Genomic DNA, 121896 nt, shown 5'->3' on the forward strand with positions numbered 1-121896 from the left:
CCCTGCAACCCCCAAACTGGCCCCCTCCACAGCCCACTCCCTCCCTGGCCACAGTCCCTCAACTTAGCTTGTAGAGGGCCAGGGATCTGGAACCATCCGCAATCAACAAGGTGCACACCGCACATTGGCTATCTGAGACATTCCTGCAGTCACCAGTTTCCTCTTCGTCATCTACAATATGAAAACTCAGAACACACAACCAAACAGTGCCATCAGTCAGCATCGCACCGGTCAACACCGACCTTTCCCACAACATCCCCCCCCCCAGAAGCGCCGTGGCTTTCCACTCACCTGCTCGTTCCAGAGACGGACCCTGCAGCTGTCATTGCTTGTGGCACCTAAGACGCCAAGAGACACAAAATTACTCCTACATTTCTGAGAAGTTACCGTGCCCTCAAATCGCCCTCGCTCTTCCTCCAGCTCACCTCAAACAGGCATCTGGTTCCAAATGGGTGGCCACGCAGCACCTGCAAAACCGGAGGGAAAGGCTCAAATGAGTTGCCATATAATGCTCCGGTACGAGAAACCGACGAGCATCTAACCTTCTCGGACCTCTCCTCGGCACGCGGCTTCGCCCCTCCGAGGCTCCCTGTGGCACCTGCCAAAAACAAAGGAAAAGGCACATGCTGAGACGGCGCCCAAAACCACAGCCTGCCCGCACACATTCCTATCTCCTGCTCTTTTACCTCAGCCGCTTGCTCACCTGGCCTCCGTCATTTTGGGCTACCATGCTTGCACCCCACCTAGAAAACACAAACAAAGAATACCTGCATCTTAAACAGCAATGTGACACCTGAAAAATAACTGCTACTTCAGCCCGCAAGTCACTGCGCACCTGGCCCGAGTCACCTCCCATGCCGATACCCAGCTTCACGCCGTCACAAATCAAGAAACCCCAGACAAACCTTAACATAGCCATACAGCCACCAACCACCTCTTCCCTCCGACACCACCGGCCGACCCACCTTCGTACGGCACTCTGCTCGCCTCCTCTGCCGCTCTTTGGTGTGCATCCTCTCTGTCCGCAACTGGAAAAAAAAACCAACACACCAAATTCTTAAACAAGTCACCCAGAGGCTGAGTCAGAGCCAAACCGTTCCAGACCGGGCACATCAACACACTAACCGTACGCTCTTATTGCTGTTCCACCTAACCCTGACTCGACAACCCCGGGCAGAGCAGCTCCACGCCCAACGCACGCACACACGCACACGCGCACACAGAGACCAAGGCTACAGAGACTGCAACAAACAACGCGACTCAAAGATGAGAGAAAACTCTCAGCGAGAAGAAGGAGGACTCCCGGACCAGAGACGATGTCGAGCAAGACGACCGACAGGGCGCAACGCCCAGGCGAGGAGGCTCTATGGCAACCCCAGAAGAGAATTGACTGCGATGGCCCGTTATAAGAAGTTACGGTCCAAACCGAGATGACGGATGCGCAAGAAGCGGTCTTCAAGGCCTAAGAACGCAAGGATGCGGGGAGGAAGCCCCAGTCCCTGAAAAGGGACGGTTGGAGAGCAGAGCTCCCGGCACAGCCTGGGAACAAGCTGCAAGAAGAGACGATCCACTGGAAGCTTCCGAGATGCAAGACCGATCCACACCGTAAGCTTGCTGTCCAAGAAGAGAAGCGCCCGATCGGCACTACCCCCGACGAGTACGGGCATTCGAGACCCTAGGGATGGCGCCCGAGAAGCACGCCGTGCCCGTTGAGCGCAAAGAGGGTGCCGAGACCTACAGAAGGGCTAACACACAGAAAACAACATTCACGACAAACATACCACAGACACAGGCTGGAACTGCCCTGCCCAGCACAGGCTGGCATCGTGCTGACGAGTAACCCGCTCCCTTTGGCCGCCCAAGGCAGGGGGGCGGCTCCCAGACAGCCTTCTCCCCTACGCTAACCATAAAACCCCTCCCCTGCAACCCCCAAACTGGCCCCCTCCACAGCCCACTCCCTCCCTGGCCACAGTCCCTCAACTTAGCTTGTAGAGGGCCAGGGATCTGGAACCATCCGCAATCAACAAGGTGCACACCGCACATTGGCTATCTGAGACATTCCTGCAGTCACCGGTTTCCTCTTCGTCATCTACAATATGAAAACTCAGAACACACAACCAAACAGTGCCATCAGTCAGCATCGCACCGGTCAACACCGACCTTTCCCACAACCCCCCCCCCCCCCCCCCTCCTCAGAAGCGCCGTGGCTTTCCACTCACCTGCTCGTTCCAGAGACGGACCCTGCAGCTGTCGTTGCTTGTGGCACCTAAGACGCCAAGAGACACAAAATTACTCCTACATTTCTGAGAAGTTTCCGTGCCCTCAAATCGCCCTCGCTGTTCCTCCAGCTCACCTCAAACAGGCATCTGGTTCCAAATGGGTGGCCACGCAGCACCTGCAAAACCGGAGGGAAAGGCTCAAATGAGTTGCCATATAATGCTCCGGTACGAGAAACCGACGAGCATCTAACCTTCTCGGACCTCTCCTCGGCACGCGGCTTCGCCCCTCCGAGGCTCCCTGTGGCACCTGCCAAAAACAAAGGAAAAGGCACATGCTGAGACGGCGCCCAAAACCACAGCCTGCCTGCACACATTCCTATCTCCTGCTCTTTTACCTCAGCCGCTTGCTCACCTGGCCTCCGTCATTTTGGGCTACCATGCTTGCACCCCACCTAGAAAACACAAACAAAGAATACCTGCATCTTAAACAGCAATGTGACACCTGAAAAATAACTGCTACTTCAGCCCGCAAGTCACTGCGCACCTGGCCCGAGTCACCTCCCATGCCGATACCCAGCTTCACGCCGTCACAAATCAAGAAACCCCAGACAAACCTTAACATAGCCATACAGCCACCAACCACCTCTTCCCTCCGACACCACCGGCCGACCCACCTTCGTACGGCACTCTGCTCGCCTCCTCTGCCGCTCTTTGGTGTGCATCCTCTCTGTCCGCAACTGGAAAAAAAAAACCAACACACCAAATTCTTAAACAAGTCACCCAGAGGCTGAGTCAGAGCCAAACCGTTCCAGACCGGGCACATCAACACACTAACCGTACGCTCTTATTGCTGTTCCACCTAACCCTGACTCGACAACCCCGGGCAGAGCAGCTCCACGCCCAACGCACGCACACGCGCACACAGAGACCAAGGCTACAGAGACTGCAACAAACAACGCGACTCAAAGATGAGAGAAAACTCTCAGCGAGAAGAAGGAGGACTCCCGGACCAGAGACGATGTCGAGCAAGACGACCGACAGGGCGCAACGCCCAGGCGAGGAGGCTCTATGGCAACCCCAGAAGAGAATTGACTGCGATGGCCCGTTATAAGAAGTTACGGTCCAAACCGAGATGACGGATGCGCAAGAAGCGGTCTTCAAGGCCTAAGAACGCAAGGATGCGGGGAGGAAGCCCCAGTCCCTGAAAAGGGACGGTTGGAGAGCAGAGCTCCCGGCACAGCCTGGGAACAAGCTGCAAGAAGAGGCGATCCACTGGAAGCTTCCGAGATGCAAGACCGATCCACACCGTAAGCTTGCTGTCCAAGAAGAGAAGCGCCCGATCGGCACTACCCCGACGAGTACGGGCATTCGAGACCCTAGGGATGGCGCCCGAGAAGCACGCCGTGCCCGTTGAGCGCAAAGAGGGTGCCGAGACCTACAGAAGGGCTAACACACAGAAAACAACATTCACGACAAACATACCACAGACACAGGCTGGAACTGCCCTGCCCAGCACAGGCTGGCATCGTGCTGACGAGTAACCCGCTCCCTTTGGCCGCCCAAGGCAGGGGGGCGGCTCCCAGACAGCCTTCTCCCCTACGCTAACCATAAAACCCCTCCCCTGCAACCCCCAAACTGGCCCCCTCCACAGCCCACTCCCTCCCTGGCCACAGTCCCTCAACTTAGCTTGTAGAGGGCCAGGGATCTGGAACCATCCGCAATCAACAAGGTGCACACCGCACATTGGCTATCTGAGACATTCCTGCAGTCACCGGTTTCCTCTTCGTCATCTACAATATGAAAACTCAGAACACACAACCAAACAGTGCCATCAGTCAGCATCGCACCGGTCAACACCGACCTTTCCCACAACATCCCCCCCCCCCCCCTCCTCAGAAGCGCCGTGGCTTTCCACTCACCTGCTCGTTCCAGAGACGGACCCTGCAGCTGTCGTTGCTTGTGGCACCTAAGACGCCAAGAGACACAAAATTACTCCTACATTTCTGAGAAGTTTCCGTGCCCTCAAATCGCCCTCGCTCTTCCTCCAGCTCACCTCAAACAGGCATCTGGTTCCAAATGGGTGGCCACGCAGCACCTGCAAAACCAGAGGGAAAGGCTCAAATGAGTTGCCATATAATGCTCCGGTACGAGAAACCGACGAGCATCTAACCTTCTCGGACCTCTCCTCGGCACGCGGCTTCGCCCCTCCGAGGCTCCCTGTGGCACCTGCCAAAAACAAAGGAAAAGGCACATGCTGAGACGGCGCCCAAAACCACAGCCTGCCCGCACACATTCCTATCTCCTGCTCTTTTACCTCAGCCGCTTGCTCACCTGGCCTCCGTCATTTTGGGCTACCATGCTTGCACCCCACCTAGAAAACACAAACAAAGAATACCTGCATCTTAAACAGCAATGTGACACCTGAAAAATAACTGCTACTTCAGCCCGCAAGTCACTGCGCACCTGGCCCGAGTCACCTCCCATGCCGATACCCAGCTTCACGCCGTCACAAATCAAGAAACCCCAGACAAACCTTAACATAGCCATACAGCCACCAACCACCTCTTCCCTCCGACACCACCGGCCGACCCACCTTCGTACGGCACTCTGCTCGCCTCCTCTGCCGCTCTTTGGTGTGCATCCTCTCTGTCCGCAACTGGAAAAAAAAAACCAACACACCAAATTCTTAAACAAGTCACCCAGAGGCTGAGTCAGAGCCAAACCGTTCCAGACCGGGCACATCAACACACTAACCGTACGCTCTTATTGCTGTTCCACCTAACCCTGACTCGACAACCCCGGGCAGAGCAGCTCCACGCCCAACGCACGCACACACGCACACGCGCACACAGAGACCAAGGCTACAGAGACTGCAACAAACAACGCGACTCAAAGATGAGAGAAAACTCTCAGCGAGAAGAAGGAGGACTCCCGGACCAGAGACGATGTCGAGCAAGACGACCGACAGGGCGCAACGCCCAGGCGAGGAGGCTCTATGGCAACCCCAGAAGAGAATTGACTGCGATGGCCCGTTATAAGAAGTTACGGTCCAAACCGAGATGACGGATGCGCAAGAAGCGGTCTTCAAGGCCTAAGAACGCAAGGATGCGGGGAGGAAGCCCCAGTCCCTGAAAAGGGACGGTTGGAGAGCAGAGCTCCCGGCACAGCCTGGGAACAAGCTGCAAGAAGAGACGATCCACTGGAAGCTTCCGAGATGCAAGACCGATCCACACCGTAAGCTTGCTGTCCAAGAAGAGAAGCGCCCGATCGGCACTACCCCGACGAGTACGGGCATTCGAGACCCTAGGGATGGCGCCCGAGAAGCACGCCGTGCCCGTTGAGCGCAAAGAGGGTGCCGAGACCTACAGAAGGGCTAACACACAGAAAACAACATACACGACAACCGTACCACGGACACAGGCTGGAACTGCCCTGCCCAGCACAGGCTAGCATCGTGCTGACGAGTAACCCGCTCCCTTTGGCCGCCCAAGGCAGGGGGCGGCTCCCAGACAGCCTTCTCCCCTACGCTAACCATAAAACCCCTCCCCTGCAACCCCCAAACTGGCCCCCTCCACAGCCCACTCCCTCCCTGGCCACAGTCCCTCAACTTAGCTTGTAGAGGGCCAGGGATCTGGAGCCATCCGCAATCAACAAGGTGCACACCGCACATTGGCTATCTGAGACATTCCTGCAGTCACCAGTTTCCTCTTCGTCATCTACAATATGAAAACTCAGAACACACAAACAAACAGTGCCATCAGTCAGCATCGCACCGGTCAACACCGACCTTTCCCACAACACCCCCCCCCCCCCCCCTCCTCAGAAGCGCCGTGGCTTTCCACTCACCTGCTCGTTCCAGAGACGGACCCTGCAGCTGTCGTTGCTTGTGGCACCTAAGACGCCAAGAGACACAAAATTACTCCTACATTTCTGAGAAGTTTCCGTGCCCTCAAATCGCCCTCGCTCTTCCTCCAGCTCACCTCAAACAGGCATCTGGTTCCAAATGGGTGGCCACGCAGCACCTGCAAAACCGGAGGGAAAGGCTCAAATGAGTTGCCATATAATGCTCCGGTACGAGAAACCGACGAGCATCTAACCTTCTCGGACCTCTCCTCGGCACGCGGCTTCGCCCCTCCGAGGCTCCCTGTGGCACCTGCCAAAAACAAAGGAAAAGGCACATGCTGAGACGGCGCCCAAAACCACAGCCTGCCCGCACACATTCCTATCTCCTGCTCTTTTACCTCAGCCGCTTGCTCACCTGGCCTCCGTCATTTTGGGCTACCATGCTTGCACCCCACCTAGAAAACACAAACAAAGAATACCTGCATCTTAAACAGCAATGTGACACCTGAAAAATAACTGCTACTTCAGCCCGCAAGTCACTGCGCACCTGGCCCGAGTCACCTCCCATGCCGATACCCAGCTTCACGCCGTCACAAATCAAGAAACCCAGACAAACCTTAACATAGCCATACAGCCACCAACCACCTCTTCCCTCCGACACCACCGGCCGACCCACCTTCGTACGGCACTCTGCTCGCCTCCTCTGCCGCTCTTTGGTGTGCATCCTCTCTGTCCGCAACTGAAAAAAAAACCAACACACCAAATTCTTAAACAAGTCACCCAGAGGCTGAGTCAGAGCCAAACCGTTCCAGACCGGGCATATCAACACACTAACCGTACGCTCTTATTGCTGTTCCACCTAACCCTGACTCGACAACCCCAGGCAGAGCAGCTCCACGCCCAACGCACGCACACACGCACATGCGCACACGCACACAGAGACCAAGGCTACAGAGACTGCAACAAACAACGCGACTCAAAGATGAGAGAAAACTCTCAGCGAGAAGAAGGAGGACTCCCGGACCAGAGACGATGTCGAGCAAGACGACCGACAGGGCGCAACGCCCAGGCGAGGAGGCTCTATGGCAACCCCAGAAGAGAATTGACTGCGATGGCCCGTTATAAGAAGTTACGGTCCAAACCAAGGTGAGGGATGCATCAAGCCAGTGTTTAAGACCTAAAAACATTAGGATGCAGGGAAAAAGCCACAGTCCCTGAAAATGGATTGCTGAGGAGCAGAGCTCCCAATACAGCCGGGGACAAGGCTGTAAAAAGAAGACCCACTGGAAGCTTCTGAGATGCAAGACCGATCCACGCCGTAAGCTTGCTATGCAAGCAAAGCACCCCGTTGGCACTACACTGATGAATACAGGCATTCGAGAGCCTAGGGATGGTGCCCAAGAAGCATGGCACGCCCCTCAAGTGCACATGGGGCATTGAGAGCTAAGGAAGGGCTAAAGACACATAACACAAGACAAACATAAACACAGGCTGGAACTGCCCTGCCCAGTCTAGCATAGTGCTGACAAGTAACCCGCTCCCTTTGCCTGCCCAAATGGGACTGCTCCCAGACAGGCTTCTCCCTACAGTAACCATAAAAACCCCTCCCCTGCAACCCCCAAACTGACCCCCCTCCACATCCCACTGCCTCCCTGGCCACGGTCCCTCAACTTAGCTTTCAGAGGGCCAGCAGTCCAGAACCATCCACGACAAGTAATGTGCACATTGGCTAACTAGGATGTTCCTGCAGTTGCCTGGACCCTCTTCATCATCTACAGTAAAAAAACACACAAAAAAGCAGTGCCATCTGTCAGCATTGCACCCGCCAACATCAACCTCGCCCACAACACCCCCCTCCTTAAAACAGCCATTGTCTATTTCCACTCACCTGCTCGGTCGAGAGACGGACCGTGCAGCTTTCATCCCTCGTGGCACCTAAGACATTAAGAGACACAAAATTACTCCTACATTTGAGAAGTCACTGCTCCCACAATAGCTCTTGCTATTCACCCATCTAACCTCAAACAGGCATCCGGTCCCAAACGTGGCCACACAGCGCCTGCAAAGCCAGAGGGAAACACTCAACTAGGTCCTGTACAGTGTTTTGCTTTTACACGCTGACAACCGCCTCACCTTCTCAGACAGCTCATCGGCACGCGGCTTCGCCCCTCTGAGGCTCCCTGTGGCACCTGCTAAAAAAAAGGGCACATGCTGAGACAGTGCCCAAAACCTCAGACTGCCCAGATCAACTCCTACATCCCCCTCCTTTACCTCTGCCGCTCATCCTCACCACCTCTGCTGTTTACGTGTTGCCACGCTGACACTTGTGCCCCACCTGTGTGACACAAACAAAAGGATACCTTGAACTTAGCCATCAATGTGACACCTGAAAAATAACTGCTACTTCAGCCCACTAGTCACTGCTCACCTAGCCCACGCCAGCTCCTGTGTCAATATCCTACAGCATCAATACCCAGCGTTGCACCCTCATAAGAAACACACCCACCCACCCCAATTTTCATTTAGTCATATAGACACCGGTCACATCTTCCCTCCGACACCACCGGCTGAACCACGTTCTTACGGTGCTCTGCTCGCCTCCTCTGCCGCTCTTTGATGCGCATCTTGTCTGTCTGCATCTGACAAAAAACCCCACCGAATGACTAAACAAGTCACCTGGATGCCAAGCAATAGCCGAACAATTCCAGAGCTCTTGTTCCCATTTAGGAATACCACCCAGAGCTCAACTACAGACTGCCATTGAAAAAAAACACCCCCAAACCTTAAGTCCCCCACAGACAGGCCTTTGACACCTTTGAGAGTCAATTTGCTTTCACTACCCCTGAACTCCTCCTCCCAGGCAGCTCCTGTAGTCATCTCCACAGCACACTATGGAAACACCGCTCCACACAGCCTACCAATGGCTATTTGATCTGAGGCAACTGCACAACCTTTGCACCACAACCTTTGCACCGAGCGGTCTGGGCATTGCGATGTACTGACTGTGTGCTCTTACGGCTATTCCACCTAACCCTGACTCGACACCCCCGGGCAGCGCAGCTCCACGCCCAACACACACACACACAGACCAAGGCTACAGAGAATGCAACAAACAACGTGACTCAAAGATGAGAGAAAACTCTCAGCGAGAGGAAGAAAGACTCCCAGACCAGAGACGGTGTCGAGCAAGACGACCGACAGGGCGCAACGCCCAGGCGAGGAAGCTCTATGGCAACCCCAGAAAAGAATTGACTGTAAATGGCCCATTATAAGAAGTTACTGTCCAAACCGAGATGATGGATGTGCAAGAAGCTGATCCTCAAGACCTACGAACATCAGGATGCAGGGAAGAAGCCCCAGTCCCTGAGAAGGGATGGCTGAAAATGTGTCAAATCTCCTGATGCAGCCTGGAAAGAGGCTGCAAGAAGGGGACCCACCAGAAACTTCCGTAACGGAAGCTCAATCCATGCCATAAGCTTGCCGCACAAGAAAAGCGCCCAATTGGCGCTACGCTGATGAGTAGAGGTATTACAAAGCCTAGGGATGGCACCCGAGAAGTACGCCATGCCCCTTGAGCTCAAAGAGAGCATTGAGACCCGAGGAAGGGCTAAGACACACAAGACAAGATATACGACAACTCAGACACAGGCTGGACCTGCCCTGCCCAGCACAGTCTAGCACGGTGCTGATGAGTAACCCGGTCCCTTGGCCTGCCCAAAAGGGACTGCTCCCAAACAGCCCTCTCCCCTACACTTACCATAAAACCCCTCCCCTGCAACCCCCAGACTTGCCCCCTCCTCATCCCAGACAGCCCTCTCCTCTACACTAACTTTAAATGCCTTCACTCCCTCACCCCCACCCCTGCAACCTCCTACCTTGTCCCTTCCTCCCACACCCTCCCCAGCCCCAGTCCCTCAAGTTAGTTTTCAGAGAGTCCAGGATGTGAAACCATCCTCAAATACACACCTACCGTACACCAGCTAACTGGGATGTCCTGCAGTCACCTGGTTCTGCTTCGTCATCTCCATAAAGTCACCCCATAAACAAGGAGTGCCGTCCGAAAGCCACAGCACCGGTTGACGCCAACCTCTCCCACGATACCACCCCTCCTCAGAAGGGCCATGGCGTTCCGGTCCCCTTTACCTTCTGGAGATGGACCCTGTAGCCATCATCGCTTGTGGTCCTAAGATGCCAAGAGACACAAAAGTACTGTTACTCTTGGAAAAGTCACCGGTCCTGTTCTCCTCCTTGCTACCACTGCAGCTCACCTCAAATCCTTATCTAATTCAAAAAACAGCCAGCGTGGCACCTGAAAAACCAAAGAGAAATGCTTATCTGAGCAGCCATCGTTTCCCGCTCTGGGACAGCGGCCCTGCCGACGACCGGCTCGCCTTCTCGGACCGCTTACCGGGATACGGCTTTGCCCCTCCGAGGCCGCTTACGGCACCTGAAAACCACCAAAGAGAAAGCCACATGTCAAGGTGCTGCCCCAAACCGTGGCCTATCCGCACTGATTCCCATCTTTCATTCCTTTACCTCGGCCGCTCCCCCTCGCCGTCTCTAGCGCTTACGGGCTGCCGCGTCGAAGCTCGGGTCACGAGTGACGCAAACTACCTCCTTACCTACAAAGCCCTTTGGGACGTCTCAGAGGCAGTCGGCCGATGGCAAAAGCGTGACAATCACGACACGGCATCTCAAAGATCCAAAACGGGCACCTTGCAACTACAGAAACCGGTGCTAAAAACACAACAGAAAAATACAAACAAGAAAACCTAACTGCCGTGACCGATACTAGAGCAAGCCTCACCATGTGCTTAAGGCAAAACTAGAAAATAGAAAAAGCTTGCATGTCAGGACTGCAATAAGAAAAAGACCTCTGGCTGCAGGTTTTTTTGGGGTTTCGTTTTTGGTCCGTTGTTTAACTGAGCACGGGTAATACACATCCTCCTCTCCAAGACATTCCAGCAAATACAGTCAATCGAGCCTGTGCTGCAGACAATTGCAGTAAGAGGCACAGAAAGTAAGAGGCACAGAAAAGCAGAGAATTCAGGAGGGTTTATTTTGATATACTCCTCAATCGACAAGAGGATACTCTTCTGACGGTCGGCCCCACGTATTCCGACGCAAAGGAACAGATGGTTTACGGTGCATCTCGGGACCATCGTACCTCCTGCCAGCTGCAGAGAGACTAAAACAGAACAGACCTCATTGACATCCAAATCCAACTGCAAAGCTGACCTGAGAAAGGCTCATGAACCCTCCTCCCTTTCCCAACCGTCCTCCAGTCCCAAACTTTAGAAACCTCTTTTTTTCTCTCAAAGTCCCAGGGAAGGAACCCCACTTGTTCTAACAGCTCCTCAAGAGCTGCTGTTCTGAGCCATTCCCTATGTTCTGCAGGCAAGTCCTCTGTTCTGTTTTCCTGCAGAGTCTGGGCTGTGCCACAGGACCACAAAGTAAGTAATGTTCTTGCTGTTTTCCTAAGACATACTAGAACTCCATCAACAGATGCATACAAGATGTTTGTCCTAAACCCTGCTAGATGATCTCACCAAGAGATGATGTCATCAACTTACATGGTAAACAGCAAAGCTCATGAAAAAACCAAGGTTCCATCTCCAATACAATCAGAAATTCCAGTAAAATACAATGAACCAGAAATAAAAAAAAGTTACATAGCATTAAATCTCAAGTGCAAACCCCTGAATGCTCAATACAACATTATTACCTCAGAAAAAATCCCCAAACCTACATACAGATGTGTTTTTTTCTCTATATGCTGCTTAACCTCAACTATTTCTGAAGCTCTTACCTCAAATACCTCTGCTTCCCTAAACAACAAAACAAACAGCTGAACCAACTCAAAAACTGCCATCAGCCAAAGGAATAGCAGACCACTCACACCAAAGCAGCCCAGGAGCAGAATGAGCTCCCTGGCCCAGACCTGTGGCTCTTATACCCCAGGCCCCGCCCACTGCCCTTCCCACCATCCCCTGGGAAAGGGGAGGGGCCGACCACCAGAATGCTTAAAGAGGGACAGAGGCGGCATCGTGGGTTTTCTGATCTGCCTCGAGTTTGTGCCATGCAAAGTGCTGGAGAAAGCAATCCTTATTGGAAATGAAGATACCCTCTCTTTTATGCCAGCTTCATCTTTTGTATCAACAACAGGTAGGTAATTAAACTTAATTTTTCCAGGGCATAGATAGAAAAAAATAAGCGTCATACCAAACTATGCAGGAAAGCAGTTTGTTAAATGCAATAGCAATACTGAAAATTACATGCTTTAGTTTCCCGTAAAAAACTCACGATGCTACGGGGTTACACGTCGCCTCTAATGAGGTGACGCGTGCCGTCTAACTTCTACTGAATCTACGTTGTGGATGAGGCCGAATAACAAAGCAGAAATAAATCCCGTAAGAATCCCTTCTTAAAAATATTTCCGGTTGCAAAGTAAATTATTTACTGTAAATTGCTGATGACTCGAGTAACCTCGTCAATCTCTCCGACTGACTCCCTTAACAGGATTAGATGTGTCCCGAAGGACACCAAAAAATCATGGAAATACAAAAAACATATCAGAAGCTCTATGAAGCGGCCTAATGAACATATAAGTAGCTAGAACTAAAATAAATTGTAAGACATATCAAATAACACTCTGGGAGCTGCGTCAATAGAAATGGATAAAGGCTGTCGCCTTCTCTGGAAAACTCAAGGGGTGACCTGAACCAAAAATAGACATCTTTGGGGTGCTGGGAGACAAGTAGAAACACACTATAAGACAGAAGACAAAAAGACTGCTCTGGAGCAAAAAGATGGCTTCGGGAAAGGTTCCGAAGGAACGAGAAGCATCGTTGCGGACATTAGAGAGGTCCCGAAGGGGCTGGAGAGACTGAAGAAGTTTTGGGGCTGTGATGAGCTCAAAAGGGAATCGAATAAAGCACGGATGCCCTCGGGGGACGGAACGGGAATGCGTGGCACAGATGAGAGAACCGTGGTAACGGGTGCGGACTCAGGAAGGGCTCTGAGGGGAAAAGAGGGGGGCAAAGCGCCCTCCCGAGCTAAAACGGGGCTCTGGGATGTAGGGGATGTCTCACGAGGGCTCGGCAAAGGGAGCGGAAGAGTCCCGAAGGAGCCCGAGAGATCAAAGAAGCTGCAGAGATAACGATGTGGAACTCCAAAGAGGATTTCGACAAAGCGCGGATGCCGTCGGGGGGCCGGGAGCTGAACAGAGTACATCCTAAACTGCAAAGAGTAATGCGGGAGCGCTCTGAAGGGCACAAAAAAACCTCCAAAAGGTGGCTTGAGGGCGCAAAAAGACGCGGGAGGGGATTTGAACAGGGTACAGATGTCGTGAGGAAGACGCTGACCCATTGGAGGCAAGAGAGATGGAGGAGAGGACAAAAAGACTGCTCTAAGGAAAAGGGATGACCCGAGGACACATCCTGACAGACCGAGAGGGCTATGAATTACGTTCCAGAGGTAAGAGCGTGCTGAGGAGACCCTCTAAAGCCTCGGGATGAATGGAGAGGGGGAAAAAAACAAAAGATACAAAGAAAACTTAGAAACCAACAGGGTACGTGACAAGCAAGAAAGTAGTAATAATAGAGGTAGACAGCTTGATAAAAGTAGACGTGGAAAGAAAATTTAAAAGGCAAAAGGGTACAAGGGAGAGGAGGAAAAGATTTAAAAATAGGGGGACAAAACTAGATAAAAGTAAGAGTGGAAAAAAAGTTGAAAAATGAAGGCATTAAAGGAGGAAAAATTAAAAAATAAGGACAAGAAGCTACATAAATGGACACATATAAAGAAAATTGTAAAATTCAGGGAGTACCCAACAGACAAGAAAGCAATAAAAAAATAGAGACAGGAACTAGCTAAAAGCAGATGTAGAAAAAAGTCTTAAAAGCAACAAGATTAAGGAAATAAAGGAAAAGATTAAAAAGCAGGAAGATGGTAAACTGGATAAAAAAAATAGCCAGAGAAAGAAAATTTAGAAGCAATGGGTTACAGGACAGACAGGAAACTATTAAAAAACAGGGAGAGACGTATTGATAAGAGTAGACATGGAGCAAAAATTTTACGAGATGGGATGCAGGAAAGAGACCGTGAGAGCCCGTGTGCCTCTGTGGGAGGGCGTGGGAGCCTGTGGGCGTACATAGGAGCCCTTGTGCGCTTCTAGGAACCTTGCTGCTCCCGTGGAAACTTGTGAGAGCCCTTATGCACCCTCGAGAACCCGTGGGAGGCCACGTGCATCTGCGGGAACCCATTTAAGCTTGTGGGAGCCTGTGAAAGCCCGTATGCCCCTGTAGAGGCCTGTGGGAGCCTCTCTGCACCCTGGGGTGCCCGAGGGAGCCTGCGTGCACCTGTGGGAGCTTGCGAGAGCCCGTGGGATCACGCGTGAACCTGGGAGAGGCTGTGGCGGACTGAGAGAGCCTGTGGGAACCCGCGTAAGCCCGTGGGAGCCCACGTGCCCCTGTGGAGGCCCGTGGAAGTCTCTATGCACCCTTATGTGCCTAAGGGAGCCCGTGGGATCCTCTATCCACCCTTGGGTGCCCGAGGGAGCCCATATGCACCCGTAGTGTTGAGGAATTCTTTTACCGAGCAACGATTAGCTTTGAATTTAACAAGGCCTATGAGCGATTAATGTGTATGGAGAAGACATGCTAACCTTGAGAAGAGAACCATCCTGGTGGGATTGCCCAAACAGGGTCGATAAGGAAGAACGGCTTGGCCTGACAACAGAGTTAGGAAACATTCAAGGAGAAGAAATTGTCCTCGAGACTCGTGACCATAAAAGGGGAAAAGGAGCAGGGGGCTAACCCCACCAAATGACTGCCGACGACCACCTGAGACCCCCGTGTGTGCGTAGTGTATTTTTGCAATGCCTGTGTTATGTAAATGTAGTAGATAGGTGGAGAGGTGGAGACTTCTCAGAAAAGATATGAATAGTCACATCTTTAAGGTATATAAAGGCTGAACTTGTGTTTTAAGGTAGGCACGATAGGCGGAGCTATCCCCCGTGCATCCGGCGCCGTAATAGAGAATGCCTGCTCCTTAATACTACATTAGCGTTAAGGAGTTCTTTTCCGGTGTTTTGGTAAAGGTTTCTGGCAACCTGGACAGGACTCTGCTTCTGAACCCAGACGGATCCGCGGGACTGTAGGACCTGCAGCCGGCACCGAGGGATTCTCAGGGAGAACCTCCAATCCCTGGACCGAAGAGCTCCAAGCAAGAGCTTTACTGGGGAAGGTAAAGGCATCCTTTTCTTTAAGGGACATTAAAGTAAGGGACGTTAAAGGTTGCCTGCCCGTAAGGCGTGGCGAAAGCCTCGCGAGGTTGGCCTATAAAGATGCCTAAGGGAAGGATTCGATCGTATTGGATGAAAGTCTGAAGGACGCCCGGGTTTGGAAGAGGTGGGTTAGACTCCTGCTGGTATGAGGGGTTCGAGTCCCCGACTTCCCGTTATTTTGTGTTAAATCATTGCTTTTGTGCTTTCATCTTGTTATTTTGTGTTAAATTATTGCTTTAGTGTTGTTGCGTTATGTTTTGTACTATTTTATAACAGCTAATAAACCCTCGGCGGAACGGGGGATTCTAAAAAAATCTCCTCTAGGATGTATATTGAAATATTGGAGAAAGGTGCAGGGAGATCCTCTCGCTCGGAGGCAGCCTGTGGAATATTGTAACAATTGTTGACCATTGTATGTGGGGTGGAGTAGGAATTCGAACAAATGTTGCTCAGCCTGTAGCGTTGGAAAAAGGTGCTTGAAATGTGAAAGAGAGGAAGAGGATGATTTGGAGTTAATGGTTGCCCCTTGACGGATATAGGAGAGAGGAGAACCCTGTGGATGAGAAATGATGATGACAATAGCATAAGAGGAGGAACAGGAGGAAGAGGAAGCGGTCATAGACAGGATGGTGAAGTTAGAAGCGCAAGAGGAATGGGAGGCGGTAGTCATGAACGAGAAGGACGATTCGGTGGGGTGGAAGGGTTTAGCTCGACTGCCAGAAGAACATGGGGGAGATGAGAAGAGACAAAGGGGGTTATTCGTGCTCCTCTCGGGCAAGGAGTCGGAAGTAATGGGCTAGTAACAGTTAAAGTGCCGTTTTCAATAACAGAGCTAAGATACTGTAAAGAAATGGCAGGTACTTACAGGGAAGACCCAGAAAGGGTGGCCAAGGTGTTTGAAATCATAATTAGAACTCCTGACCCTGATTGCAATGATGTGCAGGTTAGAACGGACACGTTGTTAGTTGAAACTGAGAAAAAGATGGTATTAAACACTGCCCGGAAACAGGTAGAAGGGGCACGTGCTAACAGTGATTTGCAGGGAACGGTAGAATTTTCCTACCGTGGACCCAGGGTGGGATCCCAACCGGCCGGATCAGAGATGGATACTATTTGGCATAAGGCGTCATATGGCAAGAGCGATCAGCTGGTCCAAATTATATGAGGTTAAGCAACAGGCAAATGAATCCCCATCCGCCTTCGCGGAGCGGTTAAAAGTCACTGCTGGGAAATATACTAATCTGAACCCTGAAAAACCAGAAGAGGCTGTCCAACTGGCTTCTATCTTTATGGGACAATTGGCCCCAGATATAAAAAGGAAACCTCAAAAATTAGAAGGGGCAGACTCAAGGGATTTGGGAAAGATGTTAGAGGTAGCGTAGACGGTTTTTAATAATAGGGAGAAAGAAAAGGAGACATGACATGCTCAAAGGGAAAATCTAAGAGGTGGGAGACTGATTAGCAGGGGCTCCTGGAGGAGCCTATAGAGGAGGGGAGGCACAAGAAGGGGTTACCGAGGAACGGGAAGAGGAGCGTCCGCTCGGTTGGGTCCGAATCGGCATGCAATTTGCAGAGGGGAGGGATGCTGGAAAAGAGGATGCCCTCCGAGGGAGAGGTGGAGAGTCCGGACTGAGGCCAGAACAGGCTCAAATACCGCCAGGCTGCTTACCCTAGATGGAGATACAGATCAATGATGGGGACCGGGGGAAGTCTCAAAAGAAGCCCCAACGGAACCCTCGGTCACAATAACATTGGGGAATGAGGAAGCAGATTTTTCTGGTAGATACCAGAGCGGCCTACTCAGTAATTAATACTTATAAAGGAAAACTAAGCTAAGAGCATGTGGTCGTCGTTGGTGCTACAGGGAAAAAAAAGAAAAGAGAACATTCCTTCAATCGCTAGATTTTATCACTGGGAAACAGCAAGTAACCCATCAGTTTTTATATATGCCACAGTGCCCCGTTCCCTTGCTGGGAAGAGACCTCCTCACCAAGGTTGGAGCATAAATAACTTTGGACAGAAGAAGGATCTGTGTAAAGATACCTGAATCTAAATCTTTAGATGCTCAAGTTTATACTTTACGGGATCCGGTTGAAACGGAAATCCCGCAGGAAATAGAGAATGCAGTAATCCCATTGGTATGGGCCAGTGGAATTGTGGGAAGGTCGTGAGCTGCGAAAGGGGTAAAGATTCGGTTGAAGCCGGGAGCTAAACCGGTAAGGCGGAAACTATACCCTTTACGGTTAGAGGCTACAGTAGGATTAGAGATGTTAATAAATAATTTTAAAACATTCGGGCTATTGGTTGAATGCCAGTCAGCGTTTAACGCTCCGATCCTGCCGGTAAAGAAACCTCATTCAAATGAGTCTGGTACGAGGCCTGAGAGCTGTCAATCAAATTGTAGACAGTTAAAGAAACAGACACATGGTTTACAGTTCTGGACTTACAGGTTTACAGTTCTGGACTTAAAGGATGCTTTCTTTTGCATACCCTTGGACAAGGGGAGTGGGGAACTGTTTGCCTTTGAATGGGAAAGCTGCACAACAGGGCAAAAAACATCAGTGGGCTAGGATGATTCTTCCCCAGGGGTTTAAAAACAGCCCGCTCTGTTTGGGAATCAATTAGCCAAAGAGGTAGAAGAATGGAAGCAACATAATGAAGACTACTTCACTGCAATATGTGGATGATGTGTGAATTGTGGCCAAGTCACCTGATAAGTATATAGAAATTGCTATAAGCCCTTTAAATTCCTTGGGATGAGCAGGGTATCGAGCATCTAAAAAGAAGGCTCAACTAGTAAAACAACAAGTATTATATTTAGGGTTTGCTATTTCCCAAGGTTTGCAGAGCCTGGGGACGGAGAGGAAAGAAGCTATACGTCAAATACTGGAACTGACTTTGAAAAGGGAACTGTGGGCTTTTTTGGGAATGGCGGGGTGGTGCGGGTTACAGCCTCTTTACGAGGCATTGAAAGAATCGGGAGACAGCTTGGTCTGGACCCCGCGGTGTCGTCGAGCCTTTGAGTCGCTTAAAAGAACCTTAATGATGGCCCCGGCTCTAGGACTACCAAATCTGACTAAACCTTTTGAATTGTTTGTGAAAGGTTTCACCTGGCTCTGGGAGTCCTCGCCCAACATCAGGGATCCTGGAAGAGACAGGCGGGATACTTTTCGAAACAGCTGGACAACGTGAGTAAAGGCTGGTCATCCTGCCTCCGGGCCGTAGCGGCGACGATATCGCTGATTTGAGAGACCGGGAAGTTTGCTACAGGGCAACAGATGACCGTGTAGGTGCCCTGTACGGTGACGGTGGTAGTGGAGCAAAAAGGAAATCGCTGGTTGTCGCTGAGCAGAACGATGAAATATCAAGCCATCTTATTGGAGATGGATGAGGTGAACTTAAAGGTAACATCTATGCTTAATCCTGTATTATTTCTATCCATCTCTTTGGAAAATAGCGGGGAAATAGAACGGGACTGTTTGCGAACAATCGAACGGGTCTACTCTAGCCGAGAGGACCTGAAGGATACTGCGCTTGAACGCCCCGATTGCAAATTATATACGGATGGAAGCAGCTACATGGAAAATGGAAGACGGTTGGCGGGTTATGCAGTGGTTTTTCAGGAAAAGGCGATTAAAGCAAAGGCTCTTCTACCTAACACCTCAGCACAGAAGTTGGAATTAGTGGCACTTGAAAGGGCGTTAATGCTCTCTCAAGGAAAGCGAGTAAATATTTGGATAGACTCCAAGTATGCCTTTGGAGTGGAGCATGCTCATGGAGCTATTTGGAAAGAGAGGTCTATTGTCAGCTCGAGGGTCCCCCATTACATATGGAGAAACTATTGTAAAGCTCTTAGAGAGCGTCCGGTTACCGGCGGAGGTCGCAGTGATGTGCTGTAAGGCTTATCGCTTTAGAAATACCAAAATCAATGTGGGAAACAGGTTGGTGGATCAGGCAGCTAAGGAAGCAGCTGGGGGGGGTCCATCTTTTTGATTGTCCCTAATAAACACATTAACCTTCCCAAGCATAGGCTGTGATATCAGGCAAAATTTTAGATGGCCACCTATGGGAGTCATTAGAAAAGGGAATAGTCCAGGAGATTACTGGCAAATAGCTGGGTTTTTTTTTTCCTGAATTGCCCCGTCAAAATTGTTGCCGATATTTATTGGTGGTAGTGGACATCTTTTCTGGATGGCTGCAGGCTTTTCCCTGTAGCACCAACAAGGCTAGAGAAGCAGTAAAGGTATTGATGAAAGAAATAATTCCCAGATTTGGAGTACCAATAGGAATGTCCTCTGATAGGGATCCCTGCTTTGTGGCTGAAATCCTGCAAAATTTGGCTCATATATTGGGAAATTGGGATTTAAAAGAATACGTGATGAAAATGGGAAAGATTGTTTCCTTGTTTCACAGATACGTGTAACACCTCTTACTTCACCTCTGGATTTGGATACACAGGTTCATCCTTACCAGCCTTGGCATTGGGTCAATATCGAGGTCTGGACTGAGGAACCCCTTCACCGAAGATGGAAAGGACCTTATCAAGTGATATTAACTACTTTTACTGCCGTTAGGGTTGCAGGGAAGGAGTCCTGGATTGATTATACTCAAGTAAAACCAGCATCAGAGCCAAAAGAACCTCAATGGAAGGTCAGCTCGTTGGATAAAGAAGCTCTCTGAAAAAGAAAATTCAAAAATCAAAGTGAAAATTAGCTAGTAAGCTGTGCGTGTTTTGGTTGGAATAGCCACGATGTTACTAACTGTTCAGCTAACCAGGGGGACAAATCGCAACAACCTTTATGAGGACATGAAAATACAATTGGCTAAAGAGTCTAATGTGACAAATTGTTAGATATGCTTGCAGATAATGTTGGGAGGAAAAGAGTTCCCTTTTACGTCTTATGAAATGGCCCAAAATGGAATGATGGGTCTACAAAATTGCGTGGCCCTAGATTATCTGTTCGCTAGTCAAGGAGAAATCTGTGCTCTTATAGGACAAGAATGAGGTATTGAGACCCACCAGAAAGGAATCAGTTTGATTGAGAGGCCAGTGGAAGAGCGGCAAAGCAAAAGGAGCCTTCCCACTCATGGTGGAATTGGTTAACCTCATGGCTACCAAACCTAACCGGGCTGAAGGAATTATTTGTAGTAATCATAGCTGTAGTTGTGTATATTGTGTTGTATTGTGATTCAATATTTACCCTTGATCATGTGGTGTTGTACCCAATTGTGTGTACCTGACAGTTGAAAAAGATAATATCAAAATTATGCCATCTAGGTGAAAGTCCCAAAGAGATCTTACTTTGGAAGTTTCAAAGGGGGGAAATACCAAGAAATTCTTTTACCGAGCAACCATTAGCTTTGAATTTAACAAGGCCTATGAGCGATTAATGTGTATGGAGAAGACATGCTAACCTTGAGAAGAGAACCATCCTGGTGGGATTGCCCAAACAGGGTCAATAAGGAAGAACGGCTTGGCCTGACAACAGAGTTGGGAAACATTCAAGCAGAAGAAATTGTCTTTGAGACTCGTGACCATAAAAGGGAAAAAGGAGCAGGGGGCTAACCCCACCAAATGACTGCCGACAACCACCTGAGACCCTGTGTGTGCATAGTGTATTTTTGCAATGCCTGTGTTATGTAAATGTAGTAGATAGGTGGAGAGGTGGAGACTTCTCAGAAAAGATATGAATAGTCACATCTTTAAGGTATATAAAGGCTGAACTTGTATTTTAAGGTAGGTATGGTAAGTGGAGCTATCCCCTGTGCATCCAGTGCTGTAATAAAGAATGCCTGCTCTTTAATTCTACAATCCCATACTGGGAGTACTGGGACAGGGGCTGGGCAGTGTGGGGCCCTACTGGTGTGTTCAGGGGCTGGGATGTCCCTATCATCCCCCCTCACCGAAACCACCAGCTTCAGCCGCTCTGTCAGCACCTCCAGGAACTCTGGGTCTGACCCATGTCAAGGGCCTGACCTGCAAGTGCCCCCACTGCCCCATATCTGACCCTATCTCTCAGTCACCCCACACCTACCACCCAAGTGCCCCATAACTGCCCCCCATTCCCCTACTGACCCATTTTCCCCATTGTGCCTGGTTTTGTCCTGTGTCCTTCCACATTTTTCCTCCAGTTTACCTAGGGTTTTTTCCCCCCTTTTCACAGATTCTGTATTTTACCATTTTGCCTTTCTTGCCCCACACTGTGCCTTACCTTACCTAGAATCCTCATCTTTCTCTTCCACCCTCATTTTTTTCTCTCTTTTTTTTTCCCTGTTTTCCTTCCAATTTTCCTGTTTCCCCTGTTTCTGCCTACTCCCCTCTCTAACTTTTTCTGTTTTCTCCTATTTTCTCCCCCTTTACACCCTGCTCCAGGATACAGTTGGCGAGGGGTAGGTCCAACAGCACCAGCCATGCCCCACCGCAACACCATCCCACCGCATCGTTCAGCCGCTGTGCCACATACATCTACTGTGCATTTCCCCTGCACAGTGACCACAGGCTTCTGCTGGCAACTGGTGGCACTTCCTCCGCTGCAGTGCTGGCTCCCTGACCCTTACCCACCTGGGAGCAGGTGGCAGGTACTTTGATGCTCCTCTCCCACCAGGCTTCCCAGATGCACTGCAGCTCATGCACGTGTCTGACTGAGACACTGAACTCCTGGTGCTGTGTGTTGATGGTAGACCATTGTTGGGGAACACTGGGAGGGATCCTTCCTTGCTGCAGGGACCGGCTGTTCCTTGTTGGAGGCAGCTGCCTCTGGCAGCCCCTTTGTTTCTCTCCTAGGTGAGCTCCTGAGGCTAGGCAAGCACAGGCAACCCCCTCCCCAGCTAGAGCCCTTAGCACAGCAGGGCCAGCCCCATCCTCAGTAGCTAAAGAGCGAGCTATCCTGCCCCTTCCCCACCTGCAGCCAAGTCCCATCCTCATTGGATCCACCTGGGCTGCCCAGCCCCAGCACACAGCTGGAGCCCATGAAGGTCCTCTCCCATGACAGCTGCACACTCAGACCATCCAGGAGCTGTGCTGCCCCTCTCATGTAGCCCCCTTTTATGCTGAGCCTGACAGCTTATTATATGTAACACCCCTTTGGCTAGTTTGGGTTGCCTGTCCTGTCTGTGTCCCATCCCAGCTTCTGGTAAAGTTTAACTCTATCCCAGCCAAAACCAGGTATTATCATCACCCTTCACTCTATACCATCTACAGCCTGCCCTTATCCTATACTTCCAGTTATTTACCACCACTTTCCCCTCTCTTTTTTTCTATCTATATAAAATACAATATATACTATATATATTTATAATATATTTAAAAATTAGACACACAGGCATCATTCCCTTAGGCTATAGGCCATCCCTCTAAAATGTACATTGAGTTCATTTAGTCCATGACTTTGGGCTCCATCTGCCATAACAGGCTCTCAGGGCAGGAGCTATGCTGTATACCATTGGATTGTTGCAGCTGCTTCCAGAGTTCACTGCTGGTGTAGCTGGTGTGGTCCATGCTCGTGGTCTGCGCCATGAAAATGTTGATTTTGAGGAAGTTGCTGGACACCCGTTGCTGAAGTCAGTTCTAGTTCCATCATCGCTGCGCTTTGCTCAGTTTCATCAAAGTTCATCCTTCATTAATTTGGGTGATTCTTGTGGTAATACTATTGAAAGAGCATATAGCAACTGTAGTAGCAATGACCTACAATAGCAGAGTTATTTAGCAATTCACATAATGCAATTTAATTTACTGGCTGGTTTGGGTCAGATCCCCTTGAGGTACACACTGGACTTCCCCATCCTTCTGCATCACTCACCAAGTGCACCCAGATCCCCGAGCAAAAGCAGTCCCACATACGGGTTTGGTTTTGTCCAAAGCAGGGCTAACCCAGACTTGTCTTCCCAAACGTATTCTTCACGTGCACTATGGGGACTTTATCTCTTTCTACAGTATATGGAAGTTTTAATTGGACAGGGCCAGCTCGATTGACAGCTCCCCTGGCATTGACTAACCAGGTGGCCTTTGCTAAGTGTGTATCCTAATGTTTGAGGGTCCCACCACCCCTTGCTCTCAGAGTAGTCTTTAGCAGTCCATCATATCTTTGGATGTTCCTGGAGGCTGGTGCATGATAGGGGAAGTGACACACCCACTCAATGCCATGCTCTCATGATCATCTTGTGATCCTAAAGTGAGACCTTCAAGTTCTCTGTGATGGCAGTGGGCTGTGTGACCCAGGATTTCCCCTGAGCTAGGATATCTCACAGAGGAGATTTCAAGAGGATTCAAAGATCGTCTATCCGTGGTTTTGCAAGGACTCAAAGGCCTGATGTTGCAGGGTTCACTGACCACCCATTGATGCATGCCAGCAGACAGCAGTGAGTGTCTCATGAAACTCATGAAAAAGGAAATTTTAATCATAGGTTAAGCTCCACATGTGTGTGCATGCACAGTTTGCTTAAGAACAATTTGCCTGTCTGCATGCATGTAACAATCTGGGATTGTTTGTCAGCCAGTCTGTACATGTGATTTAACCCACACCTGTGCACACAACCCTGCTGTAAGTTTCTGGTCACCCTTTCCCCTCTTGAATCTTTAACTACCTTGCTATTTTGATTGTAACAAATTCCATTGAAAAGCATAGTTCAACTGGCTGATGTTTAAGTGCTACTATTGTTATCTATCTCAAAAATATTAATAGGTCCTGCTTGCTACTAAATTAAAGCCATGTAACAAAATCTATGTTTGTGACAGCATCTTGATTTGAGCTGATGTGCCCCAATTTCTGGCTGGGGCACCCAGGCACATTTCCCTACTTTGTGCCCCATTTATCTGGCTGGCATACCACAAAAAGAGGTGCATGGGTACCTTTCACTGCTCTGCCCCTCAACTGCTGGGCAAGGCTCCCCTTTCAAGGGCACGCAGATTCATATCCCTGCTTTGCACTCCAATTGTGATACTTAAGACACCAAGAAACTCAAAATTACTGTTACACTTGTGAAAAATTGTCAGGACTGTGCATCTTGTCCCTCCCACAGGTAAAAAAACTCCAACAGCCAAACAACTATTAAACAAGTGTCACGGGTTCGGCCAGGATACAGTTAATTTTCACCAGAAGCTGGGATGGGGTACAGCCAGGACAGGTGACCCAAACCAGCCAAAGGGGGTATTTCTTACCATGTGACATCACGCTCAGTATAAAAGGGGGGCTAGTTGGGGAGGGGCGGTGTGGCTCCAGGGTATGTGGGTCAGGGACGGTCCGGATTGCAGACAGATCTCAGCATGCGGTTTGAGTTGTACGGTTCTTGGGTGAGAAACTGCATTGTGTCACCAGGATTGTCTATTCTGTTAGAAACTGTTGTTATTTCCCTCTCCTTTTGCTGTCCCCATAAACTGTCCTTATCTCAACCCATGAGGTTTTGCCTTTGTCTTGCCCATTCTCCTCCCCATCCCACGGATGGAGGTGGAGGAGGAGGAGGAAGAAGAGCAGGAGGGGAAGTGAGCAGCTGCGTGGTGCTCAGCTGCTGGCTGGGGCTAAACCAAAACAAGAAGTCACCAGGATGCAGAGCAATAGCTGAACAATTCCAAAGATCCTTTGCATTTGGGAATAGCATCTACAGTCCAACTATACACTGCCATTAGAAGATAAAAAACCCCAAACCTTAAACCCTACACAGACAGGCCTTTGGCACCTTTGAGAGTCAATCGGCTTTCACTACCCATGAACACCCCCTCCCAGGCAGCTCCTGTAGTCATCTCCACAGGACGCTATGGAAATGACACTCAGCCTGCTGACGGCTACTCGATGGAAGGTGACTACACAGCCTTTGCCCAAACAGTCTGGGCATATCAACATACAAGCTATGCACTCTTACAACTATTCCACCTAACCCTGACTTGACCCTCCCAAGGCAGAGCCGTTCCACGCCAAAATGCGCACACACACAAACCAACACTATAAACAACATGACTCTAGGATGAGAGAAAACTCTCAGCAAGAAGGAGGACTCCTGGAGTAGAGATGCTGCCGAGCAAGACGACCTACAGGGCGCAATGCCCAGGCGAGGCAGCTCTATGGCAACCCCAGAAAAGAATGGACTGTAATGGCCCATTGTAAGAAGTTATGGTCAAAACCGAGATGGCAGATATGTCAAGAAGCCGGTCTTCGAGACCTAAGAACATAAAAATGCAGGGAGGAAGCCCCAGTCCCTGAAAATGGATGGCTGAAAATGCATCCGAGCTCCTGACACAGCCTGGGACTATGCTGCAAAAGGAGGACCCACCAGAAGCTTCTGAGAAACAAGATCTATCCATGCTGTAAAGCTTGCTATGCAATCAAAGCAGCACCCGATTGCCACTAGGCAAATGAGTAGAGGCATTTGAGACCCTAGCGAAGGTGCCCAAGAAGCATGCTGTACCCCTTGAGCTCAAAGAGGGCATTGAGACCTGAGGAAGGGCTAAGACACACAAGATATACAACAAACATACCACAGACACAGGCTGCAGCTGCCCTGCCCAGTACAGTCTAGCATGGTGCCAAGAAGTAACCCGCTCCCTTTGCCCACCCAAAAGAGACTGCTCCCAGTCAGCCCTCTCCCCTACCTTAAACTATAAAACCCCTGCCCTGCAACTCCCAACCTCATTCTGTTGTCATCCCACTCCCTCCCCAGCTGCGGTCCCTCAACTTAGCTTTCAGAGGGCCAGGGATCTGGAACAACCTCCATCATAAGACATATACACCACACATCGGCTAACTGGCACGATCCTGCAGTCACCAGGTTCCTCTTCATCACCTACAGTTAAAAAAAACACTAAACACAGAACAGAACAGTGACATCAGTCACCATTGCACCAGTCAACACCAAGCTCTCCTACAACACCCCCCCCTCCTCAGAAGCACCGTGGCTTTCCACTCACTGGCTCATTCCAGAGACACACATTGTGGCTGTCCTTGCTTGTGGCACCTAAGACACCAAGAGACACAAAATTACTCCTACGTTTCTGAGAAGTCACTGCTCCCATGATCACCCTCGCTACTCTTCCAGCTCATCTCAAACAGGCACCCAGTTCCAAACGTGGCCACACAGCACCTGCTAAACCAGAAACAAATGCTTAAACTAGGTGCCATACAGCACTCTGCTTTTAGACACTGACAACCGCTTCACCTTCTCGGACTGCTCATCGGCATGCGGCTTCACCCCTCCGAGGCTCCCAGCAGCACCTACCAAACACAAAGCAAAAAGCACATGCCGAGAGAGTGCTGTCACATAAAAGGGTACAAAGTCTGATGCGTGGCTGAGGAAGGCCCTCCCGTTGAGTCATGAGGTTCAGAGAAGGACTCCCTGGCTTTCTAAACTCCTTCTCAGAGAGGAGCCTAGGTGCAGCCACGTCTAGTCTTAGTCCCAGTCCCAAACTTGGTCAATGGTTTTGACGTGGTTTAGGCCCAGCCAGCAGCTGAGCACCATGCAGCCACTCACTCCTTCCCCAGCATGATGGGGAGGAGAAGTTAACAAAAGGCTCGGGTCAAGATAAGGACAGGGAGAGCTAATTATCATCACAAGCAAAACAAACTGAACTTAGAAAGAGGGATTCATCTAATTTATTACTAAACAGAATAGAGCAATAAAAATAAACAAATAACATCAAGCCTTAAAACACCTCCCCCCACCCCTCCCCCCTTCCCAGGCTCAACTTCACTCCCAGCTTCAACCTCCTCCCCCCTCAGCGGCGAGGGAGGGGAATGGGGGGAGGGGGATGGGGGTTGCCATCAGTGCAGCGCACGTTGTTTCTGCCGCTGCGTTGTCCTCAGGGGGAGGACTCCTCTCATCGCTCCCCTGCTCCAAAATGGAGTCTCTCCCACAGGCTACAGTCCTTCCCGAACTGCTCCGGCGTGGTCTCTTCCATGGGGTGCTGACCTTTAGGAGAAAACTGTTCCAGCATGGGTCTCCCACGGGGTCACAAGTCCTGCCACCAAAACCTGCCCTGGCGTGGGCTCCCCTCTCCACGGGTCTACCGGTCCAGCCAGGGACTTGCCTCAGGCCAGGCTTCCCACAGGCCACAGCCTCCTTCAGGTGCCTCCACCTGCTCCAGCGTAGGGTCCTCCACGGGCTGCAGGTGGAATCTCTACACCCCCTCATCATTCCTCCACAGGCTGCAGGGGGACAGCCTGCTTCCCCATGGTTTTCACCACAGGCTGCAGGGGGATCGCTGCTCCGGTGTCTGGAGCGCCTCCTCCTCCCCCCTCCTCCTGCACTGACCTTGATGTTACATCTCCGCACTTCCCCCTCCCACTGTAAAAAATTTCCCCCCTTCTTAAATATGTTATCACAGAGGCACTGATTGGCTTGGCCTTGGCCAGGGGCGGGTCCATCTTGGGGCTGGCTGGTATTGGCTCTATCAGACACTGTGGAAGCTTCTAGAAGCTCCTCACAGGAGCCACCCCTATAGCCTATGCCCCCACCCACTACCAAAACCTTGCCACACAAACCCAACACAGGTTTATGTCTAAAGGATTATGTGTGTAGCCAATTGTCAGAGTCAACCTTTGCCTGTCAGAGCCCCACTAAGGACTTTCACTGAAACAGCTTTGCAAAGTTGAAAAGAAAATAGGTAATATATTGAGGCAACAGATATAAAAAGTTCAGAACTGCCATTGATAAATGCACTTACTGCAACAATTTTGAGCTCAAGTTAATAGTTCAGTGCTTTTGTTAATGATAGTTTTTCCCCAACCTAATATCTGACATAACTGGAGGCGCAACTCTTACCAAAGAGGCGTCCCTGCTTGGGGAGGGGAGAGAGAGAGATCCAGGCCCGTGAACCTGTCCAGATAGTTGGAGTTCTCATCCTCGAAAAAGAGGATTCTAAATGCCAGATTTATACTTTTGGCGAGGTGGGACTAAGCCAGGTATTGTGTGCCGATTAGCCCTTAACAAAGCTTGTTGTGCAGTTGATAGGGGCTGGGGCAGGGGAAGTGGCGGATAACAAAGGTGTTCAGTGTAGAGGAGCAGTGGTCTGTTTAATTTTACCAAAGTAATATCGAGCTGTGAAGGCTCCCCCTCACCCCAGGCATCAGTTAGTTGATTGAGGAGCAGACCCGTCAGGCACCGCATCTGTTAACATGAACAAATTGCTCATCTCCTGCCCCTGTTCAGGTCCAGCGCTTATCAGTACAAGATGAGCAAGTTGCTCAATCCCTGCTCTTGCCCAAGCTGGACTCCCCCAGGGCCCCTTCTGCTGGCTCATAATGGCCCTGTATTTGGCACCAACAAGCCTGGACAAGTCCGGCATCCCAAAAGTGCCCAAAACCACAGCCTGCCCACAGCACTTCCCTTCTTCCATTCCTTTACCTCTGCTGCTCATCCTTGCCCCCTCTGCCATTTACGCATTGCCAGGCTGATGCTTGCGCCCCACCTGGAAAACACAAAAGGATACCTTTAACTGAGCCATCAATGTGACACCTGAAAAGTAACTGCTACTTCAGCCCACTAGTCACTGCTCACCTGGCCCGAGTCAGCTCCAGCACTGATATGCTGCTTTGCTCATTGCTTCACACCTTCAGAATAAAGAAAGCCATATACACAAATCTGAACGTAGTCCCATAGCCACAAGCCACATCTTCCCTCCGACACCACCGGCCGACCCACATTCTTACGGCGCTCCGCTCGCCTCCTCTGCTGCTCTTTGGTGCGTATCTTGTCTGTCTACATCTGACAAAAAAAAAAGAACCCCAAATTACTAAACAAGTCACCTGGATGCTGAGTGATAGCTGAACAATTCCAGAGGTCTTATTCCCATTTAGGAATACCATCCAGAGCCCAATTACAGACCGCCATTAAAAAACACCCCCACACCTTAAGCCCCACACAGACAGGCCTTTGACAACTCTGAGAGTCAATCTGCTTTCACCACCCCCAAACACCCCCTCCCAGGCAGCTCCTGTAGTCATCTCCACAGAACACTATGGAAATGACACTCCATGCAGCCTGCCAACGGCTACTTGATCTGAGGAGACTACACAACCTTTGCCCAAGCAGTCTGGGCACATCAACCTACTAGCCACAAACTTAGTGCTATTCCACCTAACCCTGACTCGACACCCCCCAGGCAGAGGAGCTCCACACCCAAACACACACACAGAGACCAACGCTACACAGAACGCAAACAACGCGACTCAAAGATGAGAGAAAACTCTCAGCGAGAAGGACTCCCAGACCAGAGAGGCTGCTGAGCAAGACCACCTATAGGGCACAATGCCCTGACAAAGACGTTCTATGGCAACCACAGAAAAGAATGGACTGTGATGGCCCATTATAAGAAGTTACTGTCAAAACTGAGATGGCAGATGCATGAAGAAGCCGATCCTCAAGACCTACGAATGTAAGGATGCAGGGAAGAAGCCCCAGTCCCTGAAAAGGGATGGCTAGAGAGCAGAGCCCGATGAGGCTGCAAAAAGGACCCACTGGAAACTTCAAGACACAAGACCGATCCGCTATCTGAGCTTGCTATGCAAGAAAAGCGGCACCTGATTGGCACTATGCCCATGAGTACAGATATTTGAGACTCTAGGGATGGCTCTCGAGAAGCATGCCGTGCCCCTTGAGCGCAAACAGGGCATTGAGACCAGAGGAAAGGCTAAGACACACAAGACAAGACACAATAAACATACCACAGACACAGGCTAGAACTGCCGTGCCCAGCCTAGTATTGTGTTGGCAAGTAACCCGCTCCCTTTGGCCACCCAAGGGGACTGCTCCCAGACAGCTCTTGCTCCTACACTAACTGCAAAACATCTCCCCTGCAACCCCTGAACTTGCCCCCTCCTCAGCCCACTCCCTCCCTGGCCACAGCCCCTCAACTTAGCTTGCAGAGCGTCGGGGATCTAGAACCATCCAGAACAAACAATCTGTACGTCACACATCGGCTAACTGGGACGTTCCTGCAGTCACCTGGTTCCTGTTCATCATCTACAACGAAAAACTCAAAACAAACAGTGACATCAGTCACCGTTGCACCAGTCAATGCCAAGCTCTCCTACAACACCCCCCGCTCCTCAGGAGGACCATGGCTTTCCACTCACCCGCTCGTTCCAGAGACACACACTGCAGCTGTCATTGCTTGTGGCACCTAAGACGCCAAGAGCCACAAAATTACTCCTACGTTTCTGAGAGGTCACCGCTCCCATGATTGCCCTTGCTATTCTTCCAGCTCACCTCAAACAGGCACCCAGTTCCAAACGTGGCCACGCAGCACCTGCTAAACCAGAAACAAATGCTTAAACTAGGTGCCATACAGTGCTCTGCTTTTACACACTGACAACCACCTCACCTTCTCGGACTGCTCATTGGCATGCGGCTTAGCTCCTCCAAGGCTCCCTGTGGCACCTGCCAAACACAAAGCAGAAGGCACATGCTGAGACAGTGCCCAAAACTGTAGTCTGCCCACACCAACTCCTACCTCCCCCTCCTTTACCTCAGCCACTCGTCCTCACCACCTCTGCTGTTTCCATGGTGCCATGCTGACGCCCCACCTGGAAAACACAAAAGGATACCTTTAACTGAGCCATCAATGTGACACCTGAAAAGTAACTGCTACTTCAGCCCACTAGTCACTGCTCACCTGGCCCGAGTCAGCTCCAGCACTGATGTGCTGCTTTGCTCATTGCTTCACACCTTCAGAATAAAGAAAGCCATATACACAAATCTGAACGTAGTCCCATAGCCACAAGCCACATCTTCCCTCCGACACCACCGGCCGACCCACATTCTTACGGCGCTCCGCTCGCCTCCTCTGCTGCTCTTTGGTGCGTATCTTGTCTGTCTACATCTGACAAAAAAAAAAAGAACCCCAAATTACTAAACAAGTCACCTGGATGCTGAGTGATAGCTGAACAATTCCAGAGGTCTTATTCCCATTTAGGAATACCATCCAGAGCCCAATTACAGACCGCCATTAAAAAACACCCCCACACCTTAAGCCCCACACAGACAGGCCTTTGACAACTCTGAGAGTCAATCTGCTTTCACCACCCCCAAACACCCCCTCCCAGGCAGCTCCTGTAGTCATCTCCACAGAACACTATGGAAATGACACTCCATGCAGCCTGCCAACGGCTACTTGATCTGAGGAGACTACACAACCTTTGCCCAAGCAGTCTGGGCACATCAACCTACTAGCCACAAACTTAGTGCTATTCCACCTAACCCTGACTCGACACCCCCAGGCAGAGGAGCTCCACGCCCAACACACACAGAGACCAACACTACACAGAACGCAAACAACGCGACTCAAAGATGAGAGAAAACTCTCAGCGAGAAGGACTCCCAGACCAGAGAGGCTGCTGAGCAAGACCACCTATAGGGCACAATGCCCTGACAAAGACGTTCTATGGCAACCACAGAAAAGAATGGACTGTGATGGCCCATTATAAGAAGTTACTGTCAAAACTGAGATGGCAGATGCATGAAGAAGCCGATCCTCAAGACCTACGAATGTAAGGATGCAGGGAAGAAGCCCCAGTCCCTGAAAAGGGATGGCTAGAGAGCAGAGCCCGATGAGGCTGCAAAAAGGACCCACTGGAAACTTCAAGACACAAGACCGATCCGCTATCTGAGCTTGCTATGCAAGAAAAGCGGCACCTGATTGGCACTATGCCCATGAGTACAGATATTTGAGACTCTAGGGATGGCTCTCGAGAAGCATGCCGTGCCCCTTGAGCGCAAACAGGGCATTGAGACCAGAGGAAAGGCTAAGACACACAAGACAAGACACAATAAACATACCACAGACACAGGCTAGAACTGCCGTGCCCAGCCTAGTATTGTGTTGGCAAGTAACCCGCTCCCTTTGGCCACCCAAGGGGACTGCTCCCAGACAGCTCTTGCTCCTACACTAACTGCAAAACATCTCCCCTGCAACCCCTGAACTTGCCCCCTCCTCAGCCCACTCCCTCCCTGGCCACAGTCCCTCAACTTAGGTTTTAGAGGGCCGAGGATCTGAATCAATCCACGATAAAGAACATGCACATAATGCATCAGCTAACTGGGATGTTCTTGCAGTCATCTGGACCCTCTTCACCTACAGTAAAAAAATGACCAAACCAAAAACAAAACAGTGCCGTCAGTCAGCATCGCAATGGTCGACACCGACCTCTCCCACAACACCTCCCTCCTCAAAAGCACCCTGACTTTCCGTTCACCTGCTCGGTCCGGAGACGGACACAGCAGCTGTCCTTGCTTGTGGCACCTAAGACACCAAGAGACACAAAATTACTCCTATGTTTGTGAGAAGTCACTGCTCCCACGATCACCCTTGCCATTCCTCCGGCTCACCTCAAATGTGCGTCCAGTTCCAAAGGGGTGGCCGCACGGCACCTGCAAAACCAGAGGGAAACACTCAAACTGGGTGTCATATAGTGCTTTGCTGTTAGACACTGACAAGTGCCTCACCTTCTCAGGCTGCTTGTCGGCATGCGGCTTCGCCCCTCCGAGGCTCTCTGCAGCACCTGCAAAAAACAAAGCAAGAGGCACGTGCTGAGATGCTGCCGAAAACCACCAACCGCACCGATTCCTACCTCTCCATCCTTTACATCAGATGCTTGCTCACCTGGTCTCCGTCATTTTGGGCTGCCATCCTTGTGCCCCACCTAGGAAAAATAAAGAACCAATACCTATATCTTAATGAGCAATGCAACACTGGAAAAACAACAGCTATACTTCAGCCCGCTAGTCACTGCTCACCTGGCTGCAGGCACCTCCCATATCCATATACTATGGGGCCAATATCCAGCTTCACACCTTCAAAATAAAAAAAATCTGAATGTAGTCATATAGGCACCAGCCACATCTTCCCTCTGACTCCACTGGCCGACCCACCTTCTTACAGCGGTCTGCTCCCCTCCCGTGCTGCTCTTTGGTGCACATCTTCCCTCTCTGCATCTGAAAAAACCCCAAATAATGAAACAAGTCAGCCAGATGCTGAATGAGTGCCAAACAATTCCAGACTGGCCATACTGACACACTAACTGTACACTCTTATTGCTATTCCACCTAACCGTGGACTCAACAACCCTGGGCAGAGCAGCTCCACACCCAAGACACACACATGCAGGGACCAAGATTACACTGAACTCAACAACACAACTCACAAGTGAGAGAAAACTCTCAGCGAGAGGGATGCCCAGACCGGAGAGGCTGCCGAGCAAGGTGGCCTACAGGGCACGACGCCCAGGCGAGGAAGCTCCGTGGCAATGCCAGAAAAGAATGGATGGAGATGGCCCCGTTATAAGAAGGTATGGTCAAAACCAAGATGATGGATGCGGCAAGAAGCCTGTCTTCAAGACCTTAAGAACGAAAGGATGCAGGGAAGAAGCCCCGGTCCCTGAGAATGGACAGCTGGAGAGCAGAGCTCCCGATGCAGCCTAGGACTAGGCTGCAGAAACAGGACCTGCCGGAAGCTTCCGAGATGCAAGAATGATCCATGCCATAAGCTTGCTAGGCGAACAAAGAAGCACCCGACTGGCGCTACACTGATGAGTGAAGGCATCCGAGAGCCTAGGGATAGCAACCGAGAAGCACGCTTTGCCCCTTGAGCGCAAAAAGGGCGTTGAAACCTGAGGAAGGGCTAAGACACACACAAGACAACACTGCAAATCACAGGCTGGAACTGCCCTGCCCAGTCTAGCATCGTGCTGACGAGCAACCCGCTCCCTTTGCCTACCCAAATAGGCCTCCTCCCAGATGGCCCTCTCCCCTGCACTAACCATAAAACGCCTCCCCTGCAACCCCCAAACTTGCCCCCTCCTCAGCCCGCCCGCTCCCTCCCCGGCCACGGTCCCTCAACTTAGCTTGCAGAGGGCCGGGGAATCTCGAACCATCCACGACAAACAACGTGCGCATTGCACGTTGGCTAACTGCGACGTTCTGGCAGTTGCCCGGTGCCTCTTCGTCATCTACAGTAAAAACAAACAAAAACCACCAAAGCAGTGCCATCAGTCAGCATTGCACCAGCCAACACCAACCTTGTCCACAACACCCCCCTCCTCAAAATAGCTCTGCCTTTCCACTCACCTGCTCCATCCAGAGACAGACACGGCAGCAGTCCTCGCTCGTGGCACCTAAGACGCCAAGAGACACAATAACTCCTACGTTGGTGAGGAGTCACCGCTCCCACACTCGCCCTCGCCGTTCCTCCGGCTCACCTCAAATGGGCATCCGGTTCCAAAGGTGGCAGCACAGCACCCACAAAACCAGAGCGAAATGCTCAAACAAGTTGCTGTATAGTGCTGTGCTATTAGACACTGACAAATGACTCACCTTCTCAGACCGCTCATCAGCACATGGCTTCTCCCCTCCGAGGCTCCCTACGGCACCTGCAAAAAAACCAAAACAGCACGAGGCACATGCTGAGACACTGCCCAAAACTGTGGCTTACCCACACCGATTCCTACCTCCCCCTCCTTGACCTTAGCCGCTCGCTCACTTGGCCTCCGCCATATTGGGCTGCCATCCTTGTGCCACACCTAGGAAAAATAAACAAAGGATACCTGAATGTTAACCAGCAATGCAACACCTGAAAAATAACTGCTCTACTTCTGCCCGCTAGTCACTGCTCACCTGGCCCAAGTCATCTCCTGTGTCCATATACTATGGGGCCAATATCCAGCTTGGCACCTTCAAAATAAAAACCCAGAAGTCTTAATGGAGTCATATAGCCACCAGTCACGTCTTCCCTCTGACGCCACTGGCCGACCGACCTTCTTATGGGGCGCTCCGCTCCCCTGCTGCTCTTTGGTGTGCATCTTGTCTCTGTGCATCTGAAAAAAAACCCAAAATAATTAACCACATCACCCAGATGCTGAGTGAGAGCCAAACAACTCCAGAGCTCTTGTTTCCATTTAGGAATACCATCCAGAGCCCAAACTACACACCCCCATTAAAAGACACCCCCAAACAGACAAGCCTTTGACACTTTGGAGGTTCAATCTGCTTGCAGTACCCCTAACTGCCCCTCCCAGGTGACTCCCATCATCTCCACAGCACACTATGGAAATGACGCTCCATGCGGCCTGCTGACAGCTGCTCGACCCAAGGCGACTATGCTACCTTTGCCCGAGCAGTCTGGCCATATTGACACACTAACTGTACCCTTATTGCTATTCCACCCAACTCTGACTCGACAACCCAGGCAAAGCAGCTCCACACCCAAGACACACACACGGACCAAGACTACACAGAACGCTACAAACATGATTCACAAATGAGAAAACTCTCAGCGAGAAAAAGGACTCCCGGACCGGAGAGGCTGCCGAGCAAGGTGGCCTACAGGGTGCGACACCCAGGCGAGGAAGCTCTGTGGCAACGCCAGAAAAGAATGGATGGAGATGGCCTGTTTTAAGAAGTTACTGTCAAAACCGAGGTGAGGGATGCAGCAAGAAGCCTCTCTTCAAGACCTAAGAATGTAACAATGCAGGGAAGAAGCCTTGGTCCCTGAAAAGGAATGGTTGGAGAGCAGAGCTCCCGATCAGCCTAGCACTAGGCTGCAAAAAGATGACCCGCCAGAAGCTTCTGAGACGCAAGAACGATCCACGCCGTAAGCTCGCTAGGCGAAAAAAGAAGCGCCCGACTGGCACGATGCCGATGAGTGAAGGCATCCGAGAGCCTAGGGATGGCAACCGAGAAGCACGCCGTGCCTCTTGAGCGCAAAGAGGGCATTGAGACCCAAGGAAGGGCTGAGACGAAGAGGACGAGACACACAAACATAACACAGGCTGGAACTGCCTTGCCCGGTCTAGCATCGTGCTGATGAGCGACCCGCTCCCTTTGCCTGCCCAAATGGGACTGCTCCCAGACAGCCCTCTCCTCTACACTAACCTTAAATGCTTCCAAGAACAACACAACATAACTGCCGTGACCGGTACTACTGCAAGCCTCATCGTTCACTTACCAAAGAAGGTGAAAATAGAAAAAGCTTGTGTGTCAGGATGATGATAAAAGACAGACCCCTGGCTGGAGATTGTTATGAGCACAGGTGATATGCATCCTCTTCATCATGAAATTCCACAGAATACAGTCGCTCAAGCCTGCGCTGGAAATAAGTGCCTAGTCCGTGTCTCTAAGTAACTGTGACATCCAGATGGACGGTGAAGGGATTGATGCAAAAATTAAGTCAGGGAATAAAGAAAGCAAAAGGTACAGGGAAGCAGAGACTTCCGGGTTCAGGAGGGTATACTTTGACCTACCCCATGCTTTGCAAGATAAGACTCTTCTTACTTTCGGCTCCGCTTGTGGCCGTGCTGAGGGCCAGACAGCTTACACCACACATCTCAGTATTGTTGTACCTCTGCTCGGCTGCAATGAGACTGAGCTAGAATAGACCTCGGTGGCACCCAAATCCAATGGTAAAACTTATCTGAGAACAGGTGATGAGCCCTCCTCTTTCACAACTGTCCCTCGGTCCCAAAAATTTAGAAACTCCTTCTCATCTCCTGAACTCTGAGAAGGAACCCCACTCCTTCCTGACAGCTCTTCCCTTGTATTCACACCCCTGAACCGCCCGTGTCGGCTGCTCCTCGAAGTCTTACCCTGTGTTCTGCAGGCAACTCTTGCCTTCTGTCTTCCTGCAAGCTATGGGCCTGCAAAATCAACAAAGTCCCAATGCTTATAATCTACGAGAAGCCTGCAGCGAGCCACAAAGGTTCTAGGAACAACGCAGTACTCCATAGGCAATCAGGAAAAGCAACAAGTCATCCCATCACCTGAAAGACACTATACCTTACATGCCTGCTGCTTTCTTGAAAAATGCTAAAGCCACGTAAACAAATACATGCAAGATGCTTACCCTAAACCCCGCTAGATCATCTCATCATTGGTCCTATTAAGAGAAATGCTACTGGCAACTTACATAGCTTACAGGAAAACTGGAGAAAAATCCAAGGTTGCATCTTCTGTAAAGTCAGGAATTCCAGTAAAATGCAACAAACCTAGAAAAAAAAGAAATACATGTTATTAAATGATCTTACAAACCTCTGAATACTCAATACAAAAATACTGACCTGAAAAATCATAAATGAAAAAAACCTCCAAAGCTGCATAAAGCATACTTTCTTTTAAATACACTGCTTAACCTTGACTGGTCCCAAGGCTTTTATCTCTGATGCATCTACCCAAAGAGCCAAACTGATGCTAAAGCTGCCATTGATGAAAGGACCAGCACAGCACTGACACCAGAGAAGCCCAGAAGCAGATTGAGCTCCCTGGCACCTGCCTGCGGTTCATATACCCCGGGCCCCGCCCACCATCCTTCCCACTATCCCCTGGGAAAGGGGAGGGGCCGACTACCACAAGGCTTAAAAGCGGCTGGAGGAGCTGCAGTAGATTTTCCTATATGTCTTGAGTTTAGGGCATGCTAAGCACCAAATAGAGAAAATAGCTCTTGCCAGAAATGGCAATACCTGCTCTTTTGCTGCAACTCCATTGATTGTATTGGTAATGTGACCAGGTATGTAATTAGTTTTGATTTTTCTGGGCTATATACAGAAAAAGATAAGTGGTATACTAAATCATGTGGGAAAGTAGTTAATTAAATGTGATGACAATATTGTTGTTGAAAATTATGTCTATTAGTTTGCTGTAAAAACCCCAAAATGCTCTGGGCTTATGCATCGTTTTGAGCGAGACTGCACATACTGCCTAATTTCTACCAGAACTATGTTCCGGATAAGACCGAATGACAAAGCCAGACTAGATCCTGTGAGAATCCCTTCTCAAAAATATATCTGGCTGAAGAGTAGATTACTTACTGGAAGTTGTCAATGAACCTCGATGGTCTCTCCAACTGACTCCCTTAAAATGGAACTAGATGAGTCCCAAAGGAGAGAAAGTGCCCGAAAACCATGGAAAATTAGAAATATGCATCAGAAACTCTACATAAATGCCCTTATGAACAGGCAAGTAGCTAGAAAAAAATATCAGTGATATTAACATGCTATTAACAAAATATTGGCAATAATTAACGTGCTGCTGTAGTATGGATGCTGTTTTTTGGCATGAATCTGAAACGTAACCCCGTACCGGCTACCGTGAAGGAAACTGACCCTATCCTGTCCAAAACCGGCATGTGCAGAAATGAAACTTTAAAAGTTGCGGTATGGGAAATGTGGGAGGAAAATTAAAAATGGGACGGAAAGCTAGATAAATAGAGACTTAAACAGAAAATTTGGAGAGCAATGGAGTAAGGGAAAGACAAGAAAACAATAAAAAAACCCATATGTCAAAGTAAAGGTTGTCACAGAAAGAAAACATAATAAGGGATGGCATTAAGCCAGGCAAGAAAAAATTTTAAAATGAGGATATGGTAAAAAATAGATGCTGACAAGGAAATATGATTTAAGAAGCAACAGGGTACATAACGGCAATAAATTTAAAAATATGGATAGGGAGCTTGATAAAAGCAGATGTGGAATGAAAATGGAAAAAGCAATGGTGTTTAGAACAAATGGGAAAAAATTTAAAAATGAAGACAGTGAACGGATTAAAGTAGACATAGAAAATTTAAAAAGCAAAGGCATTAAGGAAAGACATGAAAAAATAAAATAAGGGTAGGGCAATGGAAACACACAGAGGAAGCAAATGATAAAAGCAGAGGCATTAAGGAAAGAAAAGGAAAAGTTACAGAATAAGACTAGGGAGAAAAATATGGAGAGACATAGGAAGAAAATTTCAAAAGCGAAGGGGTACAGTACGGAGGAGAAACAAATAAGGCAGAACTGGTTAAAGCAGACATTGAAAAAATTTTAAAAGCGATGAGGTATAGGGCAGATGGGAAAACAAAAAATAGGGACATCACAGCAAATAAACTTAGATGTAGAAAGAAAATTTTAAGTGCAACAGCTTTAAGGAAAGATGAGAATAAAATAACTAAGAAGGGGGGGAAAATAGCACGTGCGCAAAAGTAAAAATCGATGAGGTATGCGACAAAATAATGGACCGAGTATGGGAAACTAAATAAATGGAGACATTGAAAATGTTTAAAGCGACCGTGTAGAGGGCAGACAAGGAGGAATTAAAAAATAGAGACGAGGCGTCGGATAGAGGGAGATGTAGAAATTTTAAAAGCGATAGGCTACAAGAAATGTGAGAAAGAAGAAAAAAGTAGAAATGGGGATGAGAATAGAAGGAAACATGGAAAGAAAATTTAAAAAGTGGTGGGGTATACAGAAGAAAAGGATGAATTAAAATTTAGGGAAAGGCACATGGATAAAGGGAGTTGTTGAAAGAGACATTACATAGCAATGGACTACAAGAAACATAGAAAACAATTTAAAATCAAGAAAGGGAGACAGACAGATATAGAAGGAATTTTAAAAAGCAACTGAGTACAAGAAATAAAACATAGGGACGGGAAGATGCGTAGAGGACAATGTGGAAAGAAAATTTAAAAACTGATGGGATACAAGCAACACAGAAATATTAAAAAAGGGACAGGGAGATGAATAGAAGGAAACATAAAACTTTAAAAAGTGACTGGGTACAGAGGGAGGAATAAAAAATAGGGAGAGGGAAACAGACTTGTTAAATCTACCAGATGTGAGTTACCCTAGGTTTGCTTTATTACGGCGCCGGATGCACGGGGAAAACGGCTCCACCGAACGTGCGTGCCAGGTGATTACCAATGCACAGGTTATATAGAATCAAAATATACATATTCATCATTTTTCCAAGAAAAGGCAGTCCTATGATAATCATTCCTTGGAATCCACTTCCATATTCTCCTCCCCGTCATGCCTGCTCAGTGATTTGAGTCGGTGGTCCTCAGGGGTCTCTGGTGGTCGGCGGCGGTCGCACACCCATGTTTGCCGGATGAGCCTCTTCTTCTTGCAGGCGTGCGCAGTATCCTTGCCATGGATATGCCTGTCCGTAACAACTTACTTCATAAGATTAATATTCCCGGGCCTGTTGTCCGGTTGGGTAGGGACTGTATGTGGAACGTAGTGGCATTGTACCTTGCTGTGGTCAGTTAGCTTCATTATCTATTGCCTTGGTTAGAAACCCCTTTCCCACAATTATAGGCTTTGAAACAGTTCTAGGCCTTAGGCAGCTTTCTAGTTAACAAAAGTTTTGTTCTAGCTAAGCTTCTATATCTTTTACAGTTCCCTCCGTTTGTTTTCATTGCATCCCTGCAATTATTTATATCTCCAAGCTACTTGCAATTTTGCTACTATACTAGAAAAACAGGTGATACAACACTGAAAAATCACTATTACACATACAATCCCTATGATTGCTAAGGCTGCTACAGCAGGCGCCTTTTTAAGCCACGCAGATAGATCGGGAACCCGAGAAGTTGACCCCGACACGGTATCGGTAAAACCCCGAGATGTATTGTCTTTTTGTACTCGTCGCATTTGAGAACTAATTTCCCAGATTTTATGTACGTCAGTCAATAATTCCCCTGAATGATCTATACATGTGCAATGACTCGCATTTAGCGTTGTGCAAACTCCACCTTGTGATGCTAACATATCTAAGGCCGTACGATTTTGTAGGGTAATCGTTGAGAGTTCTGCAATTTCAATTTGCAAGGTGGTTAACCCACGAGCGGTATAGTTTGCCGGTTTTTCAATTTCTCCCAATATGTTTAAAATTGCTTTTTCCAGTTCGCTCCTAAAAATGGTATGAACCATTGGAGAAAAAAATGAAATTCTGAGGGCTTTTCTACTAATGGGTTATTGGTCCTTTTAACACGAGTTAAAAAGGTGTGATGCCAGATTGGAACTTCTATAGTTTTAGGGAGAATTCGTAAATCCACAGTTACCGATCCTAGAGTGCAAATTCCTCCCCGACGTGGCGCAAGTGCTTTATAAGCTTTGTCGCTACATGACCGAAATACTCCCGATGCCTTTGGTCCCCTCTGGGCCCAGCTCGAGCGAGATTTAATATGATTAGTTGTGTTACATTTAGTCCGACTTGCCACAAAAGCGTGGTTAAGACAAAACTGCCGAGTCCGACTCTGGGGGGTAACGTCTCTCTACGCAGAGGATGTTATGATATTCATCTAAAGGAGGAATTTTGATGTTTAATATTTGCTCTTCATATTTAGTAATTATAGAGGTATTTCTCCAAAACTTTTCCCAAACCGAATCCTTTGGAATTGGAATACCAATTAATTCAAATCCACGATCTACAGATTTCGGTAAAGATGCACAAAGCCGACATTGAGTAAAATTCAGATGCTTCGCAAAGGACTTCATTAAAGAAACGTGAGTGTTATTTAACCAAAAAGTTAAACTTCATTTACTTGATCTAGATTTGGTCGTTATTTTGTCAGTATTAGAAATGCCGGCTTGAAAACCCCATGGAAAATCATAATCGTGTGCTACTGGAAAATTCCTAAGCCTATCTTTGATAATGTAATACGTTACAAAAAAGAATGGACTCGTCAGATTCAAATTAAGACAACACCAATCATTGTGTTTACCCTCTGTCATTACCCATAAATGATGGCGGACGCACCAGGTTCCCGTTCCTGTTTGCGGCTCGTATGTGTGATATGGGTATGTATTCCACGTATAACTTCTTAATGGTTCCTTTCCATTCTCAAGATCTTCCGTCACAAATCCAACACAAAATTCTAGAAAAACATCAGGATTAAAAAAAGGATTCCATACAATCTCAGTATCACTATCTACTACAATACTTTCCCCTTTTGCATTCTTAGCTCCCCAAACTTTACAAAAGGTTTGCTCCCGGACACTAGTACTACTGTATTGTATTATGGTGCCATTTGTAAGTACATGTGGTGGGTTGACCCTGGCTGGGGACCAGGTGCCCACCAGAGCCACTCTATCACTCGCCTCCTCAGCAAGGCAGGGAGGGGAGAAAGGAAGATGGAGAAAAACAACCCCAAACTCGTGGGTCGAGATAAAGGCAGTTTAATGTAGCTAAAGCAAAAAGCAAAGATTATTCTCTACTTCCCATCAGCAGGCGATGTCCAGCCACTTCCTGGGAAGTAGGGCTTCAGTAAGCGTGCCCCTTACTCCAGAAGACAAACAGTGTAAAAAAAAAAAAAAAATGAATGCCCCCGCCCTGTTCCTCCCCCTATTCTCAGTTTCTTACTGCTGAGCATGACATCATATGGTATGGAATATCCCTTTGGTCAGTTTGGGTCAGCTGTCCTACCTCTGTCCCCTCCCAAGATCTTGCCCACCCCCAGCCTGCTGCTGGGGAAAAAGAAATGTTGGAAAGACAGCCTTGATGTGTGCTGGCACTGCTCAGGAGTAGCCAAAACACTGGTGTGTTACCAACAGTTTGCTAGCTACCCATACACAGCACAGCACTATGAGGGCTGCTGTGGGGAGAATTAACTCCATCTCAGCCAGACCCAATACAGTACATATCTGTATTGCAGGATGAACTTTGTCCGCAAGGTATCGGCAAATACAGCGGCGCATTGGTTTTCATTCTGTCGGGGAATCTTTATGCACGTGAGTGATGGATTCATGTCTCTTTTCCTTGTACCTTTACAGCATAAAAGGAGGTTAATAACACCATGTAAAGTCCTTGTCATTTGGGCTCAAATCTATTTTTTCCATTTAAAATTCTGTATATACATTTTATCCCCTGGTTGAATATTGTGTACCTGAATTTCAGGTGTTATCCCTTGATACCAATAAGCATGATTTTGTAATTGCAAAAAAAAAAAGAATTTTGCAAATAAAACAAATATTGAGTTACCTGTTCATCTCCATCCAAAAGGCTTGTTTTTGCTGGAATGTAAGTTCCAGGTACTGCTAAAATTCTCCCAAATAAAACTTCTACTGGAGATACACCCACTGGTTGCCTCAGTGTGTTTCTGATGTCCCAGAGTACTACATTTAATGCTTCTGGCCACTTCAAGCCAGTTTGTTTACAGGTTGTAGCAGCAAACATCCCCAGAGAGGAACTGACAACTGAGCCCTCACCGCTGCCTCTGGGAGAGGGAAACAACCAGCAACTCTTATCCACAGTGACGACTGTAGCTCTCCTGAAGCAGCAACCCCTTCTTCTGGAGGCGCTTTTGGAGACGCCACTGTTTTCTCCAAACTGATGCTAATGACACCAGCATTTATGGTGCAATAAGGTATCTTTGAGGGCCAGCTTGCTGACATGAAGACAGGGTTGGGCAGAGTCTGTGGCTACGGGGGAGGTGCTGGAGCTGGGAGCAGCTGTGTGGGATAACCAGATCTAGAGCATGTTTGTTGAGGTGAGAGGCAGACAGCGCCTGTTCCAAAGGGGGAAACGACACCTGCCGGCACGCACTGGCAAACGCCGCGTATCAGTGCCGTGAGACTACAGCTCCATACGTGCCGCGGGAAGCAGCCTTCCGTGCTTCCCGACCCTGCGGGGACACCGTGCCGTCCCCTCGCGCCGACTCACCCGAAAGCCCCACCGGGCCGGACCCCCCCGCCCCTGCAGCCACCTCCGACTCGGACCCCGCCGCCCCCCCGCCCCTCCTCAGGGCTTTCCCCGGGACCCGCCGGTCCATCCCGCTGCCTCGCTCACCTTCTCCCTCTGTGCAGCCGCAGCCCGGCGACGCCTCCGCTCCTCCCTTGGCTCACAGCAGCCCGTGCACGCTGGCAGCCCCTGACAGGGAGGGGCCGTGGCCATCAGCCTCACTGCCTGCCCCTGGCGCTCCTCCAGCCCCAACCCACAGCTGGAGCCCAGCAGGAACAGGGGGCCATCGCCTGACCTCCTCCCCTGCCCTCCACCACAGCCCCTCACCCTGTGGAAATGAAGCGCAAACACGGCCTGGAGGGCAAAAGAGACCGCAAGCCTTTATTCGGTCACACGCGGACCCAATCCCAGGAGCGACTCTGCACTGGGGCATGGGGCCCGGCCCTGGGGCACCTTGGCTGTCCTACCCAGAGCCGCGCTCACCGGTCCAGCATGGAATGGACGGTCGGTCCGTCGGGCTCCTGGAGAGCTGGGCTGCCGTGCAGAGGCAGAGGCCGCCGCCAAAACCGAGGAGCCGGCTGCAGGACGCTAGAAGAGAGGAGAAAAGTGGCAGCCAGCTGGATGGGGGCAGGCGGCAGCGAGCGAGAAAGCACGAGGCAGGGAAAGGGATGGCGAGCGAAGGACAGGGCCGGGGAGCCCGACAGAGAGGGAGAAAGAAGCGGCAGGGAGAGAGGAAGAGAAGCAGCGGGGAGAGGGAGAGGCAGCGGGACAGCAACCCACAAACGAGGATGGGGAGCAGGACAGAGAGGCAGAAACAACCCCGGGCGGGCAGCGCCACGGAGAGGGAGGAAAAAAGAATAAGGGCAGGGAGCCGGACCGAGAGGTACGGCGAGGAACGGCGGCACGGGGAGCAGGACAGAGCAACAGAGACCAAAAAAAGGAAGCGGGAGCGTGAGAGAAGCGGGAGCGTGAGAGAAGCGGGCTGGGGAGCAGGGCGAAGGACAGATAAAAGGAGAGAGCAACAGAGGGAAAGAGGACCGGGGAGCGGGACGCTGGGGCAGAGTGAGAAAAAGAGGGGCAGCGAGCAGGACAGAGCGGTAGAGGCAGGAGGAGGACAGAGGGAGAGAGAGAGACCAAAGAGGGAGACGAGGACTGGGCAGAGGGGAGAGAAAGACAGGGGCGAGGAGCAGAGACACAAAGGTGCCAGGAAAAGGACAGTCGGATGGAGCAAGAAACAGGGTCGGGGAGCAGGACAAAAGCACAAAGAAAAAGGAGAGGCAGAAGGAAGGAAGGATAAAGACGGGACAGGGAACGGGACGTACTCAGTGAAACAGAAGTAGAACAGAGAAGAGGGGACAGGGATGGAGGAATACAGAGAGAGATGCAGGCTGGTGGTATACAGAGATAGCAAAGGTAAGCAAAAACAGGACCTGGTTCTGACGACCCATCGCTCCCGGTGTCGCTTCCACGGCCTCAAAAAATGCGACACGCCACACGACACAGGAACGGGAGAGTGAAAGCAAAGGCACGGGAAGCTTTTTCAAAAGAAAAAACCGCTCTTAGTCATTTGCCTGAGAATCACAGCTTACAGTTACTCCATGTCTTCCGGCCTCACAGGATGAGGCAGAGGGACAGCTGATTCTGTCTCCGCTTCATGTCTGGACAGAGCTTTTCTCATGTCTGTGGCAAAAGGAAAAAAAAAAAAAAAAGCAAGCTATTATAAGACAATGGTCCTTGCACAAAGCCATGTTCAGCGAATTCTCTATTACAATAAGGTCATTTCTAACCCAGAAGATTTCACAGAATCATAGAGTATCTCAAGTCGGAAGGGACCCATCAGGATCACTGAGACCAAGCCCCCGCTCCGCGCGGGACCACCTAAAACTAAACCGTGCGACTAAGAGCATCGTCCAGACCCTCCTCGAACTCCTGACGGGCTCGGTGGCTGCGACCGCTTCCCTGGGGAGCCTGTTCCGTGACTGACCGCCCTCTCAGTGAAAAACCCTTTTCCCAACGTCCAGTCTGAACTTCCCCTGACGCAGCTTTGTCCCGTTTCCGTGGGCCCTGTCGCTGGTCCCCCGAGAGGGTGGAGGTCAGGGCCTCCCCCTCCGCCATCCCCCTCGAGGAAGGCGCAGACTGCGATGAGGTCACCTCTCAGCCTTCTCGTCTCCAAGCCGAACAAACCAAGCGACCTCAGCCGCTCCCCCGAAGTCTCACCTCAGAGACCTCGCACCACCTCGGTCACCCTCCTCCGCACACGCTCCAAGAGCGTCGTTCGGCGGCACCGCTCTCACCTGGAACCTAACGCTGCACGTAGCTCAGCTGAGCGGAAAGGAAACGACAGGCTAAAGGGACAAAGACGCGATTTGAGGCAACTGCAACAACAGCAGGTGCCTGTCCGTAGCCCCTCTATTTCACAGCGCTCCTGCGTATCAAAGGAAGAGCGCGAGAACAGACAAGATACACAGCCTGGCCATGTAACCCTTGGGGGAGGACGGCGAAAGGAGAGAAGATCCAGAAAGAGGAAGCACCTGGTACTTCACTTTTGGTAACAGAATTAACATCAACATACTTCACCTCCACATCCCTTCCCTTTGAAATTGAAAACGCCACCCAATTCTCTGCCACTGTTGACCACCGACACTTGTAAATTTCTAGCGAGACACCTCAGAAAAACAAAGTTTCAAGTCCCTGGCTAGGGGAAGAAACCAGGCAAGCGCCGCCATTCCCTCCCCCGATAACGCTAGCAAAAAAACCAGCCGCTGGGGGGGGGGGGGGGGGGGGCGAGCGTTCCTCCAAAAGAAAAATCGGGTGAGAAACTGCATTTTTATTTTCAGCTTACCTACAAGACAGATGTCTTTGGAGTTGTTTCTGCCACAGATGCTACAAAACGTGTCAACTGCACAAAGAGTAAGTTTTGCAACTGATCTACGAGTCGGTACCAAAAGCTACCTAAAGCAGTACACAAAGTCCCATTCATCAACAACTCTCTGACCCTATTTCATATTCAAAAGAAAAAAAAAAAAGTAATGCCAATCACACAGACAAGCCCGGGAACCCTCAACGTAAGAATCTTTCCGTTCAGCTGGAGGCAGAACAAGTACTTACCACGTGCATCCTCACCTGGCTCTCCCCTGCTAGCAGAGCAGCACGCCAATACCGTCCGGTCCACGCTGCGGTACGCCTAGTCGCTTCTGCGTATTTACCGCCACCCGACTTGATCCTCTCACAAAGAGATCGACGAAAAAGCCACCCTTTCTTTGAAAAAATAAAAACCAGAAACACACCGTAAGGAACAGTAGGCGAACGTATTTCTAAGTCATAACCCACAGTTTGCAATCAGACCGAGGGCAGCTCGGATGATGCAGTACGCTCACCAAACACCTTTCGCACCCGGAATAACAGACGTACTCCTTTACCACGGGACAAATCCGGCACAGGGACAAATTTCAGGCTGGTTTTGTCACACGACCGTTCTTGTGCACCAGCCGGTGGGTTCAGAATTAAGGACGGGACGAGCTAAATGCCCACACAAGCCTCATATCCATAAGAAACTATTAAAAATAGAAAAAAACCTTCCACGTTTTAGATCGCATTGCCTTAGGGACCACCTCCTTCAAAGTCTGCCTGGGGGGGGGGCACACACGTGTGAGGCGTGGAAATCAGTCACAGAATTCAGTTGCCTAATGGGAGACGGCCCTTCTCCTCGCAAGGCAAACGTTTCAAAACATCGCGCTCTTTCCCGATGTTACCAGCTGGCACTGGGGTTGCCCTACCAGCACGAGTCGGGGACGTCTCCCTGTGGGTCCACGCAATGCTAAATTAAATATTCTGCAAGTAACCGAGCAGGAGATGGAAAGTAAGCTAAGATACTCTCTGCCGTACTATGTTTGTTCGAGATTGTCCCCGAGGGAATCGCACAAAGCCCACGATTGCTGAACCGGTACATGGGGAAACAGCGCTGACGTTTTGCTGAGCTCTTCTCCTGTCAAGAAGAGGACCTTTCATACGGTACCCCTACTGGCATTTTGCCTACTTTCGGCTCATTCTGGCAGGTCAGCTTCCAGAGAAACCCTGAGATTTCAAACCGCTGAGCAACGTTCACGATTCTTACTCTCTGACTATGGGGAATTTCAGCGAATCAGAACGCTACTTAGAGCGACGCTCCAGGTCTGTGTCACTGCAAACCAAATATCTAAGCCACGGACCGGGCGTCGGTACAAAAATTACTTGAAAAGATTAAATTTAAAAGACAAGCACGGCACTCACTTTTCTGAAATTTCTTCCAGCAGTGCCGTCAATTTAGCGGGCAAACCCAGCTGTCGAAATTCCGCTGCAACGGAGCCAGCGGGAACACATCCGTGCCGTTCTTCTCTGGCCGCAGAGCCTTCCGCTCTACCCGTTACTGGGAACGTAGAGAGCATCGGCGCAGCGGCACCTGTGGAATAACGCACCGCCCACAGCTATCCAGAAGAAGAATCCAAGACGACGGTAGAAGACCCCAGACCAAAAGTCACCGCGGGACTAAGGGACGCAGGGACAGCGCGCGAGGGGCGGGTGTACGGGACCCGCGCGTGTAACGGCCCCGGGGATTTCTTTGTTCCGGGTCCCTCTCCTTGGAGGCGCCCCGACCGGGCCGATCCCGCTGGTGCACCTTTCAATTACGTTAATTATTCAATTACAAAATCCGATGCTGGAGACCGCTGCGGGAAGCCTCAGGTCGAGCCTGAAGGAGGAGGAGGAGGAAGCGCGCCCAAGAATACGCGTGCGCGCGACACCGCGAACGGGGTGCGAACGCTGGGCCAGCAGCTGCTCCTCCTCAAACAGAGACAGAAAGAAGAGGGGGAAAGCCACAGGGTAAAGAGGGCTGAAGTGGAAAAGAGGGGCCGGGAGCCGGACAGAGCGAGGTGGAGAAAGAGGCCGTCGGAAGGGAAGGGCTGGGCTGCGGGGCGGAAGGGGACTTGGCAGCGCCAGGTTCGCGGTTCCGCCTGATAATCTTAACGGTCTTTGCCAACCTCAACGCTTCGGTGACTTTAAAAAACAATCGGGATCTCGAGGCGGACCAAGAGAGCCGGAGAAAATAAAAACGGTTGCGGCTAAAAGGGCAGAGAGGGAGGAATCCCGAGACGGGGAGAGGGAAGCCGGGCAGGGAGGCCGAGCAGGGGAAAAAGTCCCAACAGGCTTCCGCAGAGAGAGGGAGGAATTGAAAATCCGAGGGAGAGAGCCGGACAGAGAGAGAGAGAGAGAAAGAGAGAGACGGAGAAAGGTAAGACGGTGGCGAGCTAGCGGGCAGAGAAGCAGAGTTTAAAGACAGAGACCGGGAGACGGACAGAGAGGGAAGGAGAAAGGAACGAAGGGACGGGCTGCGGGGCAGACAGGGAGGAAGGAAGAGAGAACGAAAGAGGGACAGGGAGCCAGAGAAACCGCGACGGGGAAAGAAAAAGGTACCGACGGGCTAGGGGGCAGAGAGGGGAGGCTTTAGAAAAACAGGGACGGGGAGCAAGACAGAGCGAGAGGGAGAAAGGGCACCGTGGCGACGGGGGACGGGACAGAGAGGCAGGCCTTCAAAATGAGGGGCAGGGAACAGGCTCAAGAGGGACGGAGAAAGAGAGAGACTCACGACGACTCGCTACAGAGCCGAGAAGGAAGACCTCGAACAACGGGAACGAGGAGCCGGACAGAGCGAGCCAGAGAGGGCAGAAATACCGACGGGCTACAGGACCGAGGGGGAGGAACGCAAAACCAGCGGCTGGGGGGCCAGACAGAGAGAGAGGGAGAGAGAGAGAGAGAGAGAAGGAAACAAGAGCCACGGGCTACAGGGCAGAGAGAGCCAGGACCTAAAAAAAGGTGGGGACAGGCAGCCCGTCAGAGCGAGATGGAAGAAGAACGTACAGGGGAGCACAAAGCAAAGCAAAAAACCCCACAGCGGGGCGGGAAAGCGAGGGGGGCAGAGGAGGGCCCGCGACGCAGAAGAGAGGCGACGGGGCCCTGCGGAGCCCAGCACTCACCGCAGCTCCGGCTCTCGGCGCTGCCGGGAGAGCTTGCCGGCGCAGACCCTTCTTTCTCCTGCTCTCCGCCTTTCCTTTGCTGTTACTCCGGTCGCTTGGCTGTCCTCCGCCTCATAGGACACACGGGTGTCTTCTTAGAGCTCCGAGGAGACGAGTCTGCCTAGACGAGCGGCCTCCCTCCCTCGCACGCGGCCGCGCCGTGCTTTGGGTTACGCGTACCGACCGACCCTGCGGTGCCCGTTGGCAGCCCGACCTGCCGCGGAGCACGACGAGGGATCTTTCCTCAGCCGGCGACGCAGGCTCGCTCTTGCCTGCAGCAGGAGGCAGCTGCCGGCCGGAGAGCCTTCCATCTCTTCCTCTTCTTCCCCTTGCTCTGGCCGTTCCAGCTTCCCTTAGGGCAGCTCCCGTCCACGGCCGGTAAGCGCTCCGCCGCCTCTCCCTTTTCGCCGCCACGCCACCAGGAGAGCCAGGCCAGGCACGGACGACCCCCGCGAGCGCGAGGCGGGGGCAGTCAACGGCATCCCCAAAGGAGGAACAGGCAACCGCGTCCTCAGCGCGGCCTGGCAGAGGGAAAGAAAAAGCAGCGGCCGTTACTACCGCGGGTCGGCCCTGGCCGGAGACCCCCCCCCTCCTTCTGCAGGGGCTTCCGCAGATGCCGCTCTTTCCCCGCGCTGCCGCCGCCGCCGCTGCTGCTGCCGCCGGCACCCCCGTTCAGGAAGAAAGCGGCACAGGCGAGGGCCAGCTTGCCGCCTTCGCGCCAGGGCTTGGGGGCGGCCTGGGGCTGCCGGACAGGCTTCAGGAGAGGTGCTAGAATTGGGGGCTGCTGCACAAGCTGAGCGGGGCCGGGGGAGGCTCAGGGGGAGCTCCGGCGAGTCGGGGAGACGCCCAGCGCCTGCGCCTGGCAGGCTGTCCGCCTTCTTGCCCCCCCCTTCCCCCCCCGGGGGGCTCCCGGGACACTCTCTGGGGCTGCCGCAGCGGGCGGCTGGAACCTTCCCGTCCCGCCACCCCCGGGCTGCCAGCGGGCACGAGAACAGCCTGCACCCGCCGCCGGGGCTCGCTCACCTCACCTCACCCCACCGCTGAGCCCGGCCCTCAGCCGCCGCCGGGACCGGCGCCCAGCGTGCCGCCATGCTGCTGCCGCGCACCGCGCATGCGCCGGGCGGCGCCGGCGCGCCGGAGGGGCCAGAGCCGGCGCGTGACCGCCGGGCTGCAGTACCGCACTGCGGCCACCAGGCGGCAGCAGCGAAGGCGGCGCTGCTGCGCCCCTGGACGGTGCCGGCGCTGCAGTCCGGCGCTTCGGCTCCGGGCAGGCGGCGGCGGCGGCAGCACCAGCGGCAGCGGCCAGCTCCCGGCCGGCGGCACGCGCCCGGGGCAGCAGCGGCGCTGCAGTTCGAGCGCCCGCCGGCACCGCACCCGTCGGGGGGCAGAGGCGTTTCCTTAGCGGGAAGCAGCAACGAGCGCCCCGGCGGCGGTGGCAGCGCCCCGCGGGCGCTGCAACGTCGCAATGCCGTTACCGGGGGGGGGGAAAGCAACGTGAAGCACGGCGGCACCTAACCGCAGTCCCACCGTTCGGTGACCGGGCGGCAGGAGCCGAGCGGGCACTGGCTATAGACTGCGTCGGGGGCGGAGTTTGCGTCGGGGGCGGGGCCTGGCGTGCGTGAGGGGCGGAGTTTGCATCGGGGCAGGGCCTGGCGTGCGTGAGGGGCGGAGTTTGCGTCGGGGCGGGGCCTGGCGTGCGTGAGGGGCGGAGTTTGCGTAGGGGGCGGGGCCTGGCATACATGGAGGCGGAGTTTGCATCAGGGCGGGGCCTGGTGTGCGTGAGGGGCGGAGTTTGCATTGGGGGCGGGGCCTGCCGTGCGTGAGGGGCGGAGTTTGCATCGGGGGCGGGGCCTGGCGTGCGTGAGGGGCGGAGTTTGCATCAGGGGCGGGGTCTGGTGTGCATGAGGGGCGGAGTTTGCGTAGGGGGCGGGGCCTGGTGTGCATCAGGGGCGGAGTTTGCGTCGGGGGCGGGGCCTGGTGTGCATGAGGGGCGGAGTTTGCATCAGGGGCGGGGCCTGGTGTGCATCAGGGGCGGAGTTTGTGTCGGGGGCGGGGCCTGGCATACGTGGGGGGCGGTGTTTGCGTCAGGGCGGGGCCTGGCGTGTGTGAGGGGCGGAGTTTGCATCGGGGCGGGGCCTGGCGTGCCTCGGGGCGGAGTTTGCATCAGGGCGGGGCCTGGCGTGCATGAGGGGCGGAGTTTGCGTCGGGGCGGGGCCTGGTGTACGTGAGGGGCGGAGTTTGCATCGGGGGCGGGGCCTGGTGTGCGTGAGGGGCGGAGTTTGCATCAGGGCGGGGCCTGGCGTGCGTGAGGGGCGAAGTTTGCATCGGGGCGGGGCCTGGCGTGCATGAGGGGCGGAGTTTGCGTCGGGGCGGGGCCTGGTGTGTGAGGGGTGGAGTTTGTGTCAGGGCAGGGCCTGGCGTGCATCAGGGGCGGAGTTTGCATCAGGGCGGGGCCTGGCATGCATCAGGGCGGAGTTTGCATCAGGGCAGGGCCTGGCGTGCATGAGGGGCGGAGTTTGCATCGGGGCGGGGCCTGGCATGCATCAGGGGCGGAGTTTGCATCAGGGCGGGGCCTGGCATGCGTGAGGGGCAGAGTTTGCATTGGGGCGGGGCCTGGCATGCGTGAGGGGCGGAGTTCGCATCGGGGGTGGGGCCTGGCATGAGTCAGGGGCGGAGTTTGTGTCAGGGCAGGGCCTGGCATGCATCGGGGCGGAGTTTGCATCAGGGCGGGGCCTGGCATGCGTGAGGGGCAGAGTTTGCATCGGGGCGGGGCCTGGCATGCGTGAGGGGCGGAGTTTGCATCGGGGGCGGGGCCTGGCGTGCATGAGGGGCGGAGTTTGCATCAGGGCGGGGCCTGGTGTGCATCAGGGGCGGAGTTTGCATCGGGGCGGGGCCTGGCGTGCATCGGGGCGGAGTTTGCATCAGGGCGGGGCCTGGCGTGCATGAGGGGCGGAGTTTGCATCGGGGGCGGGGCCTGGTGTACGTGAGGGGCGGAGTTTGCATCGGGGGCGGGGCCTGGTGTGCGTGAGGGGCGGAGTTTGCATCAGGGCGGGGCCTAGCATGCGTGAGGGGCGAAGTTTGCATCAGGGCGGGGCCTGGCGTGCATGAGGGGTGGAGTTTGCATCAGGGCAGGGCCTGGTGTGTGAGGGGTGGAGTTTGTGTCAGGGCGGGGCCTGGTGTGCATCAGGGTGGAGTTTGCATCAGGGGCGGGGACTGGCGTGCATGAGGGGCGGAGTTTGCATTGGGGCGGGGCCTGGTGTGTGTGAGGGGCGGAGTTTGCATTGGGGCGGGGCCTGGTGTGCATCAGGGGCAGAGTTTGCATCAGGGCGGGGCCTGGCGTGCGTGAGGGGCAGAGTTTGCATCGGGGCGGGGCCTGGCATGCGTGAGGGGCGGAGTTCGCATCAGGGGTGGGGCCTGGCATGAGTCAGGGGCGGAGTTTGTGTCAGGGCAGGGCCTGGCATACATGGAGGCGGAGTTTGCATCAGGGCGGGGCCTGGCATGCATCAGGGCAGAGTTTGCATCAGGGCAGGGCCTGGCATACATGAGGGGCAGAGTTTGCATCAGGGCGGGGCCTGGCATGCATGGAGGCGGAGTTTGCATCAGGGCGGGGCCTGGCGTGCATGAGGGACATGAGAAACCTGGTAGGCAGGTTTCTGAGCAGGTGGGTCCAGGGGTTTGGGGTGGTGGTGACAGGTGGCGGCATAGCAGAGAGCTACTCTGTCCCAGCAGAATGGTGGGACAAGAAGTGGAAGGGTCGAGAAAGTAAGAATGTAAGTAAGGGGGCGGGGGGGAAGAGAGGAGACCTCGTGGGTCAGGATGGAGACAGGGAGGTCATCATAAAGCAGTAGCGCATGCGAGCCAAGAAAGGAAGGCAGGGCGAGCTGTGTTCGGCACAATCCGAGAGGTTGCTGTAGGCTGGTGGTGTCTCAACTGAAGCTAAGGAAAAGGAAAGGAGGGAATCAGGCCTAGCCGCAGTTGGCAAGCCAGAGGAGGCAGTAAGAGAGGGAGAAAGAAAGAGAGAGGAAGAGAGAAAGGGGAGGCAGAAGGAGCCAGGGATGTGGAAGGCAACGTGGTGTTGGCCTGGAGGGTGGGTGCCAGCATTTGGGGAACAGGAGAAGGCAGAGGCTGGCAGATAGGTAGGTAGAGTATTTGTTTGTCTGAGGTGTTGGTGTTGGGCCTGGCCATCTTGGGGGGACAGAGACTTGTGGTGCTTGGTGGTGGGGGGTGTTGTTATCATCATGATGGGGGTGCTGTTTCTGGAGGGGTGTGCATCTAGCCACGGTGGGGGTGAGTGAATGGTCCAGGGGAGGCAGGGCCTTGCCCCTTGCAGGTCTGTGGCCAAGGCCAATGAGGGTGGAGGTGGGCGATCTGCACCTGGGGGCCCGGATGCTTGCCAGCGTACTGGTGGAAGTGGGGGGGGGAGAGGGGCCAGGAACCCCAAGCTGGCGAGCCCCAAATGACCGCAGGAGCGTAGCAACCGGGGCCGGCACTATGCAGGGCACTTCTTCGCAGGGCAATGAGCAGGGCGCCCGCCTCGCTGCCCCGCCGGTAAGCCGGGGAACCCCCGGGAAGGAGAGCGACAGCCCCGGGCAGCGCGAGGCATGGCCGCGGGGACCACGTCGCCGGAGCCCGCCCTTCCCTCGGGTACCGAGGGCAGCGCCGCCGGGAGCTCCCCCGCCGCCGGACTTCTTGGCCGCGGCTTCGCGCCGGCTCCAGCCCGCGGACAGCTCCCGCGCCCCCCGCGCAAGCACCCGCTCCTGCCGGCCCACACTCCCCCCAAGCCCTGCTGAGAATGATAAAGTCAAAGTCACACAAGCGCGCACACACACACACACCCCCGCCAGGCACCGGCAAGAGCCTCTCCACCTCACTTCACTTCCTTCCTTCCTTCGCGACTTTGCCCCCTCCATCACCATCGCAGCCCGGCAGAGCAACACCTAAAGACAGACAGACACAGCCAGCCACCCGCCAACTCCAAAAAACAGCCAGGCTGCCAGTGTTATCCCAAAAGTGGGATCGTTTACCTGGGGTGCAGTATACCAATATACACACAGAAGAGAGGTATTTTATTTAGTTTGTGTCTGTGCGGAGATGGGTACTAGGTGGTAATTCCACAAAGCTTGCACACCACACACAGCATCTGCCACGTATTTATCTTGTTACAGGATTAGAAAAACCCACCTAAATTTATGCTAATTGGTTAATAATTACTGCATCATCTACTGTTGGTCAAGCATCTTTAAATTAGCAGGCATGCTCCTTAAGGTGTGGGGGTGGAACTTGCACATTCCTTTAATTGGGTAGGTGGTGGTAAACCTGCCCCCCCTCCCCCCCCCCAGCCACCTTTCCCTTCTCCTGGTTACTGGCAATTCTTGTTGACTTCAGGCCTCTCTGGCAATTGCCCAGCTCTCAGTGCCCTCTGGGGCAGGGTGTTTCCTCTTGATCTGTTTTTCAGCTGTCCTTCAAGGATACTCTTTAGCAAAGCACGGTTTTTTATCAGTCTTTGGGCTCTTCTTCAAAGATACAGTTGCCAGCAAAGCAAGTAGTGCACTTAACCCTAAATTAAACAGTGTCTAAGCACTAACCCACATTTCTATCCCTGTAAAGTGGAAAATTCTACTTTATGGATATCACTAGCACCAGCCACATCAACAACAAGGGAGGGGGGCCTCCACCACTACAGGCAGGCAGCCAGTCGCAAAGACCATCATCAACAAGCTAGGTGCACCACCGCTGCTAAAGCCCTCCAAAGACTCTCCCCACCACCACCAGACAGGTCTCAGGCAAGCCAGGCACAGGGTTCACTAGCTACTTTTACTTACCTATCCGCTTACTTAGCATCCCAGACCACCAGTCAGCACCATCACCAGAGGCGGCCATCTCTGCTGGTACCACACAGCCTGGCCTGCCTCATTGCCAGCAACAAAGTCAGCCATCTCTAGTGAAGGCCCACTCCCCATTACAGAGGACATCATCGTAAAGACCAACAGGGAGAGACCTGTGGGGTGGGCCAGGGAAGAGAAGCCGGCCAAGACTGAAGGGGAAGTCAGGAAGCACCAAAAACAAACCAACCGGCTGACAAGGCGCAAAGAGAGGGGCAGAGCGAACAACCAGCAAAGACAGACAAAGGGCATCAAGAGGAGAGAGAGCAGAGACAGGGGCCACACGCACCCAGAAAAGAAAGACAGGCAGAGAGAGAGACAACAACAAGGCACACCAAGAAAGAGCTAACAATGAGGGCACAGAAGACAGAGGGAGAAGAGGCACAGAGCAAGGAGGGCGTAGGCAAGGCAGAGGGGGGACAAGACTAGACAAGAGAGGAGAGCAAAAAAATTATGACAAACAAGACACAAGGGGAGACAAGAAAAAGAGAGAGAGGGGAGAGAAACAGAGGAGGCAAAGGGAGAGGAGAGAAAACAAGAGAGGGAAGAAGGAGAGCTGAGAGAAAGAGAGGAGAGGGGAGAAAGAGAGCACAGATAAAGACTGAGGGGGAAAGGATACCAAAAAGAAGAGAGGAGAGAGAGAGAAGAGGACAGAGAGAAGAAGTGGAGAGAGGCGACACAGGAGGAGACAGAGAACAGACAGGAGGAGAGAAGCAACAGAGAGAGAGAGGGGAGGAGAGACAGAGAGAGAGGAGACCGACACAGAGAACCAAGAGGCAGACAGCTGAGAGAGGACTAAGGTCCTCTCCGTTGCCCCTGTCTGTCCAAGAGGACACAGACAACAGAGAGAGGGAGAGACGACGCAGAGAAGAGCGGACATCCGCAGAGATAGGGGCAGGCCCACACAGAGAGAGGCGGCAGACATTCCAAGAGTGGAGACAGAGAGCTACATAGCCCAGAGTCAAAAGAGATAGGCAACACCAGAAAAGAGAGCACTGAAAAACAACAAGAGAGAAAAGAACACGATGAGACACGCTGGGGCAGGGGGGAGAAGTAGCCAGGGAGACACACAACACAAGGAGAGGAGGAGAGAGCAATGACTGAGGGAGAGGGGGAGAGAACGCAACAGAGGGGAGAGCCAGGCACGGAGACACAGCAGGCACAGAGAAGGGGGGGAGGACACAGAGAGGAGAGGGAGAGCCAGGGGCAGGGCTGACGGCGAGAGACCACGAGACCAGGGCCAGGCAGAGCCAGAGTGCGGGCAAGAGTCGAGCAAGTCGCTTCTCTTGCAAAAAACCGGACAGGCGTGACTGTTTGCGGTCTAACGCTCGCGCGAATCAACTGAGTGACGCCTGGGGCGAGACGGAGGCCATGCAGTCTGACGTTGCTTCAGTAAAGCCAGAAAAGACCCCCGCGTCTTTGTTCTCCGCTACCCCCCCCCGCTTTCGATTGACACCGCAACGAGCCTTGTTAGGAGCCGATCGGCACATGACAGTTGGCTGCTTAGTCCCACCCCACCAAGAGTATAAATCTAGCATTTAGAATCCTCCATTTTGAGGACAAGAACTCCAGCTACAGGACAAGTCAATGGGCCTGGACCTCTCTCCTCCCCAAACAGGGACGCATCTTTGGTAAGAGTCGTGCCTCTGACTGCGGCGCATGTTACCCTGGGAAAGTATTGTTAACAAAAGCGCTGAACTATTAACTTGAGCTTGATTCTTGCGGTAAGCGTATTTATGAATGGCAATTCCGAATTTGTTATATCTGTCGCCTTAATAAATCATCTGTCTTTTCAACTTTGCGAAACTGTCCCGTACTCCACAACAGCCACCAGCCAGTCAGGGGAGCAGCCTGGGGGATAGTCACCCACCAGCCTCACAGGTAACTTGCTCAATTGCTGCCCACCTCCAGCCACCACGCTCCTCAGCTCTCCCTGGGACCCCAGTGGAGAGCTCAGGTGCCCACTTCCCTCCCCATAACAGCCTGCTACACCACCCCCCACCCTCCCCACCAATCCCAGCTCATCCGACCCACCTAACGAAGTACAGGCGCACCTCCTTCCTCCAGCCCTGGCAGCCCACAGCTCTAGCATGCCCCGTACATAACCCCCACTCGGCACCCTGAAACCCCTGCTCCCCGCCCTTCCCAGGGACCCGCTCCAGCCCCGGCGTCCCCCCGACCCTGTCTGCCTCGCCCCATCCTCAGCGCCATCACACAGGACCACACCGCTTACGAAGGATTACAACACGTTTTATTCCCACGCAGCCATTTCACAGAGTACAAACACAAGACACCAACACAGACAGTTCCCCCACACCCACCAGCACCCCAAGGCCGCTCTCGACGCTCCTGCCGGGCGCCCCGACGCCGCTACACGCCCACAGACCCAAACCTGGTCGCTCCCTCAAAAAACTCTGCTGTGGCATGCCACACAAACACAGGAGGGAATTCTGTCCCTTGTTTCTCTGGCTCTTGCTCCTGCCCACCAGAAAGCACCTCTTTCCAATCATTGGGACCAACTTCTCACCACCACAGCGCACTGACAGGCTTCCCAGACCCCTGGGGACAAGTTCTGCCCTCGACCGCATGCCTCAATGACACCTCTGCTCCGGAGAGCCAGAGGGCGACACACTCCCAAGGTGTCACCACATCCGACACCACCGATGCACCACTCCGGCCCACGACCCGTGCCGCAACACCTACCTCTGGCCGAGTCCGTGCGCTCGCGAGACAACGACGGCACCTCCCGAGGACCGTGGAGACCCGTGGCCGTCCGTGCGAGGGGACGGCCCGCGCTCTGGCCTGTCCCACGCTACCAACAAGGGTGCGGGCCATCTACAGTGCGTGCTACAAGGGAAAGCCTCGGAAAAAGCTACCAAAAAAAACCCCCTCAAGTCCCACATCAATGATGGAAACCTGCAAAAAAACCCCCTCAAAATCCCACATCGATGTCGGAAACCTGCAAAAAGAACCCTAAGTCCCAGATCGATGCCAGAAACCTGCAAAAAAACCCTCGCCAAGTCCCACATCAATGCCAGCAAACATCCAGCTCTTCCTCATTGTCGCTGTGCCTGCCACGTGCCACCTTCGTGTCTGGATCCGCATCCAATCTCTCTCCAGGTCAAGTCCCTCTTTTGCCTCCATGCAGCAGGATGGGTCAGCAGCAGCTTGGTCACTAATGGGGGTGCTGTCTCCTACCCTACAAAGACTCAGGCTGACGCGAGAACAGTACTTGGCTGGGCGGCGGAGCCACACCTACGAGGTCAGGTCCCGCGGAGCTGCACGCAGCCACAGCCACAGCCACAGCTGGGCCGCCGCCAGAAGGGTTGTTCGGGCACAGCGCTCCCCTGAAGAGCTGGAGGCTGCCAACACAACAACAAGACCTACGTGAGCTGGGGCCCCGGCACATGCGCAATGGGTGCCTCCCTCCCTCCGGACAACCCAGGTCCCCCACGAGCAGCGCCAGTCCTGCACCCTCCCAGCCTCCCCATCTCGTTGCTGGCCACCACCCCCCGCCCCGCCCCAGCCCCTTAGCTGGCCTCCGGACTCTACCCGTAGCCTCTTCTTTACCCTGCCACTGCCCCACACCACGCTGTATGCCATCACTGCCCTTACAACTGCCTGTCTGCCAATTCTTCAAAGTCTGGCATCATCGGCCTCGCAGCCCTCAGGCCCCTCCATCCCCTGGGAATGGCGCATGCCCAGTTCACTGCCCTCTGCCTCCCTCCTATCTGTGACATGCCACAAGTTCCAGCCTCCTTCCCTGCGCTGCTCGCCCCTACAGCCCCTCGGCTCTGGCACGGGGGCCTCCTGCTACGCTCGCCCCAACTGCTCCCACACCGCCACCAGTACTTGCCCCTGCAGCTCTTGCCGTCCCCTTGCAGAGTCCCTGTCACGCAGCTGCACAGGGGCCCGTCCGCCCGGCTCGTGCAGATCTGCTCACATCCTCCGTTGTCCTCACACCAGTCCGATCCTGGGCACAAAGAGCAAAGGAGGACACCTGAGCGATGCTCCCGCACCCCAAGCCCCTGACCCTTGGCTGCCTAAGACCCACGCTCCCCTACTCTCTGCTATGACAGCAGGGCCTACAGGAGCACACCCCTCATTGCTGTCTGGGCACGCCCTCGCATCACACAAGGCGTGGGGACGACGCTAGGACCCAGATAGGCTCCCGCCGTCCCCCAAGACCCCAAAGCAGTACCGAGTCTGATGCTCACAACCCTCCGAGGGCCTTTCGGGAAGACAAAGAGAGCACCCACAGCACAGGGCCATGTGACCAGAAATGGAGTGCCCCACAACACCCCGGGCTCCTGCCGCCCACCCATAGGCCCCTAGGAACACATGTCCCTGAGTGAGGAGGACCCTCAATACAGCCCACACGACCTCCACCTTCACCTGTTGGCAACAAAAACCCCCGGAGCACTCTCTTGCACTCACCCTGATTCCTGCTCAAAGGAACTGCCTCTCCCCAAAGGACACGCACACTCCCTCACCCCAGTGCCCCAGGATCCTGCCGTGACCAGGCGCTGCCCCAAGGCACGCCACCAGGCTCAACCCAGATGGCGGACAAATCCCTGCAGCCTTCCTTGGGGTCACGCACACTTACGCTTCCTTCTAATAGGTCCCACCGAGATGATCTGCTCCTTGGGCTCCTCAGTGAACACGCTGGCCATCCTTGTGTGCTGAGGGCAGTTCTACACAGGGATAAACGCCGCCTCCGTTGCTCTCGGCCCCTGCCCAGGACCCATCCGCACCCCTCTGGCCGGCCCGCCTCCCAGAGGGACCCCCGACTTCACCCCCATGCGACCAGGCTCAGAGAGCTTGGGTCCTGAGGCTGGGGTCTCCTCCTGGCGCCTAGAGGGACGTGCAACCCTCCCGACCCTGCCCTCGGGGCTACGCCTCCAGCCGCTCCTCTGCCACCGGGTCAACGGGGCTCGCCACGCTCTGCCGGAGCCCTGCAAAGCACGCGACTGATCCCTCGGCACTCGCCCCACTTACTATTTTGCAGGAGTATTTCTCTGAATCACAAAGTGAGACGGCGCAGTGGAGGTGAACTTCGTCATAATCCCCAATGAACTTGAAGACAGTGACGTGGAAGCGACACGTCAACGACACCCCATTCTCCTCTATGCCAATGGTGTTGTCCTTCATGTTTTGGCACCTGCGCAAAGCACCGATACTCGCCTTGGACCTCCAGTGATCAGGACCCTCCCTCAAAGGACGCCACTTGCCCGTGGGTCCCGTGGCATTGCACTTAGATCCCATCGTGCCTGCCTCTTCTTGACGAGGGCATTGCGCCCTGCCTCTGTAGCGTGACCTCTCTCTGGCACGCCCAACTTCATTGTGCTCCCGCTTCCCAAGATGCCTCCGCCGAGTTCCACATCCCCCCGTCTCCTACGGACACCTTGACACCCACACCATCGGTGACGCGAGGAAGGCCGCTACTCTCTGCAGCCGGGACTCGGCTGCACGCGGGGCCTCCAGCTAGCTGTATGCTAAGCGAAGTAACTCCCGCGCTAACAACACGAGCTGCCCTGTTCCCCGCCCTTTCCAGATCTCGGTCAGCCGTCTCGCTGACTGAAAGGTCCCCTGCTCCAACTGATACCGCTGCTCCTTCGAGCACCCTCCCCAACAGACACAACAAAAACCAACAGGGTGTGCTGGGCCACCTGGCCCGTGGTCACTCACCCTCCCTCGATGATGAAGTAGCGCAGCTTGTCATTGCTGTCCCGTGAGGGGGTCGCGTAGCACTTGTTCAGCATCAGGATCAAGTGGTTGGAATCGGCCCCAACGACAAAGACCCCCACGTAGAGAACATCCCGGGTGGTGAGCACCACCTCGCCCTGCCGGTAGGGGTGCTTGTAGGAGGAGTTCTTGTACAGGGCCATCTTGGTCGTGAAGCTCCCTTCCTGCGTCGGCACCGTCAGGTTAATCACGCTACCGATGACCCCCAAAAAAATTAAATAAAATACCAGCTCGGACAGAGGAAAGGCTACAAACCGCTGACTCGGTGCCTCGCTTCAGACCCTCACCATCTCACCCTCCTAGCAACAGGAGAGGCCACGTGGCTCACCCCGGCTCCTACCTGAGCATCGGCCGCACGACCGAATCCAGGGAGATCTTGATGTCCAGCTCGTAGGCGCAGGAAAACTCCACGTTGATGGTCCGGTCTCGGGTGATGATGTTGCCTGTGTTGTTCGCACTCTCGATCCACACCGTGTTCTTGTACACAATATGTGTACTGTTCGACTGCAGAAGGAACACAGGGCTCAAGACCAGCCATCTCGGCTCCCCTGCTCCTAACGAATGCCTCGGACCATAAATGAGCCGTGCGATGCCGAGGGCCCTGCCGCCCCTCTGCCGCCTCTGGCCAGAAAGGGTACGGTACAGCAGGGCTACGAACTGCCGGGCAGTATTCTTACTTTACAAGACCTGCCTCTGTTTTCCCTGACCCCCATCCCATGATAGCACCTTCCCAGTATCACTCGCACTGACGCACTCCCCCACCATGACCCCAGCGTCGAGCCAGGCTGCTGCCGCTGTGGAGGAGGACTACCCGGCCGGCACAAAGCTGCGCTGCCTCGATGCCCCCATGCCAACAAGTTCCTCACATATGTAATGTCTCAGAATACGCAGGCTGCCTTCCTCAGCCTCCTAACTACTCCTCTGCTGCCTCGTGCATCCTCTGGACCAGGACACCAGGCACCAGCTGACTTTCAGGTCCCTTTCACTCCATCAAGCCGCCTCCCGAAGGCACGTTCCCCCCCGCCTCCTTCGCCCTCGAGTTTACTTGAATGAGAAGACACCCAAGATGAACGGCCCAGCCCTTGCTCCCAGCCCCGCGTGCCATGTGCCCCGGCTCACCTGCACCACGTTGCCACAGTTGCCCTTGGTGTTGTTGATCTGGAAGGAGATGAAGTCCTCCCCTTCAATGCCGGGACAGTGGCGGTCGTTGACCCGCACCCCCTCCCGCTCGAAGCCCAGCTGGAACAGCTTGCACTTCGAGATGGACACCTCCATTTGGGCAGCTTTGCAGGTCACCTCTGCGTCAATGATGTCATGGGTGGCTAGAGGAGAAAATGAGACAGCTTCAGAACACCACAAATGGCACTGCAGGCCCAGGCCACCAGCCTGCCTGGCCATCCTCCCCGCTGCCAGCAACAGGCTGGGATGGTCTCCTGCAGCGCGTCCTGCCCATCCGACGTCCCTGCTGCTCAAAGTGCTCCCGAGCCAGAGACGCCCATAACACGTGTTCCAGAAGACCTTCTCCCTGCTCCCATCCTGAACCATGCACGATCGTGAAGCCCGTCTCAGCAGAGGTCCCACAACTCCGCACCTCCCTTCCCGAAGCCTCGGCTGTACCACGGCCTAACGCGCGCCCACGCCGCTTGGTGCCAACCCTGCGGCCCGGACCGGAGGACTCACTGTTCCCATAGGGCGGGGGCTCGATGCAGCCGCACAGCTCCCCGCCGTTGTCCAGCTCGCAGCTGCGGTTGGGGCAGTCGGCGCCCACACACGGATCTTCCACCACTCCTGCTAAACAGCACAAGACGGAGCGCAAACGCGATCTTTATCGTCAGACGGTGGGGCGGGCACCTCCGACCACCATGGGCCGCCCCCGCCCCGCCGGCCCCTCTCCCCCCGGTTGCAGTCCCAGCAGGACACAGCTCCCCTCAACCCGGACGGCCCCCGGCACTCTTACAGCAATTCTCCTTCTCGATCCACTCGGTGCCCAGGATGCCGAAGGTGCGGCAGGCCTCGCCGTAGGCGGCCAGTGAGCCGCACAGCTGGACCTTCTTGTGGTTGTAGCAGCCGTCCAGAAAGCAGGACTCATAAAAGGGCAGGGGGTCCAGGAGGCCGTAGCAGGGCTGGAAGAAGCCTTTCATGTCCGTCAGCTTCAGGCAGTAGCTGTCGCTCTGCAGCTCCTGGATCTGGACGTTGTCACAGGAGGCGGCGTACTGCGAGTACTGCAGCTCGTTGCAGCTGTGGACACCGAACACGTTGTGGGGGCTCCCGTCACGGCCAGCCCCGCTCCCGCCCGGTGGGGAAGAGCTGTCCAACCGCTCACCTCTTCTGCATGCCGTTGGTCTTCCAGCTCTGTGCCAGCACCACGCTGCTGACCGCCGGCTTCCCCCGCAGCGTCGCGTAGTCGTCTGTCCGGTCGCCGTTAAAGTTGCCGCAGAGGCCGCATACCTTGTTCTGCAGCCGCTCCCCGATGGTGATTTTGATGATGTTGAAGCCGTTGTAGCGGATCTGGATGTCGGGGCTGGAGTCGATGACCAGGAAGCCTTCCTGGCTGAAGATCTTTGTGGAAAGCCCCGTGACGAAGGGGATGCTCACGTGGCTGCCGTTCACCTGGCATAGGAGAGGACACAAGGCTGAAGTCCCTCCCATTCCCTCTACCTATGGATATGAGTGCGAGCTGCCCGTAAACCACTCTGCAACTGCCTCCCGACACCCCGCCTCATCTTTGCGGGGGCCGGTATCCTCCCCTTTCCTGCCCGACAGATCACCAGCAAGGCCCTTCCCTTAAATGCCTGCACGAGGCTGCACCGCAAAGGGAGCCTATTCACATGCTGAGGTTCTAGCATGGGACTCATCGCTCACCAGGAAAGGCCACAGAGGCCGAGCGACACCACAGCAATAGCCAGCCCTCCATACCCCTCCGCTCAAAAGGACAGCTTCACCTGCACCACCGAGAAGTGGATGGGTACATGACTACAAACACCCGGGCTGTGGATGGCCTTGCCTCCTGCCAGCCTTTTATCTCAGCTGGCATCCCTCCACAAAGCCCGAGAGATGACAGCCGCATCCCTCACCCACAGAGCTGCCCCAGCCGGCACACAAAGCCGCTGACAGAGCCTTCTGGGGCCCTCGCAGAGACTGTTGTGTGGCCCCATGCGCCATCCTCCTCCACTCAGAAGCTGGTCCCCTGCCGCCCGGTCTGCGGCCCTGCTTTGGAGGGGGCGGACCCCCCTGACGAGACCTTACCTTGACGGTATTCCTGTCGCTGATGAGGATCTGCTCCTCGTTGATGTAGAAGTACACGGGAGAGATGATGGTGAGGTTGGGTGAGGACCACTTGTCAAAGTTGATGATGAGCTGGAAGGAGAAGTCGGGCAGCTTCTGGCAGATGGTGGAGAGGACGAAGGCACAGTTGGCAGGGAAGCGGAGGAAGGCCCCGTCGAAGGTGCGGAAGACGCCGCCGCCCGCCGCCAGGCAGAAGGAGCTCCTGGTGCTGAAGCAGCCACGGACGCCATTGCGCAGGGCGCACTCCTCGTCCGACTTGCAGTGCCGCGGGTCGCACTGGATGAGGTTACGTCGGAAGCAGCGGCACCGGCGGGTACAGTCCCCGTTCCAGAAGAGCTGCTTGGGCTAAAAGAACCACCTGGCACCGGCCGGGAGGGCCGGGGACCTCCACCCTACCCTCTGCGGATGCTTGGGCCGAGGTTTACGCCCCTCTGCTGCGCAGCAAGCGACAGCGGGCAATGAGGACAGAGGAAAAGGCGCGAAGAACACGCTTGCGGCGTGCACCTACCTTGCAACATCTCTGCCACCCGCAGGCACGAGGAAACCACGTTTCCATCGCCACCGCAACCTCCCTCGCCTCTCATACACAGATTAAAAAACACCGCACGCCAAGTACCTCCTTGATCCCTTTCTTGTGCCCTGCCGGCTGCCAACCTGTCTGCTAGGGTCCCCATACAACAGTACCACGATACTGGCTTGTTATGGCTGTGAGGCTTGGCAAAGACACCTTACGCAGAACAGTTTCAGAGACACAAAATACAACCCGCTATAATAGGAGCAATGCCACCAGCATGACACCCTGCTGAACCAAACTCCCAGGTAACATCCGATAGCTACAAATAAGTAAATTTCAAGTGAAACGGTAAACTCAGAACACCTAGAACAACGTGGTCGTACCGTACTGGACTTTGGCGCTCCTCAAAGACAGCCTTCCTTTTCCTCCCCCTCTTCACCAGTTCCCCTCCTGTCCCTGCCGGACACCCGAGTTACCCTCGCCCAACAGCCTTGTGACAATTTTGCCAGACAGAAAGACTCCCTACGCATCACGCCACGGGAGGACGTCCCTCTCCTCTCTACCCACGGTACCTCCCGAGAGCCCCGTGCTGCCACTGGGCCATCCCTGCCCTCGCCGACAACCACTGTTTCCATCACCAGTGTGGTCTTATTGGTTCCACTTTTACTCTCCTCTAGGAGATGTAATTCCCACAGGCCCTCAGACCGAGACTTCTTTGCTCTGTGCTGGTGTTCCTCTCACCAGAGCTCAGAAAGAGCGGTTGTGCAAGACCCTCTGGCTGGCAACAAGGCTGGCGCGAGAGAGACACCCTGACGTGTAAGCCACCGGACCCGAGTGCACGCTGGTAGTCAGATCAGAGCTGGAGCCCACCCCAACACAGGGACTCCTCCAGCAGGAGTAACGGTAATATGCTCTGCAGCTCTGAGGAGGACTTGGCAGACCGCAGGACAGCTTGGCCCCAGCAAACACCAGGCCGCTGCCGGGGCTTCACTACGGACCCCACTTTGCACCTCTGCCTCCACTCGACGCAGCTCTGCGTGCTCTGCCCCTTGTTCCCTACCCGCTCTTGCTTGCTGCAAAAACATCGGACTTCAGAGCAATCCCTAAGCATGGCCACGGACCGGCAGGCACGTACAATGCTGATGAAGGAGAGGACCCGTCCTTCTAGGCCCCGAAGAGCACTCTTGATGACTGAGGCTATGACCCTGGCGAATGCCCGGTACCGGCCCGACCTGACCGCCATGACCGCTCAGGTCATGAGATGCCGCTCAGAAATATCAGAAAGAGCGGGAGAAAGGTCAAGACAAGGACGCGAGCAGCGTACCTCATAGTATTTGCCATCGGAATAGCAGCCGCAGTTGTGGGGAAGGATGCAGCTCTTGCCGTTGAGGACGTAGCCGGGGTCGCACTGGCATCCCTCCACACAGTAGTGGCTGCAGTCGCTCTTCAGCCGGATGGCGGCACATCGGGGCTGGCACAGGGACACGCAGCTCTCGTAGTGGCTGTTGGGGGGACAGCTGACGGCTGCGACATTACCAGAGGACAAAACAAATACAAATTAGCTCCCCAGACAAAAACCAACCTGGCGGCCAGCCATGCACAGGGCCGTAAATCTCTGCCGCTGGTGTCCATGGGCAACTAATTCCCCTGATGAGGTGGTTAACATGGACCGCGCTGCCCAGAAAGGGATCCGGAGCTCCCAGACACGCAACTGAAGGGCAAAGGCAGCCTTCGTCCCTCTGTCCTACGCCGCTTGCCAGCCGCCTGGTCTGCGCTGAGCAACATTGCTCTGTTACTCGCGCTTTGAGCTCTTGCACGCCAGTTTCCCGAGAGCCCGTTGGCCCGTGCGGGCTGCTCGCCCACAAACAAGCCTCCTCACTGACACCAGACTAACGTCTCCCTCCGGGAGCGATGCCCGTGCTGGCCCTGGGCCTTTTCAGGCAGTGTACGGAGACCCTATGCTCTTCACGTGGGGACACGTTTCAGGGTACGTGTTTTTGCTGGTCCCTTGGAGCATGAAGCCTGCGAGAGCTGCTGCCCGTGCCTGGGCAGGCCACCTCTCCCCACGCCCCTTCGGCTCGCCAGGGACCGTTTCGGAGCCGGCATGCGGGGAGCCGGTTTGTGGCCTTGCTGAACCTGCCCCATGAGAGCGGTGCCTTCTGAGCCATGAGCTTGCTCGTTAGAAGGAAGAATGACATAAATTTAATTTTCAGTCTTGTTAGAAAAGACGATTACTTTCCATTTGATTTGCCAAATAGATCGGCTGCCAGAGAGGCTCACAGCCCCCATCCTCAGGAGCCTAATTGAACATCGCATCGTAATCTTATTGACGAGAGCGTGCAGCTTCATTAGAGCAGACACGTATTCCTGGCTTTGAAGCTGACTAATACAATTCCTGCTTAACAACGGAGGGACGGCTGATACCTTCTGAACTCAAGGCTTCCCCCTTGCCATCCTGACTCCCGCTATACCACACGCAGTTTGTAACAAGTCCAAGAGAACATAGCACCCCAGACCCGATCCTGTACCACCACTACCACCACACCCGGCAAGCGTGGGAGGGACCAGCTGCTGGGCTGTCAGCCTCCCCCATCCCCGGTCCGCAGACAGGTTGGTCTGTTGCGCTTGGCAATGACTACATGCACATCTACCGCACCGCTTTAGCTCACCGCTCCATTGACTGCCCCCCTTCTCCAGGAGGGGAGGAGGGGATCCCCGGGGCCATCCCCAGGCGCTGACCGTGGGGACCTGGTACATGTTGCGGTCAAAAGCCTGGAGATAGCAGGCATCTGCTGGCACTTGACGTGGTGCTCATATACCTCTTTACAGTGTGAGCTCTGGCAAGCGCTAGAGCGGACTGCCCCAGGAAGCACCTCTAGGGAAGAAGGGCTCGGAGACAGGGTGGCACTTACAGCATGAGGTGAAGTTCCTCCAGCCGGTAATGGCAATGCCCTGCGTTTGGCATGTGCTGGCATAATTCTGCAGCCAGCTGCAGGCTGTTTGCATGGCCCCCCCGTCGACACAGGTGTCAAAGAGGCAGTTCTTGTAGAAGAAGGCAGGGCTGATCTTGCTGTGGCACTTAGCGAAGACGCCGCTTTGGCTTGGGATGAGGCTGCAGAGCTGCTGGGGTTTCCAGAAGCCTTCCACCTTCCCACAGGCGGGGCAGCGGTCACCGCAGCCCACGCGACAGAATGCATCCCGCTTTGCCCAGCTCTGGACAAAGTCAGAGACGCTGGCGGCCGGCGTGCCTCCTGTGGCCGCCAGGTCATCCTCGGGGTTGCCATTGTAGCGGCCGCAGAGGCCGTAGGTCAGGTTCTGGAAGCTGCGTGGGACGGTGACGGAGAGGAAGGTCTTCCAGTCATATACCACCTTTAGCCCAAAGTCAGTCTCAACCACGATATGAAAGCCGAAGGCAAAGATGTTCACTTTGCCCTGGCCCAGCTTCAGGGGCAGGTAGAGACGCTCATCATTGATCTGCAGGGAAGGAAATGAGACGCACTGTGAGTGGGGACGATGATCAGAGCTGCTGGCCGGTCCCCGTCGACCCCACCTCTACATCCAAAACACAGCAGCCAGAATGGAAGCCCCCTCTGAAAGCTGCACCTGGCGGGCCCCTAGGGACAAGCCCGAGCATACAGCCTTCCCGACCCCTGGAAAACCTTGCGAGCTGTAAGGCCTCGTGCCCAGGGAATTGCTCTGCAGTTTGGGAGCCACGGCAGGGAGAAATAACCCCGGCCCTTGTGGCCCTGCGCTCACCAGCACGGTGTATTTGTAAGCACGGTGGATGACGATGTTGTAATTGAAGACCTCCACTTCAACTTGTTTCACCCACAGGGCCAGAGAGGTGTCCCGATCCTCGTTCTTGGCCGTGACAGTGAACGCCGGGAAAGTGTCCGAGCGCTCTGCCCTCGGCCGGGCGATTGTGGTGCACAGGACCAATGCGCAGCTGCTCTGGAAGTCAAAGGAGTAGCCATCAAAAGTCAGGTAGTGTCCGTAGCCAGAGACAATGCAGGAGGCGTCGGTGCGGACATGGCAGTAGTAGAGGCCGTTCTCCTCCAGGCAGTACTCATCGTCCTTGCAGGAGACTTTCTCGCAGTACACACTGTTGTCGGAGCCATTGCAGTAGCAGAGGAAGTGGCAGGCGATGTCCATCCAAAAGGTCTGGTTGGTGGCCAGCTGGCGTCCCTCAAAGTTGCAGCCGCACTCGCCGCGGGGAACACAATGAGTGCCGCGGAGGGCGAAGCCCTCGTCGCACTGGCAGCCCTCCATGCACGTGTCTGCACAGACGGGGCCCGCGGCCAGGGTCTCGCAAGTCTCCACGCAGCTCATGCACTCCTCGAAATGGCTGTTCTCTGGGCAGGTGAGAGCTGTGGGGCCAGCAAACATGGAGTGTGAGTGCCCAGATCCAGCAGCCCCAGGGCAGTGCAGGGCAGGGGAACAGGCAAAAGGTGGGAACGGGGTGAGTGGCGACCGATTCGGGGTAAAGCAAGCAAGAGGGGAAAAAGTCTCAGCACCCTGCCGGCCACCAGCTCTTCCCATCCCCTTTGCAACCTCTCCTCCTCTTGGCTATCTCCCTCCTCACATCACAGCCCTGTCCCGCCATGTGCCAAGCGACACCTCATCCTGCTATTTTGGAGGATATAAGTCCAGGGCTCATGAACGGACACCTCCCTCAAGCCTCTGCAGCAGAGATGGGGGCTGTCTCCCCACCAGGTACTTCCGCGCTGGGGATTTTTCACATTCGCTTCTGAATTATGAATGTTTTCCCACCAACAGCAAGTTTATAGCGACAGCTTAAAAAAAAGCGTTATTCAAATTATCCTCTGGTGGTGGCGTACAGCACTGTCAGACACCATTTGCAGCTCTGGAATGCTCCTATACCAGATCATAAAACTTCTGATACCTCCTGAAATGCCACCCTGAAATCACTTCGCTGGGAAATCTGTCTCTGCCAGCACGAGCGCCGCTTAGAAACTAACGTTGGTACATGGGGCGGTGCTGCCTTGCCTTCGGGCTCGTGAGACATTCCTACTTCAATTCCCCTTTCCCTTCCATATGCTATGCAGGAGAGCGCTTCCTACAAGCCGGACCTCTTCGTGGCAGAAAGCTCTACCAGGCATAGACCTTTGGATGGCAAAGCCGATCTTTGGTTGACCAATAGGGAAGAGAGTAGGAAAATTGGCCCAGCTTGCCAGCATTTGGGCAACTCCTCCCTACCCCTTCGTATGACTTTGGACACCTAACGCTGCCCTTAACGCTGTCGGGTCAGGGTCTCCCTCCCAAACAGCCCTTCTACCATTGAGTGTCTTCCGGCTCGGCCACGGAGGAGCACCCAGTGGCTAAGAGGTACCCACCGGAGACAAGAGAAGGGAGGGGGGGAACAGAGCCCGTACTTTTTGGCATCCTGTAAGAAAAGCTGCTTTACCTCTGTGCGCTCGCAAGCTCCTGACAAAAGATTCTGCCTGAGGTCGGGGGGTCTACACCCCCTTCTCCCCACCCCTGGTACTTAAAAGCTTTGGCAGACTCACGGCAAAAACTGTGGCTTCTCCACTGGCCGATGTCCACCTCAGCATTCTTGCAGGCGCTGGCATAGCGTGCCACTGAGTCGCACAGCTCTGACCGGTTGCCCCCGCTCTGGCACAGGCGGAAAAGGCACGTCCTGTAGTAGGCCGAGACGTTGACCACGCTGTGGCACTCCAGGAAGGAGCTGTTGGTGGGGTCATTGATGATGCCGCAGTTGGAGCGGCTCCTGTAGGACTTGAGCAGCTCCGAGTCATTGTGGCAAGCCTTGAGGAGGTCCCCGCACTCCCCGTTGCAGATCTCGTCAAACGTGGTCCAGCTCTCCAGGAAGAGCTCCAGGTTGTCGGTGCACTTGCCCTTGGGCAGGCAGAACTCATCGCTGGCATTGCCGTTGAAGAAGCCGCACAAGCCCCCGGTGCAGTTGAAGTAGGCAGTGGAGAGGTGGATCTCCAAGAGGCCTGAATCGTAGTAGCTGATAGCCAGGAGCCCCTCCGACTCCATCACAGTGCTGTTGTTGCTACGGTAGATTTCCAAGCGGCCAGAAGGATGGAAATAAGGCAGCTCCACATCGTAACCGTTCACCTACAAGTAACAAGCAGATCGAGACGCTTCAGGGAGGGCAATGTGACTTTGCACAGCTTCGCATCTCCTGGCCTCACCACACTGGCTAACACTATGTGCTTCCTGACCGGGACCCACCCTCCGAAGCCCGGAGCCTCCTTCCTATGGTTGTTTCCTTGTATTTTGCCCCACAGAGAATGTTTTTCCAGGGAAAAAAACAAGTTGCAGGAGACAACCGCAATGTCGGGAAAGTCTCCAGAGCTGACTCAGCAAGCAAACAGGAATAATGGCGCTGCAACAAATTCATAGACACCTAAAGGGCCTCCACACAGTGATGGCACACATAGGCTTCCTCCAAGTGCTACCTAGGGGAACGGTCCGGGGCCACAGACACACAAGCCCTTCTCCAAAGGGACATCGGATCACAGCGTGAGCCATTGCCACCCGCCCTGGCCCTGGGGTGGGCCGCCCTGACAGCAGCGCCTTTACCTTGATCTCTGACAGGCTGGTGCCTCCAATCTTCACCTCTTGGCCAACTGCCTGGATCCGCACGACGCGTGGCCCGTTGGGAGCGGATCCAGGCTTCTTTTGGCTGATGTCTACCTCAGTGAAGTCTGGTCTCTCCGGGCAGGTTTTGAGCAGCGTGTAGGAGTGCTCCAGTGGATAGGGGAAAGTGACGCCATCAAACGTCTGCAACACCTGGTTCTGTCCCACCAAACACAGACTCTCTCGCTTGGGGTAGCAGCCCCGGTAGCCATTCTCAATGGCACAGACCTCTCCTTCGGGACAGGTGGTGTTAAAGCACCTGGCCTCCCCACCATCCTCGCACTGGCACTCCAGCGTGCAGTCCGCTGCCGCCCAGAAAGACTCCCCGATGGCGTAGTACCGGCCGTGCACATCACAGCCGCACTTCTGGATGGGGACGCAGCGGTCTGTGCTGAGGACGTGGCCCTCGTTGCACTCGCAGCCCTCGGTGCACGGGGATTCGCAGGCCAGCGGGGCCGTGAGGTCCGAACACGTGGCAGGGCAGCTGCTGGCACATACCGAGTAGTGGCTGAGCTCCGGGCACCGCACGGCCATCGCTGTGGGTGCAGAGGGGAGACAAACAACAGGAGGACCACGTTATGGCGTGGGTCAGGGCCAGTTACCTCTTTCCCATTGACCCACAGCAGAGATGACGCAGGGTGACCTGAGAGCCCTGCTTGATGGTAGAACTGGTCCCTCCATTCCTTTTCTGCGCCTCCCCACCCATTCCTCTCATGCAAGCAATAGCTTCTCTTAAACACCCCCAGAGCCATCAAGCTGCCCACAGGTATTTAATGCCATAAGTGAGGATGGTGGGCCGAGAAGCGTGCCATCGGCCAGTCCCTGTTCCGGTCCAGCCTCCGTCTCTCATCACGGCAGCCGACCATCTGCAGAGCAACGTGGAGCTCCTGCCTCATGCCTGGTTTGTGCTGCTCTTTTGCTGGCGCAAGAGTCTGATGCTGTGGAGAGGAGGGACCGATCGGCTCTCATCCGACTCCCTCTGACTTGGGCGACTCCCTCCCCTGGATTTCCCCCCCCCAACATGATGTCACGCACTGCTGGGCACCTGAAATCGCTCCCCTCCTCCAGAGGGGAAGGCTCCCGGCACGAGCACGCAAACACTTACCGCATCCCGTCTGGGTGCGCCACTCTCCCACTGAGATGCCCAGGGCCTGGCACACCGTGGCGTACGCCTGGATGGCTTGGCACAGGCCGGTGCCGTTATCCCGCGCACTGCAGAGATCGTAGACGCAGCTGTGGATGAAGGCAGTGGGGTCCACGATGGCGCTGCACTCCCACAGCGGCCCACCACTCTTGTTGATGAAGCCACAGTATTCGGAGGTGAAATAGAGAGACTCGGTGGCGGCGTCACAGAAGCTGCAGTTGTCCAAGCAGCCATGTGAGCATTTCCGCTCGGGGTGCGGCACTTGCCAGCTCTCACCCAGGTCTGGCACAGACAAGGCCAACCTCCCGTCCGAGCGGAGGGTATCGTCCTCAGGGTCTTTATTATAATTCCCACACAGACCGCACGTGGCGTTAATGTACGTGCCAGGAACGGAGACGGAGGCATAGTGTTGTCCATCGTAGGTCACTAGCAGACCAAAGTCAGTCTCCAGGGCTGTGGACAATCCACTTTGGTAGACTTTTATTGCACCCAGTTCCAGGGAGACAGGTAGGGACACCACCAAGTCATCCACCTGCAGGAACAACACCAGACGTCTAAGCCGGCACGCAAAATAGCAGAGCTCTTAGACCAGGACACGGACGGGAGCCGTACAGCCCCGTTACAGGGTCTTGGGGTTAGGGATGCGTGCAGAAGGACAGCCATTGGTAAGCCACAGGCATTTGCTGTCACGGCTATCATCACCCGTGCCCGTTCCCCAGGGCTGTCCCATGCTCCCAGAGCTGCTGTCAAGGTCTCACTGCCACCTTGGAGGAACCGACCCGGCAAGTTCTCCCCTTCCAGCAAGGCTCTTACCTTCGCTTTCCCAAAGCTGCCCTTGGGGAGGACGATCTTGTGCGAGTAGACCTCCACAAAAATATCCCTCAGCCAGGAGACGGAGGAGCCGCCTCGGTTCTCATTCTTGGCCTCCACATTGAAGTAGGGCAGCTGGGAGCCTGGCCAGCACTGCCTGGCGAGGAGGTAGGAGCAGGAACCCTGGAAGTGAAAGAGGAAGCCGTCGAAGGTGTGGTAATGTGGATCTCCGAACACCACGCAGGTGCTGCTCTCCACCGGCACGCACTGGAAGAACTTGGTCTTCGGCTCACACGCTTCAAAGGGGCTGCAAGCCATCTCCTGGCAGAAGATCTCATTGTTGAAGTCCAGGCAGCGGCACTTAGTGGTGCAGTTGGCGGTGTCCCAGAAGATCTCCCCTTGACGGAGAAACTGTCCTAGAAAGACAGAAAGGGAAAAACCCACGCTACATCACTTCTCTAAACAGAGGAGCATGCTCTAACCGCAGCGCGTCAGTCCTTGGAGGGGTCTGCTGTCCGTACGATCGAGATCGCTGCCAAAGCATCCTGCTACCGGCACTGCCCTCGTTCCGCTTCAGTATCGTGGGACACAAGAGCTCTTCGTGCGATTTTCTCAAAGGTAAAGTCCACTGGGAAAGCTCGCGCCTTTCGGAGGCCCTTTCTAGTGCTGTCGCTGTACTTGTGCCGTCCTTCAGCTTTGTCGCCATCTCCATAATTCCTCAGCTGACATAACTTTGCCGGTCAAAGAGCGACTCTGCCATCGGTGGCCCAGCGGCAATTCACACCCATTCGGAAAGCGCACGGGGTGCTTGTGAAACCAAAGAGCTGTTGATAAATAACTTCCACACCATACACCAGGAGGACAGCAAACGATGAGTGATCACACAGCAATAGACTGAGCAGACTTGTTACACGGCGGTACCGTAAAGGGAGGCAGGTTTGTGTGGTGAGAGACATGAGAGGCAGAGAGAAGACGAGAGAACAAGGGTGGCAAATACCCGTGAGAGTTTCCCTCTCCTCCATATGGCCATCTTTCACACTTCTCATGTGTGCGGCTTCCGCCGTGCGTGCTGCCTGAATTTACCTCTCCTAAACTTTTTGTTCTCTTCCCTGCCTCCTACAAAAAGCAGCTATTTTCCACTTCCCTGCAACAAACATCATCTCCTCTTAGCAAGACCCACTTGCGAGGGCTCCCGCGCCAACCGTCTCGGTGCAGGGGATGTGGGCAAAGGAGCACCGTTAGGCACGGCGGGCCCCCTCGCCTCTGACAACTCACGCTGCACCTCCTCTCGTGAAGGGCGACCGGCTGCCCACCGTGAAATGCAAATCCAGTGGCGGGATCTACCCACGCTGCCCTCGTCACCTGCAAAGCTGAGACCGGCTTCCAGCCCCTTTGCAAAGTCCAGCTTTTCTTCCTGGGTTCAGCAGCCAGAAGTGGCTGGAGTGGTTGGACCCAAAACCTCCGCTGGGGTTGCAAGAGCCTCGGGGTCTCGCAGGCCCTCTTCGGTACAGTCCTAAACCAGGATATAAAGCCGCCGCATGTCTCAGAGCGGTGACATCTCCACTGTCGGTCGGTAAGCAACATTTCTGTCTTGCTAGAAGACTCCTGGAGCACAGCAGGCGCTCCTGACAGTTTTATCTGTCAAATAGTAATGCAATAATCTCTCTGCAGCAGAGTCCCTGTACAGTCACTGGGTGCATTTATTAATCCCACGCTGTCGGTGACACGTGCACAGACACTGTAACTGGTGCAGGGACATTCCATTTGTCCTGCCTGGAAAACCGGCTATTCCTCCTGCAGAAACAAGGAAAATGGGACCACTCCATCAGGTTTCCTAGTCTAGGGGCAACAGGAAATTGCTGTCCCCAGGTCTCTCCCATTGCCATAATCAGCATCACAGAAAAGAATCGAGATGACGGCTCGGTGGCATCCTATTCCTGCAAAACAGTCGAGCTCCATCTACCCTTGACTTCAGATTAGGGTTCTGTTTCTGGGGCGCAGAAATGGAGGCTTACAGCAACACCATGCTACTAAAATCCCAGGAAGGAAACAAACCTAGCACAGATGACAGTTTCGTTTGCTGGCGGTGGAAAGCAATACTGAGAGCAGAGAAGACTGCTAAGTGTTTATGGACCCCTCTCAGTTTTCTCAGAGCTGCCAAGGCCTGACCCACACTGAGAAGTTGCTGCAAATACTGCTTGTGAGCCGGGTCCGTCCATCCGTAAGAATGCCAACATCCCCCTGGGAGAGCCAACGCCAGCCAGGACAAAGGGCAAACAGCTGACCACGGCTTCTTCACATACACTGCCAAGGATGCTCTCGCACTGACCAAGATGTGCCAAACAACGACAAACTTCTCTGATCACTCTTCAAGGCGTTAGCCTTTTGCAGTGGGCAGACTGTCCATTATCGCTGGGAGTCGGATGATGACTTTGTGCTGCGTGCAGCAACTCAGAACCGTGCATGGGGCCTGCACCCCGCTTGTGTGTTTCCGTCCCCGCAGCTGCAGCTCGAAGAGACGCCTCGGCAAAAAGCACAAATCGCGCAGCAGTCCAGAGCAGTCAGGCACCTCTCCGCCAGCTTCCCAACAGCCTTACTTTTTCCTACGCTGCACGCCAAAACTTGAGAAAAAGCAGCGCCGTATCCCCCTTACCTCTCAAGCTGCAGCCATTGGCCGGATCGATTTCTCTGCCATCTATTTTGAAAGCCCAGCGCCCAGGGATGTTAACGTTGGTTGTTTCTTCGATATTGACTATGTCTGGGGTTCTGGAGCCTGGGATGCTAAAGAAGTTGGTGATATTTCCACCATTGAAGCCAGCCTAAAACAGAGAGAGCGCAAATTCCATCACACATCTTTGCTACGGGAAAGTGATGCTGTATTTCTGCACTCCTCTGGCCTCCGCAACAACTCCTGAGCATGGCTTCCTTGGTTTGAACGTCTCTTTTCAGGGATTCTAGTTTTCAGAGAGTTTGGATGTGAGTGAGAAGCTCAACAGTCACTACAAGCAGTATGGATGTATATTTACACATGTATGTACATGTAAAAATACATACGCATCTATGTACATATCTATATGTATGTATTTATGTATGTATAGATCTATGGGTACATGTATTGAGTGGCTGAGGTAAAGCGAGAAAGTGACGGAGGGAGGCTGCCCTTAGGCAGGGAACCTCGCACCACTCGGGCAGCTGGACTGGCTGCGGCACCGCTGCTGACACCGAATTTTGGAGCGCTTGTCCCACTGTGCCCGGCAGTGGCCTTGCAAGGCCAGTGCTGGGGATGTTGAGGGACCGAGCGGCATGAGTGAGCACGGATATGGTAGGAAAGCTGCAGGCAGCCATCCGAGAGCTCAACAGAGATGGGGATATGGGATCGCGAGCCTCACCTGGGCCATCACCCCGCCGAGACCGGTCAGGGGGTCCCCTCCGCTGGCTGTCCCCGTGGTCCAGCTGATTTCGTGGTAGTTAAATATGGCAAAAGATGACACTCCATCTGTGATCAGGACGGCTTGGAAAGTGTTTACCTGTTGAAAACCACGAGCACATTCACAAGGCGAGACTGCTTTTCTCACACTGCTTGTCTGCCCTTCTGCCATGTTCTGTTCTGGCCCGGGCGAGATGCGGAAGCCTCGCGGTGAAGAGCGGCAGAAGGCAAATGAGACCTGAAATATACTCGTCCTCACTGCTGTGACTCCGCCAGCACCCACCTGGGAGGATGACAAGACTGTCTCCGATCCAATTTAATGCCAATAGATGGCAGCACGAGAATAAGCTCGCCGGGAAAAAGCAATCGGCAGGATTCCGGTTGTTATGACCTGCTCTGTTCCATTACCCTATCTTAGCTTTATTCCTCGCTGCATTATCTTACCCGCTTCCCTTCCACATTCATATCTTACAATACTGTTAACGGTGGATTACATCCAAGTCAACCACGTATACTATGCGCTTTGCTCGGCTGCCAAATCCCCTCGCTACCTGCTAAATCCGCTGCTTTCATTCTTCCTTTCACTTGAAATGACTCTGCATTTCCAGCCCCCCAAACTCCAGATACATTCACGCAACCGCCAGCCTGGGCCCCACGAGAGAAGGACGAGCTTTGTCAGCTGCCAAGCATGGCTTAGCCCCAAGCTCTTCGCTTTTATAGTTGTGCAGAAAGCCAGAAAAGGCCTCTCCCCTTGAGATATCCCCTCTATCCGTGCAGATCCAGCAGCAGAGGTCATCACTGGGAACCAACGGTCACTTCTCTCAGCTTTCTGCGTTTTCCTGTCCTTCCCATCCCTGCCTGTCCTAGACCGCTCTGCAGTGGGACTGTGCCGTGATAAATGACTGCGCCTCCTGCCTCTGAGCGAGCAGGATTTTAGCAGGGAACAAAGCATGGGTTACCCCCCCTTTAATTATTCAAGAGCAATACTAGGAACCCAGCTACCCGATGCTGCAAACTGTGAAGGAAGCAACAGTCACAGAAACAATTATCAGTGATACGGGAAAGCACATTGACTGAACCATCTCACACTAGGAAGCGTTAGGGCTTACCCTGCCAGCGACCCCTGAGCACTGCAAGCGGAGAGAGCTGAGCCGCTCCGCATTAACAACAGGTCACGTACTGCTGGACAAAGGGAAGATGCCAGAACCGAGGGGCTGGGGGTCACTTCGCACCATTTTCCATTCCCTTAGAGCAAACCCACTAGTCTGGATTACTGTGAGCACAAACGCCTGAAGATTCAGGAGGGCACCCCACGGCTGCACTCACTACTTGCACGTCACAAGGGGAAGTCACTTCCAAGGCACATTAGACTCCTGCCAACAGAAATCATAGACTGGTTTGGGTTGGAAGGGGCCTCAAAGATCATCTAGTTCCACCCCCCTGCCATGGGCAGGGACACCCTCCACTAGCCCAGGTTGCCCAAAGCCCCATCCAACCTGCCAGGGAGCCAGGGGCAGCCACAGCTTCTCTGGGCAACCTGTGCCGGTGCCTCTCCACCCTCCCAGGGAAGAATTTCTTCCTCATATCTCATCTAAACCTCCCCTCCTGCAGCTTAAGGCCATTCCCCCTTGTCCTGTCACTCCCTGCCCTTGTCACCAGTCCCTCTCCAGCTTTCCTGTAGCCCCTTCAGGGACCGGAAGACTGCTCTAAGGTCTCCCCGGAGCCTTCTCTTCTCCAGGCTGAACCACCCCAACTCTCTCAGCCTGTCTCCATAGCAGAGGCGCTCCAGCCCTCTGATCGTCTTCATGGCCCTGCGCTGGACCCTCTCCAACAGCTCCACGTCCTTCTTCTTGGGAAAGGAGGCGAAGCAGCCTGTATGAGCTGTCGGGGAGAGTGAGAGGTGTGGGCAGAGCTGCCTCACAGCAGCTGCAAATAGCACAGTTCGCACCGGGGCAAGTGAAAGAGCAAGCTAACGGGAAGCCGCCGATTCCACTCGCACATCCTTTCCCTGGGGTTCCGCCTCCTACGTCTGGTTTCGTCTCCACCACCTCGGCACACTTGCTCACCTTTGCCAAGTCTTTTCCCACGACTGTGAGATCAGAAGGCACCGACGTGTAAAGGCAATATCACTTTGATAGTGCAACAACGGTTCTTCGATGCAACCACAAACCCCGCTCCGGTCAGGTGCCTCTTGGAGGGTGGTGGTAGCTGACCTGCTACCAGGAGGTTCAAGATATCTGGCGCTCCTCGTTAGGAGCGCTTACATGAACCACAAATATTTCCCTGTTTGACGCTCACGGCCAAACATGCATCGAGCACCCTAGCCATCTAGCAAGGCTCCGGGAAACTGAACCTATTTGCTCGGGTGTCATTGAGAGACAGTAGCCGCAGCATCCCTGAGGCCACATTCGCAAAATTGTTTTCTGCACCTTTTCTGCATTGCGATGAATTTCCTGCTTAAGTTGCATCGTGGTATTCCACGTGCCAACCCGGAGCCCTGGCCGCTATTGAACGGGAAGGCTGCTCCATAACAAAATAAATTGCATTGGGTTGCAAATGTAATTCTTCAGGCAATACATGAATCTCTATGTTGCTCGCTGTCTACAAATACATACATACTTTTTTTTTTTTTTTCCCCCTGCAAGCGCTGCCAGGACTGGCAAAAAATGTACATTAAATCTTGAGCCTCTCTAACAAATGAAAAAAGAGCTGAACTGTTTATCAGAGACAACTCCTTGAGACAGAAGCAGCCAGCTTTTGGCACTCAGTACACAGGCTAACCCTAAACAACTCTTTCCCCAAACAACAGCAGGGATCCCTCTCTCACTATCTGCACCCCGAAGCTTCTGCACAGGCCCTACCGGCGACGTGTCAGCAGCCCAGCACGGACTTCCCAAAGTCAGCTGCTGTCGCAGCTCACATATTAACCAGTTATTTAAAAGCTATTCACGCCCTGAAAAACATCACATCACCATCCCTGTCCTCTGAGACACTGCTGGCACATTTACGGAAATGTAACAGAGCTACCACAGCTGAGTCGCTAGTGTGACGCTCTGGTCAGCCTGGATCGGTGTCCCCATGCAGACAGGGCAAAAATGCTGTCAGTATTGCCTTTGGTTTTTCCCCTTCCTACTTCAATGTCCACACAGGATTTCAGAACAGCCATTCAACCCTCTTCTATGAGATGCCCTCGCCACCCTCTTGGATCAGCACTGTGGAGAGAGCGTTTCAGCCTTTGCCACAGAAAAAGCTATCATGATTGGAAAGAAAAAGGCAGTTTTGCCAAATAGAGACAAATTAAAGATCCTATTTTCTCTTTCCTGTCTCCAATTCCTTGGAGAGCAAATTACTTCCAAAACTTAATTTACCACAGATTCCTGAACTACAGCCTTTTCTGCTGGAGCAGCCCTCCCTCCTCGCAGAGGCAAGGAGCAGATAACCTTAGCTTCGTTTCAAAGCTGCTTGGCCTTGCAAGGCGAGCTCGGGGTGCAAAACTGAGCAGACTCGCATTGAATCCCGGGTAGACACGAGCAGTGGGGAGGAAAGGGCAAGTTACAAAATCCAGCCTCAGCAGGGTGACTGAGGAGAAGAAGGGAGCACGGAGCAGAAGACTATTGCCGGCCAGCCAGCCAAAGAAGGGCTTTCGATCCACCTCCACAGCCCATTCTTTCCATCACCCCTCTGAGCGCAAGACCGGTTTATCCTGGACCCCTGTCGTGGGCAGCCCTGATCCAGCACGGGGCTGCCCTCCAGTCCCACTTCAGGACGGGATGCAAGCACATCCATGCTTATTCTCTGCTCCATCCCCGGGCACCGCTCGCCAGGTCGCAGTCTCAGGAGGAGCCCGCCCCGAGCACGCGCAGACGCCGCACACACAGCGAAGCTGCTTTCGACACCTGGCCGGCTGCTTCCGGGTCTTGCCCAACATCCTGGCCCCATTACTGTCATAACATGCCTTCAAAATGAATCTCTCTACACAAACTGATGGCTCAAGTGGGAGCCTCGAGTGGTTTATATCACGACAGAGCTACTGTTCGCTGCCAAAACTTTGGCTCCTTTATAAAGACCTTTCTTCTGAAGTGCCTGTAGCCCCTGCACAAACAGCTCTGTTTTATCCGTGGAAGCACAGGTGACGTGAAGGTCGCATCTCACAGCACAAGGGAAAAATGAACTCTACATTTCTATCTAACAGAAAATAACCACACTGCGATCAAGCTGAAAACTCCTAACTGGTGTCGGAGCCTTGTTTAGGCACGCTGCCTCCAAACACCAAAGAGGCGATGCTTTCCCTGGAGATCTGAGAGCAGGAAGCGAGGCTCATACGGGAGAGAGCAAAAGGACCGTGGTGCTCCTCTGCCCAGAAGGGACCCGAGGAGCATGAACACAAAGTGACTCAATTTCACGTACAAAGGCCAACACAGTTAGATATATAGAGACATATACTCAACCACCAAACACAAGAAGCAGAGCTGATCGCTCTTACCGGAGTCGTGCTGCTTCCTCCGTAGAAAGTGACTTCCTCCCAGGTGACGATGAAGATCCAGATGGCGGAGAAAGAGGACATGTCTTTGAAGTGCTTGCGGATGTCCTTGGAGGCTCTCCTCAGCAGCTCGGGGTCCATGCTCTCCCTGTAGTAGATTTCTCCCCGGATGCCGTTGTGCACATCTGCCCAGAAGGGCGCGATGAAGGCTCGGCCATCCGTCAGGGGAAAGGCTTCCGGAGTGAACTGGCTGACGAGCGCGTTGAAGGAAATCACGCCGTTGTTGTTGACCTGCACAAAGAGACCCGCTTTCGTTTGAGCGAGCCTTTGCAGGTAGAGGAAAGCTGCTGGTTTATCAGAAAATGTGGGGTGAGTGACTTTTGGCTGAAGGTAGCTTATAATAATGACAGCCGGTGAGACAGCCCAACCACCTAGGCAGAGATTCAACTTCATCCTACCAGCGGCGGCCAAAGGCTGAGCGCAGGAAGCCCCAAGCGGAACAAAACCCTGAAAAATCTGCAAAACCGGGGTCCTATGGGCCAACACAGGAGAGGCACCCATCAGAGCAGGGTGGCACCCGGCTCGGCTGGGACCCTGCCTTGGGGCCCTGGGTTTACCCAGCCTTTGGGGAGCAGCTCTGCAGCACCGAGGGACCCGTTGTACGACACAGGTGGCTGCACGGCACGAGGGCTCTCCGGCAAAAGAGCTAAAGCATCAAACCCGCTGCCTTTGGCTTCGTCGTCTGTGACAGATCTTGGGGCTCCCCAAGACCAGTGTGACATGTGGTGCCGTGGGCAGCCTCCCCTGAGCCTGCTGAAGATGCTTCCCAAAACAACAACTATTTCTGTAGACCATGGAGAACGAGTGGCCCTGCTGTCCGGATGCTGAAATCTCCCACAACACAAGCATTCGCAGCCTCCCCGGGATTACTGCTTTCCCAGGACTGCTGTGCAATAACCCTGGGGGGCTGGCAGGTTTATCCCCTGCTTTGGACCGGGCAAACCCACAGAGACCCACTCGCCACAAAACATGGATGTGCTTGGGACCTGGCATGTGGTGCGGCTGACTTAGGCCCTAGTCTAAGGCACTGTTTTGGTGTGCTCGGGTAAACCATCCCAACCCAGCCCGGAGGAGCCGGTGTCCCCTTTGCCAGGCTTTCGCTGTGCTATCATCTGAGAACACCAGCAGCCTGTCCTTGTCTCGGGCACCTACGTACGGGTCCAAACTATTGCCCTTTTTTTCCCCTCCCCCCGTGGGTGTCTGCATGTTCTTGTTTCTTGTCATGTAACAGGAATAATGGTCCTTGTGTCAAGGCCTTAGCTTTGCTCTACCATTTAATCACCTACAAAGAAAATTTATTGCCTTTTATATTCCTTCCCCATGAACATTAGCCCATTAAATATACCTTTGACTTTCTTAATCATAAAACCTATCAGTTCATGAAATCTAAGAACTTGTCAGGTAGATGCTAATAAATCTTCCGATTCCTGACGACGGGGAGAGTGTGTTTAAAATGCAGCCGCTAATGGCAAGGAACAGGATACAGGGAAGGTCTGCTTCTCCACTTACATAAACGCTTCTGTATGGGGCTCCAAAAAAGATGAATGGCACGGAGATCTTGATCTCGGGAGAGCTTCCATCATCAACTTTGGGCGTTTTCGTGTCATTCTGCCAGAACGGATACAGGCTCGCCGTGGCGTGAGCTGGAAGGAGAGGGAGAAGAGAGTCCTTACGGCAACGTCAGGACCGTTTCTGACTTCAGAGAGGCCACGGCAGGGCCCCCAGAGCTGCCTATGCCCAAACATCGGAGTCCTGTGAAGAGGGAAATCGGTGCCTTGCCCTCACCTCCTTCGCCGGTGCAGACGTGCTGGGGATGCCGAAGGTCTGCTGGCCACCAGCCTGCGCCTAAATCGCGCGGCGCTTTGGGGAGGGGGTGAAACGCTACGCTGTGCACTTGAGGTGGCAAACTAACAGTAACTAGCCAAACCAGTACTTGGCCACGAGGCCATGTTCTGCATCGCTGCTGCTGAGGAAAATAGCACCACATCCCACCAGCCAAAGGTTTTCTCAAGCCAGAGCACAGATGCTAGCTCTGGGACTGGCTCTGGGACAGGGCCATCACGGAGACCATCATTCAAAGGTTATTTAGGGCACTGAAGTGACCACAAAATGTGCGTACAGCTCACAGCTGCCCATTTTTACTTTCCATGTGACTGTGATCAAGTCATAACACCCATGTCTCGGCTTTGCATCATGACAACAAGGACACCGGCTCCATGCCCCCCCCACTCCAGGATGGGCAGGATTTGCTGTTTTAGACAGCGAGATACTCGTGCCCGGGGACCAAAGAGCACCAAGACCGACCACTGTGTTGGTTTTGCGTGGCAAGGTTTTGGTAGCGGGGGGGGGAGCTACAGGGGTGGCTTCTGTGAGAAGCTGCTAGAAGCTATCCCTGTGTCTGATAGAGCCAATGCCAGCCGGCTCCAAGACGGACCCGCCGCTGGCCAAGGCCAAGCCAATCAGCGCCTCTGTGATAACATATTTAAGAAAGACAAAAACAGTTAGAGAGCGCTTTTGCAGCCAGAGAGAGGAGTGAGAAGATGTAAGAACATCTGCAGACACCAAGGTCAGTGAAGAAGGAGGGGGAGGAGGTGCTCCAGGCGCCGGAGCAAGATCCCCCTGCAGCCCGTGGTGAAGACCATGGTGAAGCAGGCTGTTCCCCTGCAGCCCATGGAGGGAGGATGAGGGGGTGTAGAGATTCCACCTGCAGCCCGTGGAGGACCCCACGCCGGAGCAGGTGGAGACACCTGAAGGAGGCTGTGACCCCGTGGGAAGCCCGCGCTGGAGCAAGCTCCTGGCAGGACCTGTGGAGCCGTGGAGAGAGGAGCCCACGCCAGGGCAGGTTTGCTGACAGGACTTGTGACCCCGTGGGGGACCCACGCTGGAGCAGTTTGCTCCTGAAGGTCTGCACCCCGTGGAGGAGACTCACGTTGGAGAAGGCCGTGAAGGACTGTCTCCCGTGAGAGGGACTCCATGCTGGAGCACGGGAATGATGAGAGGAGTCCTCCCCCTGAGGATGAAGAAGCGGCAGAAACACCGCATGATGAACTGACCGTAACCCCCACTCCCCGTCCCCCTGTGCCGCTGGGGGGGGCGGAGGTTGAAGCCGGGAGTGAAGTTGAGCCCGGGAAGATGGGAGGGGTGGGGGGAGGTGTTTTAAGATTTGGTTTTATTTCTCATTCCTTTACTCTGTTTTGCTTAGTAATAAATAAGATGAATTCCCTCTCTAAGTTCGGTCTGTTTTGCTCATGATGATAATTAGAGAATGATCTCTCCCTGTCCTTATCTCGACCCGTAAGTTTTTTTTCATTGTACCTTTTCTCCCCTGTCTAATGAAAGAGGGGAGTGATAGAGCGGCTCTGGTGGGCACCTGGCCCTCAGCCAGGGTCAACCCACCACAACCACGCTCCTGGCAGCGGCTGCCCTCCTCCTGCCTATACGGCAGAGCCCTCCTGGGCACCAGGGCCAGACAACCCCACCAGACCCTCGAATGCTCCTGGTGCTGGGTTACAGCCCGAGGCATCATGACTGCTCCAACATTTCCTAGTAAAATTAGGTTTCCTGCCAAAAGGCACTGCCGATGAACATAATTGCCCCTCCTAAAAATATTTCAGAAGATTGTTTTGACATGTTTCAATACAGTCCTGCTGCCTTCTACCAGACTAAAATCTATTTTCCATCACTTTGAGTCATAAGTGGGCACTTCTGACCCTACGACACACGTCCTTTCCTGTTCCAGCCCCTGCCAGATCTCTGCTGTCATCTCATCCCCTGTCTCTTGCAGTTAGCTACTAGTGTGACTCCTCACAGAGCAAATGGGGATTTTGCTGGGTTTTCCTACCCCTCCTCCCCTCTTTGATGTAGAAATGCAGCGCCCTGTCCTCGCGACATTCAATATCGGCCGACATGAGCCACCGGGCTCGGAACAATCCTGGCTCTGTTCGCCTGCATTCGGGGCATGCTTTTATTTCCTCAGCCCTACCCTGCACTGTTCGGAAGCCTCCAGCTGAGGACAGCTTGCTCTGTGCTGTGCCATTACGGATGCTGGAGGGGGTCTCGGTATTGCCCAAGCTGGGGGATGCTCACCCTGAGGATGCTCCCTGCTCAAAACTGCCTGGGAGCGGGGAGTTGCCAGCTGACCCTTCTTCACAGGCTCAACTGGTCCAACTTCCCTCAGGGGGAAAGGAGACAAGGGAAGCCTGGCCTAACCCCTAAGACACGCACATGTGGCGCGAGTGCCCCGCCGGACATAAAGGGAGGTGGCGTGTGGCAGTGTCCGAGCCACAAGCCTGGTTTCACAGAGATATCTGAAGGACCACAGCAAAACTCCTGGCTGCCAGGTAGTAAAACAAGTCGTTTCACAGCTCTTACACACCTGATGAGTTATTACAGCTGAGGCATAGCTACGAGACACAGATTTTACTTCTTTTTTTTGAACAGGAAACTCAGCAAGAACTCCTCGATGCCGGCTTCTTTAGCACTACTAGCGTGACACGACCATACCTCTGCATGCATCACGTCATCCCGCCATCCAAGCAGCCCAGCGGGCCCCGCTGATTGTGATTTTTGCCCTGGTGGCATTTCCCACGGGTGAACCGGTGGCCTCATTTCCCGCGTGAGAAAAGAGTCACATCTTTTGCCCGAGCTGTCCTCACCCTGACAGCAACTCGGCAGCTGACCAGGGAACCAGCTTCCAGATTTCCCAACTCCCCAGCTCTAGGTTCCCTTGCTAGAGGCCCTCGAGCCGGCCACACGGCTCGTACCAGCCAGGCAGCGCACATCTGCCACATTACCCAACGACAGGGGCTTTCCCTGCCCTTACCAGCTCGTCTTGCCCTTCTTTGAATTGAAACACGACAAAGATTAATTACCCCACAAGCCTAGGGAGCTCCTCCGGTGCTTTTCAACATCCACCAGGAGAAACAGGGTGCGAGCACAGGGAGAGGCTTCCTGCTGCAGGCTGCTGCCCTGCGACTGCGCCAGAGGCAGCTCCACGTCTGCTGTCGGATGCCTTCTGCAAGCACCCCAGGGGAACCTCACTGCCCACAAACCATGACGTTTTGCAACTGCTCACCCAATTTGCCCATTACTGGATGTAGGATGGTTGCCTGCTCGGCACTCCTAACACCAGAAATTCTCCAAACTCCTATTTCATAGTGACTGAGCAGACCATCGCAACCTCTGGAATGCCCCATGCGTGCACACACAGACATATAGATGATATATACGCATGCACACCTAAAACGCTCGCCGACCTCGAGAACTTCTGTGGCCTGTATATCCTGCCAGCTCTGCCAGCTTTGTATTCAGCACGGTGTGCTAGCTCCTTGTTCCATGTAAACTACTGTCGCTTCATTTCTCTCAATGAAGCGAGGGCAATTTATGCAGGCTGCTGATCCATCTCCCGCAATGCAAGCCATCACTTGTGCAAAATTGGCACCTGTGCTTATCCACGAAGGCACACCAATCTCCCCGCTTAGCGCTCACCCTTCAAAACCAGTGGTGTCTCCCTCCTCGTGGGAAACACAATGTTCACCATGGTTCTTGTCCTTGCTCCAGCCAAGGGGCTGGGTGCGTTTTCCAAGCCCTCCGTAACGCTGGGGTTTCTGGGCACAGCACAGCGACCGCTTTCCCAGCACAGCTGACAAGCATCAGCCTCCCAGCACCCGAGCGGGAGATACTCACCTCGCTGCCATGCCGTTATCACCAAAAGGGCCACCCAGGTTCCGAGAAACAATCGCTTTTTCATCCTACAAGAAGGAAAGAAACCCGGACATGCATCACATCGGTAGGAAACCGCATCCTCGAGCAAACCCCGGGTGACACTGAACGCCGTCGCTTCCCGAAGCTGCCCGACCGCTGCCGACATGCGGACGTTTCTGAGATGGAGGTCCCTCACTTGCCAGGCAGACCCGAAATGCCTAGTCCGTTAGGTGTAACAAGGCTTCCCTGGTCATAACAGCAAATCGCCCTGCAGGCATTGTCAATGCAAGCCCATAACCACACAGAAGAGCTGCTGCTAATTTCACGCAGGGTTTGGAAGCTGTAAGTAGCCCTGGCTCTCCGTGGGCCCTCTATTCTCCCGATGGTTCAAGAGCAATTCCTCCCTGATCCACTTAGTGCGAGGATGGACGCTTCTGCCTGACTTTAAGGGGCACAGCTTCGCACTGCTCCAAACGGCGAGAGCCGATGCAGAGCTGCGGCGTGCTCTCGTAGTTAAGGGGCTTCAGACACCTCTTCGACTAATCCTTCGCGCTGGCTGCTAACACAATGATCGCTTACCGGTTTTGACGAGTGTGGAAGAAGCACAAACATTTACACAGCTGGGCAACTCCTTGCTGTACAGGAATCAATGATAGAGAGAGAAGCAGATACGGGGCTGGGAAAATGAAAGCGAAATCCTGTGCCAGCTTTAATTCTAATTCCTTCTGTGCCTAATGCAATTTGTTACTCATTATTAATCCAATAGAAAATATCGCTAAACCACCTGTTTTGATTTCTTCGCCTGTCGCTTCCATTCATTACACACAGCCGTGCTCACCTACAGCTCCCAGGAAGGTATCCTGTGCTCCCAGCATGCGTGCGCCCGCTGGAAAAGTACGCGGTCAGCTTCAGGCACAAACTATGGCTCTGCATTACATATAGCCTTAGTTTCAATACCAGCCTCTCTACCTTCTCAGCTTTATACGTCCCGTCCACTTCAGTTGTGTGGACACGTCGCCTACAAACCCCAGCATCTCTTTATGCTCTCCCTACAGATCCATTTCTGTAAGGTACAGGGACCAACAGATCCGATGCCTTCTAAATGTATCCACATACATACACAACGCATACAATGTGGGACTACAGCAGGGAACCCGCCATCGTCTCTCCCACATCGCATCCGCTTGACTCCCATTACCGGGAGCTCGGAAAGCGCAAAACACGGTGGAAGGAAAGTGTCTCCCCTGCTTCACTGCTCTTCGGCGTGCCACTCACACCGATGCTGGCCACAGCCTGCTTTCAGCAACTGTGTTCTGCCTTGAGAAAAAGTCATTCCACCAAGAAAAAGTTTTACCATATTCCCCGTCTTGGAAAGATGAAAGGAGGATGACAGAATTTTATATAGATCGTAAATCTGAATCATTAGCAGAGACCGGGCAGACAATGACTAGTGGAGACTATGTCAGTCCAAGACCAAGAGCGAGACCGGCACCGCTTGGAAAACGTGACAGACAAGAAAGAATACTTTACTTAACATACCACATTTAAAATTACAATTTTTTAGGTATTGGAAAAAAAATTACCAACCTGTTTTGTAGACTAGAGGAGCAATCAGGTCTGAAATTTTAGACCGATCTTGGTAGACCAGGGAGAAATCCTATGTCAATGGAGAATGCATGCCGGTCCTCCTTTGCCAATTATTGCCGATGACTGAAATGATGTCTCAGTCCCCTTGCTCTCGCAATTGAAAAGTCCAATTTCTTCAATGCTGTTCCAGGGCTGGAGGAGTGTTGAGTTGCAATCGCAACTGTTGCCTCTATTGATAACCAGCAAGCTAATCTGGAGATCAGATTCTGGCCTGGAGAGGGAGAGAAGCCTCTTTCTTCCCCACAAGCTCACCCCCTTCAGGTGGATTCAGATGGAAATGTCAGCAAGCCGGAGCTGGGCTCACGGCTGTGCTGCTCAGCATCGCTTTTCGCTGAAGGAAAAAAAAAACCCCAACCCTCAGAAGAACTGAGCCCCTTCCTCCTTTGTGTAAGTGGGGAAAAAAAAAAAAAAAAGCCCATCTATATAATGTTACAGGATTAGCATCAAACAGCGCTAGGCTTAAAGCACTGTTCAAAGGCAGTGCCCCAAAGTTTCAATGGAGTTACTTTTCCATCCAAGTCTTGCTTTACTTTTTGTAATTTACTTCTGTTTTTACAGGTGGAAGAGGAAAAAACATACCCAGCGCAGCATGCTCTCTCCAAATCTGCCAGAGTTTTGTTGCTGTTCCCTTTTCCACCCTCTCTGCAAGGGCTGACTGGCGTCTTTACACGAGCTGGTGGGGGACTGCTGTGAGCATTATTACTGTTTTCACTCCTACAATCTGCAATTTCCACGGGGGTTTTCCCTGCCTCTGGTGCCCGGGCTGCACGGCACACCCGCAAGCGCCCGCAGCAGCCAGGGAAGTTGGTTGCTGAAGTCCTCTTTCGGCACTACCCCCCTCCTCTTGCAGGCGCCCAGAGCCCAGCCTTTCCTCTAACTCCATCTTCTCCCCTGCCCTCCACCTCTAAACAACAACGTGTCTCTGCAAGCCCAGAGGCTTTGCTAGGTACACAGCTACCTTGGAGGGCCAAACCCCTGGGCTGCAGGCGTAGCCGAGGTGAGGACGTGTTCTCCACGAGCGTGCAACTACATGCGTGCAGGCTGGGGACATAACGGGCTGAGCGAGGATGCCCTGGCCCTCTGTGCCCGTGCCCCATGGCCACCCGAGCTGAGCAACTACTGAGGCTGCTTATTGTTCCTAGGTGCTCGGTGGCGGCTGCCGCTTGGCGAGTGTTTCCCCAGTGCCGACGGGCCGGCTCCCGCACACCCTCGCTGATGGTGCCAAAGCTTTGCAGGCTCTAAGCCTCAAACTGTGTTACCATAGACCAAAGCTCTTCATCTGAGCCCGATCTGTAGCCCAAGAGGGATCTCTGCTTTAATTTCATTCCCATCAATGTCAGATGAGAGGGGCAGAATAGCAGCCAAGGGGTGAAGGGTGCCATGGGCAGAACCCCGTTACAGACCTGACTTTTACAGCCTGCATTAAGGCTCGGTGAAGACAGGCGGTGCTCCAACCTCAGCAGTCCGTGGTGGGAAAATGTGGGGCCATGTTCTCACAGACATAACCGCACAGCCCAAGCTTGGCAGAAGAAGGATTTTCCTTTCTGACTTTTTGGGTGGGGACCTTTTTACTACCTATTTTCCCTGCTAGAAGGTAGGTATCCCTCCCACACGCCCCGTACGCCTGCTCCCCGCCCTTCCTAAAAAACGGAGAGGGGACAGGAATGCCAGCAACCAAACAAGAACCACATAAAAGCCCAGACCTTTTTCCAGGACCCTGGTGCTCCTAGAGGTGCATTTAGTAAGTTCACCAAAGTGCTGTTATCTTACCTCAGCGGTTTCTTTTAGCGCATCAGGCACTGGGCAGTACACCGCCTCCGCAGCAAATCTCGGAGTTTCCTTTCTCTTTATCCTCCAAGCATGTCCTTGCTAGCAGGAAGCTTTCTTTTTCCTTTTTTTTTCTCCTTCTTTTTCTTAATTTATTTTTTCCCTTTTCAACAACTACTTTAGGAGAGCAGGGGGATTATAAAGCACTGACTGATATTCCAGGGGCAGATTACTTCCAGCCTGCCACTCCACACACCCTGGCTCTTCCTTTCCCTCCCATACAAATTTTAAACGTTACCAGCCACAGGAAAATCAATTAACTCTTCTCAATCTGTTTTGTAAGACAGAGAAAACTGGTGAAAATAGGTTTCCCTCTGCTCCTTTGGCAGTTTAATATTGTGGTCCTGTTTGTCCTGGGCAAGCCTACACTGACGAAATTCGATTAGGTTTCACTGTCTCTTTGGGGAAAGACTTTGTCTTCTAGGCTATCTTCTTTTGGCAGGGGATGCTCCCATCACGCAGTGCTGAGCACATCGGAGCTGAACAACCAACCACTTCTATTTTTTTTTTTTTTTTTCCTCCTTCTAGCAGAAAACTTCTTCCCCATGCCTGCCCTCGAGAAAAACCAAGCATTAAAAGATGAGACAAGGGGTGTCTCCACCTGCTTGACCTTGGCAGAGCCTTGTCGCATTCCCATTTCAAGGGACCTGGCCCAGCCCAGGGAAGACGCCCTGCCGAGGGGTTTGCCCGGGAGCTGCTTCCCACCTGGAGGGGCATCTCCTTTCTCCTGCCTCTCCCCAGGGTCGTTCTGTGCAGGCCAGCATGGGCTAAACCTACGACTACTGCTTTAATGAGCTGTACTCCCCTCCCCATCAGCAACTGCAAGCCTCTACCGGGGGGGTGAAACTCATTTTAACCCAGAGGCCAGTCCCACCGAGGACACAGAGCAGGTGACAGAGCAAGTTCGAGCCTTGTTCCTCACCTGGAAACGGAGATGAGCCACCGCCACGGAGAAATACAGTCCAGAAGAGGACTAGGTCTTCCAACACTGCGACTTCTCCTTTTGGCAAGCGGCATCGCGCACAAGTGAGGTGGCTGTGCCCGAGCTCACCGGGCAGACAGCCGGCACAAACGGCACAACAAAAGATCTCGGCAGCTTTCACCCTCCTGAAGGTGTGTGGTAAACGTGCAGATGAGATGGAGGGAAGCATTTTGCTTCAGGGAACACAAAAGTGCAAAACTCAGGACGCTTTTCTTGTGTAAAAACTTACATAAATTTATTGAACTCATTCAAACCAATTACCTATTTGGCCTGAATTCCACTGCTAAGTCTGCGAGCAAACCAAAGGCAAGTTGCGGGAGGGGGAAGTATATTCCCCGTGAGAGAAACCAGAATAAAAAAAACCCCAAGATGGACTTACTGTTCTTCCTTTTTCTTTAAAATTACATATGGATACATCATTACTAGGGAGCAAGAATAGACCTTCATGTTTAAATTATATTTGAAGTTTCCAGTAACTGCAGAAAACCAATCACAGAGGCAAAGGCCTGAGATGGCTAAAGCCCCTCTAACGTTGCTCTGGGGAAGGCGTCTCTCTAACGCCTACCGAAGCGCCACATTCCAATGAGGGAGGCACAGCTGCCAGGAATACATATTTTAGCCTCCGGGCTGCTTTCAGTACCTCGTTTGCATTTTCAAATCCGCACACGAACAGAACCTACAGAATCTCATTTACAAGCAAAACCGGCAACCGACGGAGACAGAGCCGCCGCATTGCCACCTTTGGATTACAGACCCGAGTAGGTGAGGGCAAACCGAGAGCCTCTGCCCAGAAGCAACAATCACCATCAGGCGCAGCTCCTCCAAGCCACCGCGGGCCTCACTGTATCATCCGCCACCAGGATGTATGCAGGTCCCGATAGAGGGGGGTGACAAATCCCGCCGAGGGAGCAGAGGACAGTCGCCACACCACGCATATCCATAACATCGCCAGTTAGGCGATCCGCCTGAAACATCTGGTTAAAACATGGATATTCAATAGGAACGTATCCAAAAACACAACGGCACAGCATCTGATCTCAATACACGGAGCTGTGCGACACTTTGGTATATAGCTGTCACCTAATTCCTTCCGAACCAGGTGCTTTTCCCACTGCCTGCGGCAGACTTTTATGCATGAACTAGCATGAACAACAGAATAGTTCTAGACAAAAGTAGCCCTCAGATAGAAGGACGCAAAAGCTAGAGAAGCTTGCAAATCTATTTTGTTTTCTCAAAGGAATGCAACAGAACCAGGGACCTTTTGCTACAGCGGGCGGGTATATGCTGACAACACCCCTCGTGACACCTCATCGATTTAAATCAAACCTCCCGCCGTCTCAGGACCCTCCCAAATTCTCGGCACTCACTGTCAGCCCCAAACCCACTCTCTCGCTCAGAGCCCTCCTCTCTCTCGCCAAAACACAGTCCCCTGTTAAGCAGTAACGTGGCACAGATACAAGACCTTTTTCAAAAAGGAATTACAAAAGGAAAGCGAGCCAACTTGGGATATTTTCCCACATCGGTTGCGCGACATTTGGCCCTGCTTTTCAAAGTCAATCATCTGGACGCATAAACTGTACCCACGTTTTGGACGTGACTCTTTCTCCTTGGGAAGCCAACCAGAAGTTTTGGTTTCCACCCCACGAGTGCTCTGCTAGCTGCGCAGGTGAATGGCTTGAGAGCACAGTCCAGAAACAACCTTCCCCCCACGAAGCGGCAAGGCGGTGATATTCACACCGAGACTTTTGCTGACCCAAAAAGACCAGGGGAGCCAGTTTGAGTGTTAGCACCAAATCCCCGGCAGCTACATCATGGCGCTTGTCGACCTCGTATGCCAGCAGATGTTCTCTTTTTCCATCTTCCCATTCCCACCAGGTCCGCCGTAAATAAAAGCATGACTTAGCGGACAGGCTAACCTTTTGTGGGCGAACAAACTTAAAAGCACATACTTGGGTCTTCTTTAACATCCCATTCAATTCTTTAATGGTCTTTGTTTATTTCCTTCTCTGAAACAGAGACATTTAATTGTGCTGAGGAAGCTGGTCAATAGTTACAGCATCTCATTAATACCAGTTACAATGCCATAAATATACCTACATAGGCAATTACTGCTCTATAGAATTAGGTCAGAGATATCTTTGCATGCCCGTCAGTCGTTTACCTCTGACATCGCAGCGACTGAGGGATAACCTACCGAAACCGGACGTCAAGGGGAGAAATAGGCTTCTAATATTAAACAACCATATCTTCATAAAACTTTGTTTTATAACAAAATATCTTATTAAACACAACTTTTCCTATGCGTATGTATGTATATATCATACAGAAGTGTTGGCTTAAGAGTTCTGCTATAAGGCAGCAAATGCCTTTCTCTGCCCAAATGGAAAATACATCTTCAGTAAAGCTCTAGCTTATAAAAGCGTCATCTTATGTTACACTGCTGCCATCTCCCCGTTCTTTTGTTTTATGGATACCACGGCTCCGCAGCTACGTGCTGCAGCCTCTATGCTCCCTACAGCGAGTCTTGCTCCGTTTCCTATTGCTCATCTCGACGGGGCCAGGAGATTGACGTTTTTGGCAGGGGGATGAGGCACAAATTATTATCTTGTCTTAAATCCTCCCATTTTTAATCATTACTCTGGATGCAGAACTACTCCTCTCCAAACGGTCCCCACATCCTGAACCTGAAGACTGTGAGATAATACTTTATCCCCTCCCCATCCTACCCCACCCCACAATCTAGGTAAAATATGAAGAGAAATACACAACTCCAAGAATATAAAAGGAGCTCGGTGATGTGGACAAAAGCATCATGGGAAAGAAAGTGCACGTGGGGATAAGGGAGCATTTCAAAATTAAGGTCAAAAGTTCATGTGTAACTAGAGCCCTCACTGCACAGCTTCAAAAACTTTTATGCAGCTGCTTATAACTAGGTAATTTCAAAAGTCTTCAACTTGTCAGGGGGACAGAGGAACAAGGAAGGACACAGGAAAGCAGAACAGGAGATATAAAGGAAGGAGGGTTTCATCGCACAAGAAAGGGAATCTGCTCTGCAGCAGAAAACGGGGTCTAATTTAAGCAGCAGCACGCGATGCCTATGAGGTGCGTGTGTGGGGAAGCCAATATAGATAGTGAAAACCTGCTTTACAATAAACGCGAGTCTAGTTGCTTTGTTACTCATCTTCTAGAAACCGATCCGAGCCAACGCATTCTCCTAGTTCGGACCCTAAGCAGGGACCCCGCAGCCAAGGGCCCCCAGGGAAAGTGCTAGGTTTCACTTCTGGTGCAACAGCAACAAACACAAACTTCAACTTTAGTCTTACTCTCTCTCAGGAGAGCAATTTTAGCCATTCCACTTTCAGTACAAACTGGTACCAGGTTAAGTACATACTGGAGGATCTCTTCAGCACCATGGGGATGAATCACGGCCAATGTGGGGAATCTGCTCTTCAACCCCTTTTCGACCTGTTGCCCTAAAAGCCCTTCCAATGCAACGCCCATCCACCGCCTTCCAAAATTCCCTTTGCAATGCACACGGCAAGGGTCCCTTTGCCTCCAGGCTGCCGGCGCTACAGGTTGCAGACACTGTGTGCAGTGGCTACGGAAAGCAAATCTTTTTTACCTTTTTTTCCCCCCCTCAAAAATCAGCGTAGGACGGCGTGGATATAGAGCGTGCGTTTTGAAAATAAACTGTTTCCTTCTACTAAGGTCTCTTTCTTTCCCCCATTTCGTGCACTCATACAAACCAAACCAGTGGAGTTAAGTGGATGCACTAAGTACCTGAGCTCTGAATCAAGCAGAATACTGTTTTAGATCTTTTCAGTGAACTCGAGTGCAACAAGAGGCTGAGACAACACCCAGCTGCAAAAAAATACTTCAGCAAGCTCGAGCCACAGTGAGATAGCTAGGCCAAAGGGCGCTCTGGTGGAGCCAAATCCCCAAAAATTTAGAAAAAGAAAAAAAAGTTCAAGTTCCGCACCGAACTATCCTCTCCCTTATGGACCCTAGCATTCTTTAGCTTGAACAACTGACCATTCATGCCAAATCACGAGTATACCGGAGCGTCGAAGAAAACATCAAGGTATTGCACACACTGAAACACATGCACCGAAGTCAAGTGTCACCTCAAGGTCACCTGCAGTGGATGGCGGGCATGGTTCTCAGATCAGGGCACTTCCTCCGGGCTAAGAAATTACCTGCTACAGAAACGCAACCAAACCTCAACCAACCGACCGAAATAAAAACCTTGCAAAAACTCCTTAATGCATGTGTGTGGGTGTGTGGGGCAGGTGTGTGCACGTACGTGCACTCACAAGGTCAAAAAGGCTATTTCATTCTGGGTTCCACATAAATTTTATCTCCATCCCGAATGCCGTAAGAATGCAGTGCTCGCGAGCTGTATTTCATCTCCTCGGGACCAAAAGGAGCTTCCTGGTCCAAGTAGAAGAGCAGCATGTTGCTTGTTGACAACTGCACTACAGTTTTTAAGTGCTTCTTCAATTCTGCCACAGTCTGATCGAGACGGATCGACATCTCTTCCACCTTATCCTGGAAGTGAACCTCCACCTTCACGCTGCTCTGTGGCCGAAGATCCACGACTGCCAAGGGCTCCAGCTTCCCGTACTTTGTGACCAGTTCATGATACCTGAAAAATTAAACAACTCCAGAGTTACAGTACAGTTGCTCGTCCAGCCAACACATGTTTCACAAGTCCATTTCTGTCTTACATTATGATACTACCCCCGCTTTTTAGCTGCAAACATCCAGGGATGCTACTAGGTTGCAAAGTACAAACGAACATCTGCACAGAAAGTACAGTGACCTGATGACAAGAGGGTAAGCACAGATTCCAAGGGGCGAATCATCTGAAGCCCAGAACTCTTTGACGAGAGCTAAAACCAGAATGCAGACAGCGATGAGCTGTCCTCCTCCTCCATGTCGGTGACTAGCTAGCATATGGCTCTTCCGAAACATCTCACAGTTTAACCGGCACTTCCCTCAAGGCGGGAAGGATGGATGAGGCTCTCGCGAGTAAAGAATATTGCCGAGCTAGCATTCAAAGCCCATAAGCGCATGCCTCTCTCCACACCGACTAAAGGAAAACCCCAGCTTTCTTCTCCATTTGCCACCAAATCTCTCACACTTTGGGGAGCTGAGACAACATTCACCCCGATTCAAGTCTGATGACCTGAACAGACAACCATTAGGAATAAATCTGGATGGTGTGAGTCCTGTTTTCTCTCCTGCCAGCAGGACACTTCGCAGAGCACACAGTGTTTCTCAGGCAAGATGCTGAAAAGGAGAAAATAAAACCCAGAAAGCCCATCTACTCCGGTCACCTTGTCTCACAGTCCCCAAGCCGCGCCATGGCACCGACATGAACCCGAGTGAGCATCCACCTAGGGAGGAGGTATCTAGATGAGGAAGGTGAAGTTATCCCCGACCTGAGATGTACGAGTTGACTGGTCTCAAAACAGCTTCCTGAACAAAACTGAGCAGCGAAGCGCTCTACTGGGCTCCTACAATTTCAGAAGCCCCAGCTGTGGCTGCAGTGGGATTTGGAAGAAAAAGAGGACACTACGCTCACAAGACTCTACGCCTCCTGCTCCAGAGAAAACACTTCACTAAAAAGTGCCAGAACCAAGCTACTGCTCACACAAAGGACACGGCCCTCAGGCTACATTCCCAGTATCTGTGGCTTCACAGCCTGACTGATTTTCAGACATTCCTGCTGTTTTCCAAGGGGCCATCTAGGTCCCAGATGTTACGCTCCACCGAGCACGGGATCATCATGGTTACCAAATCAAGGTGAGCTGCCGCACGGTTTGGAAGTTGACAACAAATGGGGGACTTCTTCCAACCGATCCCTCACACCTACTCTAAAATGACACGGGCATTTTACTAGCAGAGCCACACACTCCACCACCACGCTACTTTCTCCTTGGAGCCAAGTTCTCTGACTGACCTCCACAAGGCCCATCCCGGGGAGTCGTCCCCTGCAATGGAAAGCCCGCCTCACCCTCCCGCCGCCTTCAGCGGGTATCGTTCTGATCGGGCAAGGCCGCATCTCCCCTGCCTGGCTGGGAAAGAGGTGAGACGGCAAGACAAAACACAATGTGATTGAAATGACAAAGGCTGAGAGCTGCTGAGAAAAGCTAACGTTTCAGAGGCCCTCCGCTATGTGCTGTACAGAAAGCTCTTTTTGTTCCCGATCCGAGCCTGAGCTGAATGCGATCGGTGCTGTGTCACGGCCCCTGTCGAGAGATGATGGGACCTGGCAGGCCGGGTGACCCCAGGGAGTCCTGCTGAAGGCTGGAATGTTCCTGGAGAACAGCAGACCCTCTGTCTGCCGGGAAATTAGGTAAGGGCCACAACGCACTAGGATTTCCCCAGTCTCACGGACAAAACGAACCTTCACCAGGGCAGAGTGTCCAAAGGCAGGCCAGTGCCCTGCTCTCACAGGCACCTGGGTGATAGGATCAGGCCTATTTATTCGGAAAAGCCATTAGTACTGAGAGGAGACAACGCGCTCCCCATATTTTACCCACCGGGCTACCGCCCACAGTAAGAGCGAGCGCTAGCCAGCATGTCGCCGACGGGGAGGATTTCTTTTGTGGCACAGTTTCCGCTGCAGACCAGCAACAATTTCTCCCGTGCTGACCAGAAGTACTGCCACAATTCATGCGCTAAGGGGAACCGCAACGAACAGGGCTGATGGTGGGAAGAGTATGAAGAGGGGGGACAAATTTCAAGCAAGCTGAGAGAGAGAAGTACCATGAGCGGGCTAAGATTACCCAAACCCATGCTGTGAATATGCAGAGGGTCAGGCAACGTTGTCTTAAATTTTCTCATGCAGAGGAAAGGCAGAATAAGCTGCGCAGCCTGCTCCTTGTACGCTAGCTGCAGCCTGCAAAGAAAGTTAGGAGTCTGAATGACTGGCTTCCCTCAAATCAGTAAGGACAAAGGCACGCTGCTCATATGGTTCTTTTGTACCCCGATAATAGGCACCCTGGAGACTTTTATAATCACCCCTTGCAGCCTGGCAGACGCTGGCTGCCGGAGCAGAGGATGCTGAAGAACTGAGCCTGGCTAAAAGCGCCTGTGATACTCTGCAGATAAACAGTGGACCAGACAAGCAGAGGACTCATTAAAAAACCCACAGACACAAAGACGTCACTCAAGAAGACAGCCAATATTGGATTGTATGCTCGGCGCTCCTTTCTAACACATGACATCCAGAGAGAGAAATTATTCTGTCCATTTCCCTCCCTTTCCCATCCCTTTGAGCTGCAGCCCGTGAAGACAAGCAATGCGAGCAGGGGGGATTGCGTGCAGTTTGCTTATTGCATCTTGCACCTCGACAGTCTTGAGGGGGGCTGCTTACATTGTTAAGTTTTCCGTGCCCAAGTGCGTCTTCTTCCTCCGCTTGTGGCAGCACTGCAATGCAGATGCCATACCCCCAGCAAGAACATGTGTGTGTTCTGATTAGATTCTAATTACAAACAACCTTCAGAGAGACCACACCAGATTTGGGAGCAAAGAGGAGGAAGCTTTAGCAACACGCGCACAAAAACCCTCTGCAAAGAATGCCAGGTTTCCCTTCCTACAAGGGCTGTTGTGTACAGGTCCAGGAACTGAAACCCGGCCCTCAGGGCTACGGACGCTCTCAGCCATCTGCAGCCTCGTTAGAAAATAGTCTGGAGCAGCACACAACCCCTCCAGAACAGAACAGCCCTCTTTAGTGGCTGCACAAGTCTCTTGGAAACACTTGCACAGATGAAGGGATTCAGACAAAGAGCCCCATTGACCACGAAAAGGGCAGTAACACTGTTTGAACAGTGAGAAATCAGAAGGGGAGGTAATTCTCCTGTATCTTACCAAAATAGCCTAAAGCAGGCATGTTAGTCAAGATCAGCCCAGCTTTTTTGGATGAGTGAGTTATTAGTAATTTCTTAAATGATCTCCCACCTGGAAACCAACCCCAGTTGTGTGTGGTACCGTGTAACTACATGGGTGCACACGGCCTGTTCCCAAAGTCCACGTCCTGACAGCAGCATCGTGCATGTCTAAAGCTATACCCCACTGTGTCCTCCTCAGCAATATAGGAGTCCTGGACATGCAAGGCACCTGTCACCACAATACCCACAGGCACAAGTCCAGCAGGAAAAGATCCCCTGCCAGCTATTTATTTACCTTCCCTCTCGTGCGTAAACCCTCCCTCCTGAGCTCCGGGCAGCACACCCGTTCCACCAGGATCAAAGGGCTACCTGTGCCTTAGTTCCCACCCCTCCTAGTCCACAACCAAATACACCACTTTCAGCACGAGGGCCTGCCTTGCCTTCTCCCAGCTGGTTTTCCAGGTCAGCCCAAGCCCTGCTCGCCAAAGGGCAGGATGCCGTTGTTGCTGTTGGGCTCAGCTGCCCTGCTATTCTCCCCTCTCTGGAGCCACAAACAGAGAGACATGAAACAGTTTTCTTGGAAATAAAATGTTATGGAAAATAATCCAATTTGGGAGCAGCATCACGAGCTCGTGATGCTGCTCCCCTTCCCCTTCCTCTCCTCTGCATTCTCCGCCTCTGCTGCTCTCTCTTCCAATATTTCTTTCAATTTTTCCGCTTCAAGGGCTTCTAAAATTACAAGCCAGGACTTGTCCTCAGAAAAAGGCACAAGAGGGATCACCAGCTGTCTTGTCTCCCTGACTGCATTAGTACCCTTCGCCTCTGAACTGACCCCAGTACACCTTTAACAAATACTATAATTGCCGGACCTATTAGTATTCATACAAAACGCCATGCCCTCATTCTCCAGTCCAGCCTTCCCATGCCCTTACTGTATTGGCAGGTCACATACACAGTGCTTTCGAAAAAACAAGAGACATTTTACCTAAGAGTTAAGCTGGGGGAAACACTGACCAGCCAATGTAAATACCGACCAGATTCTATTCGCACCTTTGTCATCTACAGCAGGTCATACCTTTAACCTTCTCTACCTCAGTTTGTCCCTGACTCTGCCTGTCCCCCTGGACACGGGGACACACACACATACTCTTGTCCTACCCCCTTTCTGTAAAGAAAGGGCTATAGAGCTTTGTTGTCTGAAAAGTGCACGAGGGCTTTAGGGCAAAAAGCATGTAAATGCAGTGGCTCGATGCTCCATGATCCTCCCTCAGCCCATTAAGAAGCAGTAAGTAGATGCTGGCACAGAGAAGATACCGACTGAACAGCATCTGTCAAAGTTCATTAGTTTACCAAGATTAACAGATCATTGGGCATACTTTTTTGGCAAAGAAAAACCATCAGACTGGCGATTTGCAGGCCTGAAAGCGAGGGGACAGCTTCCCTTCGCCAGTCACATTCCACACACCAGATGGTCAAGAGAATTAGATGCCCCAGCCTGGCACCAGAGAGCACAATCTGCACTGGCTTTTGGGGACTTCCAAACACAGGTGGATTACGAAGCTAGCCATCAGGGAGGTCAGGAAGCAATGAAGATCATGAACTGAACAGTCATGTTGTTTAATGGCACTTGACGCGGACACTTTAAGGCCGACTTTGACTCAGAAGTGATTCTACAAGTCATCAGACAACACTCTCATATAACGACATTAACTAAAACAAATCGAGGAAGGCGAGGGATGTTTTCTTCATGGAACAGCTAGCCCGGATTGCCCGTGCCACGTAACATCATCTGTTCAGTCACCTCGCCGCCCTTCTGCCTTGCTCTCCATCCCACAACAGAGAATTCATACCTGAATGGGACTTCTTCCTCTGGGAACTCCATGTAATATCGGATGAAGAATCGCTCCGAGTCCTCTCGCTCCCCATCGGCAACGATGCTTCCGTTGAGCTTGACGATAGATGGCAACCTGCATGCAGACACCAAGAAATACAGTCAGCAAGAAGAGAAACCCGGAGAGGGTGACCAAGAAGACAGCCACCATCAAAAGCTACGTGCCACGACGTTAGCACCAGGAGAATCCTGCCAGGTAGCTTACGCCTCAGTCATCTCAAAAGAGGGGGCAAGTTCCACGCAGTTTCTCCAAGCACATTCAAACCTAAGCATTTTCATTGTGCCACATATATGTATCGCATGCACAGGCACGTATGAGACTCAAAAAAGTATGTGAAAAGTACAGAAGTTAGACTTAACATTTCCACTACTCCCACTTTCCCACACAACAAAAAAAAGCTCAAATCTTTCTGAGCAGTGAATTCATACAAAACTCCATCTCCTAACAGCCTCTTCCTCTAATTACCCGCTCCCAGCCATTCATCGCCATGTAATGCTTCTGCATAAACAAGCAACAGACCTGGCTATTAGCAGCTTCCTGCGTTCCTCAGTGGTGTAGGACTGCAGCAAAGGGATTCCTAGCAATTTCACTTCCTCGAGCTTAGGAAAACAATTTAACTTGTCAATGTCTTCCCAGCAATGCAGACCTGCTCAGAAGAAAAGACTTGCTTAAACAAACACAGATAATACGTCATGTATCCAAGATAATCAGACGCAACCAAAGAACATACATGACAGGCGAGCGTCAGCTGTTGTTTCTTTGAGAAGTCGGCTTTTTGTTTGTGATGCACTGCAAAAAATCTCCTTCATTTGCTTACAAGACAGAGTAGTTTCAATTCTCTCATGCTGTTTTGTAAGTCTAGAAGGATGATCTCCACGGCTGATTAGGGAGCTTAGTTTTTTATGGACCATTCAGTCTTTGGCCTCACTGCCAAGGACTGACTAGCATCAGTTATGATGGCTGTATCTATAAAGAGATGCTGCCTTAAGTAGTATTACTGTCGTCAGGACTTCTATCATTCTCGTGTCACTAAATGGCCATCAAATGGCTTTACCTCGCACACATGACCACCTTGAGTCCCATTTCCGCTCACGACCCAATGGTAAAACAGTCCCAGAAGCCATCCAGCCATTTAATGAAAAAGATTTTAACTCAATTTCAGCCCCCTCAAGACCTGACGTTTGGGATAACAAGGCAAGCAGAGAGGGTAAAATAAAAAAGCTGGGGATCAAGCAACAGTACAACCCTGATTATGTGGTGAGATCAACACTACTTGTCTTTGCTTCCCTTTGTTGCCACCGCAGAAACACTTACTGCAAGTGCTTTTCCAACGACTGTTTGTGTCGGTTTTGCGTGGCAAGGTTTTGGTAGCGGGGGGGGCTACAGGGGTGGCTTCTGTGAGAAGCTGCTAGAAGCTTCCCCTGTGTCTGATAGAGCCAATGCCAGCCGGCTCCAAGACGGACCCGCCGCCGGCCAAGGCCAAGCCAATCAGCGCCTCTGTGATAACACATTTAAGAAAGAGAAAAACAGTTAGAGAGAGCTTTTGCAGCCAGAGAGAGGAGTGAGAAGATGTAAGAACATCTGCAGACACCAAGGTCAGTGAAGAAGGAGGGGGAGGAGGTGCTCCAGGCGCCGGAGCAAGATTCCCCTGCAGCCCGTGGTGAAGACCATGGTGAAGCAGGCTGTCCCCCTGCAGCTCATGGAGGGAGGATGAGGGGGTGTAGCGATTCCACCTGCAGCCCGTGGAGGACCCCACGCCGGAGCAGGTGGAGACACCTGAAGGAGGCTGTGGCCCCGTGGGAAGCCCGCGCTGGAGCAAGCTCCTGGCAGGACCTGTGGATCCGTGGAGAGAGGAGCCCACGCCAGAGCAGGTTTGCTGACAGGACTTGTGACCCCGTGGGGGACCCACGCTGGAGCAGCTTGCTCCTGAAGGTCTGCACCCCGTGGAGGAGACTCATGTTGGAGAAGGTCGTGAAGGACTGTCTCCCGTGAGAGGGACCCCACGCTGGAGCAGGGGAACGATGAGTCCTCCCCCTGAGGATGAAGAAGCGGCAGAAACACCGCGTGAGGAACTGACCGTAACCCCCACTCCCGTCCCCCTGTGTCGCTGGGGGGGGGCGGAGGTTGAAGCCGGGAGTGAAGTTGAGCCCGGGAAGATGGAGGGGTGGGGGGAGGTGTTTTTAAGATTTGGTTTTATTTCTCATTCCTCTACTCTGTTTTGCTTAGTAATAAATAAGATGAATTCCCTCTCTAAGTTCAGTCTGTTTTGCTCGTGATGATAATTAGAGAATGATCTCTCCCTGTCCTTATCTCGACCCATAAGTTTTCTTTCATTGTACCTTTTCTCCCCTGTCTAATGAAAGAGGGGAGTGATAGAGCGGCTCTGGTGGGCACCTGGCCCTCAGCCAGGGTCAACCCACCACACTGTTCCAGAATCTTACACTGGCAACATGAGTTAGAAAACTGGTTTCTCCAAACAACATCAACAGCTTCATCCACACAGTACAGAAAACGTGAAAAGCCAGAAAACATTATCGGCTCAAACAAAACCAGGGGTCTCATTTGAGCTAAGCCTGTCAGGAAATGCCAAGTTCCAGCCCAAACCCTGTGTCACAACCACAACTCAGAAGAAGGGGCTCTTTTCAGAGCAGAAACAAAACTCCTGTAAGTATCACGGCACCATGTGCGAGGCAGGCAGAGAGCGTTTCCTTTCCCCAGAGCGCTCAAAGCACCTCTGCCAAGGTCACCTATGCCTTAAGCCATCCTCTGGGTATCGCTATCAGCCACGTCGACAGACAAAGTGAGTAGAAGTTTGTGACAGGAGGAGAAACCTTCCACCCGATCTCTGAGGTGCAACGTCATCACAGAGTGCCCAGTATCTCTCTGAATCACACCGCTCTGAACGAGCCAAAAAGCTCTCGTAGCTGGGAGAAAGCTAGTGCAGAGACAACCACCTCTAAAGGAGAAACTGCTGTTAGCTGTGGCATCCACCTCGGCAGGAAAATCTGTTCCTCCCCTCGTGAGCCCGCTGCGCTACAGCTTCACTAAGACATTATCTTTAGCTCATCCTTGATCTCCACTAAGCTAAGAGAGCCTGCAAAAAGAGGCACCAGTTTGGAGTCTTCACGTGACAGAATTTTGGAGTGCAACAGCTTCCCTTCTCTAAAAGGAAAAAAAAAGTTCAACAGGCTCCTTGGGATTTCTGTTTGACTTTCAGGTCCCAAAACATCAAAATGCAATACAGAATCCAGAATTCTTAAATACCTGGCATGAAAACTGCAAAACTGCTTACCACAGGAGCACTTGCTCCTCAGTGAGACAGTGCTTTCAAATCCAGCTTAACAGGCTCTTCTTCCTCTAGTTAGCTTTAAGCTTTTATTATAGGGATTCCTTGATGCTTACATTGCAGAGCATGTTAATAAAGTACCTTGTACCTTGGCTAACACTTAACTATTGCTTGCACAGCATATAAAGCTGTAAAGAACAAAAGATGGTGATGCATTAAGTACTCCTGCAGAAGATCTTCTGGAGTACATGTCATCTCACAAACACGTCACAGCCCTCACAAGCTGCCCTGCAGCTCCCCCTCTCCGAGCGTGGGGTGCCCTTCCCAATAGCCAAATGCTTATTCTCTTTCTGGAGCGTTGGCTGAAAATTCTCTGGGGCTGAAGTGTAACAGCAGCCTCGAGCATAACTTATGGTGAGCTTCTAATAACTGAGCACAGATGACAGACAGCTTTTGCTGGTGAAAGCTCAGCCCTTACCTATCACATACTTACACATACACTCATTTTACCCAAGAAAAAACAGGGAATAAAAGGCAAGTAGGATTCTTTCATCCCCTCCACTGCCAGACATTTATTTATCCTTCTCCATCCAGGAGCCCCTGAGGCAGGGACAGGAAACAGAGGGGAAACTACTAATGTAAAAAACCTTTGCCAACTCATTTTGAATAACTGCCAGTCCACACTACTCTGACTCATCTTTTAGATAACGACTAACTACCAAAAGCAGCAGGTAAAGCCCACAGAGATGGGTAAGTTGATTTCTTGTGCCTGTTTTCCTCTTCAGTACATCTGCCTGCGTGGCCCTGCATTAGCACCATTAGGAAACCAGACTTCAACATGATAGGTCTGTCGGGACTGCATTTATCAACAGCTTTTTGGTTCCGCCGGGAAGGCAGGATAGACTGGGACAAAGGTCACTCTGGGCATTTTCATCTCTGCTACAGGCACAGAACTATCCCAAAGATTTAGGTGCTTGCTCAGCGCTTCTGCCTTCACCTGTCCCCTCTCATACTTTGCAGGAAGCAATGCTGACTGCAGGCTACTTACTGTTAACACAGACCTAAGAAGCAACCATCCCAAGGGCAAGGTTTCAAAGAGCACAAAGCAAGTGTGTTTTTCACCTGCTCAGGAGGAGAGACTCGATCAACCGCTGTCACTTATGCTGAGAACAAAAAGCATACTGCTTCCAAGCTCTCACCTGACTTGTGCAAATTGATGGACCGCAGGTTGGGGAACAGCCTTGCTAGGGAATCTTCTGACTCTTCGATGGTCGTGAGGTTGTTGTTAGCCAGAATAAGCGTGTCCAGTGATGGAAACATAATTCCTAATTTTCGAATTTCAGTCCAGTCTTGAAGATTATTGTCAGTTATGTGGAGTAATTTGAGAGACTGACAGCAAACTGGAGAACAAGACACCGTTTCATAGTCGTTAAGGCACAGGAAAAGCTCCTCCAAGCTGCACAGGGGAAGAAAGATCATATCATCATCTCGACATACCTTGAGAAATAACTACCCTCCCGGGTACAGGGACATGCATATGCAATTTTAACGTGACTTTCTGTAACAGCTCTTATGTGATTTGAAACCTTGGTGTAGAGAAGACCTTTGAGCACTCCAAATGGAGTGTTTCAACTACATCTCTGCTCCCATCCGTAAACTTCCTCCACAGATGAAAACCGCCTCTAAGTGTTCCCTCTAGCCTCCCAGTATTAATTGCGTAACAGATTGCTCGGGGTGGTGTTCCACATTTGTGCCCAACAAGCCACCAACCCAGCGGTGATTGGTACCTGCTCTCAGTGTGCACCACTTATTTAGAAAGCTGTTTTTATACAACACAGATGACGCTTTTTCCCCCACATCGCTGGCTCTGCCAAAAATTCCCATTAAAGAAAGAACCAAGTTTTCAGACAACTAAACTAGCTCTCCTAATCCCAGGGAAGCATACATTGGCCATGCACGATATACTGCTGTCATCATCTCCGCTTACAAAGCCGTACAAAGAGGAATCTGTTACCAAAATGAAGCCAGTTGAGGACATTTGTGGAAGCAGAATGCCACTGCCAAGGTGGATCGTGGCCAAGCCACAGAAATCAACACTTTTGCACAGAAAAGCACGATGAAATATTACTTGACAAGTGGCCAGACCCCCAGATTTACATCCCATTCAAAAGCTATTAGTACAGGTATGCACTGCACCATTCATTCTGCAGTGACTCAGAGGAAAGCATGTCACCTCCTACAGCATCACGGTGATTATCCATCTCTGGTATTTAGATTTGGACGCGCCGCCCCGGGCTTTGCAGCGCCACGAGAGTTCAGCTTTTAAGACAATGTAAAGCATTCACCTGGCCAGTTTTCGAGCTCTCAAACAAAAAAAATTCTCTTTTTCTCTACTGATCATGTTTGCATCCTCACACCCCTCTCATCCCTCACCACGTGATTTGATAAGCCAGCCTCGATCTGTGTGCAGCAAGCACCCCTTTCTAGACCCAACTCCCCATGCTTACTCTGGTAATTCCTGCAGGATTGTGTGGACTGTTTCCCAGGAAGCTTTGCTGTTGTTGAGCACAAGTTTGCGAACACCAGCGAAAGACCCAGCACACCTTCTCTCTAAAACGGACAAACTGAGAGGGTTGGAACTCAAGTTTAGAAACTCCAAGTGAGGAACGTTGGACACAATTTTACTGACCTAAGTGGGGAGGGAAAAAAAAAAAAAAAAAAAGAGAAAGAAAGAAATGCATATCAGGCAGTAATCGGACCTCATGCAGTAATATCCCGTCTCCTAAAAGGGGACCCTTCGGAATCACCACAAGCCAAAGAAATGATATGGGGGAAAAAAAAATAAGGCTTCTGGATAACTATCTGTAATTCATACTCCAGCTATTCACTGATCTAGATTGATTAGTTAATTGCTCATTCACCTCAACAGTTCATTTAATTACATTCTCTGAGCAGCTTGATAAGACAAAGTCAGTCTCTTAGGAGAGGTCCTAAAATCCACCTCAACACCAAGCTTAGGCAGCAGCACGTTACAGGAGCTAGGACGCCATACTCGTCTTTTAGCAGGGAGGCAATGGACGCATCTCTCGAGTTTATGGCCAACACTCTGATCACTTGCTCAGCTTTCTACTGCTCCCCACTAGCCACAGAACTCACCATTCCGCCCAACATAAAAGACAGATAGAAGCTCATTGTCCATAAACAATGAATTTCTTATTCAATTCCATTGCTCTGAAAACTTCAGCTTTCTTACAATCAATCCCAATGTTCAGGTAACACTGATTGGGGTAACTTTCTCTTTTCGTGCATATAGATGTGCACCTGAGGGACAAGTAGCAGAGAGGTAAGGAAGAAAGATCAAGAAAGAGAAAGAAAAGCCAGAGACAGTAACTGTACAGCTCTGGAGAGCAGGATACACAACAGATCGTGCGATGGGGGTACGTGCTGACCTCGATACTGCTAATACACAGAAAGATATGGGAACAGCTTATTTAGTTGATCAATTTGTAGTCATCTATTAATGATTAAGTGAACAGAACAGCCAGGCAGCATCAATTTGTAAAGAACACATCACATCAATCTAATTTTCCTCTTCAGCTAACTGATTCAGTGGGAAGTAGTATAAGGGAACAACAGCTTCTGACGCCATCCGCACACCAGTCACATAGGCAAACCGGGGATTTACAGTGTCCGGGACAGCACCGTAAGTTAGGAGTTCAATACAAAGCTAGCAGACATACCCAAGGAGTGTTCTAGCAGATTACTACTCGTTATGTTTTCAATGACCAGAGTAATTGAACGACATGCGTTTTCTTAAACTGCGGGTGATACTAAGGTGGGAAAGGCTGCCATCACGTTGCGGTACAAGGCTAGAGGCTAAAGCACGGCCATCTGAAACCCATAAAATAGAAGTTCAGTTCAAGGATATTCTATGTACTAATGTTCAGGGGAAAATCTGGAAAATAATTACAAGTCAGAGAACACATGGCTAGAGAGCTCCACTTCACAAAGTGATTGGATGGGAGGATATGGGGCAGACCATGACACACACAGGTCAATAACAGGGCCCAGTTGCTAGCAAAGGGCAATTGTCTCATGTGGAATTCAAGTGTTGCATACGTGATGCTGGAGGTAATTAGTCTGCCTCACTTCGCACCTTGTCTTAGGTGATGTCATGTTTTGGGCACTATGCCTTAGGGATGAAGTAGACAAACTGGAATGACATCAGAGCAAAAAAAACAACACAGGATTTAGAAAAAATGGCCTACAATGAACAATTGGAAGAGCTGCATTTTTTCAGTATTATACTAAAACAGAAAAAGGAGACACAAAAGCTTCTTCATAGGTATAAAAGGCTGCCGTATAAGGCACAACAATGAACGTTCCTTCATGCCTGCTGAGAACAGGGCAGGGAGCAACTGGCTCAAATTGTAGCATGGGAGACCTAAGTGACATAGTTTGGCCTATGAGGTTATTAGCTAAGCGTGGGAACAGCCTACCCAGGGATCTGGAATCCCCATCATGGGCAGTTTTCAAACATCAGTTAAATATTCATCTGTTGTGGATGGGCTGTGAAAACTTAATCCTGTCTTGGAGGAAGAGGCCAAAATGCACAGAAAGCCTTCCATTTCCTGCTTTACTGCGGCTCGTGCAGGAGCCAGCAAATTGTGACATCCAGGGTAACCTAAACAGACTGAACAAATAGCAGGGTGCAAGGCACGCAGCTTGCGAGTGACGAGCGTGTGTGCGGCTCTCCTAGCTGCTTACCAGACCTGAGGTCAGCTCCACTGAGAGCAGAACAGGGAGCGGAGAGGCTGCACCTCATTACTGTGGGAGGGGGCCTTTTGGGGCCAGAATAAAAGAAGTCAGGAGACACCATCCCAGTTCTTAGCAGACATGCCCTTAATACGAAACCGTCTTCCCTTGCTCTAAACTCAACAGACAAGCCTAAGATCTCTCTCCCACCTGCTGAGCTAATACCTTCTAGGCTAACAAGGAAACAACAGGAACAGAGAAACCTATCCCACTTCTGCCTTTGCGACCCCTGTGCCAGAGCTGGGATATTTCTGCAAACACTGCGTTTACTACCTGTTTAAAGACACAGGAGTTCAATGCAACAGAAACACATGATAATTTTTATGTTGCGCATCCTGTTGTTTTCCACGTATTTCCAACAATAAACACTAACATAAAAGCAGAACATAAGCCAGCGAGAAACTGTTAACAACACTCGAACAAATTGCAATTGTTTTACTCGTATTACATTGCATTTACCTAGCATATTTCATCCAAGCACTTTAGAGGATTTTATAATAGCATTTTACATTAGTTAATGAGGCCTCAGAAATATCCTTTGAGGTAAATATTATTAAGCCTGTTTTGCAGATAGGGAAACAAAAGCGGAGAGAGAAAATGAATACCTTGGCCAGCACCACAGAATCGGTGGCAATGCCAGGAATCACCTCCCATTACTTGGACCTCCTCAGTTCTTACTCTATTAAAAACTGCACTGCTCGTTAACCTCTTGACGTTAGAAATGCCAGTTTCGGTGCTTTGCACCAGAAAAAGAAAGTATGTATTTGTCACCCACAGGCCAAGATCGTAAATCATGAGGTAAATGGTGTGAAGTGCCCAAATGGATTAAATTCATCGCGTTTATTGCTCAGTTGTTGTCAAAGTAAATAAGCATCAGCTTCAAAGATGAGAAAGAAGCCACAAAAAATGGAAATCTCTCTCCTTTAAATGAACACAGTACTCTTAGAACCTGCAATGCATTTGCAGTCATAGTAATAGCCATCAAAGTTATTCAGAAAGGTGCACGTGTAACTGTTTTACCTCATGCCAGTCTTCCAGTTTATTGTCAGAAAGATCTAGCTCAGACACATGAGCACAGAAGGCGGCGATTTCATTCTCATCCCCTGCACAGGTTATGCCACAGCTGTTCAGTACTAGTACGCTCGGAAGGTTGAGGCGATCTGAAGCAGGGAAAAAGAAAAGGTGCCCTCTGGTCAGCATTGCCTTGCTTAGTTACAGAAGGTAAAAACAAGCACAAACATGACATTCGGCAAAAGAAAAGATCTCCCAGTAATTCTACAATTTACACGTATTTAAGGATCTCAGGATAACATGGATTTTATGACAAGCAACTGACATCAATCAAGAATTCTTCTTGTGTCTAAACATGAAGTACCACTCAGTATCGGTGATCTTCAGTTACTACACGCATTTCTGTCCACACCGCAGTGGGGACGGGCCAGTCCTTTGTAGTTTATAGCAGGTCTCATATCAGTTCTTGCCAGAACTTACGCTCTACCCCAAGCATCTGCTACTGCAGATAGGATACGGGACTAGGTGGACTGTTAGTTGCGCAGAGTCACACTGCCTTACCCTATTGTACTTAACCCACTCGGGGTTAGTAACACCAAGGATGTACTTAAACACTTCAACAATGAAGAAAGTTTAACAGTCTCCCCTCCTGGAAGAACTTGGGTCTCTACTCTGCCTTTTATGTTTCTGCCTTGATTTTGCTCTAGTTCCTTCTCATGCAGGTAAATGTTCTCGCAGCTAGTTTACAGACAAGGACTTGGATCTCAATCACAGCCTGATTTACTAAGGCCAAAACATGACAAAGTTAAAAGCTGTGGATTTGTAACAGGAAACCATTTCAACACAAGAAATCCACACTTAGGCAAGGCAAGCCATCAGTCTTACCCGTTCATATACAATACAGCTCTCCCACCTCTGTGGAGTATCAAAATCTGTTAAAACTTAACAACAAGTTTTTCCTAAAAAGGTGGCCCTTTTTCTCTCTCCTTTTTACTTGACAGCTACATGACTAGAAAGGGATTCTAGCAGCAGACAATTATCTGGAGTGATCTGAGTTTTCAAGTTTCCTGGCTCATTAGCTTCTTTAAAGGATAGCGTTGTACTTTGGGAATTAGTCGTGACGTACTTGTAAGTCATGTCTCAGTCACATTTTAAGACTCACCGACCTCTTTTCAGCATCCAAACAGCTCAGGTAAGTGGGTGCTCGCACACAGGAGAGAGGGTATTGACTGAATATTCCATCAAGCAAATTTTCTGTTTATGTCAATTTTGAGTGACATGCCATCTGTTTTATCCTCAACTGAACTCGGGTCCTTTTTTTCTCCTCTGTCAAACTCAAGTTACTGCAAACTTCATCCAGCTGACTTCCATGGCTATTTTCCCCTTCGGGGCTGGCGGAAATTTAAACTACTCTTAGCGATCAAGATGGGCAAGCGGTTACACAAAGAAGGGGCAGTTCTGGTGAGATAAATGTGAATCTCACACTCATCTGTACAAACCAAGAACCAAAGGCTAACATCAGAGCACGAGGAAAGACTAAAGCGTGTCAAACGGATCCAGTTCAAAGAGCAGGAAACAGCGACACAGATTTCACAGCCTAGGAGGCTCAAGGACATACACAAGTAGCACAGTGCTTCAGACACACATCTGTCTGAAACTCCCTCAAGGCAGTAAGGTCAGAAGCAAAGGAGAGAGGGGATTTCTGACTAGGTCAGCATAAGCACGGTCAGAGAGCATTTGATGCCTTGAGAAGAGAGCCAAAGTAAACTACAAATTCATTTGAGTCACTTGTCACAAAAGAAGCCTAGCTGGACATCCAACGACTCATTGCTTGGCTTGAAATATGGTCTGGACTCCTTCTGTACCCGCAGGCATCGATGCAAGTTGATGGCACCGTGTAACACCACTAGCATGCGGACCAACCTCCAATATAAATCAAGCGTTACGTATTTGTTAAGCCATCTCTGTCAAAATACAGGTTGTTGCAGCCACTCATAAAATAGTTAGTATGACTAGTCTGAAGAAAATAAGCTCCAGGGACTGCTGAACCCTCAAAACTCAGCACTGCACAAGGCCTTATTTCCATCTCTCATGGACAGGATTCTGATTCTGTTACGCTGGCAATGACAGGGATAGGGAAACTTACTTGGTTTTTTTTGCAACTGGTTCAGTCACTAGCTCTAACTAATCTAACAAAAGATTCCGATCTCTCAGCTCTTTGGTAAAAAACACATTACAATACATCATAATGTTTCTTTTTCTAATCAATTCAGGGCAATTCTTCTTTCAACATAAGCAAGAACAGCCAAGAAATTGATCTCACCCAGAACCCCACAGGTGCTCAGAAAGACCAGGACCCTACCTTTCATAGGTGAACCCTGCGGAGTTGCTGGGACATGCACCCCCATACCAGGTCCACGACGATATGGGAAGTTCTCGGGGCTGTATTTTTCACAAAGAACTTGCATGAAACTCCTTCCGCTGGGCTGGTCCATGCTCCCTTCTCGGACTTCTAGTTAACACAGAAAAAAACCAGAGCATATGAACAATTGCCTCCAGTAGCAGTTCTTGGGAACACAGGACAAAAAGTGACCGGCCCGGTCATGGGTTGTACATCTGAACTGCCGATCAGTCTAACCAGTCATATTTCAAATTCAAGATTACAGTAAAACATTAACTGAAAAGAAACCTAAGCCAAACGGAGGGCCCAAGCTACACAAACATGCTCTCAATCATTACAGGCCAAGTCCAAAACCCCCTTGCTCTTCCAGGACACTTCCCAACACACCCCAAGCTGCAGAAGGTGACTGTGAGATATTTGTAGATTCAAATACATAGATTCAAACACATTTCCAGGGCATCAAGGAGGAGAAAGAACAAAGAGTTGTTTAAGAGTAAGAGATTAAGAGATTGCTCAAACAGATGTTTTAATTCTGGAACTTCCCTTTTCTCTAGAGCTCAGGATTTTCAGTCAATATTAGCTTTTTAGATGGGGGGGGCGGGGGGGAAGGGAAAAAGAAAAAGGACCTACATCTCCCTAGCTGCTTATAAAGAAACACTATACAACACGAGTTACAGTTTGGTTTTGTTTTTTTTTAAATCAGGCCAATGCTGTAAACAGCCCAGAGCTCATCATTCTCTGCTAGCAAAACTTCATACAGTCAGCCCACAGGGTGTCATAGAAATACTCGAGTTTGATAGTAAGCTCACTCAGGATATCTCAGGGCTCTCACCTTCACTCATTCAAAGCAAGCTTTGGCCTCAAGAGCAGCATCATTTCTCCTCTGACATCTGCAAAAAACTACAGTTCTTACGCCCAGCTTGCAAACCTGGGCTTCTAATTAGAACACAACCGCCGTGTCACAAAACACTCATAAACACGTCCTAGCACGTCATTTGGCCAGTCCAAAAAGCAAGTTTTGCCAATTGAATTTTGCAGCTGTTTAATATATCTGGAAGATAAACATGCCCTTCATATCTACGCACATCACAGAACAGAACAGCACAGGAAAAAGGACTCGCCACATCGTGGGCTGCTGACCTGCCTAGAAAGATATTGAGCGTCAGGTGGAAGTATACTTGGCACAAAGAAACCGCGATAGTCGGCATTCTGCTGTACCCTAGGTGGAACTAAGCTTATCTGTCCTGCTTTTCTGCACGTACTCTGAACTTGGTATTTCATGGTTTCCTGGATAATAAAGGCATCGAGCTTGATGCACGCACAAAGAACGGGAACTACACTGTCCCCACATTTCACAGAGGTCTTCTACTCCAAAGCAGGGCCTGCTACCTATCACGGACATAGAGGAGAGAGCCACATCTGCCTGTTCTAACAACACAAAGCACAAACTTGCAGCAATCAACTGTCGATTTCCTACAGCATACAATAAGTCACGGAGCAGCATTTTCACCAAGTACTGCACATTTACCTTTCTAATATACTAGCAAATCTCATATACCAGCAAAATGTAGATATGTACATTCTGCATATAAACCTGCATCTCCAGGACTCCTGGTGGAAATTCATACTTTTGAGTTCATGGTGACGCCACACGTATATTGAAAGTGAGGTTGCTAACCAATGCCAAATTAAAGTTTCTGCCTGCTGCCACAAACTTTCCTTTAGATTTATTATAGGCAAGGATAGATATAAAATCCCGAACAAAAGTGATTTAACTAAGGTTCAGGTTGCCTTTTCTACGAATCACCTGTAACAAGCTCTACTTTACTTCTTTGCAAACAGACTACCTAAAACATCTCTATCATAAAGGAAGTTTTGGAACTCCACCCTGAATAAAGCTTTCTGTCCTTCACGTTGCTTTTCTATCAACTCCATTCCTCTTTATTCACTGAGCAAACATGAGCTGGAAATTCCACATGAGAAAATCATCTTAACGTCACACTAGAGACAAAATTTTCAGCTGCAGCATGACAGCAATCCAGAACCAAGACAAAACCCTAATGACGTTCACATTCATCAACTTTAAAGCCCAAACATTTTCTTTGTCAAGCTTTACTTTTGCAAGCCAATGCCATTACCAGATGACAAAAATGTCAGGGGGTGGGCAGTCACCTTTCCCACTTCCCTTCTCGTCACGTTTCACATTCACTATAATCACCTGTCACGCACGTGGCTTCTCTGAATCACTACAATTGCTTGAGAGCCAGGATTAACAGAATATGCAAAGAAAGCATGACACATTTCAAGTGAATGTTGTCTGTACAAGGGCAGGACAGGATGATTTGCAAGGTGCACGTTTCTGAGGGTTTTCCTACCGATGGCATGAGGAACAATTCATATCCTAAAATAACTTTGAGTTTTCTAAATGACAGCGTAGATTGCAAAAGAGGTACTCGGTCTTTGAAAGATATCATAGAATCACAGAAACATCGTAGACTGGTTTGGGTTGGAAGGGGACCTTAAAGCCCATCTAATTCCATCCCCCCTGCCATGGGCAGGGACACCCTCCACTAGCCCAGGTTGCCCAAAGCCCCATCCAACCAGTCCTTGAACACTTCCAGGGATGGGACATCTCCAACTTCTCTGGGCAACCTGTTCCAGTGCCTCACCGTCCTCACAGGGAAGAATTTATTTCAAACGTCAATGAGCAGTCTTTGCTGTCTATATTTAAACACCCTGCTGAAAGGCCGTGGCCCCAGTAACATACAACATGCCAAGTGTCTGCAGAGAAGAGCATAACCCTGACTTGAGATCCAAGGGAAACCCAGCGGGCTGCTGCAGCTCATGAGTGAAGTGAAAGGAGAACACTAGAAATGACACAAAAAATATTTCTATCTCAGTGCTATAAGCCTACAAGGAGAATAAGAGACCATTCCAGAGAATTAAATCATTAACGACATTCTAATGAATTCCAGTGCCACTCGAACGCCTTCTGAGCAGGTCCTAAACAGTCACACATCAAACGCATTTTGACGCGTTCGTATACATGAGAAACAAAGCGTAAAGAACGGATGCAACAGAACAAACATCTAAAAGAAGTCTGTACATCCTTCTAAGACGCGATTCAGGGAAATTATTTTTGAAGTGATCTTGAGAGACAGATGAACGAGTATTATCAGGGTAGACACACCGGCCCCCCGAGCCACCAGGGCAAGCTCCCCGAGTACGCGGAACGCTGTCAGGGACTTCACCAAAGCTAACGTAACCATGTGGTCACCCACCGCAGCACCACTCTCCCGGGAGCGGTCAATACTGATGGCAGGGAGACGGGACCCCGCAGGAGACGCGCCAGGCTGCCACTTAACGCGCTGCGGGCCGGGGCTCCCACACCACGCTGCTGCCGAACCGGCGGTGCCCTCAGGGGATGCTGGGAAAAACAACGCCGCCGCAGAAGTCGGCGGGGAGCCCGTCTGCCGGTCCCTGCCTGTACGACAGGTCGGGGTCCCCCAGCCCCCAGAGGCCTTCCCGGAACGGTGCAGCCTCCGCCGGCCCGGCCGCCCCGAGCACAAACGTTAAACTGTCCCTGGCTCCCCGCCCCCCCACGGCCCGGACGGACGGACCCCGGGTCGCCCCCGAGTGACAGCGGCCTCCCCCGCTCCGACACCACACCGCGACCACCGATCTCGCCGCGCAGCAGGCCGGTGACAGCCGGTGACAGCCGGGGCCCCGCCCGCCCCCGGCCCCGCTCACCCAGGCCCGGCGGCCGCGTCCCGCATTGACCCGGAAGCAGCTCCGCGGCAGCCGACTATCACGTGATCTGCTCCGATCACGTGACGGGGGCCTGGCCGGTGTCTCGGTTGCCATGGAGACGCCGCCGCCCCCGGCGGCCTGGTCTTCCCGCGACCCGGCATGCGCCGCGCCCTCCCCCCTCCGCGGGGTAACGTCCTCTGATGTCACCTGAGCTCATCAGTGACGTCTGACAAGGAGAGAGACAGATGACGGTAAGATCCCCCCAGCCCCGGGGTCCCGCTCTGGGGGCTCCGATGGGGCAGGTGTCACTCCCAGGCCGGCCCAGCACCCCGCCATCCCCTCCCCGGTACCCACGCGAGGGGAAGCCCTGGCCGCACAGCGGTACATCCAAATTGTAAATCGGCAAACGTTGCGTGTGCTCGACGTCTACTGCCAGTGGCGCGCACCCTGCCTCAACGCGTGCGGCAGCTGCGCCCCTTTGCTGGCTGTGCCTGCTGTTCTTTACCAGTTTGCCTGTTTCTCTCTTGTTTATTCGCTCAGTGGTGGCTGGTCACGACCTCAGAAGAAAGGATGATCAGTGATGCAGGGCGTAAGGCTGTGGTGGACAAATCTGCTCAGCCTGGTTCCCCATCTCTGTTCTTGCCGGGATTACATGGTAAGAATCAGAAACTGCGTGAAACACAGCCTCCCCCTTCCTGCCACAGGTAGGGAAGGTTGGAGGAGAGCTGCATTAGTCATGGCTGAATAGCCGCAGCACATCTACACCCTCTCCGCAGCCTGTAACATCATCGGGACAACTTTATCCTGTTACTTACACACCCCTATTTATGCACGCTCCGCTGAGGCAGCAAAATACAATGATACCATTGTGGGTGCTACCCAGGTCGAGGACAAGAAAAAGTGTTCAGCATCAGCATGGGGGGGTGAGAGACTGGTTTAAGTCCTGCTCTGCCATCTATTTCCTACCCCACTTTGGACTGACGGCATAGGTTTGCACCCACAGACTTACAGTCAGGAGACGGACAACTACTGTTGTTGCTACCGCTCCTAAAACTCAGCTACTCAGGCTCTTGGTGTTGGGACTTGGTTGGCACAGCAGCTTTTTAAGTAAAGCTGCTGGGTATGTATCTGCAAGACACTGATAGAGAAAGACTGACCGACTTCTCAACCTTGTCTGATGCAGGATTATGAAAGATTCACATCACTGCTCTTCATCCTGGGGCAAATTCTACCATTGCCGCTATGCGAGAGGGTTCAGGGTTTTCAGGTGGCATGGTCCAAATTGCAGACACTGTCTCCTTGTAATTCTGCTGTGTGTCACCCTGTCATCCCTGGACTCCTCACAGCAGAGCACCGGCAGCCCAAGCTGTCAGCACTGAAATGCATGCATGGCTTCCATGGGCCCGATTTCCCTTTAACAGAGAGAAAACCACTTTGGGGTACTTTCTTATTACCCTATTGACACAGTATTGGTTTTATTTTGTTCCTGTGTGGGCCAGCACAGATGAACATTGCCTTGCTAGTGCTCCGTAAAAAAACCCAAAAAACCATCTACCCGCATGCTCTGAATGGCTTATTTCGTTCTTTTAATACGTTCCAGAGAGCTTTGTCTCCGTTTGGTTTTCCTTCCCCCTCTACTTCTCGTATCTGTTTCAGCAAGATAAAGAACTCCATTGCATTCAGAGGCTACGCTCTTTTACTAACAATCCTCATGTTTTTTGCAGAGCTTACCTGTGCTATTTAGTTGCTAGAAGGCAGACAGAGCATACTTTAGCTGGTAACTGGCACAGCAGGCCACATTTTGATTTGAAATACATTTCAGTTGCTGCTTTCTATAGTTACAGATTAACTGGATATACCAGATGTCCACGTTAACAACCTCCGCTGGGTCAGCGCTGCAAGTGTGAGAAAGTGACCGGTGTATCCCCTGGCCTACATTAAAAGACCATTTCAACGGAGACGGGACAAGTCAGGGAATTGTTTACACACTATAGTCTTTCACCTCTAGGGACTGGTTTGAATTCAGCCCAAGCTAGCGCTGATTGAATGCGCTTATCATCTGTGGCTGTCATTGTTCAAGTGAAATAAGTTCGATGGGTCTCGATCTACTCCTCCCTGGCAGACAAGTACCCCCACTTGCCAAAGCTTTTACTAGCCTTGGCCCTCCTGGGTGACCCCTCCCTGGCAGGCTCCCCTCTTTCCCACAGCCACCTCCCCCAGGATTACACGGGCCATGGGAACCTGAGTCACCTCTTGATTTGCTGGCTCCCTGTCTGGTTGCGCAGGGGACACCAGCAGTACCCATCCATTCTGGAGTTAGTTCACGCACACAGAACAAGTGCTGTGTAAGAGGCGTGTCCATCTTAGGTGGCTGAGCAACCCAAATCCAAGTTCGTTATTGACTTACTTTTAGAGCTGGATCTGATCAACCTCAGCAAGAAAAACATCCTCAATATCTGAAAAAATTCAAGTCATAATCCTTCCCTCGTTACTCACACTTCTAATGCATCACAAATAAATGTCACCCACTGTCAAGGGGGGCACTTACCAGGGTCGGAGCAGGTTCATGGGTTTGAACATACAGAGGCCGGAAGAAAACCACTGAATGTCCAGAATGCAAGCCACAGACTCCCCTAATTTCACTCCCATCTGATCTGGAGCAGATCTTTCAGACAAAACAGAAAAAAAAAATGCGTATATCATAGAATCACAGACTGGTTTGGGTTGGAAGGGACCTCAAAGCCCATCCAGTCCCACCCCCCTGCCATGGGCAGGGACACCCTCCACTAGCCCAGGTTGCCCAAAGCCCCATCCAACCTGGCCTTGAACACTGCCAGGGAGCCAGGGGCAGCCACAGCTTCTCTGGGCAACCTGTGCCAGGGTCTCACCACCCTCACAGGGAAGAATTTCTTCCTAATATCTAAATCTACCTTCTTTCTAAATCTACCCTCTTGAGAAATTTCCTGAGATGGAGAATCAAACACAGTCTGTGAAAAATCAGTTAATTACTCACTATGTTAATAATAATGATGATAATAATAATAATAAAGCAGACCTCATTCTAGTTGGAGTGGGGTAACTAAACCCATTTAATTCCCAACCCACACTAATAACATTCAACAGATCTTGCTGTGCCCAGGGAAGCAGCATCACTGTCACCCATGGGGACGCGGACCCACCGAGATCATGGAATTTCCCTGGGCTGCGCACAGAGATAATGGCAGCAGCAGGGGAAGGACCATCTAGGAGACTCTGCTACTTACCAGAATAATTTTCTCTATATTTAAATCACCAGAGGTTTTGGGGGAGGTTGGGGAGAGGATTTGAAACACACGCAATTTTCTACTTCTTTTCTGTAGCTTTTTGATCCTTTCGGTTATGGGTTTGGCAACCGCAACTTTCTTCATCCTTGGAGATTATTCTTCAAGTCCTCAAAGAGACTTCAATTTTCTCACAAATCTCTCTTCCTTTGACTTAATTTAAACATTTTTTTGGCCAATTTAATGATTTAATAATGAGAAATAAAATTGGAGATTTACTAAGTGTTGAGAGAAGACCTTTCATTTCATCTAGGGATTAAGGAGGCAGTGAAAGGTGTGAATCCTGTTAGCCACGCTGGCCTAACCGGAGCTCCAGCATGCTAAAGAGCCCAATCCTGAGAGATACCGAGCGGTCTCTGCTCCCATCGAAGCCGGGGAAGCCCTGTGGACTCAGAGCACATTGCAGATTCGGGCCCCTTAAGACACAATGCTAGGGTATAAATCCATAGCAGCGCGGTCTCATAGATATGTTGCTAATAACTTTAAAGACCGACTTCATTTAGCACTACCGCCAGCTGATCAACTCCAAGCAGCTTCTCGCTACACCATTAATTTAAGGTAACAATTTGCTAAGATCTTTGGTTCTGCATAAGCGCTTTCCAAATCACTTCTTCGGTCTCTCAATTATCTGAGACTAATGCACCTTGAAGTTACCTTTTAGGGCAAACATTACTCCACAGTCATAATTCTAAAATATTATCAGTAGCCAAAAGATAGGAACGATGCAGTTTTCAACTTCAGAAATTCAGACTGCGCATTCAAACGCAGAAATACAAAATGAATCAGTAGTGGTGCAGTCTGAAGATCTGTTGGATTTTCAAAATTTGGCAATTGCTAGTCATGTTCACAGGGACAAATGGACCTTGAGCCTTTTATTCATTTGATTTCATTTTCTAGATGGCTACTACTAGATAAAGGCAGCTTTCTCAGGTACCGCTGCAATGGTACTTGCCATCAAATTACGTCTGGCAAATCAAATCTCACATGCTCGGGGCTACGCTCACTCAGCTGGCTGCTGTCTCACCCTCTCCATCATGACACAGCTTCTCTCCCAAACTCGGGCACGGGATGCGGCTGACCAAGCTCGCTCTTCTTCAGCTGACCTGCTGCACTCCGGAGACCCCCCCAAACCCACGTGTGATCTGCTGTGCCAGCCCCTGTCCTGTCCTCTGATCCCCCAGCATGGCATCTCACACGTTGGGAGGTGCTTGCTGACCCAGCCCGAGCAGCAAGATGGGCAAACGTGGGCATGAGTTATGCCCAGAGCCCTTCTCCAGTCGAGTCAGGATCTGTCCCTGCCCCACAGCACGGCACCCACGTGCTGCCCCGTTCATCACATCTCATTTTGGACCACGATTGCCATTCTGTTCAGTCAGACAAAAAGGGCACCAGCAGACAGAAATGAGTCCAGGCATGAAAATGGCTAGGTCTTCCTCTGCCAAATGCTCTGGAGTCGTAACTAGTTGTTACGATGAGAGAGAAGTGCCGCTACTGTCTGATTTTGGAATTGGACTTTGGCTGGGAGAACAGGACAAAACAGAGTGAGAAGCCGTCTCTTCCCGTCTTGTGTGTGTAACAACTCCAT

General features: G+C 52.0%; 2 protein-coding genes and 1 long non-coding RNA gene across 5 annotated transcripts; all 3 read right to left on the reverse strand.

The window, feature by feature from the left end:
• Nucleotides 1-44118: 44118 nt before the first annotated feature.
• Nucleotides 44119-50323, reverse strand: LOC142604924 (uncharacterized). 2 transcript variants are annotated; one of them, XR_012838779.1, is made up of 6 exons: nt 50055-50323; nt 49767-49876; nt 48028-48196; nt 46867-47016; nt 45348-45438; nt 44119-44346 (listed from the first exon to the last, which is right to left on the reverse strand). It is a non-coding gene; the product is annotated as an uncharacterized LOC142604924 (long non-coding RNA). The 2 variants fall into 2 exon arrangements; XR_012838778.1 differs by having other exon boundaries at nt 50020-50245.
• Nucleotides 50324-57920: 7597 nt separating this feature from the next.
• Nucleotides 57921-89150, reverse strand: TECTA (tectorin alpha). Its single transcript, XM_075774356.1, has 24 exons — nt 89070-89150; nt 87465-87529; nt 83289-83422; nt 81723-82010; nt 77202-77339; nt 76466-76631; nt 73816-74228; nt 72964-73534; nt 71802-72394; nt 70760-71333; nt 68988-69598; nt 68144-68705; nt 66556-66755; nt 64679-65062; nt 63756-64042; nt 63390-63670; nt 63113-63223; nt 62552-62754; nt 61773-61936; nt 61376-61624; nt 60686-60848; nt 60294-60381; nt 59544-59660; nt 57921-59049 (listed from the first exon to the last, which is right to left on the reverse strand). Exons 2-24 carry the CDS (start codon nt 87526-87528, stop codon nt 58943-58945), a joined length of 6468 nt encoding a protein of 2155 aa, XP_075630471.1. The 5' UTR covers nt 87529; nt 89070-89150; the 3' UTR covers nt 57921-58942.
• Nucleotides 89151-93897: 4747 nt separating this feature from the next.
• On the reverse strand, nt 93898-117064 carry TBCEL (tubulin folding cofactor E like). 2 transcript variants are annotated; one of them, XM_075774358.1, is made up of 8 exons: nt 116992-117064; nt 113203-113349; nt 110850-110989; nt 107522-107703; nt 106214-106470; nt 102248-102374; nt 101687-101803; nt 93898-96583 (listed from the first exon to the last, which is right to left on the reverse strand). In XM_075774358.1, exons 2-8 carry the CDS (start codon nt 113333-113335, stop codon nt 96265-96267), a joined length of 1275 nt encoding a protein of 424 aa, XP_075630473.1. In that variant the 5' UTR covers nt 113336-113349; nt 116992-117064; the 3' UTR covers nt 93898-96264. The 2 variants fall into 2 exon arrangements, with proteins under 2 accessions (XP_075630473.1, XP_075630472.1); XM_075774357.1 differs by having other exon boundaries at nt 113203-113352; nt 116992-117057.
• Nucleotides 117065-121896: the final 4832 nt, after the last annotated feature.

Source organism: Balearica regulorum, chromosome 23 (assembly GCF_011004875.1).
Source record: "Balearica regulorum gibbericeps isolate bBalReg1 chromosome 23, bBalReg1.pri, whole genome shotgun sequence".
Classification (NCBI taxonomy): Eukaryota; Metazoa; Chordata; class Aves; order Gruiformes; family Gruidae; genus Balearica; species Balearica regulorum.

Coding starts and splice junctions, on each gene's coding strand:
- TECTA (XM_075774356.1), bottom strand. CDS start 87,528: ATGAAAAAGCGATTGTTTCTCGGAACCTGGGTGGCCCTTTTGGTGATA. Junction 73,535..73,815: donor GCAGCTTTGGGAAAGCGAAG/GTAAGAGCCTTG, acceptor TTGTTCCTGCAG/GTGGATGACTTGGTGGTGTC. Junction 63,671..63,755: donor ACCAACGGCATGCAGAAGAG/GTGAGCGGTTGG, acceptor CGGTGTCCACAG/CTGCAACGAGCTGCAGTACT.
- TBCEL (XM_075774358.1), bottom strand. CDS start 113,335: ATGGACCAGCCCAGCGGAAGGAGTTTCATGCAAGTTCTTTGTGAAAAA. Junction 107,704..110,849: donor AACTGGAAGACTGGCATGAG/GTAAAACAGTTA, acceptor CTCCCCACTTAG/GTCAGTAAAATTGTGTCCAA. Junction 96,584..101,686: donor GAGGAAGAAGTCCCATTCAG/GTATGAATTCTC, acceptor TTAATTTTTCAG/GTATCATGAACTGGTCACAA.